Source organism: Lycorma delicatula, chromosome 7 (assembly GCF_047948215.1).
Source record: "Lycorma delicatula isolate Av1 chromosome 7, ASM4794821v1, whole genome shotgun sequence".
In the NCBI taxonomy this organism is placed as follows: Eukaryota; Metazoa; Arthropoda; class Insecta; order Hemiptera; family Fulgoridae; genus Lycorma; species Lycorma delicatula.
The window spans coordinates 535-144,713 of NC_134461.1; the positions used below are offsets into that span (position 1 = coordinate 535).

Genomic DNA, 144,179 nt, shown 5'->3' on the forward strand with positions numbered 1-144,179 from the left:
GGGCTTAAGACTATGGCCAAGCGGGTGGGGCAATCTGCTTCCACGTCACACTCGGGCCGTAACCTGACGTAATGCTGAAAAGTGATGCCGATTACCCCCGGGCTGGTTAATGATACAAAAAAAGAAGACCTGAAAGGGCCATTACCCAGTACAACAACAGTTTTCTGGTTTCATTGATCCTGTGCTTTCCCCGTTCAGCAATTACTACAGGTGATAATCAATCATATAAGTTCATCATCTACATCGATAACATTACGTTAACTTCTGGTACAAAGAAAAAGAAACGAAAAGAATATATAATTATATACATTATAATATCATAGTAATAATATATACAGAGTGATTCAGGAGGATAGGGCAATACTTTGACAACTCATTCTAGAGGCTAAAAATAAGAAAAAAGTTCATATACATATACGTCCAAGAAGAACGATTCGTTAGCGATTTATACAGGCTGAAAGATTTCACCCGAGTTTCAGTTCCTCCGGGTAAATTAAGGCTTTTTGAAATTCTGGGAAGGTCAATTAAGGGGCAAATTTATTTATTTCTTATGGTTTTTGAGCTGGAAAATTAAAAAAAAAGGTCCCAGAACTGTATCTCTCTTAGTTTCTAAGACATCCCGTGTAAAAGCCAAAAATAGGGTCAAAAAAACACATTTTTTACGTTTGACGTACAATAAAATTAATTTGGATTTTCATGAAATTTGGTATGAAAATTTGGATTTTCATATGGTTATGGTATTTGGTATGAAAATCCAAATGTTCATAACAAATTTCATTAAAATCTCAGTCGGCAGGGTTGTGAATGACTATCCATCCACCTTGTTAATTTGAAGCGGAATGATCCATTATATCTTTAAAAAAATTTAAATTAAATAAAAGAGGTTCACGCATTCTTACTAAAAGGAATAATCATCCAAGTTCCCTCAAATAAATCTGAAACCTTATGACATTTACACTCTTTTTTTTTTTTTTTCGAAAATATGTTCATAATGAAAATGTTTCTTATTCCTACAGGGAAATCCTAAATTAGAAAAAAAATAAAATTAAGTATTGTAATTTTTTATTGGAACAAAATTCAAATAATAGAAGAAAAAATGTATATATTATAAGAAAATTATGTCAAACAATTTGATTTCTAATGACTGTCGGCAGAAATCAATTTTAGTTAATTTATAAAAATAATACATAAGAATAAAAGGGAAATTTGTTAGTAATAGAAGAAATATTTTATGTTTAACATAACCATCGTCTACTATATACAGTTACAAAAAAACAAACATAGGTTATATAGAGGAAGTTGAGGAAGATGAAATGGGAGAAACAATACTGAGATCTGAATTTAAGAGAGCATTAAAAGATTTAAATGGCAGAAAGGCTCCTGGAATAGACGGAATACCTGTAGAATTACTACGCAGTGCAGGTGAGGAAGCGATTGATAGATTATACAATCTGGTGTGTAATATTTATGAAAAAGGGGAATTTGTTAGTAATAGAAGAAATATTTTATGTTTAACATAACCATCGTCTACTATATACAGTTACAAAAAAACAAACATAGGTTATATAGAGGAAGTTGAGGAAGATGAAATGGGAGAAACAATACTGAGATCTGAATTTAAGAGAGCATTAAAAGATTTAAATGGCAGAAAGGCTCCTGGAATAGACGGAATACCTGTAGAATTACTACGCAGTGCAGGTGAGGAAGCGATTGATAGATTATACAATCTGGTGTGTAATATTTATGAAAAAGGGGAATTTCCGTCAGACTTCAAAAAAAGTGTTATAGTTATGATACCAAAGAAAGCAGGGGCAGATAAATGTGAATAATACAGAACAATTAGTTTAACTAGTCATGCATCAAAAACCTTAACTAGAATTTTATACACAGAAGCACTGAGAGGAGAGTGGAGGAAGTGTTAGGAGAAGACCAATTTGGTTTCAGGAAAAGTATAGGGACAAGGGAAGCAATTTTAGATCTCAGATTAATAGTAGAAGGAAGATTAAAGAAAAACAAACCGACATACTTGGCGTTTATAGACCTAGAAAAGGCATTCGATAATGTAGACTGGAATAAAATGTTCAGCATTTTAAAAAAATTAGGGTTAAAATACAGAGATAGAAGAACAATTGCTAACATGTACAGGAACCAAACAGCAACAATAACAATTGAAGAACATAAGAAAGAAGCCCTAATAAGAAAGGGAGTCCGACAAGGATGTTCCCTATCTCAGTTACTTTTTAATCTTTACATGGAACTAGCAGTTAATGATGTTAAAGAACAATTTAGATTCGGAGTAATAGTACAAAATGAAAAGATAAAGATGCTACGATTTGCTGATGATATAGTAATTCTAGCCGAGAGTAAAAAGGATTTAGAAGAAACAATGAACGGCATAGATGAAGTCCTACGCAAGAACTATCGCATGAAAATAAACCAGGACAAAACAAAAGTAATGAAATGTATTAGAAATAACAAAGACGGACCACTGAATGTGAAAATAGGAGGAGAAAAGATTATGGAGGTAGAAGAATTTTGTTATTTGGGAAGTAGAATTACTAAAGATGGACGAAGCAGGAGCGATATAAAATGCCGAATAGCACAAGTGAAACGAGCCTTCAGTCAGAAATATAATTTGTTTCCATCAAAAATTAGTTTAAATGTCAGGAAAAAATTTTTGAAGGATATGTTTGGAGTATCGCTTTATATTGAAGTGAAGCTTGGACAATCGGAGTATCTGAGAAGAAAAGATTAGAAGCTTTTGAAATGCGGTGCTATAGGAGAATGTTAAAAATCAGGTGGGTGGATAAAGTGACAAATGAAGAGGTATTGCGGCAAATGGATAAAGAAAGAAGCATTTGGAAAAATATAGTTAAAACAAGAGTGGCCACATACTAAGACATCCTGGAATAGTCGCTTTAATATTGGAAGGACAGGTAGAAGGGAAAAATTGTGTAGGCAGGCCACGTTTGAAATATGTAAAACAAATTGTTAGGGATGTAGGATGTAGGGGGTATACTGAAATGAAACGACTAGCACTAGATAGGGAATTTTGGAGAACTGCATCAAACCAGTCAGATGACTGAAGACAAAAAAAAAAAACGTGTTATATAATGTGTAAATGTAAAAAAGAAAATTAAAAAAATATATTACTGAAGATGGGTTTATGTATGAAAGCGCTTTAATGAAAAAAAAAGTAAGGTAAGAATGTTCTTTAATTCTGTATTTTGTGAAGTGGCTGAATAAGTTTTACATTATATAAGCTATTTATAATCTTATGAATATATAATTTAAACAAAATTATGCGAACAAAAATATAAATATTATTACATACAAAACACATGAACAATTAAAAAACTATTAATTACCTCAGTAATGAATAGAAACGGGTCAAGCCGATGAATTACGAGAAATAAAAATAATTAAAACAAATAAATAAAAAGAGATTACCTTATACTTGTCGATAAGATCATTTTGTCTGATTTCTCCTAAATATCGCAAGAAATATGAACCCAACACAACAGTATACGGCATCTGGGGTAAAGATGACACTGCATTACCGTATAGATCAATCATATCAGGAGAGCTTTGCCATGTTTTATGTAATATTTTATACGCTTTATTAGTTCTTCTAAAAAAGAGAAACGGAAATTAAGACGACATTAATTGACAAATAACTTTAAGTACATTTAAAAATATATATAATAATAAAACTACCGCCATTTTAATAGTAAAAGCTTAACTCAAGCGATATAAATATATTTTAATTTGATCGGTAAATAATACGTTATACAAAAAAACAAGGTCTACTCAAAACCTTCTTTTTAATTTCATTGAACATTTACATTATTCAATCGATTTTCTTCAAAGTAACACTCCTTTCCGTTGTACACCTCTTCCACATTCACATGTACTCCTTCTGGAACACAGTTTTTTTAACACTTTTAAGTGACATGTGAGTCCAACGTGGATTCACAGAGTTACAGATCTAATGGCCGCGTGATTCAAATGTGTCACCACATGTTAGGTTTAGTTATATGGCCGCGTAACTCCGCTCTGGATTCACAGTTCCTATTAAAACACATTTCAAATGAAAGGGCACGGCCAGTATGTCATGAAACTGTTATTGGCCTGTTGATAGTGAGTCCACCCACAGTGGTGTCACTTGGTTATTACTTTACGATAAATGTAATGAAATAATGCAGAATATCAGTATTACAATATGATGTTATTTGTATCGACAAAAACTATAATAAAGTAACTGCTAGAAAATGGGCTTGAAAATAAAATATAGATAATAAAATTTCAACTTTAAAATAAATAAAAAAATAACTTTTCAGACAAAATATTTATGTACACCAAAAATACAGTCCAAGCAAAAGTGTTTTTTCACACACCACACATTTATATTTGGTTTGAGTAGTTTTTCGCACGGCAATCTTCCTGCCTTCGGCCTTTGACTTTGCCCAGCAGAGATGCATCCTGAAAGGTAGCCGTAACAGAAGCGGATGAAGAACTTCTACCCGACCTCTCCTTTAACACTTACATGTTAATTAAAATAAACCAGCAATTGCTGGTTTGACTCCTCCGGAGTAGGGTTTGCATTGCTCCCTCCTGATAGTCGGTGCCCCGTTATGGCGTATTCTTGCTAGCCTATGAAGCGTTAGCACCAAAAGGACTTCAGTGGACGGTCTGAAGGGTAATTACATCGGGAGGACAGGCTTCATAAGCCTAGCCTTCTGCGGTCGGCCCATAAAATAGGTTCGATAACGCCGGTTTAACAACGGATTGGAATGCAATTAAATCCGTCCCTAAAACACAAAATACTAAATAAGACAAAAATTGTAAAATTAGACCCGTCATTTAAAAATAAACCTTAAAAACACGCCCGATAGAATCATCCTGCAGCAAGGGACTCTGTCCAGGTTCTGCGATCCGTAGGGAGAATATATAAACTCCTGCCAACTTTGCATTCCAATCCGTTCCTTTGACTTTTCTTTAACATTTTTTCATAACAGTAAAGCCATCCCCTTCTTCCTTGTCTGCCAACATCGACAAAGCGGTGAGGTTGGTCTACCGGTGTCGGAGGAGGAGGAGCAACGGCACACTAACGTTGATTCCTGTCGATTCTTTGAATGCGATGATTTGCATGTTTCCATTTGTAAGCCGATTGTATAAGTAAAGCGCATTTACTACATAGGTTCCAAGAAGCGATTCCACAGCAAGTTTTCTGTACCGCTTCTCTCCGCATCTCAAAGACGAGCAATAACTCTTGATTTGGTCTGAAGTATCGATGAATGCCTTTCCTTTGTTGTATTCTAATGACACACTTCGGTTTCTGAACAGGATTGTTTCGTCTCTGAACTTCTATCATATTCATCGGTGTGTTTGGTTGTCAACATTAGGACATCTTTTCTGTCATGCCATTTTAACACGACTACACCTGCATTGCTTTCAACAGCAAAATTTCCCCCTTTTTGAAGTTTTTTTTTTGTTTAATTACACTCGGGGATTATTCTTTCTGTTTCATTTCAAAGTACCAACCAGGTGAGCGTTTCGTTTTAGTAGTTCACGGGCTAGTGCTATTGAGGTGTACCGGTTATCAGTACCGAGTGTACGCCCCTTATCCAGTAGATCGGTCATGAGGGCCGTAGTTACTTTAGTAGCAACAGAACTTTGACCTTTATCATCTCCGCAAAAGGGGATGATTATTATTATCAATTTTCTCAGTAGTAATAGTAGGACTAGACCGACCTGTTTTTTGAATGAACATTCTCTTTTTAGATGGTGGTTCATCTTCCTCTTCTTCAGACTCAGAAGTTGAAGGCTGATATTCGTCCGATAGGTAAACGTTGCCGAAAACTTCCATCAGACAACAAATCCTGACACAGTTTTTGTAATTCTTTTTACATCGATTCATAACTTCTGTTCATTTTTCAATAAATAAAACACGTAAACCGAAATACAGAATAATAAAGATTGAATACAGAACCGATATATGTAATATAAAAATTGTAAATGCAGAGTAACACAGACTTGAACACAGAATTACTTGTAACTCAAAAACTACTAACTCAATTTGTGAACATAAACTAAAACGGTTAACGGTTTAACTGTTACTGGCCGTGTAAAGCCAATGCATCACCACACCAAAAAAACAATCGCTAAAAACGTATTTTTTACTCAAATGAACGATAGTTATTACCGATTCATTTTTTTGTGATACTGAATGAAATTATATGAGAAAAAAACATCGGCCATTAAAATCGTTTTACTTCCTGTATAGGCGGCACTCAAAGTGTTAAATAGCGGTCACAACTTCTCTCTACCCTTTTAATCGCAATTTCAATTTTGGAAATAAAATGAACAAAAATTAGATCAAACAATTCCAGTGTGTGAGGAATGGCATGTCATATAAAAATCACAAATTTGCAGCGACATATTGAAGTATTAGAGTTCACGCATTGTCATGGTGAATGTATGAAGAATAAAGCTCAAATTGAAACGAGTTCAAGTCTCTTTTTCCTCGCATTTTCAAGGAAACGTCTAAAATTTTTAATTTTTCCAAAGTTTAACGTAAAAATTCACTGCAACACTTGATGTAAGTCGCACGTAGCAAAAATCATCGAAAGCATCAAACACCCGCTGCTTAAAATCAGACTACACAAAAATCAATCATTGTCGACCCGCATGGACATGTTTGATTTAATCCTTTTTTTTTTACCTACATCCCTGGGCCGGACATCCGATTAAGTATACTCGGTCCAGAGACGTGTCTTTTGACTCTAAGGCGGTCTTCCCGCCCCGGTACTAGATCTTTTCTTGCCTGCCTCTAATTCCCGCCGACGAGGGGCAAAGCCCGGCTATGCCGTTCCCCACCCCTGCCGACAGAAACCGGGTCTCGGTCTTTATGCCGTTTGCCTCAAACCGGTGCGACCAGCACAAAGAGCGCGCGCACCCCCAAAACCAGACACGCCGGCCGGGTCTAGGTCTTTTAATTTTATTCCCGCGAAATCTTCCCGGAGTGCCCGTCCCCTTACCGAAACCTGCACGCCAGGGCATATAGGCTCTCAGAGATGGGGCTGTCCACCGATCCCTATTTACGATTGAACCTAACGATTCCTTCGTCGCGCCTCCTCTTCCTTAGTGCGAAGAACCGTACCGGCGAAATTGTTAAAAACGTTCCGGTTCTGCTCCCGTCTTAGCGACCACTCTACTATGTTATTCGCGTTCAGGTTATCGACTGCTATGAATTGTCTGTATTGTGCCCATCTTCGGCATTCGAACATCGTACGCTCTGCGTCGTCCACCTCCCGGCAGTAGTCGCAGTTTGGTGTGTCTCTCTTGCCGAATCTTTTTAAATAGTAACCGAAACATCCATGACCCGACATCATCTGTGTTATGTAAAAGTTCACATCGCCATGTCGGCGATCCAGCCGTGCGTCCAAATCACTTATTAACCTTCTGGTCCAGGCTGCAGCGTTAGTCTCTGCCCGTACTTTCTTCCACCGCTGTCGGGTCATCGCCTCGGTCTCAGCTCTGCTACACCCTTCCGCTCTCGCTTTCCTGCTCTTGATCTGAAGTTCTATCGGCGGGACCGACGCAAGCACACATATAGCTTCATATGACAGAGTACGATACCCTGCCGCCACTCCCAACAATGCCGTTCTGTGCATTCTTCGCAGTTTGTCCTTGTTTCTTTGTATCCTGATTGCATCAGCCCAAACCGGCGCCCCGTATAACGCCGCAGACACCGCCGCCGACGCAATCAGTTTCCGTTTGGAGGCCCCCGGTACTGTGTGTTCCACGAATAATCTCTTGATGGCTTTTACGGTGAGCTCTACTTTTTTGCACACATTTTCTATATGCCCACCAAACTTGAGACTATTATCTATTGTCACCCCTAGGTATTTTGTATCGTTGACCTCAGTTATAACCTCTCCACGGATCACGACCCGAAAGCCGTGAAGAGGATACACTTGCTTTTTGCCGGGGACACCTCCATGTTGTTGTTTATTAGCCTGTTGTCTATGAGTTGGAGGGAGCGATTTGCTTTATCCTCTGCATCACCGATTTCCTTATCTTCCACCAATAGTGCAATGTCATCAGCGTAAGTGACTACGCCGACTCCTTCCGGATAAGGTAACCGGAGCACCCGGTCGTAAAAGATGTTCCACAGCAAGGGGCCTAACACAGACCCCTGCAGAACTCCACCGAAAACCGGAAATCTCACCACCCCCTCCAAAGTGCGAACCTCCGTCCATCTATCAGACAGGTAGCAGTCAACCTGGTTTAGCAAGCGGTCACTAACATTCATTTCTCTGAGCGCCGCTACAATGGCCGTCCACGGTACAGAGCCAAACGCATTTTTGATATCTAACTGGACCATCAATGGGATCCTTCTGGTCCGCCAAGTACCGCTAAGTACCTCCGCCGCCCAGCTAACCACCCTGTTTATCGCATCCAGTGTCGAACGGCCCTTACGGAATCCATATTGCTCCAAATGTAGGCTTCCGTTTAGGTCCAGCTCCTCTTGGATCCTGGTAGCAAGAAGTCTCTCAGCAGCCTTACCCGTATTATTTATGAGGCTGATAGGACGGTACTCGCAAACGCCTGGGTTTGTATTCGGTTTGGGAAGAAAAACCGTTCTGGCCTCCTTCCAGCATTCACGGAAAATGCGGTGTTGCAGCCCATAACTCAAAATGTCCGTCATCTCCCACGGTACTGTTCTAGCCAGGCCTTTAATGACCGCTGCCGGAACTCCATCTGGGCCCGGATGAAAACAGCAATCCTGTTGTGAACAAACTGCACGGTGATGTAATAAACTCTCAAAAATTACGCATACAAATTATAAAACTCTCCCTTATATACGACTGACTACTTGAACAAAGTAACTGTCGGGTAAATCTAACAAAAAACACAGCTCGTATTTGCCAAAAGAAATTGGACTTTAATGAGAAAGAAGACAACGGAACTTATGTTAAATCATAACCTTAAAACATAAAAAGAAATTATGAAATTAACATGACTTAATGATACTTAAAATATCAGCTGAATCAACATATGAACAACGATGTTAAATGAAAAAAATACACGAATATACATTATTTAAATACACAATGTAACAAAAAGCCTGAAAACAAGAGAACATAAAACACCTTATTTTCAACTATATACTTAGAAAAACAAAACATCAATCAAGATAGTATGACTGGAAAACTATTACATTACTGACATATGCTGTAATATTGAAAAATTAGCAATGAACAGATGTCATTAACTTAGAAAAATAAATTACAATAACTTCAGTATAAAAAAGAGTTAATTACAATATAATCACATTAAAGTAAGTAATAATATAAATAGAGTTCATTTTGATAAATAAGCATTCTTGAAAATATAAAATTACAAAGTCCTAAAATATAACTGCACATCAGGAGTAATTTGCTTTAGGTTAATTTACGAGAAGTATTACGAATACAGTTCACGAGTAGAAAAAGATTAATCTCGACGATTAACAAGTTACAAGATTAAAATTATACAGTTAATTACAATAACAAATCGTAATAATTAAAATACGTAAAATAGGTAAATCACCTATCGTGACTGCACTAAAGTGAATAAATGGTTTTTTTTTAAACTAAACTTGAAATCGAAAGGCATAAGGTACGATGAACTGAATGTTCCACAAATTTTAATGATAAAATAACTTTAACGTAATGAATAATGAAAATTGAACTTGCCTGTAGCAAACAAATATTAGTAAGAGACGAACTCGTGAATGAAGGTAAAACGAATACATACAGTAAATTCCTGGGCGTAGTCCGCCGTAGTGTACGAGTTTAGCAACGAGTTTGGAGATTCTGCATCGACGAAAATGTAATCTGCAGCTCGAGAAGATTCGGCGTCGATAGAAATGGCAGTTTATAGTAATTGAAGCACTTTCAGGAGAAACGTAATATAGTGAATTTGAAGAATAACTTCGAGAGAGAGAGACAGAGCGACAGAGAGAGAGAGAGAGAGAGAGAGAGAGAGAGAGAGAGAGACAGAGAGAGAGAGAGACAGAGAGAGAGACAGAGAGAGAGAGAGAGAGAGAGAGAGAGAGTGAGAGAGAGAGAGAGAGAGAGAGAGAGAGAGAGAGAGATAAATGCCGCGACTTATATAAAATGCTGTACAACGTTTTAAAACTGACGCCGTACATAACCATTTCCAATGTCTAAATGATCTGAAAAGGTTAAAAAAAAAAACAAACAATGTAACCGATAAAAGTACTCACTTGCTATTCCCAGCAGCAACAATAATAGAAATTAATATCGCCTGAGTCTCTACAAGTCGCTGAAATTCATTTTTTCCTATATCAGTACATTTATTTAGACCTTGTTCTACTAACAAACTTGTCCATTCTAACGCAAACAAGCCGCTTTGTGCAGTACTTTTGCTGAAATTAAAAAAAAAAAATCATTAAACAGTAAAATACATACATCTACCTTAAATATAAGAAAAAGAAATGAAGATAAAACTAAGAATTCAGTTACAAATATAAACGTAATAAAAATTATAACATTTTTAGATAATTACTGTACCATTTTAGCTGTTTGCATGATGTGGAGATACAGTTACGGCACGTAACACACGTGCAATAGATCAGATACGGGTCACAAATACCCGATATTCCTGATATTGTACAGGTACTCTTAAGAATAAAAAAAATCCTACGCCAAATTACTAGGGACTGGCGGCTGATGTATGAACATCATTCGTTCCTCTCAAAGAAAGCAACTCTGACAAAAAAGTAAGTTACAGAGTAAACAAGGTACCTCTTTATTACAGCCATAAAGAAAGACTAACGCAACTTTTAATTTTATTTATACTTAACTATATTTGTCAATTACTTATGATTATTTAGGAGGTGGCTGATAAACATTTTTCTAGTATAATCACAAGAGACATTATTACATTTTGTATAAACTGCAAACAAAACACCTGTCATAAAAACTAAGACCGCCCATTTTAACTCGTCGGCTGTAGAAGTTTGATTTGGAGAAAAGAAAATGAAATCTATTCTTGTTTGCATTATAATACACCAGAGAATATCATCAACCGATGGGAGTCAAGAATTACCACTCGTGACAACAAATCTCTTGAACATCCATCATACGTACTGAAATGGCGCCAGATTTTTTTTCCCATTTGAAATTAGACATTATCAACAAAAAGACAAAGCGGCTGAAATTTTTTTTTTTTTTTTACGACCGGACTAAGGAATGCTTCCAAAAATTACAAGAATATTGGTAAATATGAGTGAGTGTAGGCATTGAAAGAAGCTACTTAAAAGCCATATAATACAGGGTTATCATAAAAGAATGGTGCGGTTTCAGTAATTCATAGGAAGATTGTAGGGAAATTTCTAGATGCTATATCGGTATCCCTGAAAGCCTCCAACCCAAAAGTTTGTTTATCAACAGTTGTAACCACAACGTCAGTTCTTGTATTGTTGTTGCGCTGAGTTTAGCGAGTTACTATGTACTCGGATAAAGACAAAGCAAATCCACACGTCCAGTTGCGCTAAGCACCTGGGCGTGTGGATTGACAAGAATGGGCTGTTTAACATCCACCTCAGAGAGGTCACGAAGAGGGTCGAGCAGATACAAGACGCTCTACAAAAACTAATGGGCAACAAGAGCGGACCACGGGCGAGCAAGCGACGGCTGATCCTTTCAGCGAATTCCTCCGTCTTGCTGTACGCGGTCCCGGCCTGGATGGACGCACTTTTGAGAAAGAAGAACGTACGGATGCTAGCCTCCCTTACCACAAGAGCGGCGATACGCATAACAACATCGGCGTATCGCACCGTATCAGGATGCGCAGTGGCAGTCATTGCAGGGGTGCCTCCCATCGAGCTGCGGGCCACGCAGCTGGTCTCCACATACGAAGGAACGCCGAAGGCGTAATCACAGAGGCAGCTGATGGTCAACCGGCAGGAGATGGCACGGGTAGGTACTTCCTCACGCAGTTTCTGTCTGGACACGGGGAGTTCGGGGTCTACCTACATCGGTTCAAGAGAAGACGGGCACCGAGGTGCTTCTACTGTGGCCAGGATGACACGCCGGAGCACACCTTTTACGAGTGCGAAAGGTGGGCCACAAATGGCCTCACTCCAGAAACAACTGTAGCTCACATGCTGAAAGGGAAGAGAGAATGGGAGGTTGTACAGAGCACGGTGGCTAGCATCCTGAAGAAGAAGGAGGTACATGGAAGAGAGTGGGGAGAAGATTTCTAGGCGCTGGTAAGCAGCAATGTCCCTAGCGAGTATACTGTGTGTTTCTTCTATTATATATTTTATTTTTGTGTCGTATTGTATTGTGAATTAATTGTCTCCATTGTCACTGTGGTCGGTACTCTACGGCCGGCTCGCACGATCGCTTCGACTGTGTGCAGGAGGGCCAAGGCTAGAAGTGACACCGCCAAAGAGACAACATGAAGTGTGGGTTTCATTTATTAGGTATTTTCCTTGTATTGTATGATTGTGGTATTATTTTATTTTATTGATTGTTTCCGTTCTTGCCGACGGCTACGAGGGCACTCACAGCGAACGTGCCCGCGGATTGCGGAAGGAGGAATGAGTTCAGACCCCAACGTTATGGGCTGCAACTGAAGGGAAGGTTCTTCAATATTGTTCTGATTGTGTTTTACTTTATCTTATTTTATTTCATTTTATTGTATTGCAGAGGACGCTTTGGCTCCTTCATATGCAAGAATGAAGGTCGGTTGGGGTGCTCCGATAATGCATTTGGGACCCTCAGGTGTGGGAGGGGGGACGCGGCGGTTTGCCGGCAACCTAGTATAGAGACGGGAAGGGTAGTCTCTCAGTGGAGGGATGTAGTGGTTGTCCAGAAGGGAGGGCTACTGCATCCTTTTAGGACTGTCTCCTTTTAGTTCGTGGAAATTCACGACCGCAGCTAGAAAGAAAAGCGCAGGCGGCTTTGTCAACCGCCGAAGGCTGGATGGACATGCAAAATTTAAGAATTTCTGTGTCCAAGACGAAGTTTATGCTTCTGAAGGGCGCAGACAAATTATCATGCAGTCGAAACCCCCAAATTGCTTTTTAGTAACCATATTAAGCAAGTTGTGGCGGACGCTGTCTCTGTGATGCACAAACTTAGAAGGATTGCTCGGAAGGATTACGGGCTGTCGGGCCGTCAAGTGTACTTGGTGTACCGAGGCGTCTTCGAAAGTACGATCGCATACGCGGCGCCAGTTTGAGCGCATAGGTTGGAAAGAAATAGAGCACCGCTTCAAAATTTAAGGAGTGCCAACCGCAGAGCCATGATAGTATGCACCGGTGTATTTAAAACAACCTCCTACGAGGCTACTACCGTATTGGGAAAGGCTATCCCGATCGATTTAGTTGTGAAAGTTCGGGCACTCATGTGGAACTTGCGAAGAGGCCGGGAGGCCGAGGCATTTGGGATGCGGTTTCGAGCCGCGCCAAAACCGGAGCGGAACGGTGATCACAATGCACCGGAACAAAATTTCGTCCGGTTGCCCATCTCCCGTCTGCGGAAGAGGCTACGGAGCCTCGCGATGTTGGCATGGCAGCTTGAATGGCACACCACGACTAAGAGAAGATCCTTGTATAGTTTTATACAGGATCTGGGGGGACGGTATGCCTCGAGTTCGTTTTTAAGGGCGTCGGGTGCCCAGGTGCTCACCGACCGTGTAAATTTGAACCGATATCTGTTTCGGTTTCGCCTGGTGGCTGATGAGTTGTGTGACTGCGGGGAGGTCCAGTCGAATGTGCATATGATGTTTGACTGCCCTGCTCTTGGGGGGGGGGGCCAGAGACCGAGCCACCCTGGAACTTAGAGGTCAGGGGGAAACTTGGCCGCTCACAAACGGCGAGTCAGTGTGGCGAGAGCCGCATTGTCGGACCGTGTGGGAGTTCCTCCTCTATGAGGTTGCTATGTTCAACCGTCATCGGTAATTTTAAGGGTTTATTAAATATAATATGGACTCCTACAGCTTTGCTGCTGGAAACCATCTCTGAGAATGCGGCTGGCCATCGGCCAAATCAGCTCCAAGCGCTGTTAAATGGTGGACAGGTACTAGCTGACATACAGCGACCGAGGCGTGGCAGCCTAAATTGCTGCCTTTTATATATAAGAACTACGATAGTTTTAATAGTAACAAGGGGTGCGCCTCCCCGATTTAGTTTTATGGTTGACAAGTGAGCGATTGGGACACTTAAGCAGCGGGTGCTGTACGGCACCTTGCTTAATTCGCTCACGCACGTTAGATAGCTCATTAGGAACATTTAGGATCTAAGTCGCTAAACCGATTTCTAGAGGCACAGTATCCGTTTTTGACACGGAACATTTGGTCTATGCTCTAGGGCGACCGAATGGGGTGGTGGTGGGAGAAATGCCAGTTATCTTATTTTATTTCATTTTATCGAGTTGTTTTGTGTTTTGCTGCTGGTTGAGGAGTGCAATCGCAGCCAACGTGATAGTGGTGGCTGACTACGACGAGAGCAGCTGCCGCAGCAGCGGGAAGTTACTGTGTTTACCGAATTTTATTTTATTGTATGGTGTGTGTTACTAGGCTTAACTGCGTTTTCCTGATGGCGGCTAAGTGGTGGTGTGAGTGATGTTGTGTCCTGTGGATGGGTGTGAAAAAAAATACAGGGAGCGAATCGTGATCGCCGTGCAGGGCCAGGGAGGCAGCCTGGATGCAGAGGACGCTTTGGCTACTTCATATACAAGAATGAAGGTCGTCAGTTGGGGTGCTCCGATGATGCATTTGGGACCCTCAGGTGTGAGAGGGGGGGATGCGGCGGTTTGCCGGCTTCGCGCAAGGCGTAGCCGGCAACCAAGTGTAGTGACGGGAAGGGTAGCCTCTCAGTGGACGGATGTAGTGGTCGTTCAAAAGGGAGGGCTACTGCATCTTGATGAAACTGAGAGGACCCCGATGGGACGCCAAAAAAAAGGCAAGACAGGGGGGCAGTCGACTGCCACGACACTCCAACATTCCTGGGCATTGCCTAACGGCAGAGGCCGGGGATGTTGGTGGTGTTTAACAAGATTGAAAAAAAAAGAAAGCAAAGTGTGTTTTATCGATGGCCGAATTAAAATCCGTAATTTTAGTTCAACGTGCGTTTCGACGTGAATTCGGAAGAGATCCGCCACACAAAAATAACATAACGCGTCGGTTCAAACGATTCGAAGAAACCGGATCGGTTAAGAAACAGAAATCAACCGGCAGACCAAGTGTACCGGACAAAACGGTTGAACTAATTAGATGATCAGCAATTATATATATATATATATATATATATATATATATATATAAATAAATAAATAAACATTTGAACTGATGATGGTTTTGGTGTCTTGGAAATGTGAAACGCGTAGACAAGTTGAAATTTTCGGGAAATAGAATCATGGTACCCATTTACAAACGGTAGCTTACTTATGAAATCTACCTAAAATTAACTTCCACCAGCATGGTAGGATGGGCACTGTGACACCGACAGTTCTCTCTACCTCGCTAGAACATTTTGAAAGTGATACAAAATTTGTATCCATTTTCAATAGGTAGTTTTTTAAAAATAAAATCTACCTAAAACTATCATACATCAGCATGTTAGGATCGGCACTGTGACACCGACAGTGCTCTCTACCTCGCTAGAACAATTTGAAAGTGATTGGTGAAGAATTCGAATGATGGTACCCGTTACAATAGATAGCTTTTTTAATTATATCTACCCAAAACTATGTTTCACCAACATGTCAGGTCGGCACTGTGACACCTACAGTCCTCTCTCTTTCGTAGTCTTGCTTCGTATTTACGCATACGAATAACAGTCAATCACCACGCCGATGGAACGCATACATCACGATGGAACACCACGCCGTACACACGCGGAATAAAAAAAAAAAAACTATTTTCCACCAGTACGCCATGGACGGCACTGCGATCATGAAAGTGCTCTCATAATCTCGGGTGAACCCTCTTATTAGCGAATTCGTTTTTTCGCCCTTCTAGCTTGTTTTTGGACAGATTTGGCAATCAAAGAGCATTTTCGTTTCGCCATCTTCAGATCACTACTGAAAAAAAAAAACAGGTTTCATATTCCTTCCACCGACTAAAATCGATAACGGAATTAAAAAAGGAATGTTCCTTTTTAATTAACGTACAGACGCGGAATAAAAAAAAACTATTTTCTACCAGGACGCTAGGGTCACTGCGATTATGAAAGTGCTCTCGTAACCTCCCGTTAAAGAAAAAAGAATTAAAGTACAAAGGAGTAATTATATTAAACTTTATAGATAATATTAAGTGGATATACGGTCCTGGGAAGTCCATCCCCTGTCAAAGCGTCGAATTAGGTATTCCAAAATCAACAGTTCACAAAGTTTTACGTAAAAAACTGAAATTACACGCTTATAAAATCCAGATATAAAAACACGCTTATAAAAACAGCAGGAATTGAAACCCCCGATGATGGTGTAAAACGTTACAATTTCGCCGTTGAAATGTCGGAGAGAATAAGTGAAAACGAATCATTTTTAGACGATATAATTTTTACATTACATGCGAATGGATGCGTTAACAGACACAATTCACGAATACAGGGCTCTGAAAACCCACACGCAATTATCGAGAAACAACGCGATTCGCCTAAAGTTAATGTTTGGAGTGGTACGATGAAAAATCATGTAATAGGGCCTTTCTTCTTTGCTGAAAAAACCAATTAATGGAGTCGTGTATCTTGACATGTTAACCGATTATTGCTTTCCTCAGCCGGATGAACTCGAAAACATTCATCGACTTTATTTCTAACAAGATGGTGCTCCCCCTGCACTTCAATGAATGCATCGGTCACGGACGCTTTGAACGAAAAATTTTGGAGATCGATGGATAGGCCGGCAAGGACCCATACTTTGGCCTCCAAGGAGTACAGACCTGACACCTTGCGATTTTTGCTTGTGGGGGTACATCAAAATCACTGTTTATACACAAAAAATTCGCTACCTAAACCGCTTAAAAAACAGGATTAATGAAGCGATGTCAACCGTTAACGAAGAAATGTTAACTAATGTTTGGAGAGAAGTTGAGTATCGTTTGGACATTTGTCGAGCGACTAAGGGCGCACATAATGAAATTTATTAATTATGTAAAAAAATGTTTGAGACGACAAATTTGAAAAATAAAAAAAACATAAACTGTAAGTAATTCTGTTTTAATTTAAACCGTGTTCAAAACCGCACCATTCTTTTATGATAATCCTGTATAAAAAACATCGTAAAAATTTCAAAGGCACATCTTTTACAAACAGGGTGAACACCTCAATGAATTTTTTCCCGGGGTAGTAACTAATTATGTATGAATATTTTAGGAGAATGTTATAATAATTAATTAAAGCTGAAAAAAATTGCCAGAGCCATTTTTATAAAACAAAAGAAAATTTTGAAACTTACTCTAATTAAATAACAAACATTTTGACGTTTAAAGATCGATAAAATAAAAAAAGGAAGTCGCTCTTGACAGTACATACAAATCTTCAAGTATATTAATTACAAGTTACCAAAGTTTTCAACCGAATTACTTTTAAAAATATCGTATTCTTTTTAGAACAAAGATCAACTGATAACTTAAGAAAAAAAAAACCACACCGCTAATTAACTAAAAGAATAAACGATAAAGTAAAAAGGAAAACTTAACATACGTCGAAACCAGTGGTAAATTATGATGTGCAGAATCGGCAATGACGGCAGTCAGATGTTTCATCGTCCAATCAGGATACGCAAGGATAAGAGCAACGATAGTACTTTTCACGTACGATCTTGAAGGTCCATCCGAATAACGTGGCAACGTTAGTTGCAATGTTTTACAAATACCACGTACCACATTCTCATTAATACCTTTTTAACAGAAAAAAAAGAAAGGAAACAGGTTAACAAACAACAATGCATAAATTTGAAAAAAAAAAAATAATTAACATCTACAATAAACAAAAGTTCAGATATTTAATCCACCGGGTTGGTGCAGTGGTAAATACATCCTCCCCAAATCAGCTGGTGATTTGGAAGTCGACAGTTCTAATCGTTCAAACCCACCGGGTTGATCTAGTGGTTAACGCGTCTTCCCAAATCAGCAATTTTGACAGTTTTGATGTGTCAAAATAAGTTTCTGACTTCAAATTCGTGTTCTCCGACACCAAAAAACACTTATTAACGTTGTCTGTAATGTCAAACATTGATTTTCCTTCATAAAAACGCTAGTTGTCAATTGATTGACAGCAATTTTGACAGTTTTCATGTGTCAAAATAAGTTTCTGACCAAATTCGTGGTCTCCGACCCCAAAAACCCTTATATACGTTATTTTTGAAGTTTTGTGATGAAACATGCAAGCGCTATATCGTCACGACATGAAAATAACCTAAAACCCATGTTAAATCCCCTTTAAAATTCAAGTGGAGTGGGGGATGACGTTTTTCGAACGGAAAGGGTTCAGCAACGCGTCAAAAATTTTGTTTTTGAGAGTACTTTTAAATCAGGAGGTGCACGTTTTTCAGCAAAAATTTTGCCCTATTTGGACAATTCTAATCCATATCTATTTATTTGATCAATAAATTTATTTAAAAAAAAATTACCCTTTATATTTCATTCATCCTCGTAATAATTTACGTTACATACGTATTAACGCCACCGCAGCTACAGCTTTATTTAAAAAACAAAGTAGTCAATCAGATTTCGGTGGTAAATGGGCCGAAACAGATTCAAAACAGAATATAAATGCTTATTTATATTTATTTATTTTATAAAAATAACTTTTTTCCCTTCTCCCCCAGACCGGTTATCCATTTAAGTATACTCGGTCTGGGAGAGTGTCCTTATACTCTAAGAGGGCCTACCCGTCCACCGGTTATAATTCCCGCACGGCAGGGCGCCCCCCCCCCGATACCACCGCGTTGGTCTAGTGGTTAACGCGTCTTCCCAAATAAGCTGATTTGGAAGTCGAGAGTTACAGCGTTCAAGTCCTAGTAAAGCCAGATATTTTTACATGGATTTGAATACTAGATCGTCTATACCGGTATGTTCTTTAGTGGTTGGGTTTTAATTAACCACACATCTCAGGAATGGTCGAACTGAGACTGTAAAAGATTACATACACTCCATTTACACTCATACGTATCATCCTCTGAAATATTATCTGAAAATTAATTACCAAAGGGTAAACAAGAAAAAGAAAGAAAGTTCAGACATTTAAGTCACCTGTTCTCAAATGTAAATTTTGTGAAAATTTTGTAAAAGTGAAAATAAATATAAGATTTTCTTCCGTAGTTTTTATTTCGTTGGAGCAAATAATGGAAGTATTATTTTTTTTTTTCTTCAGTCATTTGACTGGTTTGATGCAGCTCTCCAAGATTCCCTATCCAGTGCTAGTCGTTTCATTTCAGTATACCCTCTACATCCTACATCCCTAACAATTTATTTGACATATTCCAAACGTGGCCTGCCTACACAATTTTTTACTTCTACCTGCCCTTCCAATATTAAAGCGACTATTCCAGTTGACCTGTATCTTTTTAGGATTTCAATTAACAAACTAAATTCACATTCATTCTTTACATAAGTTTTGTAATCTTATAGGGCTGAATTGAAGGAACTTTTATTTATGAATAACCAAAGTTTCTGTTTTATATTATATTAAATGTAGAATTAATTCCAATTTTATACTTAATTTGAAAGCAACAGGATCTTCATTATGTTGTATTAACTTAAATTTGTATTGAAGCTTTACATATCTATGTATTGCAACTTATAAAAAACGTTTTGCTTCTCTTTTAACAAAGTTTTGTGAAAATTTGATTCTATCTAATTGATAAATGAGTAGTCAAATTTATTCGTGTAAATTAATTTGAATAATTTTTCTCTGATCGTCCAAGTTTCACTTCCATATAAAGCGACACTCCAAACATACACTTTCAAAAATCTTTTCCTGACATTTAAATTAATTTTTGATGTAAACAAATTATATTTCTTACTGAAGGCTCGTTTCGCTTGTGCTATTCGGCATTTTATATCGCTCCTGCTTCGTCCATCTTTAGTAATTCTACTTCCCAAATAACAAAATTCTTCTACCTCCATAATCTTTTCTCCTCTTATTTTCACATTCAGTGGTCCATCTTTGTTTTTTCTACTACATTTCATTACTTTTGTTTTGTAATCACAAAAAATTTCCGTTTTCAGATTTCAACGGAAATATCCATTTTGACTAGTTTCAGCATAGACGTACGTAACATACTGTCACTGAATGGATGGCTTCAACAGCAAAAAGCACCTTAAAACCTTATTGTAACCCTGACAAGAGCTGTTTGCAGTTTCTGAAGCGCTTGCCCTGAGAAGGGCCGTTTTTGCGGCACAGAAGGGTACAGAAGCCAAACCCACCGGGTTGGTCTACTGGTGAACGCGTCTTCCCAAATCAGCTGGATTTGGAAGGCGAGAGTTCCAGCGTTCAAGTCCTAGTAAAGCTGGCTATTTTTACACGGATTTGAATACTAGATAGCGGATACCGGTGTTCTTTGGCGGTTGGTTTCAATTAACCACACATCTCAGGAACGGTCGAACTGAGAATGTACAAGACTACACTTCATTCACAGTCATACATATCATTCTCATTCATCCTCTGAAGTATTATTTAAACGGTAGTTACCGGAGGCTAAACAGGAAAAATAAAGAAGGTCGGCCCCCCGGTCGAATCTTTTGTTACTTTAATTATTTGCCTGCCTCAAATCCCCAGGTACGAATCCAGGTCTAGCAAAGCTGTCCCCAGCCCCACCCCAGGGACCGGTTCTGTCTTTTTTATGCCTGCCTCAAACCTCGCAGCCCCGGCTATGCCATTACGGACCTCAACTACAAGGCCGGGTCTCGGTCTTAACTTTATTATTCTCCATAATTCTGATGTCCCATCCCGTTGAAGTGACAAATTACTAGTTTCCTATTCTACTACCTCCGGGTATCCTCTTTCAATTTCTCCGGGTAAATTATGCCTTTTTGAAATTCTGGAAAAGTCAATTAAAGGGCAAATACAATTGTTTCTTATGGTTTATGAGCTGGGAAATTGAAAAAAATAGGTCCCAGAACGGTATCTCTCTTAATTTCTAAGATATCCCATGTAAAACGCCAAAAATAGCGTGAATATATATATATATATATATATATATATATATATATATATATATGTACAGAGTGATTCAGAACGATAGGGCAATACTTTGACAACTCATTCTAGAGACTAAAAATAAGAAAATTCATATAAATATAAATCCATATTTTTGGCGTTTTACACGGGATATCTTAGAAACTAAAAGAGATGCAGTTCTGGGACCTATTTTTTCAATTTCCCAGCTCAAAAACAATAAGAAACAATTGAATTTGTCCCTTAATTGACCTTCCCAGAATTTCAAAAAGCCTTATTTTACCCGGAGGAACTAAAACTCGGGCGAAATCTTTCACCCTGTATAACTCGCTAACGAAACGTTTTTTTTCGGACCTATATTTATATGAACTTTTTTCTTATTTTTAGCCTTTAGAATGAGTTGTCAAAGTATTGCCCTATCGTTCTGAATCACCCAATACGTGTATATATATATATTCACGCTGGGGAATACCAAGGGGGATTTAGGCCATGAAGAGGTTGCCCGGAGCAAATAATATCCATAAATTTATGATGGACTTATATAAAAGACGGAAAAAACAACTAATAATCACCTTTGTCGACTTTAAAAGGGCCTATGATTGTATACACCGACCATCCATGCTGAATATTCTGAGAAACCTGGGCCTTCACCCTAAACTCGTAAACATGATAAAATTAACTTTAACCAATACCCAGTCCAGAGTGAAATTCAGAGCTGAACTGTCTTAACCCTTCTACATAAAAACTGGATTGAGGCAAGGAGACGGCCTCTCACCACTCCTTTTTAACTGCGCCCTCGAATTTGTCATGAGAAAATGGTATGAAATAAATCCCAAAAATATAAGAATGGGTACTAAGAAAAACTCCATCGCACTAAATCGCCTAGGATTTGCAGATGACCTCGCTCTTTTAGCAAACAATATTCAAGAAGCCAAAACACAAATCATGAGCCTTCAAAACCTAGCACAAAAGATAGGGCTTTATATCTCTTTCGAAAAAACTGAACTAATGGCCATAGATCCTATGTTAATAGAGCACATTACGGTAAACGATCAGAAAATTAAAATAGTAAAACAATTTAAATATCTAGGGGAAATAATAACTTATAATTTAAATGAAAAAGTGACATGGCAAAACAGGACAAATAAAATGATTAAATCCCAAAAATTAACTCGGTCAACATATAACAAAAAATGCCTTTCTGCTAAAACAAAACTTAAACATTATAAAACTGTAGTACAGCCAGAAGTCACCTACGGAAGCGAGACCCTTTTCAAAATCACTCAGAAAAACCGAATTGAAAAAATTCTGAAAATAGAGAGGAGAATTGTCGGAACGTGTATCAATAAAAAACACCAAAAAGAAGGCCGATGGTGGATTATGCCAAATGAGGTGGTGTATCGAGAAATAGAGACTGTTACTGATACTATGCGGAAAAAAAGAATCTCTTTCTTTGGTCATCTCATAAGGACACAAGGAAACAAGACTGTCAAAAAATATCATTGAAAAGCTCTGGTTCCAAAAGCTAGCAGTAGGATGGATCAAAGAAATTAGAGAAGATATGAAAGAATTGGGAATTTCCCTGACCGACCTACAGAATAAAACGGGAAAAATTACAAAGCTAAAAGATAAAAGCATTAGATTTAAACAAAAGACAGACAAACGACAAAATACAACGAAGAGGGTGTTTACGGATGAAGAAAAGAAAGCAAGATCTGAACGGATGAAGAAATACTGGGCAGCTCGGAAGAGTAAAATAACACGCTTTTCTCAGAAAAGATCCAACTAAAATTGACTTAAGTGGTCCCATGTTGGCCGTAAAAGCATAATAATAATAATATATTCACGCTATTTTTGGCGTTTTACATGGGATATCTTACAAACTAAAAGAGATACAGTTCTGGGAGCAATATTTTTCAATTTCCCAGCTCAAAAACAATAAGAAACAATTGAATTTGCCCCTTAATTGACCTTCAGGGTCTCGGTCTTAACTTTATTATTCCCCATAATTCCGATGTCCTATTCTGTTGAAGTGACAAATTGCTAGTATCCTCATCTTCTATCTTCATGATAGTGTAGGTGAATTTTTCAAATTTCCTCCAATTTTCATCAAAAGATAGGAGGAATTGGGCAAGTCCACGTCCGATATTCCAGCTCGTAATCTCACATCATACCAGTTAATACATCTGAAGATGATGTGTTCAGGCGTATCCTCGTAATTCACAATACATACATTTGTGGCTATTTCTCAAGCCAAATCGGAAGAAATACGCCTGGAAATTTCCGTGGCCCGAGAACAAGTGTGATATAGTATCCGATTTCTCTGAATTCCGATTCACCCATTGTCTTAAACTTGGAAAAAGGCATTTGGTCCACAGGGCGCCCTGATATTGGTCCCATCTTTCCTGCCATTATCTGGTCCCTTTGCTTGCAATTTCTCCATACCTTGGGAACGCAACCATCTTTCTAGCGCCCTAAGTTCAATGGGTGGATCAGAGGCAAGAACAGATGCCGCTTCGTACGATATGGTACGGTATCCACTTGTTACTCCGATCAAGCCACGTCTATGAATTCCCTCAAGTCGCCTGTCATTTCTAGCAGTAAGTATAGCCTAATACCATATCGGCGCTGCATACAATAATATAGATGTGCAAGCAGAAACTATGACCTATTCTTCTGGAAGCTCTAGGAGCAGTCTTGCCAGATAAAGCCTTTAAAGACTTTTCTTCCGCACCACATCTGTCAGCTATATGCGGACTGAAGCTCACGAGATTTATCAAGGATAACTCCAAGGTACTTCGTTTGTGTAACTCGACGTATAGGATGATTGCCCACTTTCAAGTCTAAGTTTCTGATGTGCCTTTTGCCTGTTAAAGAAATGTATTCACATTTGTCTACAGGCCTTGTTCGCCCAACCAGGCGTGAATCAACTCCAGGACTCTATCGCCACTAGTCTCAATTTCGATCTCAGTTTTTGCTGCAATTAATATAACCAAGTCGTCAGCATATGATTTCAACTCCATCTGGTAAAATTCAGCCTCAAAACATCGTCAAAGGCTATTAACCACAGCAATGGGCCCAGGACAGACCCCTGCGTACACCACCAAAAATTTGATGTTTCAAGCTTCCCTCCAAGGTGTTAAAAGTGCACCATTCAGATAATCGCCAACATTTCTCTGTAACCAATTACTAATGCCTCTTCTAGCCAGGGCATTCCTTATAGTATCCCATTTGACAGTACCAAAGGCGTTTTAGATATCGAGCGTAATTAATAGCGGTATTCTTCGCGTTCTCAATGTTCCGCTACGCGTGGAGAGGGCCCATTTATATATCCTGTCCAAAGCCTATAAAGTAGATCCGCCCTTTCTAAAACCGTACTGATTCCTGTGTAATCCATCATTACCTTCGAGCTCTTCCATAATTGAATTTGTTATTAATCTTTCTGCCACTTTTCCGATATTATTTATAAGGCTAAGCGGCCTGTATGTAATATTCTGTGTGCGACTCCCTTTTTGGTAATAAAACTACCTTGGATTCCTTCCATATGTCAGAAAACAACTTATTTTGTACTCCATAGTTCACGATATCTGTAATTTCCCAGGGAACTCTATTCACGAGTCCTTTAAGGATTGCAGCTGGTATGTTATCCGGACCAGGGCTTTTCTTGTCTTTTAATTTTCGAATAGCTGTGGCAACTTCGGTCTGAGTGAATCTTCTTCCATTACAATCAATCAAATCAGCTATAACAAGGTCATCAACCGGAAATAAGACAAATTAATTGTGCCCTAGCATTCTCCATAGAGTTAGGGTAGGCAACCGTCGCCCCAGTTTTCCTGTGACCAGCTTATATGCCTGTCCCACGGATCGTTATCGCGTTCTGTGCATAGTTCTATCCACTTGTCTCTTTTCGCCTGCTTAATTAAATAATTGAGGGTACTCCTTACTTCAGCAAATGCCACTGATGCCATTTCATGCGCCGGGCCGCCGTTCCTTAATGTCCTGTGCTTCTTTCTACGACAAAGTTGATGCTTCCTCCTCTGCTCGGAAATCCCAGCGTTCCACCAGTAGACTGGGCGACGTGTATTGGACAACGGTATTCTTGCCATTTCACCAATTATAATATCTTGTAGAACTGACGGTGTGACTACCCTACAGTCAGACAGTTTGTTGACAGCTCTGTCTACAATTTTATTTATTTGTCCACTGGTGAAACGCGAATACCCACGAGGACAGGCAATAGGCGGTAAGGCTTCCTTCATTGTCATCAGTGTTACAAAGTGATCGCTGGCGGTCTACTCCCTGAGGACTCTCCATTGGAAGAGTGACGGGTCCCAACGACTCTCAATCAAAGTGAGATCAAGCACAGATCTATGTCCTCTTGCCTCAAATGTGTAGGAGTTATCCTTAAGGCATACCCAACCTACAGCCATCATCATATTTCCAAATATTTCTCCTCTTCTATTTGTACGGTTACTCCCCGAATTGAAATCTCACATTAGGACGAATCTTTTTGTTGCCCGCTAATACTCTGGTGAGTTCGAAGATGTATTGCTCATATGTATCTAGAGTAATATTCGGGCTTATGTAACCAGATACCAAGACCATATCAGGCAAAAGCACAGCCAAATTTCCATCTCCTCTATACAGAAGCTGCTATCCTAGTTTGCTACTGACGTTATGAATGGTCACATCGCCAGATGCGTCGGCAAGCTAGTCGTGACGGGCCGCTGTCCTATAATTTGGCTGTTTTTTTTTGTTTTTTTTCTCCCCTACTCACCCCGACCGGATATCCAATTAAGTATACTCAGTCGGGGAGAGTGTCCTTTTATTCTCAAAGGAGGCGTCCCCCACCCGCCGGCTATACGTCCGGCACGGCAGGTTGGCCTCCCCGGTCTCTGATCTTTTGTTTTACATTGCCTGCCTCTAATCCCCCGCTTTAGAGCCAAGGTCCGGCTATGCCGTCCCCCAACGCCTCAGCAGGGAAACGGGACTCTGTCTTTACGCCTTTGGCCTCTAATCGACAGCGCCGACCCCACAAAGAGCCTAGGCTCCCGCAGGGACGACCCCGCCGACCGGGACTTGGTCTTTTATTTTAACCCATACTCAAACTCCCCTGGAGTTCACCCCCTTCTCAGGTACCCGCACACCAAGGCGTACAGGCCCTCCATGGAGTGACTGTCCGCCCTACCCTACTGTTTATACTCCCGTTCTTCTGTCTTCATCCTCTTTGGCCCGCAGGACCTCCCCGGCGAACCTGCGGAACCATTCCCGGTTCTCATTGTTGTACCCCGACCGGTTTATGAGATTTTCTGGTGTAAGACCATTAATTACTATTTGACCTCTCTTAACGGCCCATCTTGGACATATGAACAACGTATGTTCGGCATCGTCGTTCTCTGGACAATAGATGCACTGCGGGGTGGCTCTCTTCCCGATCCTATACAGATACTGACCGAAAGAGCCGTGCCCCGACAGTAATTGTGTCATGTAAAAATTGACATCTCCGAGTCTATTGTTATTCCAGGTTTTAATATTAGGGATTAGGCGTCTGGTCCATTCTCCCACTCTGGACCCTGCCCGCTCTTCTTGTTCTATAATCCCTTCCATCTCTTCTTTCGACATACCGCTGTGTCTGAGGGTTCTGGCTTTTATCTGAAGGTCTATGGGTATGACCCCGGTCAGTACGCACAGCGCGTAATACGACACCGTACAGTAACTAGCAGCTACACGCAGCAATGCCAGTCTATGGACACTTCTCAACTTCTTTTTATTTCGCTGTATGTTCATTGCCCCCCCCCCCCCCATATGGGAGCCGCATACAGTACCGCCGAAGTGATAGCCGCGGTTATCAATCTTCGAATAACCATTTTAGGTGTGCCGTGGTTTTGAAATAATCCTCTTAATCCCTTTACAGCAGGAGTAACTCTCCCGCAAATCATATCGATATGCTTGCTGAACCTTAAACTTTTGTCCAGAAGTACCCCCAAGTATTTTGTTTCTTTTACTTCATCGATTCTCTGTCCTCTGATATTTAGATTCACACTTCTTAATGGTCTTCTACCCGAGAGGACCAGGCAACAGGATTTATTAGGAGCAATTTCTAATTTGTTATCCTCCATCCATTCATCTATTGTTCTAAGCGCTTGGTTTGCCTTGTTCTCCGGTTCATTAATATCTCTGTCTTCTACTAATATTGCGATATCATCCGCGTATCCTACTATCGATACCCCTTCGGGGTAGTTCAGCCTGAAGATTTTATCATAGAAAACATTCCATAAAGTTGGGCCAAGGACAGATCCCTGCGGCACCCCTCCGAATACCTGAAATATCGCTTTCCTTTCTAGGGTTTTGACCTCTATGAACCTATTTTGCAGATATTGATCTATCTGATTTACTAAGTATTTACTTATTTGCATGGCTTGAAGCGCCTCAATGATGGCTGTCCAGGGGACCGTACCAAATGCGTTTCTAACATCAAGCATTATGATCATGGGTTTATCATAATTTGGCTCAGCGGTCACCACAATGTCCACTCTTTCGTTTCTGGCTATTTCCTCCACTAGAAATCATGCGAAAGGAAACTTCGATCGGCATTTGACAGCAGTAGTTTAGCCATCCGTTCTCTTGTTGCACCCTACGCCTCCATTGCGGTGATCAGAACTACAGCAATCCAGACATTTCATTTGCTCCCTGCAATCACTTATTATATCTCCCTTTGCGCCGCAATTAAAACACAACGCTGACCTGTCAGGCCCCAAACAGTCAATTTCTCTGTGGCCAGTCGACCAACATCTACGACATTTCTGGGTCTCTGTGCAGATATAGGCCCGACAGTGGACCCATCCGACTTTGATTCTTTTGGCCACAAGTCGGACCGCTGCCTTATAACTGGTAATAATCGTGGCATTTCTTGTGTCGCCATAAGCGTGTCTAATAGATGAAATTCTAAACGATTCATTTTTACCAATGATTGATGTATTGCTTCTTGTAAGTCTTCCTCAGTCGTGTCTGCTCTAAGTCTTTGATGTGTACTACCGAGCGTCTATCCCCTCTAGATCTTACGTCCACCTGAAGGTCAGCAGCTCTGTCCTTAAAAGCACCGTGGTGAATTGCCCCGCTTTTTCCTGGCACCCTCGATCCTGACCTCCAATTCGTTGTTCCTTCCTTTTCTTAGAGAAAGTACTTCTCCAGCTTCTTCCTTGTTTATTTTACCTTTCATGGAACGGAGCAGATCCGCGTAGGTCTTTCCCTGTCCCTTGATGACTACTATCTTGCTCCCCTCAACCGGAAGCGTCGAGCGACGTGCCGAGGCGGATCTGGATCGACCACGGCTTGAGTTTGATTTCCTGGGTACTACCAATGTTGCAGGTTCCTCGTTGGTTCTATGCAAATAAATAAGTATTTTTCTCAAAATATTGCCGTATTCAGCAGTCGGTAGAATATAGGTCACTTTGCGTACTCTGACTAGTACCTTTCTTAATGCACTTACAATGCATCTGGCCGCAAGCTTTTCCCCTTTTTCAGAATCGAAGAAAATAGTAAATTTATTTTTCTTAGTAGCCTCCATTTGGAGACCCTCCATCATTGTAGAGGAGTCTAATGCGATCATGCCTGCTTGGATCTTCTCTGTGGCCGCTCTCTTCTATTTACTGATGTCAACAAATTGACATGTATCCCCGTCTGTCGGAAGAATAACGACTTTCGCCTTGTTCATTGCCCACACAGACCACCTGCGCGGGAGTAACTCGATTAGTTCATCATCAGACAAATCAAGATTTAAGATTTCTGCCTGATTCGTGTCAGAAGCAGGATCCAGTCTGGGTGGACTGCGTGTTAACCTCTACGGGAAAGGGCACATCAGACAGATCAGTTAAGCCCTCGTGTATTCTCCTCAGCTCCTGCTCGTGGACCGCTATACGAGGTGCGACAATAAAGTAACGAGACTGATGTGAAAAAAATGTTGCTTACCGTTTTAGTCATGTTTAGTGTTGCCTCCTTCAAAGTAGTTCCCCTCTGATTGCACACACTTATTCCAACGGTTCTGCCATTGATGGTAACATTTCTGGAAATCTCTTCCGTAATATCCTCCAAGACCCTCGTCACAGCTTTTTGGACATCTTGTGTTGTTTGAAAATGGTGTCCCTTGACCGCCATTTTGACTCTTGGAAATAGAAAAAAGTCGCACGGAGTGATATCTGGTGAATAAGGTGGCTGTGGTAGTACTGAAATTTGTTTTGAGATTAAAAATTGCCGTACTGACAGAGCAGTATGGGATGGCGCATTATCGTGATGCAGAATCCGATTATCAGCAATGTTGGCACGGACACGAAGAACTCGTTCAAGTAGTCTTTCTAGAATTTCTTTGTAGAAATATCGGTTAACTGTTTGTCCAGAAGGCACCCGCTCTTTATCAACAATTCCCTTGGAGTCGAAGAAGCACATAAGCATGCGTTTTACTTTTGATTTTGACATGCAAGCTTTTTTTGGTCTGGGTGATCCCTTTGAGCACCATTGCGAACTTTGGCGTTTTGTCTCTGGATCGTATTGAAAAAACCAACCTTCATCACCAATAATAACACGGCTCAACAAATCTGGATTGATTTCCGTTTGCTCTAACAGATCGGCTGCCACATTTTTCCGTGTTTCTCGCTGTTGTTGTGTGAGATTTTTGGGGACCATTTTTGCACAAATCTTTCTCATACCAAGATCTTCAGTTAATATTAGACGAACCGTTTCACGATCGATGTTTAGTTCTTCTGCAATCATTTTCACGGATAATCTTCGATCAGATCGTACGATTTCACGCACCCTGGTCAACTTGACATCTGTCCGTGAGGTTGATGGTCGTCCACTGCGGTTTTCATCTTCAACATTCGTTCTGCCTTCACTAAAAATTTTATGCCACCGAAAAACTTGAGCACTTGACATAACCTCCTCTCCAAAAACCTTCTGAAGCTTACCGTAAGTTGTCGTCGTGTTTTCACCCGATTTAACGCAAAAAGAAATGATATACCGTCGCGCAATATTTTGCGGTTTCATTTCTGTGACGAGAGACACAAACACGTGTTCACTTATTACAGCACAACTCACGACTGAGCATTTGCATCAATGTGCCGCTTGGACTAGAAGTATCTTATAGACCAAGGTCAAAGATGGTGTGCCTACGCAAGCTGCAGGGTTGCCACATCTTGCAAAGAAAAATCAGTCTCATTACTTTATTGTCGCACCTCGTATATCTAGTCAAACCTGACCTCGTGTGCTGTTTCAGGGTATCAATCGCTTGTCCAAGCTGGTGAACCAGACTGCCAAATGAGTACGGCGACCCATCCTCTTCTTTAGAGGAGCCCTGACGGGCTCTCTTTTTCTCTTTGATGTCCATTTTCTTGACTATAGACGATTTCGTCGTGCCACCACTTTCGGAGGATGCCCCTTACAAAGGAAGTGACCCACGCCTTCTCATGGTGTAGTACTGGACTAAGAAGATCATTCCGACTCCAGCGAATACCCACACGCCCTAGTGACCCAAACAATTTGGTGTGGCGGGGGGGGAGGGGTGTCAAAAGTTTGGGATTTTTTGTGATCGGGATTTATATCAAGGAAATTTTTGGATAGGGTAACTATTGCAGAAGTTATGAAGGAAAAGGAATTCCCCCTACTAAATTCACTTCGTAGCACTTAGAAAAATTTCCTAAGTCCTTGTTTACGTTAAATGATTCGCTTGTCGAATCTTGTCTTTCGACTTAGAAAATTTCAGTATAAAAGTAGTATTCATAACCAAAAAACCAAGTTGTTATACTTGTTTATAAAAAAATCAAAAAACAAGGGTTGAACTACACAACCTCATCTAGGAACTCCCACACAGTCCAACAATGCGGCTCTGTGTAAAGAGATTTCAGAAAGAACATTACACCCACCTTGCGATACTAAATGTAGGTTATCTTGCAGTGATAATATTTCACATTTACATAGGCAGGAGTTATTACAGTCCTATTTAAGGTTAGGTGATGTTATTCGTCAAAGGGATTACATATATCAAAACAAATGACAATAATTGAGCCAAAATATAGATATGCCAGAAGCGAAAGTGCTAGATCGTTAAATTATGCATATTCCTTCATAGTTGAAGATAAATATATTAGAGTGAGTAAATTATTTTTCATGAATGCTCTTAATATAAGTAATAAAGTTATTCAAACAACCGTAAAGAAAACCAAGCCAGATGGTCTTTCTTTTTCCTGTTTAGCCTCCGGTAACTACCGTTTAGATAATTCTTCAGAGGATGATATGTATATGAGTGTGAATGAAGTGAAGTCTTGTACAGTCTCAGTTTGACCATTCCTGAGATGTGTGGTTAATTGAAACCCAACCACCAAAGAACACCGCCGGTATACACGATCTAGTATTCAAATCCGTGTAAAAATAACTGGCTTTACTAGGACTTGAACGCTGTAACTCTTGACTTCCAAATCAGCTGATTTGGGAAGACGCGTTAACCACTAGACCAACCCGTTGGGTTAGTTTATATAATCTATCAATCGCTTCCTCACCTGCACTGCACAGTTATTCTGTCTATTCCAGGAGCCTTTCTGCCATTCAAATCTTTGGCTGAATAATAGTTTAAAATTATAATCAAATATTGGAATAATAGGTTACAAAATTTAGTTAATAGTTTATTTGTAATAGATTTTAAAATTAAGTAGGGTTTTGTGAACAGCGGACAACCTTGCTTATTTTATACTGTGCCGTCAAAATGAACTCTACTACAAAAACTGAACTGTAATAAACTGAAAATTAAAATTAAATGCTAGATGAAATTTTGATTATAATAGACTGCAGAATGTTTAGACAGTTCCTTAAATAATCTTCTGTACAAGTTATAAAATAAGTAGGTCTCAAGGATGGACACCAGACATCATTGACTGATGATTTAAAAGGCATTTACTCTATTTCCATAAGTATTATTTTTTTACTTCTTTGGTACTTTTCAACTAACAGATGACAGTGGAGTAACAATTTTGAACATAAAAACAGTTTGAGCTTTTTGGCAATCTGGTAACTATTTCTTTATAATACTTTTTATGTTGTTTGATTAGGTTTTTTGCTGTTTTATTGAATCGCAGTTAGTTTGTAACCGATAAACAGTAAAGGGTTTAAAGTAATAAGATTTTAATATGCTCTGTTAGGTCTTTGATTTATAAAACTCATTAAAATAGCTTTTTCACAATTGTGTAGACCTTTTTAGTTCCAAAATCCCAAAAATTAAAAGCTAGCCGTGTAGATATTGACAGATATGAACATGCGTGCATATTAGGTAAAACCACCAGTAGTTGACACCTTAAGGATTTATTTGTCTGTTTGTTAAAATTTCTTCAACCGAATTCACGGTAGGGGAAACTTAAAATTACTCATAGCTGCACAAACTATTCTTCTATCATATTGTCACAAGAATAAAATTAATAAAATGAATGTGAAAAATTTATTTTTTTTTTAAAACAAGAGGACAGGTTCAGTAGTTGACACCAAGCGAAAACAAGAATATTTAGTAGTTACACTTTTTATTTTCAGTAGTTGACACTCTATACAAAACTCTTTATTTTTTTACACTCTTTATTTATTTTACATATAAAATTATTATACACTATTATGATACACTCTTTAGTAGTTTATTTGTGTTCTGAAATGAAAAAAAAGGGTTCAATAAGTGAATTTATGCCTACTTTGTATAAATACAGGAATGAAATGTATGGAAGTTGTAGAAAAATACAAAAATTAAATGTTAACATATTAGGTAACTTATGCCTATTCTCTAGTTAATTAAGTTAAGCAAAATTAAGATAGGTTGTGCAGGTTATCGGAATGCAAGAAGTAAATTCCATATTATGGAGGTAGAAGAATTTGTTTATTTGGGAAGTAGAATTACTAAAGATGGACGAACCAGGAGCGATATAAAATGCCAAATAGCACAAGCTAAACGAGCCTTCAGTAAGAAATATAATTTGTTTACATCAAAAATTAATTTAAATGTCAGGAAAAGATTTTTGAAGGTGTATGTTTGGAGCGTAGCTTTATATGGAAGTGAAACTTGAACGATCGGAGTATCTGAGAAGAAAAGATTAGAAGCTTTTGAAATGCGGTGCTATAGGAGAATGTTAAAAATCAGATGGGTGGATAAAGTGACAAATGAAGAGGTATTGCGGCAAATAGATGAAGAAAGAAGCGTTTGGAAAAATATAGTTAAAAGAAGAGACAGACTTATAGGCCACATACTAAGGCATCCTGGAATAGTCGCTTTAATTTTGGAAGGACAGGTAGAAGGGAAAAATTGTGTAGGCAGGCCACGTTTGGAATATGTAAAACAAATTGTAAGGGGTGTAGGATGTAGAGGGTATACTGAAATGAAACGACTAGCACTAGATAGGGAATCTTGGAGAGCTGCATCAAACCAGTCAAATGACTGAAGACAAAAAAAAAATTATTATTATTATTCTCATAACTATGAAGTACAAGGATGTAGGGAGCTGAATTCCGGCTAGACAGGAATTCATTCAATTGAATGAAGCTACCTCTGACCAGCTAGTCTTCCATAATTTCTTGACTTTGTAATATAAAAGGCTTGGTTTCCACAGTATTTCAAGTAATTCTTCTTTAAGTATTTTCAAGTAATAGTTGGAGGCATTTGAAAATGAAAGAGGGAGTAATTCAGAAGTTGACACATTGTGACTCCAATAGTTGACAGGCGGTGTCAACTATTTGGTTTGAACATTTTTTGGAGGTTATAATACACGATTTTGCTTTGAAAGAAGTTAAATAACACTCAAATAAAGCAGAACTATCAAATTATATTATTACCCACAAGTTGACACCAAGTGTCAACTACTCAATATTATGTCATGTAAAGTTTCAGTAGTTGACACGACGCCCAACAGCCATTTTTTAAAAATTTTTTGGTTATTTTAAATAACTGTATGTACATTTTTGAGTCTAAAACAAAGTACTAAATACCTTCTTAATCAAAATTACAATTGGTGTTTAAATTTACAACGCTTACCTTTCAGCCTGTTCTTAGCAAACTCTACAACAAAATCGCAACAATCAATTAAAACACATGCACTGTTATCATCGGATGATTGTGGTGAGACTGCTGCTAAAGATGGTGGGTACAGTAGTTCACATACACACCATTAGAGAGCTACACTACACAGACAGACAAACATTAATCATCTAACACCTTTGTTTCTCTTGTTATTGTATTTTTTCGTTGTAGGTGTCAAGTACTGGTGGTTTTACCTTAGAGGTTCCAACTTGATGTGTACATGCTTTTTGTAATTTGGTCTGCTTGCATAATATTCAGTGTGAGAGCTTCATGTTCAAACTATGATATGTTTGAACACGTCCTCTCAGCAATAGTCATAATGGGAATTACAGAAAGTCGGAATGGACTCATTGCTTCCTTCATAGACATGCTCTTGCAACAAAAAATATACTGGAAAATCTCAAAAAAATTCTTTGTAAAACTGTAAAAGTGGTTAATTTTATTATGATCAAACCATTACAGAACAGGCTATTTGGTAAACTATACGATGAAAAGTGCGAAAAGAAAAAATATCTTCTTTTCCATAGAGAAATCACATGGTTATATCAGGGGAAAATATAAATAAACCCGGTTATTGAAATTGGAAGATGAATTAATAGTATTTTTCCAGAATGGCTGGCTTACTTACCTGATGTATTTTCGCATTTAAACCACTTGAATAAGAATTTACAAGGACGTAATTAAAAAATTCTATTAACCAAGTTCACACTTTTATTAAGACGCTTGATATCTGCATTATTTGTATTCAAAGCCAACATTTTCATATGTTTATACTCACTTCTTATAATACTGAGAAAAATTTGGATGAAGATGCATTTGTGTGAGCTAAAACTTCAGTTGGCAGAATATATCCCAGAAGATAAAAATGATTTCTCAAAGAGATCCAAACATGGCACTGCTTGGTATAATAACTATATATATATTTTTTTAAAAACAGCTTACCAAATTCCAATTAGTTTTCCTTGAGTACTTTTGCGTCAAAAATCTTAACTAGAATTCTATACAGAAGAATTTAGAGAAGAGTGGCAGAAGTATTAGGAGAAGACCGATTTAGTTTCAGGAATAGTATAGGGACAAAGGAAGCAATTTTAGGCCTCAGATTAATAGTAGAAGGAAGTTTTAAGAAAAACAAACCAACATACTTGGCGTTTATAGACCTAGCAAAGGCATTCGATAACGTAGACTGGAATAAAATGTTCAGCATTTAAAACAAATTAAGGTTCAAATACAGAGATAGAAGAACAATTGCTAACATGTACAGGAACCAAACAGCAACAATAACAATTGAAGAACATAAGAAAGAAGCCCTAATAAGAAAGGGAGTCCGACAAGGATGTTCCCTATCTCCGTTACTTTTTAATCTTTACATGGAACTAGCAGTTAATGATGTTAAAGAACAATTTAGATTCGGAGTAACAGTACAAGGTGAAAAGATAAAGATGCTACGATTTGCTGATGATATAGTAATTCTAGCCGATAGTAAAAAGGATTTAGAAGAAACAATGAATCGCATGGATGAAGTCCTACAAAAGAATATAAACAAGAACAAAATAAAGGTATTAGAAATAACAAAGATGGACCACTGAATGTGAAAATAGGAGGAGAAAAGATTATGGAGGTAGAAGAATTTTGTTATTTGGGAAGTAGAATTACTAAAGATGGACGAAACAGGAATGATATAAAATGCCGAATAGCACAGGCGTATTAGAAGTATAATTCCTTTACATCAAAAATTAATTTAAACGTCAGAAAAAGATTTTTCCTGACGTTAAAGTATATGTTTGTAGTGTCACTTTATATGGAAGTGAAACTTGGACGATCGGAGTATCTGAGAAGAAGCTTTTTGAAATGTGGTGTTATAGGAGAATGATAAAAATCAGATTGTGGGATAAAATGACAAATGAAAAGGTGTTGCGGCAAATTGATGAAGAAAGAAGCATTTGGAAAAATATAGTTAAAAGAAGAGACAGACTTATAGGCGACATACTAAGGCATCCTGGAATAGTCGCTTTAATATTGGAAGGACAGGTAAAGGGAAAAATTGTGTAGGCAGGCCACATTTGGAATATGTAAAACAAATTGTTAGTAATGTAGGATGAGGGGGTATACCGAAATGAAACGACTAGCACTAGATAGGAAATCTTGGAGAGCTGCATCAAACCAGTCAAATGACTGAAGACAAAAAAAAAAGAGTACCTTTGACTATTCTGCCATCTTAAAGAGAAGTATAATTATGATTAATATATATATATATATATATAAATTATAAACCTACATAATTAAATTATATATATATATATATATTAAAATTGATTGTCATTTTGTTAAAATTCGTCAGAAGGTAAAGTTTGAAGTCTAAGTGACTACGTCTGTTTTGTAATAGTTTCTCAATTGTTATTTCTTCTAAATTGTTATAGATATCAATTGACAAACTATTAAAACACAGTGAAGGAAAACACTTACGGATAGTGCTATCGAAGAACGCATTACTTATCAGTAGACGCGTAGGTAGATGACTGTATTTCTTATCTACGAAACAAATTACCACACAGTAAGTTTGAAGTGTGCAACTCCTTGCCCATATCCAAGATTCATCACCAGTAATAACATATTTTAGAAAAACAGCAACGGTTTCAATTCGCCCTAGAAGATCGCGTGACACATTTCCACCCTATTGTTTTTCTGTTCAACAGTGAGATTTTTTTGGGACCTTTTTTGCAGAAACATCTGTTTGTCAAAATTTGATGGACTGTGTTGTAAGGTTGAAATTCAATTGTTCAGCAATCATTCGCCCGGTCGTACCGTGTCAAGTCTTCAATTCACTCGACATTGTCGTCACTTTTTGTCGTTAACGGGTCTTACAGTGCGTGGATTGTCTGTAAATGATTTCCGGCCATGCTTTAAACCGCCTAAAAACTTGGGGTAGTCACAGAGCATCATCTCTTCATTTCAATTTTTAATTTTGTTAAAGTTTCAGTAACATTCTTATACAGTTTAACGCATAACCTGATCGCACAACGTTGCTTATAACTTTACAGCGTTGCCAATTTGGCTGCCAAAAAAACTAGTCTCATTATTACAGATGTTTTATATCGCTTAACTTTTTTTTTTAGGGTCAGAATAAGAAGCTTGTTGACCCGGTGTCAAATGAAAAACTAGAAAATAGTAAAAGATCTTTCTGCAAGGTTCCTTTTTGATGGCTATACAATAAGCCAAATAGTTAAAGAAAATATAAAAATATTTACCTCGATAACTCCATATTCGTAACTGATTTCCATAGGATAGAGTCGGTGATGAATTCTACTCTCATCAACAGCTTCTTTTAACGTTCTGTTAAACCACGTGTAACTAGTAATCACCTATTCAATAAAATACAATTAATAACCGAATAAAATTTATTTAATATTTTATAAAAAATACGTTAAAGCTAAGCCTAGTCGACAGAAATTGTTACGCAATCATCATCAGTAGACTGATGGAAAAGTACATGTGATACGGTCTATGAAACCTGAATTCTGTAAGTCGGCACGCGTTATTTTCCAGAACAGCAAAAATTAACAAAAAAAAAAATTGATTTTTAGGTTTTAACATCTGTCAAACGAATTCAATAACTAAATTCAAATATTTCCGTTTTTAAAATACCAAAAGCGGATCTTGAAGTACACACGGTGCATTTTTGAAACCACGTCACAAGTCAGTAATGTGACTTACTGAATTTTGTTTCTTCAAAGCTTGTTGCGATGAAAGTACCGTAATATTTTTATTATGTTATCCATTTATACGAGACTTATTTTTTAAATAAAAAATATTAATTACAAGTTTCAGTCGAATTATTTTACACAAATTTTAGTACTATTTTTATAAAGTTGGTAATGATAGCCAGATGTCTTCATTTCTTCAAAATTTTTACAATTTTGTGTTTTATTAGAAACTGTGAAAACTAGAAATGTGAGTTTTCCTACTTACGGCGTGGTTTCATAGACTGCATCACATTTACAGGGTTCGGCATATAAACCTGACGATTTTTCAGGGATAATAATAAACTGTGTTTCGTACTATTTAATACATCTAATTAAAGATCAATTTTTCAATTTATAGAGAATTTATATATATATATATATATAGAGAGAGAGAAAGAGAGTGAGAGAGAGAGAGAGAGAAAGAAAGAGAGAGAGAAAAATAAAAAGAGAAAGGGTGACAGAGAGAGAGAGAGAGAGAGAGAGAGAGAGAGAGAGAGAGAGAGAGAGAGAGAGAGAGAGAGAGAGAGAGAGAGAGAGAGAGAGAGAGAGAGAGAGAGAGAGAGAGAGACTTAGATTTTTTTTATTTGAATATTATGTCATCCAAATATTTTCCATCACTCCTCACACACACTTAACCTTGTACTAAAATTTGACATTGCACGCTCAATCATCGCGATGATTGAGCGTGCGAAATAAACGCTGTGTTACAATAACTGAGTCATTATATTTAAAATAGACTTCAATCACAAACGCTTGTTGTTTACTCGACCATGACATACCGGCTACTGAAACAGCATGAATAGACCTGTCGATGTACAACATTTCCGTCTTCTCATTGACAGTGGTGCCAACATAACAATTACTACAAAATCGTCAGATTTATATGCCGGACGCTATAAAAAACCTATAAAAATTGAAAAACAAATAATTGCTCTTGTTCTAGACAAACCCGATACAAAAAATGTGAATATAGTTTAAAAATATCTAAACAATTTAAACCACTAATCCAGATACCCTTCTTCTTTTTCCTGTTTAGCCTCCGGTAACTACCGTTTAGATAATACTTCAGAGGATGAATGAGGAATTGTTTACATACAATTCAGAAGAGTGAGTAGAAGATACTTTTTTGTGTTTCATTATATACTATTGAGGTTATAATAGTATAATATTATAATATTTCTTAGCGAAATTTTTCTAAGTTAATATACAGGCTCATACAGGCGTGTTTATTGTAGTAAACAAGGACTTGTAATTATTCTCTCGTATTACCGTCGTACTAGTAGAGATTTTTTCTAAGTCCTCAGAGCTGTTTTAATAGGGAATTACATTTCTACTAATATCTCGAGAACTACCCACTCGATTTCCTTCCTACCTGGACATAAATTCGTCCCAAAACCTTCTCTAACCCCCTACCACCACGACCCCCCCCCCAAATATTTTTTGGGGGGCCCCTTCCCCGAGTGGGTACTCGTAGAACTTGGGACGGCCGCCTGAGTACAGTACTATATCATGCGAAGACGCGGTTCACTTTGGGCTACTTTGGGCGGATGTCCCATCCATAGGATCCCTATGGATGGGACATCCGCCCAAAGTAGCAGCAGCATGACAAAATCGGCGACGGTCAAGAAAACCGATCTAAAAGGGAAGAAGAGGCTCCGTCAAGGATCTTCCGAGGAGGAAGAAGAGGCACCCGATACAGTGAGCAGTCTAGCATACCGATTGGGTCTGATACTGATATCGTTGAAACAGCATTTAGGCCCAGGTTTGAATAAGTACATTGCGACCCGTGAACAGGATCTAAGGCGAGTATACGAGGGACTGAATGCGCTTTCCGAGCTGTCCTCTCCAGACACAAAGACTTCCCAAGCTACCCAAACAGACCCTATTGCGGGTGACGATTACATGGAGTATATTTTGACCAGCGATTTGAGTGATGAAGAACTCATTGAGCTCCTCCCTAAAAGGTGGCCTAACTCACTTAGGGGCAAGCTAAAGTTGGTTACTGACCTTCCACCTGAAGTCAAAGACACTTGTACTCTTAGAGATTTAAGGAGAGTAGGTGAGCAGGATATAAGTAACAAGCTCGCAGCTGGTGACATCATAAAAGACGAAATAACTCTAATAGGAGACCAAACCGTTGAAGAAAAGAAGAAGAAATTTAAGATACATTATGACTCGGGAGCCCCGGAAAAGGAAACCCTTTCTTGTTTATTGAAGGCGTTCAAAAAGATAGCTATACAGTCACCAAATTCAGCGTACATACTGCCTTCGGGCAGTATGGGAAATTTTGCCAAGAACATCATATCCTATATCTTCAGAGCAAGGGAAACACCTGTATATGTGTTAACTCTCCAAGGGGATGGTGGGACCAGGCACATCGGTAATAATCAAATCCCGATAAAGAAGGCTACTCCACCGGCGGAGCAAAGCCGAACAGTGATTGTTAAGGCGGAAGGAAAAACGTACGCGGAGCTCCTCCGGTCCATGAAGGATGCTGTCACCAGCGAGGAGGCAAATAACGTCATCTCATTGCGAAAGGGCCGTAACGAGGAGCTTCACGATAGGATACAGGGTGCAGAGAAAGCGGAACAATTTACATCTATCCTGAGGGACAAGGCTGCCGACCTTCACGTTGATATAAAAAGCAGAGCTGGAAGGAGAACTGTTGTGCACATCCGAGATGTCGAGCATGACACAACAGAGCAAGAGGTTATGGCTGCCATTATAAAACGCGTGGGTTCTAGCGAGGAAGTCAAGATAACATCCATGAGGAAAGGTTTTGGCGAGACACAAAATATTACGGTCATGACCTCTTATAGAGCGGCATGCAAACTGGTCGAGGAAAGAATAAGAATCGGATGGATTAGTTGCCGGGTGTACATCCGGGAAGATGAAGACAGGTGCTACCGTTGTTGGGGCACGGGCCATAGAAGGCACGAATGTAAGGGCCCAGATAGGCTCGATTTGTGCTTCAACTGCGGTAGCAGAGGTCACAAGATAGCGGATTGTCTTGAACCTAAGCAATGCCTCGATTGTAAGAGCGGTGAACATAGGACTGGAGCATGGCAATGTAAGAAAAAATTGCATGATTAGGACTATGTTAGCGAATGCCAATAGGAGTATTCTCGCTCACGACTTAATTAGTCGTGCTGTTGCAGACAAGAACGTAGACCTCCTTGTGGTCACCGAACCCAATAAATATGAAGCTGCCAAACTTGGATGGACTGTTGATATGTCGGGAGATGTTGCGATTATGGATGTAAGTCATAGTATACAATGGAATTTCAAGTTTAGAGGTAGTGGCGTGGTGTCTGTTGAAACCGAAACAACTCTATTCGTGGGTGTGTACATTTCGTCCAACATTGCGATCGCGGACTTTACTAACTTCATCGACACTTTACAAGGTGTGATTACCAATTCAACCAAGAGGATCGTAATGTTGGGTGATTTTAACAGCAAAATGGTGGCGGCTGGCAGTCGAAACACCAAACAGGAGGGGACAGATCCTTGCCGATCTCCTGGAAACTGCCGGCTGCATCTGCATTAATGACGATACGCCCACGTAGCGAGAGGTCATCGGTCGGTGCTTGACCTCACCATCCTGGACTGTAGGTGGAGGAGGAATCAGTACCAGTGGATGGTTCTCTCAGAAGATATAGCGAGCGATCACCGCGCCACTATCTTGGATCTGAAAGACGTAGATTTCAGGCGTGAAGTGCACTCCCCCCCACCGAGATTCTCATCAGTACAAATAGAGCAAATCGTCAACAGGACTGCAAGTAGACTGTCTGATAGCCATCAACAATCACCTGAGGCTTTATCTAATATAATAAAGCAGGAAATGGACAGAATGGCAGCTAACAATACAAGGAGGCGCTCCGTATATTGGTGGACTGCTGAAATTGAAGCAATGAGACAAGAGCTCCAGTCCCTTAGGAGAAGGAAACAACGTATTCTTAGAAATAACAGAGAAGGGTACCAGGAAATAGCCAATAGATACCTCGAGGCAAGAAGAACGCTCAATAAGACTATTAAGAGACGTAAAAAGGATTGCTGGATCAGGCTCTGCGAAGAGCTTGACAGCAATCCCTGGAGCCAGGCATATCGTATTGTGACCAAAAAGTTCGGGAGACGTATGCCTATCCTCAATAAGACCAGTGTTGCAAGGGAGAGAGCCAGGTTGTTCCCGCATACAGTGCCTGATATCGTGAGATCCACACCTTGCGACAATAGAAGATTCACCATGGAAGAGCTGCAACTTGCGGCGAGGAGTTTGGCAACCAAAAAGAGCCCTGACCCGGACAAGATTCCCGCGGCAGTGATCAAGGGGCTGGTTCAGAAGGCTCCCTGGGAGATGCTCGAGATTGCCAGCCATGGCATGGAGAACGGAGACTTCCCCGACTGCTGGAAGGAGGCCAGAGTGGTATTCCTACCTAAAGGCACCTCTTCGGAGGAAGATATAACCTATAGACCCCTGAGCCTCCTTAACATGATGGGGAAGCTAGTAGAAAAGATGCTGGCTCGCCGCATCATCAAAGAACTAGAAGAGGGAGCCGGAATCAGTCCTAACCAGTACGGGTTTATGCGGGGGCGATCCACCGTGCAGGCTATCTACCGAATTTCGGGATGGGCCGACGAGGTGAAGAGAGGAACTTGGCGAACCAGGAGAATTCCACTGATGCTATCACTAGACATAAAAAACGCGTTCGGGGCTATCGGTTGGGGTCATATTAATGACGCAGTTGCGGCTAGGGGCCTCAGCCCGTACCTGCGTAGGCAAATTGAATGTTACTTGTCCAACAGAGGATGTCTGGTGGAAGCACAGGAAGAAACAGTACATTTTCAAATGCACGGTGGAGTTCCGCAGGGCTCTGTTTTGGGGCCGTTGTTGTGGCTGGTGATTATAGATGAACTCCTTCAGAAGGAGTTTCCTGTCGGCGTTCAGGTGCTGGCTTATGCAGATGACCTTGCAGTCCTCGTAGAGGGAAGGACGGTCTTGGAGGTGCGGGAGAGGGTGTATGCGGCCATCGACACTATACAGGAGTGGTTGAGGTCCAGGGGTCTGCAACTGTCTACGGAAAAATGCCGGTGTATTGCCTTTACGGGTAGAAGAGTGGTAGAACCGTTCAATATTTCCATCAACGGTCATGCTATAGAAGAAGCGAATAACATCAAGTACTTAGGAGTTATCCTCCAGAAAAACGGTAGATTCACCGAGCACATAGTCAATGTATGCAACAAGGCAGAAAGGATGATAAAAAGTCTAAACATCATTATGTCATCGCAGAATGCCCCTCGGGCCTCAAAGCGCCGTTTACTGGCGACCACCGTCGTGTCTTCGCTTATGTATGCCGTTCCGGCCTGGTGGCGCTCTATCGCCATCAGGCGCAACAAAGAGAGACTGGCGAGGACGCACAGGTGTGTGCTCCTAGGTGTTGTGTCCGCATACAGGACAGTGTCCTATGCCGCCCTGTGCGTGTTATCGGGCACGCCTCCTATTGACCTAATCGCAAAAAAGAGGGTGGAGAGGGCACAAGGCAAGCCAGAACAAGAGGTCAGGGATGCCGTTTATAATATCTGGCAGGAAAGATGGTCGCAGGAAGCTGTGGGTCGATGGACGAGAACCCTCATTCCCGACATCAAGCCGTGGTTGTCGAGAAGATTTGGTGAGGTTGATCATCACCTATCGCAGTTTTTTACAGGACATGGTTCCTTCAATAACTACCTGCACAAAATAGGCAAGAGAGAAGAGCCAATTTGCAACTACTGCAACGAGATAGATGATGCTGAGCACACCTTTTTTGAGTGCAATAGGTGGGACACACTTAGACATAGTAAGTCACTCACAGGTATAACTCCAGAGACAACAATAGACTACATGCTAAGAAGCGAGTCAAACCGGAATAATTTTGCTAGTTTTGTTAGACAAGTTGTTCTACAGAAATACTCCGATGAGAGAAGACAAGGTGTTGGCTAGAATAGGACCGGGTGGACAGCCTTGCTGGTGAGGTCCAGCATGCTGCGGTGTGTTGGCACTGATGAGCCACCAAGGACTCCACGGGTAACAGTCAGGCAAGAGCACACTGAATACTGAAGGGACCCGGTACCGCGTCGCGGCGAACTGGGTCTGGCGTGGTGTATTAGTATTGCCCTTTTGGGTCCCCAAGGGGCCAATATTGATAAAGAACTCTCAAAAAGAGCTAACCGGTAGGCCGACCTGCCTTGCCGGTATATGGCCGGTGGGTGGGGAGGCCTATTTGAGTTTAAAGACACTCCCCTGGGCGGCGTAATACCAACAAGTCGGTCCGGCCCAGGGGAGCTGAGAGAAAAAAAAAAAAAAAAAAAAAGGATGAATGAGGATGAAATGTATGGGTGTAAATGAAGTGTAATCTTGTACATTCTCAGTTCGACCGTTTCTGAGATGTGTGGTTAATTGAAACCCAACCCCACCAAAGAACACCGGTATCCACGATCTAGTATTCAAATCCGTGTAAAAATAACTGGCTTTACTAGGACTTGAACGCTGGAACTCTCGGCTTCCAAATCAGCTAATTTGGGAAGACGCGTTCACCACTAGACCGACCCGGTGGGTTAATCCAGATACCTACCATGACTTATTGGATACACATCTTTTATAGATCAGGTAAGTAAAATTATTGAATTCGGATGCATTTTTAATAAAATTTGTCTTTTATGCGGTTTAAACAGGAAAACTAAATTAATGAAGATGTGTGGAGAACGGTTTCCATTACGCACTTTTAAAGGGTTGTGGCGTATTCCTGCTAGCACCGAAAGGACTTCAATGGACGGTCTGAAGGGCAATTTCATCGGGGGCAGAGGTTTTAAAAGCCCAGTCTCCCGCGGTCGGACCCAGAAATGGGTTTGAGAATGCTCAAACCCATTTCGGCATGTACGGCAGGAATGCCGTACACAAATCCGTCCATAAAAAATAACAAAATTTGATACTTAGACCCGTCATTAAAATAAACCTTTGAAATACGTCCGATTACAGAATCATACGCAGCAAGGGACACTGTCCAGGCACTGCGATTCGAAGGAAAGATTTGTAATATTCCCGCCAGTTTTGCATTCCTTTTAAAGACTTGCATAAATATAACTTCTTTAATAAATTCATTTTTTTTAATTTTCTATAACAAAAAAAAAAACACGCATGTACAAGAATTCAAGCATTCATACAGAAATAAATATTTTTTTTTTTTTAGTTTAATAAACTTACACTGGCCGCAGCTGTAGTAATTTTAGTGCCGCCAGAAGCTCCAATAACCATTGTTACATTACCATCTTTATCAACAATTATTGTAGGGCTGACCGATGACAATGACATTTTTCCAGGCTCGATAAAATTATTCGGTGACGGTTGTAAGCCGAAATAGTTTACATTACCGGGAACTGAGAAATCATCCATACCGCTGTTAAGTATTATACCGGTGCGTTTTGATGTAATGCCGGCTCCAAAACTGAAACAAGTATTAAGAAAAGCGAATATTAATTATTACTCATTACACCGGTTAAAAATCTGCGATTATAAAAAATAGTCGTATAATTCGTACCAAATTATTTTTTTGTAGAAATCGACAACTATTTGTTATAACACGGAGGATATATTGCAGCTGATGGATGGACATAGAATATATAAGAGTGCTAGTGATGGAGAAAATAAAAGGAACTATGGAGAATTAAGAAATATTATAAACGGGAAGTGCAAATTAGCGAAAGAAGAGTGGATTAAAGAAAAGTGTTCAGAAGTGGAAAGAGAAATGAACATTGGAAAAATAGACGGAGCATACAGGAAAGTTAAGGAAAATTTTCTGAAAATGATAGAGACAGACATACAGTGTGAAACAGAGGAAGAGAGAGAAAAAGACTGACAGACAGAATGAGAGAGTGAGACAGACAAGAGAGACAGAGGAAGGGGAGAAAGAGTGAGAGAGAGAGGGTGTGAGACAGAAAGGTTGAAGAGAGAGAGACTGACAGACAGAGGGAGAGAGAGAAAAAGACTGACACTCAGACAGACAGAATGAGAGGGAGAAAGACAAGAGAGACAGAGAGAGTGTGTGAGAGACAGAAAGGTTGAAGAGAGAGAGAGAGAGAGAGACAGACAGAGTCACAGAGAGAGAGAGAGAGATAGAGAGAGAGTGACAGAAAGATAGAGACAGACATACATACAGTGTGAGACAGAGGGAGAGAGAGAGAAAAAGACTGACAGAATGAGAGAGCGAGAAAGACAAGAGGAAGGACAGAGGAAGGGGAGAAAGAGTGAGAGAGAGAGAGGGTGTGAGAGACAGAAAGGTTGGAGAGCTTGGAGAGAGAGAGACAGAAATTAAGACAGAGGGGAGAGAGATAGACAGTGTGAGAGAGCAGAGAGAGATGGACAGACATACAGATAGATACACTGAGAGGTGAATGTGAGTCACAGAGAGAGAGAGAGAGAGAGAGAGAAAGAGAAAGACTGACAGAATGAGAGAGTGAGAAAGACAAGAGAGACAGAGGAAGAGAGAAAGAGACGGATGACAGTCTGAGAGAGCGAGAGAAAATTTTAGGGTAAATAAATTAGAATCTAATAATGTGTTAAACAAAAATGGTACACCGATTTATAATACGATAGGTGGGTGGAATATATTGAAGAGTTATACGGAGGAAATGAATTAGAAAATGGTGTTATAGAGGAAGAAGAGGAAGAAGAGGATGAAAGGGGAGAAACAACACTGAGATCTGAATTTAAGAGAGCATTAAAAGTAAGATAAATGTGAAGAATTACAGAACAATTAGCTTAATTAGTCATGCATAAAAAATCTTAACTAGAATTTTGTACAGAAAAATTGAGAGGAGAGTGGAAGAAATGTTAGGAGAAGACAGATTTGATTTCAGGAAAAGTATAGGGACATGGGAAACAATTTTTATCGCTCAGATTAGTAGTAGAAGAAAGATTAAAGAAAAACAAACCAACATACTTGGCGTTTATAGACCTAGAAAAGGTGTTCGATAACGTAGACTGGAATAAAATGTTCAGCATTTTAAAAAAAATTAGGGTTCAAATACAGAGATACAAATACTTACAGGAACAGTAATAATTGAAGAACATTAAGAAAGAAGCCGTAAAAGAAAGGGAGTCCGATAAGGATGTTCCCTATCCCCGTTACTTTTTAATCTTTACATGGAAATAGCAGTTAATGATATTAAAGAACAATTTAGATCAGGAGTAACAATACAAGGTGAAAAGGTAAAGATGCTACGATTTGCCGATGATATAGTAATTCTAGCCGAGAGTAAAAAGGATTTAGAAGAAAAAATGAACGGCATTGATGAAGTCCTACGCAAGAAAATTAACAAGAACAAAACGAAAATAATAATATGTAGTAGAAATAACGAAGATGGACCACTGAATGTGAAAATAGGAGGACAAAAGATTACGGAGGTAGAATAATTTTGTTATTTGGGAAGTAGAATTACTAAAGATGGACGAAGCAGGAGCGATATAAAATGGCGAATAGCACAAGCTAAACGAGCCTTCAGTACGAAATATAAGTTGTTTACATCAAAAATTAATTTAAATGTCAGGAAAAGATTTTTGAAAGTGTATGTTTGGAGTGTCGCTTTATATGGAAGTGAAACTTGGACGATCGGAAAAGAAACCGGAAAAGAAAAGATTAGAAGCATTTGAAATGTGGTACTATAGGAGAATGTTAAAAATCAGATGTGCGGATAAAGTGACAAATGAAGAAGTGTTGCGGCAAATCGATGAAGAAAGAAGCATTTGGAAAAATATAGTTAAAAGAAGAGACACACTTATATGCCACATACTAAGGCATCCTGGAATTGTCGCTTTAATATTGGACGGACAGGTAAAAAGGGAAAATTGTGCATGCCGGCAACATTTGAATATGTAAAACAAATTGTTAGGGGGGTATACCGAAATGAAACGACTAACACTAGATAGGGAATCTTTGAGAGCCGCATCAAACCAGTCAAATGACTGAAGACAAAAAAAAAATTGTTATAAATACCGTACATCTCTACTAATCTTCTTTCGATTCAATCTAAATCATCGGCTAGCAGGTAACCATGTTAATCTATCACAAGCCATCTGTTCACTGCTAGTTCCAGCAGGTTTGGCGACTTAGTTTAAAAATTGTAGTCAAGGGCTTTCTCCAGTTAATCATCTAGTATTATTCAACTAGAATATTAACCGTAAAATCATTTGACTCAAACTAATCCCTTAAGTGAGAGTTTGCCTTCTACTTTTTAAGAACAATCTGCGTTCTTCTACTCTCTGAAGTAATTTGTTATTTATTAATTTTTCTGTCTGATTTATCGGCAGTAATTTGTCAAATACTTAACCGGAGTACTTGTTTGATAATTATATAGTTACCGTAAAATGTTGTAACATTACAAATCTTAACGCAGTATTTTCATACCAGATAGGTTTTGACGGCTTAGCATCTTTTGTTCAGCCCAATGTACATGTTATTCCTATAAAAACTAAAGGACGATCAAAGTATGAAAAAAATCTTTTGCTAAATGAGAGATGAGAAATGTTTAACAAATTTTTTTAAAGTAAATATTATTGCAGTAACAACTGTCAGCTTCTTATAAGGCAAAACAAAGTTTTTAAAAATTGGCTGAAGATCAAATGAAAAAATTTCACCAAGAATGGATTCTTATGCAGAATTTAAATAGTTAACGATTTCTGCAATTTTCTTCTGAAGTATGAGGTCTGTAAATAAAGTAATGAGACTATTTTTTTTTTTTGGGCAGCCAAATTGGCAACACTGTAAAATTACTAGTAAACATATGGTTATATGAACAGCGGATTTATATTAGTTATTAATATTTTTAGTCGCCACATGAGACGTAAACTTTTTGTATACATTTTTTACAAAAATGAGCGATACTAATTACGAGCAACATTGCACAATCAAGTTTTGTGTGTTAAACTCGGTAAGAATATGACCAAAACGTTTTCATAATTGAAAATGACGACGCTCTGTCACAAGTCAAAGTTTTTAGGTGGTTTAAAGCATTTTCAAACGATCAGGAATCAGTTGCGAACAATCCACGCTCTGGATGACCAAATCAAAACCGACCTAATTTGTTTCTTTGATAGTAACGGCACTGTCCATAAGGAGTATTTGCCTACAGGTTAGACTTTCTTTTTCTTTATCCTGTTTAGCCGCCAGGAATTACAGACGACCGGGAATCAGTAGCGAACAACCCACACTCTGGATGACCAAATCAAAACCATCCTAATTTGTTTCTTTGATAGTAACAGCGCTGTCCATAAGGAGTATTTGCCTACAGGATAGGCTTTCTTTTTCCTGTTTAGCCTCCAGTAATTACCATTCAGATAATACTTCAGAGGATGATATGTATGAGTGTAAATGAAGTGTAGTCTTGTATATTCTCAGTTCGACTGTTCCTGAGATGTGCGGTTAATTGAAACACAACCGTGAAAGAACACCGGTATCAACGATACGTGTGAAAAAAACTACCGACTTTACTAGGACTTGAAAGCTGGAACTGTCGTCTTCCAAATTGGCTGATTTGGGAAGACGTATAGACTAACCTGATGGGTTACCTACAGGACAGACTGTAAATGAATATGTTTTTCTGAGAAATTCTTTAAAAGAGTTGCCCGCCTGAGACTGCCATCAAAGATATCTGGGTGCTGCATCATGACAATGCGCCTTATTGCACTGCATTATCAATCAATTAATGAGTTTTCGGCAAAGAAAAAACCATCCCTATAGTTCCTCAACCACCTTATTCGTCTAACTTGAGTCCTTGCGACATTTCCCCTGTTTCCGACTTTAAAAAAAAACACCTCAAAGGACACCGTTTCGAAAAAGTAGAATATATATTTTTAAAAATGTAACCGACCGGTTGAAGGATATTTCCATTTCTGAATTCGAACACCGTTATGAAGGTTGGGAAAACCGTTTGAAGCGTTGCCGTGGCTTCTGAAGGAACTATTTCAAATCGGATTGTAAATAAAAACGTTTTCTGAACCGGTCTCATTACTTTATTTCTAAACGTCGTATATACTGACATCAGTGCCGATAGTATACAGTATAGTATAATAGTAGTTATAACTTCAATACTAAACTGATAAATGACAATATTTTTATTGCCCGTAAGGTGAAATTTTTGGAATCTTGTGTTTTAGCCACACCCCCCTCCATTGCTTAGAAAATCACAAATTTTGGAGTAAAATCTCAATTTAACATAATTTAGATATACGCTTCTTTAACATGTTGTAGCTTTATTAGAAGATATTAATTACATAATCTTATGAAAATGATGCCTTTAGCAAGGCGTCAAATAACCGATTACAAAATGAAACTTACTAAAGATTAATGGTGCTAGTAACAGAAACTGCATCTCCATCTGGTGATACAACTGAGATATGAGCAGTTCCATAATGACTTGCTTCGTTAAACGTACGATCATCTCTTATTTGTTTACGTATATAATCGGCATACTCTTTCGACGTTAACTCATTTACGAACTGAAATATTTAAATTCTATTTTAAAACAAACAAAATAAAAAATAAATAATAATTAATTTGCAATACACTAGGCAACAATTTATTGTTAACATGAATAATTCCCATCGATCTAATACTTTTGACAGTCGCTTTAAACACAGGTTCAGTTCCAATTAAATCTACAGTGACAAATTCCTGATACCAAAGAAGGCAGGAGCAGATAAATCAGAAGATTAAACAGAACAATTAGTTTAACTAGTCACGCATCAAAAATCTTAACTAGAATTCTGTACGGAAGAATCGAGAGGAAAGTGGAAGAAGTGTTACGAGAAGACAGATTTTGTTTCAAGAAAAGTATAGGGACAAAGGAAGCAATTTTCTTTAGCACTCAGATTAATAGTAGAAGGAAGAATAAAGAAAAACAAACCGACATACTTGGCGTTTATAGACCTAGAAAAGGCATTCGATAACGTAGACTTGAATAAAATGTTCAGCATTTTAAAAAAATTAGGGTTCAAATACAGAGATAGAAGAACAATTGCTAACATGTACAGGAACCAAACAGCAACAGTAGCAATTGAAGAACATAAGAAAGAAGCCGTAATAAGAAAGGGAGTCCGACAAGGATGTTCCCTATCTCCGTTACTTTTTAATTTTTACATGGAACTAGCGGTTAATGATGTTAAAGAACAATTTAGATTCGGAGTAACAATACAAGGTGAAAAGATAAAGATGCTACGATTTGCTGATGACATCGTAATTCTAGCTGAGAATAAAAAGGATTTAGAAGGAACAATGAAGTCCTACGCAAGAAAATAAAATAAGAATAAGACGAAAGTAATGAAATGTAGTAGAAATAACAAAAAATGGACCACTGAAAGTAAAAACAGGAAGAGAAAAGATTACAGAGGTAGAAGAATTTTGTTATTTGAGAAGTAGAATTAATAAAAATGGACGAAACAGGAGCGATATAAAATGACGAATAGCACAAGCGAATCAGAAGTATAATTCCTTTACATCAAAAATTAATTTAAATGTCAGGAAAACATTTTTGAAAGTATACGTTAGAAGCGAACCTTTATATGAAAGTGAAACTTGGCGATTGAAGTATCTGAGAAGAAAATATTAGAAGCTTTTGAAATGTGGTGCTATAGGAAAATGTTAAAAATATGACGGGTGGATAAAGTGACAAATTAAAAGGTGTTGCAGTAAATCGATGAAGAAAGAAGCATTTGGAAAAATATAATTAAAACAAGAGGCCATATATTAAGCCATCCTGGAATAGTCGCTTTAATATTAGACGGTCAAGTAAAAGGAAAAAATTGTGCATGCCGGCAAAAATTGGAATATGTAAAACAAATTGTTAGGGGGGTTATACCGCAATGAAACGACTAGTACTAGATATGGAATCTTGGAGAGCTGCATTCAAATGAATGAAGTATATATATATATATATATATATATATATATATATATATATATATATATATATATATATAATATATCTTATATATAACCGATGATGTGGATTCCGACGAAAGTGCTTTTGGAATAAAAAAAATAAGGTGTTATTTAATTTATTTTGTAATTTTATATATATATATATATATATATACGCCTTTGAAGGTTTTGGGGTCTGAGGGATATGAAACGTTCATGGTACCCATTACAATAGGTAGTTTTCTTATGAAATCTACCTAAAAAAAATGTTCACATTAGAAGGAAAGGAGGTAAAAGAGAAAGAGAGAGAAATGAATCTCTGGTAAGGTAAGATCAACATTCGTTACGATGATAAAACTTTCAAATCGTTAAGTTCTCTTTACATTTGATCAATGATTATTAACATACATAATAAATGTCACACACACACACACACACACACACACACACCGGTAAAACCACTTTTATTTTAGGGTTTTTCTTATGATTAGAACTCTAAAATTATTCAATTTTAATGAACAAAATACAGTTTCAATATTATCTATCAAATCGTTCACAGCAACTGAAAGAAAACTGTAAGGATAGTTAAGCGTTCAATCCGTAATAAAAAAATTACTATACAACAAAATAACTGGATTTGAATCGGTTACAAGCAATTTTAAAATCTTACCGATGTAATATTGACAAAATCCGGATCGCCGAGTTCTGTTCTACGAGCGAAAGCATATTTAAAGGCTTCAACCATCCTATGTGTAGTTAATATCGTAGAATTAATGTTAGAAACGCTGGAAGCATCCATTTTATATCCGTCAATTATATTTTTAAAAAATGCTAATAAAACTCCGCTGCCAGGAGGTGGAGATGCGTACACGGTCTGTTCTCCATGTAAAGTTGTTCGGGTCGGTTCTCTCCATTTCGGCCTGAAAATAAAAAAAAAAACAAAACAAGTCATATATAATTGTACTGAAATATATAACCATCTATAGTAATGATACCAAAGAAAGCAGGGGCAGATAAATGTGAAGAATACCGAACAATTAGTTTAACTAGTCGTGCATCAAAATTCTTAACTATAATTTTGTACAGAAGAATTGAGAGGAGAGTGGAAGAAGTGTTAGCATAAGACCGATTTGGTTTCAGGAAAAGTATAGGGACAAAGGAAGATATTTCAGACCTCAGATTAATAGTAGAAGGAAGATTAAAGAAAAAAACAGACATACTTGGGGTTTATAGACCTAGAAACTGGCTACAGATCATGTAGCCAGTTCAATGGCTACATGATCTGAAAAGGTTAAATTGTTTTACTATTTTAATTTTCTGATTGTTTTACCGTAATGTGCTCTATTACCAGAGGATCTATGGCCATTAGTTCAGTTTTTTCCAAAGAGATATGAAGCCCTAACCTTTTGTGCTTGGATTTGAAGCTCATGATTTGTGTTTTGGCTTCTTGAATATTATCTGCTAAAACAGGAAGGTCATCTGCACACAGGCGATTTAGTGCGATGGAGTTTTTCTTAGTACCCATTTTTATATTTTTGGGATTTATTTCATACCATTTTCTCATGACAAATTCGAGGGCGCAGTTAAAAAAGGAGTGGTGAGAGGCCGTCTCTTTGCCTCAAAACAGTTTTTATGGAGAAGGGTCAAGAGAGTTCACCTCTGAATTTCACTCTGGACTTGGTATCGGTTAAAATTAATTTTATCACGTTTTAAGTCGATGAAGGTAATTAGTTGTTTTTTTCGTCTTTTGTTTAAGTCTATCATAAATTTTAGGGATATTATTTGCTCCGGACAACTTCTCCAACATACTTGGCGTTTATAGACCTAGAAAAGGCGTTCGATAACGTAGACTGGAGTAAAATGTTCAGCATTTTAAAAACATTAGGGTTCAAATACAGAGATAGAAGAACAATTGCTAACATGTACAGGAACCAAACAGCAACAGTAACAATTGAAGAACATAAGAAAGGGAGTCTGACAAGGATGTTCCCTATCTCTGTTACTTTTTAATCTTTACATGGAACTAGCAGTTAATGATGTTAAAGAACAATTTAGATTCAGAGTAACAGTACAAGGTGAAAAGATAAAGATGCTACGATTTGCTGATGATATAGTAATTCTAGCCGAGAGTAAAAAGAATTTAGAATAAACAATGAACGGCATATAGATGAAGTCCTACTCAAGAACTATCGCATGAAAATAAACAAGAACTAAACAAAAGTAATGAAATGTAGTAGAAATAACAAAGATGGACCGTTGAATGTGAAAATAGGAGAAGAAAAGATTATGGAGGTAGAAGAATTTTGTTATTTGGGAAGTAGAATTACTAAAGATGGACGAAGTAGGAGCGATATAAAATGCCGAATACCACAAGCTAAAAGAGCCTTCAGTAAGAATTTGTTTACATCAAAAATTAATTTAAATGTCAGGTAAAGATTTTTGAAGTTATATGTTTGGAACGTCGCTTTATATGGAAGTAAAACTTGGACGATCGGAGTATCTGAGAAGAAAAGATTAGAAGCTTTTGAAATGCGGTGCTATAGGAGAATGTTAAAAATCAGATGGGTGGATAAAGTGACAAATGAAGAGGTATTGCGGTAAATAGATGAAGAAAGAAGCCTTTGGAAAAATATAGTTAAAAGAAGAGACGGACTTATAGGCCACATCCTGGAATAGTCGCTTTAATATTGGAAGGACAGGTAGAAGGAAAAAATTGTGTAGGAAGGCCACGTTTGGAATATGTAAAACAAATTGTTAGGGATGTAGGACGTAGAGGGTATACTGAAATGAAACGACTAACACTAGATAGGGAATCTTGTAGAGCTGCATCAAACCAGTCAAATGACTGAAGACAAAAAAAATATATTTGAATTTTTTTCACATTTTTATGACATTCAGTAACAAAACAAGATGCCCAGAATGCATATTTGGACAGTGCGGAGAGGTATTAACTTTTAATTTTACACCACAAATAAAAAAATAGATGACAGTAAAGAACATAGTATATATTCTATTAATTGATGAAACTTACTTGTATCTCTGCAAATCTTCAAGTGTAATAATACCACCCATATCTTGAATATCTTCAATAAAAGTTTTAGCTAATGTTCCGTTATAAAGTTCATCACCGCCTTTTTCAGCAATAATCTGCAAAGTATCACATAATCTTTCTGGCCTAATTAATGTGGCAGCCGGTTTTATTTCATCTGTACCTGGCTGAATAAACCATTCTCTATATAACAAAAAAATTTCACATTTCAAAAAAGAAAAATATAAAATTATCGATATTATGAGAATTATTTTTTTTCCAAGGTCCGATCGGTCACGAACTAAAAACCCATGCAAAAATCGGATGAACCTTTGCACATATGCGTTGCAGGAACTTTAAAGCAGGACGTGCAGATGTTCATGATGCAGGCGGTCAGGGAAGGATGCGAGCAGATGAGGCAGTTCAAGAAAATCGTCGGTTCACAATTTCTGTATTGAGCGATTCGTTTCCTAAAATTTCAAGGTCAGCTCTCTACACCGTTGTGAGCGAGAGACTTCAGTACCGCAAACTGTGTACGAGATGGATTCCCAAGATGCTGTCTGACCATCAAAAAACAATAGAATGGACGCCTCCCTTACGTTTCCCGAGCACTACCGCAATGAAGGAGAAGATTTTTTGAACAAAATTGTGACAGGGGACGAGACACGGGTCCATTTCGAAACTGAAGAAACAAAAGAACAATCCAAACAGCAGATGCATTCTCCCATTGAACCGAAGAAGTTCAAGCGAACCTTCTCCAACAGAAAGCGTATGGCAACTGTGTTCTGGGACCGGAATGGCGTTCTCTTGGTGGAATTCATGGAACATGGCCACGACCTCATACTGCGTGACTCTTCAACATCTACGAAGGGCAATTCAGAATAAGCAGAAAGGAATGTTGTCATCAGGAATTGTCTTTCTCCATGACAATGCTCGGCCGCACACTGCAGCTGTAACAAAGAAGCTCCGGCACAATTTTCATCGGGAAGTGTTTGATCAACACTTTTATACAGCCCGGACTTAGCTCCAACCTCCTTGCTCGCATGAAACGCTGGCTAGGAGGACAACATTTTGGCGTAGAAATCGTGTTGCAGACCAACGTAGAAAATGGCTGAAAACACAGGCGGCTCTGTTCTATGACGAGGGTATTGGAAATTTGGTACCACGCTACGACAAATGTCTAAATCGGAGTGGTGACTATGTAGAGAAATAGCATAACTATGTTAAGTACTTGTTACAAACAAAAAATTTTTATATTCGCTATGGTTTTAATTTTGTGACCGATCGGACCTTGAAAAAAAAAACATAAACCTTGTACAAAATGTGTGAACTAAATTAATTAATTAATGTTTCATTTTTTCCGCAAACATGAATCACAAATAATACGACATCTGTAAATAAAGTAATCAGACCGGTTCAGAAAAACTTTTTATTTACGATCGGATTATACCTGGATTCCTTCTGGATTATACCTTCGAAACAATTCCCTTGGGAAGTCATGTAACACTTCAAATGGATTTCCAATTCATCATAGCAATGTTGGAACTCAGAAACCGAATTATCCTTTACATTTTTTAAAAATATTTTCTACTGTTCCAAAATCGTATCCTTTGAGATGTTTTTTTACATTCATTAACAGAAAAACATCAGGAATTCAAATTAAGTGAATAAGGTAGTAGAGGAACTACAGGAATGTTTTTTTTTTCTTTAACCAAAAACTCATTAATTGAAGAATGCAGTGTGACAAGGTGCAGCATCCAGTTGTCTTTGATGGCTGTTCTTACGCGATCAACTTTCTCCTGCAGTCGTTCAAGAATTTCTCGATAAACATATTGATTTAAAGTTTTTCCTATAGGCAAAAATTCCTTATGGACAACGCTATTACAATCGAAAAAACAAATTAACATGGATTTGATTTATGATTTCCTCATTTTTGCTTTTACGGGACGTAGTGAATTTGAAGTGTGCCGCTCCTTGCTCTGGCATTTTGTTTCTGGATCGTACATAAATATCCAAGATTCATCACCAGTAGACATTTTTTTAGAAAACCAGTTTCAATTCACCTTAAAAGATCGCAGCACACTTCCACCCTGTTGTCCTTTTATTCAACAGTGACGTGTTTTAGGCAAAAACATTCTTCATGTCCGATTCATTAGTCAAAATTTGATGGACTGTGGTACCATTCAAATGCAATCATTCTGACAGTTAAACATCAGTTGTACCGTATCATGTCGGAAGAAATGAATTAGAAAATGGTGTTATAGAGGAAGAAGAAGAAGTCGAAGAGGATGAAATGGGACAAACAATACTGAAATCTGAATTTAAGAACGCATTTAAAGATTTAAATGGCAGAAAGGCTCCTGGAATAGACAGAATACCTGTAGAATTACTGCGCAGTGCAGGTGAGGAAGCGATTAATAAATTATACAAACTGGTGTGTAATGTTTATGAAAAAGGGGAAGTTCCAACAGACTTCAAAAAAAGTGTTATAGTAATGATACCAAAGAAAGCAGGAGCAGATAAATGTGAAGAATACAGAACAATTAGTTTAACTAGTCACGCATCAAAAATCTTAACCAGAATTCTATACAGAAGAATTGAGAGGAGAAAGGAAGAAGTGTTAGGAGAAGACCGATTTGGTTTCAGGAAAAGTATAGGGACAAGGGAAGCAATTTTAGGCCTCAGATTAATAGTAGAAGGAAAGATTAAAGAAAAACAAACCGACATACTTGGCATTTATATATCTAGAAAAGGCATTCGATACGTAGACTAGAATAAAATGTTCAGCATTTAAAAAAAATTACGGTTCAAATACAGAGATAGAAGAACAATTGCTAATGTTTACAGGAACAGTAATAATTGAAGAACATAAGAAAGAAGCCGTAATAAGAAAGGGAGTCCGACAAGGATGTTCCCTATCTCCGTTACTTTTTAATCTTTACATGGAACTAGCGGTTAATGATGTTAAAGAACAATTTAGATTCGGAGTAACAGTACAAGGTGAAAAGATAAAGATGCTACAATTTGCTGATGATATAGTAATTCTAGCCGAAAGTAAAAAGGATTTAGAAGAAACAATGAACGGCGTAGATGAAGTCCTACAAAAGAAAATAAGCAAGAACAAAATGAAAGTAATGAAATGTATTAGAAATAAGAAAGATGGTCCACTGAAAGTGAAAATAGGAGGAGAAAAGATTATGGAGGTAGAAGAATTTTGTTATTTGGGAAGTAGAATTACTAAAGATGGACGAAGCAGGAGCGATATAAAATGCCGAATACCACAAGCTAAAAGAGCCTTCAGTAAGAATTTGTTTACATAAAAAATTAATTTAAATGTCAGGTAAAGATTTTTGAAAGTCTCTTTATATGGAAGTGAAACTTGGACGATCTGAGTCCCTGAGAAGAAAAGATTAGAAGCTTTTGAAATGTGGTGCTACAGGAGAATGTTAAAAATTAGATGGGTGTATAAAGCAACATATGAAGAGGTCTTGCGGCAATTCGACGAAGAAAGAAGCATTTGGAAAAATATAGTCAAAAGAAGAGACAGACTTATAGGCCACATATTAAGGCATCCTGGAATAGTCGCTTTGATATTAGAGGGACAGGTAGAAGTAAAAAATTGTACAGGCAATCAACGTTTGGAATATGTAAAACAAATTTATTAGGGATATAGGATGTAGGGGGTATACCGAAATTAAACGACTAGCATTAGATAGAGAATCTTGGAGAGCTGCATCAAACCAGTCAAATGACGGAAAACGAAAAAAAAAACATTAATTTTCTCAAAATTAAATTCTCACCAGTCTGATAGTGACATTTACACATTTATTAGTCATTAATAAAGTTATACTACTTTATTAATGTACTATTCATTTATAATTAACTTACTAATAAAATATGTTTTTCTTCACCGAGTTTTCTCTTTAACGTTGGACATCATGAAAACTACGGAAGATACACTTATATGAGTTTTAATAGAGCTGTCAGGTCCAGAACCATTACAAACCATCAAGTTTACTTCTTATACATAAAGCCTTAAAAATTTTTAGTAAGAGCTCCTTTCACCAGAAATAAAATCATGAAATGAAATGTGAAAATAAAATTCATTCGAAATTTTTTGCTTCCCGTAATCTCATAACAAAACATTTCGAAAATATATTTGTATTGACTTTTGTTCATTATTTCAAGCTCTAGAATCAGTTTCCAAATATGTTCACTTTCCTCGGGATCAATCTGTATGTATATATAGTTCTACCAGAAAAGGACAAAGGGCACTATTTTGGGAGATGACATTAGAATAAAAAGTCAGAAAAAAATTCTTATAAGTGTAAGCCCGTATATATATATATATATATATACACTTTTTTTTTCAAGTTACAGCTTTCAAATGATTTTACACTGATTTCTACATTCTTCTACGAAATAAGGAAGAATTGTGATCGCGAAAAATTTCGGTTTTCAGATTTCACCGGAAATATCCATTTGACCATACCTAAATCCATTTTGACAAGTTTCGGCGTTACGTACGTCACGCCGATACGTATATCATGTGAGATACGTATGTATCTCGCATAACTCAAAAACGATTGCCGTAGAATGTTGAAATTTTGGATTTAGGACTGTTGTAACATCTCGTGCGCACCTCCTTTTTGATTGCAATCGACTGAACCGAAAGTGTCCAAAAAGGCCCAAACTCCAAAACATTTGGATTTTAGACTGTTTTTAACTTCCGTAATAATCCGTAATCGAGAGATTTTCAACGATACATCATAAGCGGTACTTATTTTCATCGGTTCCACGTTACAGCTAAATAAAATTTTAATTAATGAAATATTTAGTTCATACAAGGGGAAACAATTCGAATTCAACTTCATATACATTTTTTTAACTTGTTTTTTTTTTAATTCAAATATATTTATTTATTAATAATTATTAAACTCTGATCGTAAAAAAAAATTACAATAAATAATAATTCAATAATAATAATAAAAAAAGAAATATGAAAAAATCAAAAGTTATTAGTGAAATAACATTTTTTCTACTTTTCATTTAATTAAAAAAATTTACAGAGGTTAAAATTTTTAATAAATCAATATATTTAAATTGAAAAAAAAACTGTGCGTGAAATCGAACTCCAATCGACGTGTCCATGGCTACAGATCCGACACGTAAACACTTGAACGACAGGAAACAAAATTATTATATAAATATGAAATGCCGATACGTACACCACAAAAATGTGTGATAAAATGTGGTTCCACCGCATTGCGATCGTGTAACCGTCTACTTTAATAAAGAACTGAAGGATCGTACCTCACTTTCAAATTAAATAAGTTTAAATGAAACGCATCAAAATATGCGTATATATAATTTAATAGGCGTACAAGGAAGTCATGCGGTGTACACATCAGATTTTTTTATCGTAGATAACATAATGTGTTCTAGAAGTATAATTCTAATATTTTTTTTTTTATGTTAAAGGAAGACTAAAAAATTAAAATCAAACACCTTTTTATTTTTTATTTAGCGGAAAGTAGCTCAGCCAAATTAACAATTAACATTATCCAAAACTTTGCTCGGTGAATTTTTACTAGCTTGAATATCGGTAATTTTGATTTTTTAATTAATTATTTATTAGAATCGTAAAATTTTTTGCCACGTACTGCTTCATATTGAAATCAAATTTTTCAAAATAATATATTTTTTTATCGACTTTACATCGGTTTTTTATCCATAGCGTTTTATATCTATCCGTTTCTGAATTATCAGAATAAAATATTTATTTATTTAACGTTGTTATCGATTTTTTTTTAATAATTTATATCGTCAGAAGTTAGAAACTATTTTTATTGTTAAAACAAATAATAATGAATTTTTATAATTTAACAGGTAATGCTGTTTGTTAGACAACTCCGTAACGACGAAATAAAAATAGATTCCTACGGATTCTATACCGTGAATCTTAACCTATTTCTAAGGATAAGTAATTAAATTAACGTTCAATTTATTATAACGATTATTATCATTTTTAGGTCGAGCTGAAACTTATGTAATTATTGTTTTACCTATAATAGCAGCACAACATGTATTCTGGTACGCTTAAACGCAGCGATTTAAATCGCCAACAATAACACGAAATCTCGTAGAAGATTATTTTCTAAATCCCTTTTTTTCGAGGAAAACACAAAATATAACGCAAAACTTTTTTGCCTTTCAGTAACAAAATATTTCTCCAGTAATTCGTAACTTCAAACGATCTGTTCACTGGAATTATCGTTTCATCGTTAACTGTAATTGTTGTTTGTTAAACTCAATTTAAAGTGTCATAACTTTCCCGGTTTCACAGTTGACAAACCTTTATTTAAAATACTCCAATTTGTATTTAAATATTCACGACTTATTACTTATATTTCCATCAAATAAAAGCGTTTAAATTATGAAATAAAAATTAAGTAATTGGTTTCTGCAGATCCTGACGATATGTTACTTATGCAAAAATTAATAGACCGGCGTGTATTACCTTTATAAAGAAAAAATTTAACTTTGACTAAAATATATGGTTAATGATAGAAGAAAACTAATAAATGTAAAATCGGGTACCATCTTACCCACTTGTCTGTAGGGGTGCACACTGGAAATATTGGTGCCTGAAAATTTTGTGTCTGTTTTCAAACAGAATTTAGCGTTACGCTTCAAAACTTTCAGTCGTATTACAGTTACTTATTAATCTGTTTGAAAAAATAAGATGCCGTTTTTTACAAAAGAAACTTCTCTTTTTTTCCTGTTTATTCTCCGGTAATTACCGTTCAGATAATACTTCAGAAGATGAATGAGGATGATATGTATGAGTGTGGTGTTGTACGGTCTCAGATCGACCGTTTCTGAGATGTGTGGTTAATTGAAACCCGACCGCCAAAGAACACCGGTATCCACGATGTAATAGTCAAATCCGTGTAAAAATAGCTGACTTTACTAGGACTTTAACGCTGGAACTCTCGACTACCAAATCGGCTGATTTGGGAAGACCGTTCACCAGTAGACCGACCCGGTGGGTTAATACAAAAAAAGCTTAAGGTACTTTTTAAAATTCAAGAAAATTTAAGCGTATATGTAAAAATATAACATAAGAATGTTACTCTTTAATAAGTCACCTGCAAGATTATTTTAGAATATAGAATTAATGTTTAGTTATTAAAAAAATTTACTATTTTACAACGTACTGACAGCCAAAAAAAATCTTTAAAGTGAATTTTCATATCGTAGAAAATAAATATCAAACGCTAATATTAATATTAACATTAATAAAAAAAGGAAACGAATTAGGAAAACTCTCTAAAAAGTAAAAAATAAGAATTAAGTAAGATTGCGAATTTTAAACAAAAACAAAAAAATATATATTAACAAATATAAAAACGCACTAAAAAGTAAAAAAATAAATTATATAAATATCTAATAAATAACCGATAAATAAATGTAATAATTATTAAATTTTAAAATTAAAAGTAATGAAAATATTTAGTTAAATAACAGCGCGGCACAGTTTTTATATCTATTTAAAACAACACAACATTTATTTTTACAACAAATAATCTTCATTTTCATTTTCAATAACGACGCGAGGAGGCGGAAAGGTCTGCTGGAACCTCTCCGGTTGAGACCGACTAGCTACAAGTAACAATCTTGGAAAATGCACCCGCTCGCTTTCTTTGTACGTGTTATCACATAGTTGGAGTTCATCTTCGAATTCTGCTTGTAATCTAAGCCAAACTGAACACACTCTTTCCGCTAAAAGTTTCATTTTAATTAATTATGAATTTTTATTTAACGAATTCATAATTACGATTACGATTATAATAACGATAATAATTAATAATTTTTCAGATTACCGTCAACTTTGCGCAAGATTTCTAAATTTAATTTTTATTTTTAATCTTATTAAACCTTAAAGGTCATCTCTGTGCAAATTTGAACCGTCAAAGAATTAAAAACTTGAGTTATTTTATTACAGATAAATAAAGTATATACATATACTAAACAACCTCGTTAAACAAAAAAAAAATTTTTAAATACAGCAAATGTCTATAAATACTTATTCGAAAACATCGTTATAAAAACTGCGCCACGCTTTTATTTAACTAAATATTTTATTACTTTAAATTTAAAAGTTAATTTAATTATTAAAATTTAATAATTATTACATTTATTTGTCGGTTATTTATTATATATTTATATAATTTATTTTTTTACTGTTCAGTGCGTTTTTATATTTGTTAATATATTATATTTTTTTGTTTAAAATTCTCAATTTGATTTAATTCTAATTTTTTACTTTTTAGGGAGATTATCTAATTTGTTTCCTTTTTTTATTAATGTTAATATTAATATTAGTTAAATAAAAGATTTTTAAAAAAATAATTTTTTACATGTAATCAAATATATTTTTGTATTTTTTTAAGGGTAAAAAAAAAACATATTTATTTTTACACATCGAAGTTACATACGTGTACCAAATTTGAATCATTTTCATACGATAGTTGATGAGAAATGAAAATTTTCAATTTAGCATAGGCGAAGCGCTTGGTTGGCGCTTGGCGTGCTGGTGGATCATATCAAATTTCGACAACGTAGTGCTGTATTGTCAGTGAACCAAATTTCATTGATTTTCATCCCATAAATCAAATATATAGGCAGTTGCAAAATTTGATTATTCCTAAAGCGAGTTAAATAAAAGCTTTTAAAAAGACAATAAATATTTACTTTTACTTATGATAATAAATTCTAATAAAAAGCGTTAAATTAAAATTTAATTTTTTGTATTGGAATCTAAAGGAAACGACATTAATAAAAGGCTTTATAAACGGAAGTTCATAAATTTTTTATGAAGACCTATATTTTTTATCGGGTTTGATTTAAATGAACTTTAGATATATAAAAAGTAATAATAAATTATATTTTGTTCTACTAAAAAAATTTAAACTTAAAAAAATCCTAAATTCACTTCGTTATAACATTACACAAAAAATATTTTAGATAACATAATTAAAAATAAATTCAGTTAAACCAGTTTAACAATATTTATAAGCACAGCATGGGAATATTAATAATATTTTTTTTTTTTAAACAGTTACCTACCGAAGCTAATAATGTCGACCGGGACAAAAGTCCCAGTTCAAGCCCAGATCAAGCCAAAAATGGCTTGATGAACTACAGCTAAAAAGGGGTTTTTAATTTACGATTTACATTTTAAATACATTACTGAACACATTTTTTTAAATCCTCCAATGTTTAATTTTTTTTTTCAAATATAATGGCTTTTTATTATCTATGCGTTTCATTAAGTACAAACGATTTTTTTAAAGCGGTTAATTCAAATGATCTCAGTGATTTCTGTAATATTAGAGAAAATTTGTTGGTCATTCCCAATAAATTTAAAATTGTTCCAGGAAACTCAAATGTAAGAAACGAAAAACACCGTTAAATACAACGCAGAATTTAAAGGTAGATTTTTAAGTTTTTAATTACGCATGAAACGGTTACTACACGTCATGCGGTTAATTACTAAAAGTCAGGCCGATATGACTTATACAATCAACCGATCTATTATCACTTATGTAGAAAGTTGTATCTTAATGAATTTGAAAAAAATTATCTTCTTACTCCGCAAAAGTTACAGATAAAATTCAAACAAGCAACAAAATATTATAAATCATTATCGATAAATATGATAAAAAATGAGATAATGCTAAACAAGGAATTAAGGTAATTAGGGAATACGTAATTATTGTCACTTTCATTCCGATCTAAAGTTTTCACGTGTAAATAATAATTACATTTTTCTCTTAGAGCCTCCGATGAAACTTATTGTTGTCATTTCAAACTTATTAATATTATGTTATCGTTAATATTATTACGTTATTTATTAATAATATTGATCACCACTGAAATCTATCGATACGAATAATAATGCTGTATTGCGATGAAATTTTATTCTCGCTTAATTTTACCTTTTCAATATCGTATAAGAATTTAGTCGTTTATTTTTATTTGTCAATTTACGTACAAACTTCTATATTCATTGTTATTTTAACCGTCGTTTATTATATATGTGAAATAAATTATTATACTATACTAAAATTGGTTCTTGCAATTCGTTTACGATTTAGAAAATAAAGAAAAACATTTACGATTTCTACAGTAGAACGATAAACCGATTCAGATAGAGATGACGATCTCCAATCTATCTCCAATCTCCAATGTCAATCGTCAATGTCGAAATTCTTAAGCGTTGATGTTCGCACAACAGCACAGATCCGAGGATAAGAACATAAATTAGACTGTGGAAAATCAAACGGTTGAACGACAATAGACTTTAGTTAGACGCTAAAATTTTCTATATTTAAAACAGTTCAAAGAAATATTCATCCTTGAAACGGCACACCAAAGATCTGAAAATATTTTGCGACGAGGTAATAGCTATACATTTATTTACGTGAAGTTTGTGCGGATAACATATTTAACAGTCTAATAACGATAAGCGGAACAATAAACCGTTAAAAGTTTATAACAATTTATATTTGGCGGCATATGTTGATAAATAAACGATTGCTTTTTATACTCCCTATGAGACGGTTTGACCGATACGTTATTAAATGTAATACGACCTCCCGTTTGACCAGGCAGTAAAACCGTGTCCAAATTATGGAGAGTATTTCGTGACACTCTAACTTAACCGGTATGCGGTTTCAGTAGTATAGTTCAGTCGTACGCTTAATTTCGTCGACACTGTGATTAGGAATCCACAAGTAAGTTATGAATCTTTGTTAGTTTTCGCAAAATTACGAAATAGATGTGAGTTTGGCGCATCCCCGCGTTAGTGTAATTATATTTATGTGAATTTAAACGGTGGTGATTCAGCAGGAATATAGGTATATTTAAACAGATAATGGCGGACATCGTTGTCTTCCGGTCGATACTAGAAATTATTTTGCACATCGATATTATCATAAATTGTTTTTCCAATTCGCAATTGAAAAGTTTAGTTTTCTGATTATTATAACATTAACATCAATATATTTCATTTTCTGGCTCTAGAAGAAAAATCTCAATATGTTAATAGGAAAGTAATAAGATGCAATAAATAAGATAACACGTTTTGTAAATTCAATGAAAAAAAAAAATTCGCATGAACTCAGAGTACGTATTATCTCCGCATAACAATATATTATCAGAATTGGCAATTTCTATCATCAGAAAGTATCGTACTGGAATTAACGTACTTTCATATTTCAGTATATTTGATTTCAAGCTCAGAAATAGAAATGCTGGAGGTTTTCTCTTCTTTTTTCTCTATGGATTAATTTATCCGTATACAATTTTCTTCTTATCTTCTGCCTTTAATAACAATAGAATTTTTTCCGTTTTTTGTTACATAGTTTGGTTAAAATTTCGTTGCCGGTTTTTTTGCCGATGTCAACATTTCACAACCCCTTGATTCCAGAAACATTAAAAAAATCTGTTTCCGCCGAAAGGCGGAGGTAGATTTCACCGGTGTTAAGTAGGGGATAAAAAGGATTTCCACTTTAAAGTTTAAAAAAATTTCAAATTTACTCAATACGACAACGGTTGCATGTGAAAAAAAATGTTACACGTGTTTAGCATACGACAAGCCTCATCTTCTTACAATTCCAGCAACATTTTGGTCATCCCTTGTCGTAAGGGTTGATCATATCAAAAATTGTTGCAGACAAAAGTTTTAGGTAATTTTTAGAAGACTAACGACCATTTTAAACCGATTCGATACTTCTCTATTAAGAGAGGTATGATGTTTTTTGTCTTCAAAACCCTATTTTTTCACCCCTGGGGCCAACGGTTGATGATATCAAAAACCTTTACTTACATAAGTTTTGGGCCCTTATCGAATGAAGAGGAGGAACTTTAGTAAACAAATTCGATATTTGTATATATATATAAAACTTTTGAGCTGACGGTGGTTTTGGGGTCTGGGGGTGTGAAACGCGAAGATATGTCCAAATTTTACGGAAGTTAAATCATGGTTCCGATTACATTAGGTAGCTTTCTTATGAAATCTACCTAAAACCCTTAAAAATTTCTGAAAGATGTGTGTACAAAGTCTGAAACCGATTTGTATAATCATTTACTTACTTCATTATCTAGTCGATTTTCAAAATTCGTTTTTATTTGTGTTTCATAATTCGTTTGATCGATTTTAAGAGCAAATAATTAGCGTATTTAAAAAAAAATCTGGGGAAGTTTACACACTCTTTTAACGTTTATTCTTAAACGGATAATATATTCTATATAACACACACATATACACAGTTATATAATTGTATTCTATTTTGTAAATTGCTATAATTTATTTATACCGTATATTGAATTAAGATTTATTTTACAAAAATATATTACATTATTGTTGTTCGCATTAATATTAATTTTGATTTCAGGGTGTTGGTTTAATGGCTACGTTTCTGGTAATATTCATCCAAATCAATAAACCAGAATTTTGGCCTCAAAGTTAAAATACTTAATAATGAATTAATGAGTGTAGTGTCTGCGTTATATTTTTCTACAATGAATTTAAAAAAGCTTACCTAGAAAACTTCATTCGAAATCTCATAAAGTAATAAATTTGATTATAATTTATCATTGAGAATTAAGTACTTTTCGTCTTTGTAAACAAAATTTTGAAACAAAGTAAACTAAATAAAATGTATTTATTAGTAATAATTAAAACAATCATAATGGTAGTTTATTCTGATATATTATCTGTACGAATTAAAAAATAAAAAATAATTTTAATCGACCGTTTTGACTTTTCCCTTTGAAATTTTAATCCAAAATTTAATTAGCAGAAAATGTTATTGTTATCCTGTTTACAATAATTAAAGGAAAATTTCTACGGACTTATTTTAAGATGTAAAATCCCTTCATACGATCGGTTTGATAACTAAATAACAGTGACAGGGTCAGTAACATTTCAAAATTACAAATCCAAGCTTATTAATGCACAAAGAATTTTAAATAGTAAATTGAAACGGTCGATTATAAACGTAATTTATTTTCATATAAGGGTCACGAAATTTCTTTGTATTTTAAAACAAAAGTAAAACATTTTTTTTTTTAATTTCGTAACCAAGTATATTATTAAGTCAAGTATGCGACGATTTGATCGACCACCTTTTGCTATTTTTGAGGAAAAACATAATCCCGTCATTGTGGAACTTAAACTTTCGGAAGGTTTTTAGACAAAACCTTTGATAAGTGGTTGTCACAAATCTTTTTTGAAGCTAACTTATACCGTTAAGGTAATTTGTAGAGACTGAAACCAACGGTAGTCTGACGGTGCAAGATCAGGACTAAGTAGTGGACGCATCAAAACTTCCCAGCCAAGTTCTCACAGTTTTCAAGAATATGTGGGATCTAGCGAACACATTTTCTATCGATCAATTCTCGTCGCAATATTGACTGGTATAACCTTTCCAGTTGTTAACAGTAAAAGTTAAAGACAATTAATTGTCATACCAGATGGCAGCAGCTCATAGTGAAATATTTCTTTCAGATCAAAGTAGACTCGCGTGCACACAAACGGCATCTCTTTTCTTGTCGATCTTCGCTTTGCCATCGTTTACTAGCTTCAACTTGCTTTGACCACGATCATTTTCATAAATTATTGTAGTAAATTGTCCAATTTTTGTTGCCCGTAATGAGCTGTTTCAAAAACGGTTCGAGTTCGTTCCTTTTTAGCAACGTTTTGTAGATGGAACGTAGATCAGTTAAATTCTACTTTCTCGGCACCACAGCTCTAGAGCTATGCTGCAAGAAAGAGAGTATGGTAATCGGTCAAAAAATGGTGTATGAACTTTTTTTATTTCTTGACATTTCATGACCCAGGGACCCAAACAAAAAGTGGGAGGTAAGGTTTGTATGTACGTACTTAGTATATAAGTGTGCTGGAGTTTGAAGCTTAATAACTTTTGATCGGATAAACCGATTCTGATGAAATTTGTCACACAGAATCAGTATACGGGAAAATTTGTCGGTAAAAGTTTAGGGGCAACGTATCCAGGGATGGGATAAATAGCTTCTTTGGGATCAATTTCTCAAAATTTTGTAAATATAACTTCTCTTCATAATTATTAAGCTATTAAATGCGTACATGCTTATCTTACCGTTTAAAAGAAACAACTACCTCCAAATTCTCCCCTTCACCAAAAATCAACTCGCTATCTTTTTATTTATTACATAATCGAATTTTTTCTGTTTTCCTAAGTATAGTAGTAGTACAAGTGGCCAAAAACAAAATACTTTGGGGGCAATGCTTTGGTGAGGGAACTGTTCAAAGTTTAATAATAACGATTTTTGAATTTAAAAAAAAATTTGTTTTTTTTATCTAAACTTCTAATAATAATATTACAATAAAACTTTATTATAATTTATCCCCACCCCCAAAAATGGAATCTTAGGTAGTGTTTTATTGGTCAAGCATAATTCATAGGATTTTTTTAATTTCTATCATTCATCATAGTAAATGTAGACTAATCAAAAACTTTTCTTGGAGGTAATTTTGGGAGTAAGAAAGCAGAAAAAAGTTATAAATATCGATTATTAAAATTGTTTAACGTTTTTCAAGTATCATTATTTTTCCAATACCAGGAAAGTGCAACAACTTTTTTGTCAGCTTTTTCATTGTTAAAAGACGTGTTACATCGAGTTTTTTGTATTTAGCTTCCTTTATGAGAATTAAAATAGTTTTGTACTCCATTTTTACTTCGTTAATAATATCAAGCCTGTTAATGTGCAGGTTTTGCTTACTTTTTATCCATAATTTCATCGAAGTTTTTCAATCATTGACTGACCAGAGCGATGTGCATAACTGACATCAAAATTTCCAAATTGAAAACGTTAAAAACGCTTGAACCAGTTTTGTATTACACGTACGGATACTGCATAATATCCATAAATATCACAAGTTTTTTAGTAGGTCTGAATTACATTCTGCCCTTACTTTTTAGTTAAATCTCCATATATGACAAATTTCTTGTATATTTTCACTAATTTTCAGGACGTAATAGCTTTAAATCGACGATCTAATATAAGTGAAATACCTAATATGAGTGAAAGTAGTAGTAACCTTTCTAAAAATATTTAGTGATATCTCACCGTTATAAAGCGCGCAAGTATTGACAGATTTTATTAATAATGCCAGAATTATGAAGTTCAAACCCATCTCCGAGGGAAATACGAAGAAACTTTTCCCCCGACCAGTTTGATTACGATCGGTAACATTATTAGATGAAAAACCTTCCCGGGATAATCAAATTGCTTTCGTTAATAACAAAATCAAATCGTAATGTTTTTTTTGAGTGTCTTCGAATACTGGCGTTTGGCAAACCGAGTGAAACTGATTAGTGTCGGGTAGAATATTTGAGATTTCGTAGTATTGCCTCTCTTGTAAGGTCTGCGGTTTTAGGTGAATACGTACATTCCCAACAAGAAGTTTCTTGTTTAGTAATGAGCTAGATTCTTCAAAACCTAGAATTAATGGTGTACTCTGACATCACTGTACAACAATTTCATCTGTGGAGCAATATTTTTAGTCGTGTAAACTATATGCATTAAGTAATGCCGATATTAATAATAATTACTAATAATAATCACTTCCTTTATTTACTATCTAAATTTACACTTCCTTAACTAAACATTACAATGATTTATAATAATTTATGTTTTCAACTGAGTTCTCATTTATTCACATTTTAGATATATATTAAATATGTCTAGCAAGAACGATAAAGATTTAGTGATGTTGTTGCTAATACATCTTAAAGGAGATTAAATTTATACAATTAATTCTAACAATAATTACGATCAGCTGGTTCATTCTCATATAAAAAGAAATAAAACGATAGGAGATGTTTACATTAAGCAAGAGGACAAAGAAAACAATTCTATGTTTTTGAATTTAAAAATATGATGTATAAAAAATTTCAGTGTACAGATAAACACTTCAGTATACATTGTTAATATTTAAAAATTAGTGTTTAAATACAATAATAAATATTTTAATTTTTAGAGGACGTTGCAGTAAATGATTAGGCACAGAATGAAAAAGTAATCTGTCGCACCAAGTCTGTCAGAAGGGCGGATTTCCAGTTTTAGTTAACCTTGCAAACGTACCCAAAAACCCAGTGTGCTTGCTTCTAATTCCGATTCCTGTGAACTGATTCACTTGGAGATCAGTAGGATTCATTTTTTACTTGGTTTACATCATCCTACCAAGATTAATCAAAATCGATTAAAATTGCGCACAGGAAAACGAAAAGGAGCCGAAAATGTACCCAAAAACCCCTTTTTTGGCTCTATCTCCTGTTTCTGTGAACAGATTCGCGTGAAATTCTATTGGACTCTATTGTCTCTAATAGGCTTATATCCGCTCATCAAGTTTCATTAAAATCAGTTAAGATTTGGGTACGAAATAATTTTATACATGCAAACGTAGATATGTGTATATATATGACCAGCCGCAATTGGGATTTTTAAATTCTTTGGAAATCCGCTAAAAAAGCCGTTTTTTACACTATTACTTATTTATTAAATAAATCTTTAATATATTAAAACAGTTATGGAAACTAAATAGTGCTAAAACTATAACTTAAAGTCAATTAACTTTACCTAAAGGTAAAGATAACAGCTCATGTAATGTAATTACGTTAAAATTTTCCTCCAGTTGTGTTATAAGGCAATTAATGTATAAACTATTAATCATATTGTTTGTCATAATATTTACCTTATATAAGGCCTTTAGCCTTTATTTTCTTTAATAATATACAAGATAATCAACATCAAATTTTGCCGACTGCGAAATTGGCTTTATTCCTACCGGAAGATTGAAAAGGGGAATATTTCAGTGACGTTACATGAAGGGTATCTGTTAGCAATCAACCGTAAAATCATAGGCAAACTGTTTGTTTTTGTTATATTACTAATTTAAAAAATAATTATTTGTGCTTGAATGTTTTGAAAATGAAATATACTCGTAATAAATATTTTTCATAAAATAAAAATTTGATTTTTACAAATTTATTGATTTTACACTCAAATTCAAACTCTGGATCAACTGATGCCGGGAAGAATAGGGTTAAATTATTTGAATCTTCTTGAAAGTAAATTTTTTATTAAAAAGACGAGTTTTTATATATTTTATGTTTTAATTATATATAATTAAAACATTATATAATCTTAGTAGGGTTAAATCTATGTTAAATTTTAACACTTAATTGTAGTTTAACAAATAATTTAGTAACTTACTTATTCGTTTTACTTTTATTTTAAGAAGAAAATAATTAAATAAATAAGGGAATGATCAACATGGTAACAGTACTATTCGTTTTGAATTTAACCATGGAATGGTTGCGGGGGTTAAATATTAAGTTCTATGCGATTACTGGGAAATCTCAGCAACATCGTCGCCATCATTTAATTTTAAACCACGAAAAAGTAATTCGATTTTAAATTCACTCAAATTGTATATTCATTTATAACATTGTTTGATAATGCGATATTGTATTACAAATGCACTGATATCAACGATTCGAAAATATATAGTTCAACAGATTTATATATAATTTTAATTAACGTTCAAACATACAAACGGGCACCCGCACACAAATAAATAAATAAATATATATATATATATTCTACTCGTGAAAATAATGGAAAAGTTCATATAAAGTTTTATTCAACTTATCTTACCATTATGTATGTTCAGCGTATTTCTACCAAGAGTAGTTCGCATCCTGCTAGTTCTATGTTTCGCCGCTTGGTTGGAGAGTGCTTACTCAACACTCGGCTGCGGGATGTGCTAGCGGCAAATCGTTGCCCGAACGGAGTTAACCTTTCCATGATTCCGAACCATAGGCGTTCGGAATATTATGCTTTAATATGTACTTGTGTGTTACCTGTGTTTTTTGTTAATATAATAAGATTTTTGTGCAGTTACGCCTTTTTTTATTTATTTATTTATTCTGCCGGTTGGATTTACAGTCCGCTTAATAGAACTTAGATATTTCAAGGTTTAAGAATCAACAATGTTCAGAATTAAATTTTCTACAAGTTCCGTTTAAACATTTTGTGTTTATTACCCGTTTAACAAAGTTATTCTTAAGTCAAACATAAAAACCAGGGTTGTGTACCCCGATTTACACCCAAATTTCTCAAACTCTACCGAAAATAGGGTTCTGAGACCTATTTTATTCAAGTTCTCAGGTCAAAAACCATAAGAAATCACTAAATCTGCTCCTTAATTAACATCCTAAATACTTCAGTACTACCTCATTTCACCGGGGTAGCCGAAATCCGAGCAAAATCTTTTACTAGCCAAAAATCGCAAATGAGGCATTTTAGAACATAAGTTTATATGAACTTTTTCCACTATTTTCACGAGTAAAGTAGTATATAAAAGTCTCAGGAGAACTTTGTGACGCACTCTATATGTATGTATACAGCGTGTTTCAAAATTATGTTACCACGGGATGGATATTTTTACCTATCTATCTATTAACCATGCACCAAACATGTGCGTTATTGAACTTTACCCCTCATTTAGGACTAATGTTTATGCCTGTGTATTATGTGTCAGCTGTGATTGCTTACCTATTCGATAACCAAAATGTAAACGGTATGTATATGGGAACTTTCATTTAAATATACATTTCATGACCAGAAATCTATCTGCCATTTGATTAATAACATAATTTTGAAATACTCTGTATATATATATATATATATATAAATACTCGCCATTATTTTTTATTTAGAGAAAAGTAAAACTGTACGTTTACTTTTGATTATATATCCTTTATGAATTATTTCATCCATAAATTTCTGTGTAAAATGGAATTTTATAATACAGCACAATTTAATTAACTACATTTCCCATAGGTAATGCTTGCTGTTTGTCAGGCGACTTTTCAACAACTAAATATAAGTACATACACACATGACTTTATTACTGCTTATCTAATTTTATACTTAATGCCTAGTAACTATCACAGTAATATCATACAAATAAACTTTTGATTAATAAAAAATGTTTTAATTAATTGTCATATGTTAAGAAAACATAAAAACAATTATACAGAAATTGGAGTTAAAAAAAAATAATACTTCTACATTTAAGAATATTATAGATAGGAAAATAAAATTAAAATTAATATAACAAATTCTCGTAATGATGTTACTAAATATTAATGCTATTTGAATAAACTTTAAATGTAACCTTATAATTTATTATCCTTTCTACGTAATTTTAAATAACTAGTAATCTATATATATATATATATATATATATATATATATATATATATATATATTTTAATATTAAACAGATTTTTTACCCTTTATTAAGTTTAGCCCAACTTATTGTTAAGAAGAAACGTCAAATCACAATTTTTATGATTCGCCTGTTCAAAAAAAAATATATGATGGCAATTATAAATTAATTAATAACTGTAAAGTAAAACAATACAATTTAATTTAAAAAGAAATTAAAATGGAATAATGTAATATTCGAAAAAGCAAAGATTTTATGAAAATTCACTACAAATAGCTTTAAAGACTTATGCGTTAGAGACATACTGCCAGAAAAATCTCAGACGATGTTGAATTCAAACACGGTGAATATTTTGTAAAGAAAAATCGTAAAGTTTGTGAAGGTTTTTTGTTGTAATGAAGCACCATCTTGTATAGAAAATGTCATCGTAGTGCCACATCATCTTAAAATAATTCTGCTGTCGCTGAAAACCCAGGTTTCACAATTTCAAAACGGTACAACGATTAACCATCTCAAAGACCAATTTTAATAGCATTTTTCTTAAAAATGTTCAACTACATGCGAAAAATATTTAGTTGACGCAAAAGGTGCAGCTACGAGACCGTACTCAATATCGTATGTTAGTAACTTAGATATTGGAAATGCAGACAAGTAATCCCTGTTTACGTTTAACATTTCATGTAAAATTTACATTGAAAATATAGGAGGACGACAAATAAGACGCATGAAGTTTGATGAATATGCGGTAGTTCTAGTCGATAGCAAATACACGCTTCAAAGATTGTAAACAGCCTTGGAAAAGAATGAAAGAATATGAAATGAAAATAAATATAGGAAAAACTGAAGTAGCGGAAGTTAACGACAAAGAGGCTTAGCCAAAGAAAGAGATTAGCCAGATGCTATATACTAAATGTTTTATTATAAGGAAGTGAAGCTTCCGTACAAAAAAGGTGAGGGAGAGGGACAGGATTGAGGCTTTAAGATGTGGATGTCGATAAGAATGGAGAAATTAAGATAGTTGGATAAAGATAAATGAGCAAGTAACGAACAGAATTAAAGAAAAGAGACCAAATAAAAGAAAAGTAAACCGGTTAGGAAATGCGGTTAGAGAAAGCGGAATCTTGATAACTATATTAGAAGGGTTAGTAGAAGGAAGCGAGGAAAAAGAAGGATAAAGTTAATAGATAAGGTGAAGATTATGCTATAAGGGGACAAAGGAAAAACCTTGGACAGTGATGGGTACGGAGATCAATGGCGTTAGAAACCTGCTGCAAGAAAGAATCCAGATTACGATGTTGAATTCAAATATGGTGAATATTTCGTAGAGAAAAATCGTAAAGTTCGTGATGTTTTCGGTTGTAACAAAGCACCATTTTGTATAGAAAATGGCAACGTAGTGCCAGATCAGCTTAAAACAACTCTGTTGTTGCTGAAAAAATTTTAAAACGTTACAATGAATTACCATCTTAAACGCGAATTTTAATAGCATTTTGCTTAAAATCCTTGAATTATATGCTTAAAATGTGTACCTGGCGCAAAAAGTGCAGCTAAGAGGCCATCCTCAATATCGTATCTTAGTTACTTAGGTACTGGAAATGTAGACAGTTAACCTCAGTTTTTAAAGAAAATTATCCTTAGGGATGAGGTCTGTTTTTAACCGAATAGATTTATAAATAAACAGAACTTCCAGATACGGTGCTCAAAAAACCCTCAGAATAATAGTCGAATAATATGTTCATTCATAACGATTGACTATTTGGTCTCGTTTTTGGGCCAAAGACAGTATTTTGAGAGCAATGAAAATGCTGCGGTTGCATTCAACGGACGTGGTCGATGTTTATTTCTAGCAGGCAATCGATCTAGCAATATACAGCAAATGTAAAATTCATTGCTATATCTGTGAAAAGTAGCCAAGTTGCTGATGCGAAGAGTCAAGTCCGTCATCGTAATGCTAGGTCGGCTGAAAACATTACTGCTGTCGCTAAAAACCACATTTGTCAGTTCCAGAACCTTTACGACAAGCCATCTAAAAAACTATGATTTATAGCATTTTGCATACAGGTCTTGGTTTGAACCGATCGCTTACTTAGCGGATCTGATTCGACAATTGCAGTCAGATGACCGTGCTCAACATCGTGCGTTCTTTGATTTGGTTTTAGAAATGAAGACGCACGATCCAAGTTTTTTTTAACGAGATTTATTTATATATATAGGTAAGAAGGCCCGTTTCCAATCGAACGGGCTTGTGAATAAACAAAACTACAGTGTATAAAGGTCCGATATAGAGATCCCTATTTAGAACGAATATTTACTTGACTTGACGGTGAGATTGAACCGGTTTTTTTTTTAAGATCAGATGAAGGCCTTCGGTTACAGTTGAAGAGGAGCGCTACTCCGTGACGGATGGCCATACTAGCAGTCAAACAATCGGATTATTACATGAGAATTTACCAAGAAGGGTTATTTCATGAAACGGAAAGATCTATAAAAATCTAAGATCAAGAGGTGTCAGGAGGTATTCCATTCCAAGGAATTAAATATTTCTTGACTTTTTGAAAGGAATATGTCTTTACCGATAACTTTCACAGTTGAAGAGTTTAAAATGAATATTCAGTTGTTTTTCGCAGTACAACGCCGTAATTTTAAAGCTGGAGAAAACGTCGCAGAATAATGCCGTGATGTACGGTTTGGAGGATTAACATTTGTAACAGAAACTGAGGTGGCTACTTATCAACTATTGTGTTTCAAATTTAATAATATTTTTACATTAGATTGAAATAATGATACGACAATTTTTCAAAATAGTCTATTTTATTATTAATTTAAAATGTCACGTCTTAATAGAAAACTTCTTTTAAAAAAAAGAATCGTTGTTTAATTAAATCTTTTATTTCTTTTCAAAACATTTTTATACGTGACAAACGATCGGTTTAGCTAAATATTTTATTATTTCACAACAAATTGTAAAATAATTATACATTTACACAGCTTATGAAATGTAAATTCATAAAAAATATAAATAATAATTTTAATTATACGTATGCATATATATAACTCAAACAAACAATGTAATTTATATAATTATATGGGGTTGTAAAATAAAATGTTTTTTTCATTTTAATAAATATTTAATGAACCACCATTCATCATTAAATGTTATTAAAGGATAATAATTACAAGTTTTAACTTTTAAATAAAATAATATAACTAGATATTCCATAAAATATATCGTTAGGAAATACATTTGAAGAATTCTATTATAAAAAAAAGCGTAGATATTTTTATTAAAAGATTTTGTTTGTATATATTCGTATATTCTTGGTACACTTCCTTGGAGTTATAAAAATAAAAATTGGCGGGATAAATTTTTTAAAATAACACCGGTTTTTACAATAATTAATATATCTTTTTTTTTATTAATACAGTATATTACGATTAATTATAAACACTTAACATCCGATAATGAAATGCAAGTTTTAGGAATAATTTATGAAAACTTTTGTTATTGTTTGTTATTAATAATAAGGATAATATACGGGAAGGAATATGAGAAAATATTTAATTATCCTTTCAAAGATAACGATGAATATATTTCAAATTTTCGTCGCAATTTTTATGTATTTGTTGTAATTTTAAGCGTACTACCGAGTATATTATGTTACCGTAAATCATATATTTTTGATGAGGGAAAACGTAATAATGATTTATTACTTATACTATATTTTTTAATTATGGGAACGACTATTAATTCTATTGAATGTCAGATAGTTTCGTTATTTGAAGAATTAGAATTTTCATATTTTTTAATCGACAAGGAATTGGAAAACTGTATTAAATGTGTTAAAAAACAGGATATTAGAAAACTTAGACAAGAACACACAAATGCAAGTAAAAATACAAGAAATTTATTGCGTATATGCGAATGCGATCTCTTCTTAATTATTAGCAGAAATGCTATTAGAATACTATTATATTTTAATTACATCGTAATAGTTTTTACCGATCAAAATAGAAAATATTTAAAATTTGTAAAAGCATTTACTTATTTATGTTACGGTATTGAAATTATAAACAACTGTACACGAACTGTTTGGATTGCAGTCTGTTCATCGTGTTTGACATCTCAGGTAACAAATATGTTTCTTAAATCAAATTTTTACTTTTCCGGTTGTTATTAGCTGCATTTACCAAACGCTACTCCAACGATGGACATTTCACAATTCTTGTAATTTTTACCTTAACACCCTTGTTATTTCAATAATGTAGATAAATTTATAAATAATAAATAAATCGGCTAATAAAAATTAAAAGAAATTACGATTAAATCATAATATTATATATATATATTATGTATACTCCTATCCGACCACCAGGAAATCTACACGCATACTGTGAAAAACTCTCTGATATAATCTGAAAACGCAAATCCCATTCTACGGTCACATTTCTTGAATAAATGACACAAGACTCAAAAAATGTACGTAAAGATATCTAAGAAATAGAAATCACCAATGAAGAAACAAAGTACCAGAACACATTTTGAGATAAATAAAGGATTTCTGGGGGGGCTTCAAGATCTAATAAAACAAGTCAACGCACGCTTGGCATGGTCTGGAGTGAGAAAATAACTCCCTTTAGCGTAAATGAAAAATTACTGGAGTAAAAAATTAAAAAGATTTAAAACCCCACGTAAAGTTGTTCACGTAGCCCATAATGACCTATATCGAGAAAAAATATATTTATAAAATTGAAAAATAAATTCACAAAATCATTCAAAATATCCTTTATTTGAATCGATTATCTTTTATTTCTTACGGTAAAAACTTAAAAACATCTTTAAACCACATCAAGTGGTAAATAATGTAAAGTCTTTTCTGTTACAGCCATACAGTTGAATTTTTTTATAAAAAGGATGCTATATTATAATCAGAACATTCTATATTTACATAATAAACTGAAAAGGAGGTTTATCTCTACAAGGAAATTGCAAGAAAATTAGCAGTTACTCATTGATAGAAGGCAAAGAAATCCGACATTACCTGTTCAAACATGTCGACATACTGGTTGCGTCTTAACCATATAAATATGAGTCCAGTAACTTACAGTTTATTCCACAAACGACTATTTTGTAATTTAGCGGAAGCCCATCAATGACTCAACAATTCACATGTGGGACACGAAATTAAAGTACGATTGATAATATAATGTTGAAACTGCACCCACCGCGTTGATCTAGTGGTGAACTCTTCATTGAAAATCAGCTGATTTCAAATACGAGAAATCTAAGGTTCAAACCCTTATAAAGACAGTTACTTTTACACGGATTTTAATATTACATCGTGGATACCGGTGTTCTATAGTGGTTGGGTTTCAATTAACCACACATCTCAGGAACGGTCGACCTAAGACTCTACAAACTACATTTACATTCATACACATCATCCTCTTTAGTAATACCTTCCGGTGGATCCGGAGGCTAAATAGAAAAAAAAATACAAAAAAAATTACGAAAATATTTTTGATTACATATAAAAAATTATTCTTTAAAAAAGCTTTTATTTAACTAATATTAATATTACCATTAATAAAAAAGGAAACAAATTAGAAAACCCCTCTAAAAAGTAAAAAAATAAGAATTAAATCAAATTGAGAATTTTAAACAAAAAAATTATCCAAATTCTAACACCGTAGTATTGTATTGTCATCGAAGTTACATACGTGTACCAAATTTCATTATTTTCATACGATAGATCAAAAGATATAGCAGTTGCAAGATTTGATTAAACTAAAGCAAGTTAAAGCTTATAAAGAATGACATGTTTAAAATATTGTAAGAATGAAAGAAACGGATTCATTCCAAATACCGTATAATCTACAATCTGTATAAATAAATTCAACATATCTTATAAATAAATTTCAGTAGTGATCAGTGTTGATAAAATAATAACATAATAGATGTGAGATAGTATTAACAAATTTCAGAAACGGGACTTTAAAAGGAAGACCCATAATTCTCTACATAAATGACAGAAAGAATTATATTAATATGTTGCATTGCACTATTGCAGTAGTTCTTATACGAGTTTGATGCATGCAAAGCAACCGAGGTACAAGTGTAACAGCAATCCGAATTAATTTCTGTTAATCTTACTACTACGTAGCTAATCAGTGTGATGAATAGTGTGTAAATAGTAAGATTGAATGTCACTTGCTTGATGTATAGTACAACAGCATACTTGCATCGATGAAAAAAGCAAAAGAAAATAAATATATTTGCTATCAGTAATATTAAATATTTGTTCTATTGTAAGTGACATATTTCTAATGGTAAATTTAAATTATTGTTCCATATTACATTTAAATCGTCAAAATTATTTTCTTAATAAATTTACTGTTGTATAATTACAAATTTCTTAATTACAGATCGGTGATACAAATGAATTATTATTAAGAGTAGATCCACAAATACTGGAAAAGGAAAGTGAAGAAGAGGTAAGGAAAATTTTCAGTAAATAAGTAAGTTTAATTTATATATATATATATAAAACAATCATTTAAAATTTGAGTATTTATTTAATAAATTCCGTAATTATTGCAATTATTTATTATTTAAATAATCAAAACACTCCTGTTAATTAGTCAAGGTTATCGAGCGAAGCGAGCGTAGGTTAAGTTTGGTTAAATTATATTTATAAAATAAATAAATATAAATAACCATTTATTAAAATTAATAAAGAGACTGTTCATTTTCCACCGAAATCCGATTGACTACTTTGTTTTTAAATAAAGCTTAGCTGCGGTGGCGTTAATACGTAAGTACCGAACAGACTTTACTATTATTATTTAAACTGAATCTGATGGAACCGTATTATTAACGATAACTCGAAAACAAAAGATTTTCAGAACTATATTTTTTAGAAAATTTTTCTTTTTTTTAACCTATGGAATGCATTCTTTAAATATAGCTAGTCCTCTGATGTTGAATACACAGCGCGCGAACACACACATTTCCTGTTATATTACCTGTTAGTATAATCTATTTACTTACCTAACAATATAAATCACGAGAAAATAAAAGCAAATTTAAATAATGTTTGCGTTAACACTTTGAAATTTAATACTATAATATATAATAATATAAATATAATTATTCAATAAACCTGAGAGGTGGATGCTAAAATAAATAATTTAATTTATATATATATATATATATTAAGAATAAAAATACAGTTTGGAAACAAAATCATTAAAGTGATTAAAAAAAAAAAAAAATTAAAAATGATTTTGTTAGAAAACGTAGCAATTTAGGATTAGTTTTTAATTACAAGTACCATATTTTTGTACATACCTTGTACTATGTGTTGTTCATCCTCCATCAGTAAAACAGCTTAATAATTTGTTTTTTTTAAATCAAATCTTCTAATAATTGTGAAGAGAAAAAATTAATTCTTGTTTCTTTATTACTGTCATCTGAAAAACACAATTTAGAAAAAAATCATTCGTCTTGAAATATATTTATTTTTTTATTTTTTTTAAATTCATCTAAAAATATATAAAACAATATGTAAAAAATATTTTCTTATCAAAATAATTATACAAAAACCTGTATTAAGTTTAAAAATACAAAAAAGAAAAACTAAACTATTTCAAAACGCTTCCTGTTTTGTGGAAATAAATAATTAAGATAAGATACGGTTTGAAAGAAATGGAAAATTTGATTTATCATGCCGGGTAAATTGTAGGTTACGTAAAAGCATGTCTATACATGTACCACTACATAGCCAGATTGTTGTCATTCGTTTAAAATGAAGCGGTGGATCGACGCATAACATATGTTCTGTGATATCGTATAACACAAATTGTGACTACGCCCATGTCACCCCTATGTAATCATTTTCGCCAACACTATAATCTTTGTGGTCATGATCTTGTGAAAATCTGGATCAAAAATGTTCAAAGAAACATCAACAAGAACGCTCTTAATTATTGAAGCTTTTAAGAGTTACTGTTTTGGGGAATCCGGAAAGACGGAAACTAATTTTTAACATTTTTTGATTATTTTTATGAATAAATTGATATAAATATCATTATATGTCGATTATATTTTAGACGTCAAAAAATGACTGCACGCTTTCATCCAAAATCAACGGATTAAGCTCCATTTCATGGAATGTGCTTAGACGCGTGGTTTCCATTTAGAAAGGTTCAGGCTTCTGGTAAAATTTATATACATAAAATTGTGGTTCTTAAACCAGTCGTGGATGTTATCAAACCAAAATTCAAGAATTTTTCTGCCCCCTGTTTCTAAGCGCTTTCATGATAAGACTCGAAACAAAACGAGAGTTTTAACAATGTCATTTGGTCCAGATTTCTCAAGAGAATTTTTGTGATGAAAGGTACATTCCATATAAGGTACATATATGTTCTAGTAGCATCATATAATCAAGATTAAGTGTTTAAGTTCCAAATAATAGACTATATCGGAATTAAATTGGAATTAATACAGAGTATCATACGGTCGAGGCAAAGAAACGCTTAGACAAGGAGCGAATGCGAGTCTGTGAAACTAAAATATCAAAATATGAACGTGAAACTAGAAGAAGGAAGCAATTAAAAAGAAAATTAGAAAATAATTCAGATGAGGATGAAGAAAGTACAATTGATGATGATGAAGAAAATTCAGTTTTGGTACACGAATGTAAGGAATAAGGTAAGAGGATTTAGTTTTCGGTCGTTTTCTGAAAAACTAATTTTTTACTACATAATGTAATTCTACTGAAAAACTATTTGGGCTATTTGAATGAAACTTTTCAGACACACTCATCTCATTAAGACCACAATTTTAACACAGAGATTTATGTCCGAAAATTGCTTGTAAGAATTTTTATGAATGCTGATGCAAAAAAAAATGTTGCATAGGTAGTTTCTAATATTTTTTTCCGTAACCGGTTAATATTTTACAAAACTGTTGTTGTGTTATAGTGTTGAAAACAATGCACAGTTTAACCGGTAAAGATTTGAGTAAAGTCGGTCACATAGTTCTTGGAAAAGGTACATTACGTTAACATGATCTGAGATAGTTTCCGTGTACCCTTTGTAAAGATCCCGTACAAATTTACGATGCGTATTGTTAAAAAAGTTGATTATTTACTAATATAAATAGCAAGAGTTGAACTTTCAACACTTGAGAATTGTGAAAATACTATTTTATAAGTTTTCTTATTTGACTGAAAATACCAAAGTTTTTTTCAAATTTTGGATATCAGATGGAGCAAATTTTTACTTAAATGAAAAAAATTCCAATACTATGCGTTAGAAAATCACAATCAGATGAACACAAAAAAATATCAATGTTTAGTAAGTATGCCGTCTAACTCTAGGAAATTACTGGATCGTACTTCATCGAAAATGAGGATGATCCTGCAATAACTGTTACTGTAACTCGTACATCGATGTTATAAAAATAACGTTAACTAATTCACCTTCATTTAAATAAGTCAGTTCAACAGACCGCACTACTTCATTTTTGTTGTTATAATTCAATTATTGCTTGGAAACTACGTCACCTCAAGAAATGGAAATATTCCACGATCGGTACTATCTTCAGATTTTTAGTCCGTAATACTACTTTTTGTAGTAACTTTAAAAAAAGTAGATTCTAAAAACTAAACCTCAAAGTACTGACGAATTTAAAAGGAACATTTCTGAAAAAATTATTATTTATAAAAAATTATTTTTTTAATTTTGTTAAAATTTATCTAAAAATATATAAATCGATATGTAAAAAATATTTTCTAATCGCAATAATTATACAAAAAATCAAGTTTAAAAATACAAAAAAGAAAAAATGAAACTATTTCAAAAGAAAACGCTTCCTGTTTTGTGGAAATAAATAATTATGACCAGATACAGGCTGAAAGAAATGGAAAAGTTTATTTATCACGCCGACAAAATTGTGGCTTATGTAAAAGCATGTCTATACAAGACATGTATTAAGAGTATTAAGTATTACGAGTAAATATTACAAGGAGCTTCAGGAAAAGACTCCCCCGAGATAGCATACTTGCAACAGGATAGACAAAATTTGAAGGAAAAAATATTTTTATGGTATAATCGTTATAAGGTAGTTTGTAAACGGCATTTTATTCTTATATATGATACAAATAAAATTACGTATCCCTTTTACATCTTCCCACTTCTTTAGCCGGTTCTTGAGTAAAAGTGTTACAGATACTCTCAACTCGGTTTTTAAAGGCCCCACAAAATTCCAGTCACACTATGGGGGTCGTCACTAATCGCCTGGATAATAACGTCGCTAACCTATGGATTCACCTGAAGATATGTTCATACGCAATCTTCTCCATAGATGCTCTACGTAAGGAGAACCTACGACAGCAACATCTTTGCGACCCCAAAAATGGGGGTAAGTAAGGATACTCTTTCAACAATTCTTACCTTGTTCTGTAGCAGCTTTAGAGGAAAAACAATACTGTTTTTTACATAAGTAATTGAATTTCTCATCCAAAATAATTTTTTAAAGACGGAACCTTCCTAATTACAAGTATTCCGAGAAATCTAGGTAACTAGAAGGAAATTCAATTCTAATATATTTTTGGACTTATTCATCTCAAGTCCGTTCCTAACCCAAAATGATCACTCTCGTGCTTATATTTTTTTTAATGTTTACATCGAATTAGATTCTTTTGTTACTGTCAGAACACCTTTCTTGATCACCGGTAAGGATCTTTGATTCTACCTTTTTACCAGTCCAGCTAGCGACTTCATTCTTATCCAATAATTAAAGTATGAGCCCTATAGCTGTTGTACATATTCGGCAAAGCTGAGCGCTATTAATTATCCTAAACAAAATAATTTAAAAAAAAATTGAGATAGGCTTGTCTGGAGTACACCGCATGTATTTATGTGAATATGTCTTATATGTGAATATGTCTATATTTATGAGTATGTCTTGTATACCGATGATCGAGTGTGTGGATATTGATGAAATTAAACAAACGATATGACTCTTTATTTTTAATATACGTCTCTAAATTATTGTTGGGTTTACATATTTGAGAAACTATAAACGATCACAAACAAAGCGTACTTTACCAAATTCGTTTTTCGGGAATATATTTTTGAAATATCTATCGCCGTGAGAAAATTTAATATTAATTTATACTCTTGATCGATTATAGTCTCATCGTTTTTGTAAACAAGACATAAAATTTCTATATCGTTCTCTGTATTATTACTTTCAATTTTTTTCGATGAAAGCGGTGCAAGATTATCGCTTGACGATAGCGCAGCGCTTATTTGCTTGGTAGTGCGGAATCTTTTTCCCTGTCTAAAGATTTTATCTCTTCATTCAGAGTTGATATGATCAGCAACTTTTTTGATTTTTTTGTGATCTATTCTCACGTATCCGTTTACTTTATTTCTGGTTATATTTATTGCACATATATTACGATATTCTTTAAAATAGTATTTTCTTTTAAATGCTAAATTACGGTGGATGTTAATATCGGTAGGGGGAAGTGAGAGATAGGAATCACTAGTTTGACACAAATCTTACGCCCTTCATTTTTAAAAGGCGTACATTTTGTTCGTTAAAGTACAATTTTTATCTTTAAATTTGCAAACTTAAGTCTTATAATGATTTAATTTTATCGATATTTCGTCCTAGTACGTCTACCTTTATAATTCATATCACAAATTTACATCGAAGATCGATAGAATCTTAAAAATTCTTATTTTCTTAACGAAAGTAATAATTAAAGAAAATTACATATTATTAGTTATTAAATGAAAAATTCACTTTAAAAAAATATAAACGCAAAACTTGTTAACTGTATTAAGGTTAACGGGTAAAATGTTAAGTTTTATGTATGTACATACAAGTTATTAAACAAAATTAATTACTTTACGTGTTACTCCTTTGTACTAAAATTAACAATAGAAAATGCAATTTGAACGTATGACAAAATCAATTAACAACGGATAAACTTTAAGTTGTGAAAACAGATTGGTATCCACTAATTAATTAAAGGAAAACCTTTAATGAATGTAGGGGGTGTACTCACATCATGTAAGGATTCATTCTGTAATCGAATTTTGGTTATCAAAGTTCAGACGATTAATTTCATTACTTAATAAAAAGTAAATAAATTTAAATCAAAGTATATATCCTTAAAATGCTAGCGGTATTAAAATATTATTCTAAATGACATAATATAATGGACGATTAGAAAACTAATTATTAAATTGTAAAAAGTATTTATAAAATAACTATTTTATAAATTATATATAGTCAAATTTATAAAATTTATACAAAATTTTATAAATTATATATAGTCAAATATTTGTGCAATTTCATATAATTTGGCCAACAAGAGGTACCGTTTCGAAAAATGTCTGCCACCAAAAATAAGATTTTTTTTTTAATCGATAAAAAATATACTATAATTATTAGGTAAAATTAAGCAGAAGAAATGATGGTAAAATGATAAGAGTCAAGGTCTTTACAAGATCGATGAGACCAGTTTCTTATCCGTTGAGGGCATTTGTTTATCTTTGTCTGCTGATAATTATGTTTGCAATAAAATTATAAGTTTGTAATAAATAAAATTATAAATATAATCTAATAAAACTTTACCTACGCTCGCTTCCCTTGCTAACCTTGACTAGCGAGCGAACCGACCGTAGGTTAAGCTTGATTAGATCATATTTATAATTTTATTTACTTATTTTCTTATTTCAATATAACGTTTGCGGCACCATCAAAAAACTAACTCACTACAGAAGCTATCGGGTTATTTTTTTTCTTGCAAACGATTCCAATACTAGACCTTAGCTTAGGTATGAATAAAACTAACGCTGTGTCTTTCTTTAGATGTACAAAAAATATAAATTTTCTGTTTGATATATAACATAAATTTTTCTATTTTTGGCAAACGCAACAGTTATGGAGCCGCAAACTTTTTTATCGCTTGTTCGAATTATTGATGATAGTAAAGAAAAGACAGAGTTAACTTCTTTGCAAGCAAAGAAAGTTTTACGTGAAACAAGAGTTTGTAAAAGAACTAATGTGAAATTACAATTTACCGCAAAGAGAATCGGACGGGTGTGTAATAAAGCTGCCGTCAGTAAATTCCTTTATTACACGGCTATAAGAAATTCATTTACCTTTGGAAAAAGTAATACCGTTTATATATAATTATTGTCGGGTTAATGAGTACACAACTACGAAATTCTGTTTGAAAGAACTGCAAATGGAAACGGAAAGTACAACTAACTATAAGAATTACTTGCGTGAATTTTGTGCTGATAATTTGTTAAAAAACCCACAGAAAATAGGAGAAAAGGGCGTGACTGTCGAAATAGATGAATCCGGTTTTTCCAAGCGAAAGTGTAATCGAGGAAGAGTTCTGCCGAATCGATAGATTTTCAGAGGTATATGCAGAGTAACAAGAGAATGTTTCATGTATGCTGTACCGGGTCGAAAAAAAGATATTTTGCTTGATATTAAAATTTGCATTGTAGAAGGTTCTTTAATTATATCCGAGAATTTGAAATCTTATGAAGATATTCCCAAATTATACGGCTATAACTGTCAACATTTTACAGTGTAATCATTCGGAGAATTTCGTGGATATCCAGACCGGAGCACATACACAAAATTATGAAAATTTACGGATGTGTTTCAAATAACGTAACAAAAAAGAAAAGGGCACCTCGAAAGAACTGATGTATACTTATATTTGTGAATTCTTACAGCATCACAGATATAGGGATGAAGAAGATTTATTTGAATTAGTGCTGCAACATACTAGTGAATTTTAGAAATAAATTATTCAATTATTATTTTATATATTCTGTATTGCAATCACGCATAATAAACACACACACCTCTCCACACCCCGCGCGCAAGCACACACACACACACACACATATATATATATATATACACACACACACATATATATATACACATCAAAAAGTGTTTAATAATTATTGCAGTTTTGTGCTACATTTACACTTCATTGGATTATATATCATTAATACTAAATACTGCATTAAAAAGTATCTTTTATGTATTTATCATTTTACCATCATTTCTTCTGCTTAATTTTACGTAATAATTGTAGAATATGTTACTTTGTACCGATTAAAAAAAAAATCTTAATTTTTGTGACGGGCATTTCCCGAAAAAGTACCCGACTGATTTTCGATATCGAAACAAAAAACGGGTGTTTTGAAATAATGTTGGATATCCCTCATCCCGGATCTGATTGACTTAAAATTTTGGGATGCTAAATAACTTTTAAATTTCATTCTTCTGAAGCTCAACTTTCTACGACCAGTATACAAAAAGACCAAAATTTAATATAGTGAAAACTATAGTGAAATTTTATCCAAAATCTAATGCTGTCAAAGCTCTCTCTTTCTCTCTCTCTCTCTCTCTCTCTCTATATATATATATATATATATATATATATATATTCTTTAAGCCACTTTCGAAGAATTAATGTTGAGCCAAATTTAGTTGAATAAAAAAAAAATATAACAATAAACAAATAAAAATAAGGTAAGTATATTTATGCATACATCTTCCCGAAATCTTTATAACTTTTTTTTTTTACATTTTGGACCGATCGTACTTCTCTTTATAGTTATGAAGCAGCAATAGAACTATAGTCGGGAAATTAAAAAGTTATTTTCTTTCTATTTTCTTTTTTTTACTGATTCTGTTATTCTTTTTCTGTTCATAGTTGAATTATTTTCTGGATCAAGTACAAATGAGGAAAATTGAAGTGAATGCATTTGGATTTTTTATAGCGGATATGACTCTTATTTTTAAGGTAATAAAAAAACCAAAAAAAAACCAGAAAAACAAAGGTATTGTTTTTAAGGTTTAATTTATTTAGAGAATATAAAATACCTCACTTTTTGGTTCAATTTTTTAAACATAGCTTATTGCAGATGATGTTTATCGAACATTGCTTACTAAAGCAATGTAAAAAAAAAAAAATGGTAGATTGATTGGCTTTCCAACGATATATTAATAAATATTTTTGTACTCACGTTTGCTAAAAAAGAGGTTAAACTTCATGTAACTTTGGTATAACATTTACCTACTTAATAATATTGCTTCCTTAACTAAGTTAATCATTTAATGTAAAACGTTAAAAAAAAATCATACGACATTTAAAATAGATTTTAACATACAAGTATAATAGCAAGAATAAAAAATTCAAATAAATGTATAAACATTAACCACCTAGCCTTTGTTTAAGGACGAATGGAAATGTAGGACCTAATAACAACAGTAGTAAAATTCAGGGAAAATACCTTGAAAAAATTAAAAATACGAACCAAAAAAAAAAAAAATGAATGGAATCTAACAAATCATGGACAAGAAAAAACTCCAATCAATCAGATAAAAAGAAATAGTTTAAAAAAAATACAAAGACACAGGAAAAGATAATATAATAATGATAAAACTGTAACAAGGATCAAGTAATCGTAAAAATCGAATATTAAAACCCATTCTAGAAAAATTCTATAGAAAAAACACACCCGCTAAACAAAAGTTTTGACAAAATGGATGTAATAAAGCAGCTAGAAATCAATTTTCATTTTACCGATCGCATGTAAGTTCTTTTTAAACTTCAACACCGTTACATATTCTTAACACGGCTCAAGAACTGATTCAGGGAGAGTAGCAAGAAGCCAGTCGCCGGTCTAGCACTGTGTGGGAATTTAAATTCTAAAATTTAACGAGTAATATTTACATTAATATTAAGTAACGTCTTATCTTAGTGATTAGTGATATTTTAACATTTATTCTCTATTTTTAACGGGTGATCTTTAAATGAAAATTATTATTTAGATTGTAAGAAAAAGTATACTTTTGTTCAGTATTACTACAGATACATCAAAGTTAGAAAAATATCAAAAATTATATTTTGTAATATAATTCAAAAGGAAAAGAAATCGAAAATCGACAGAAATTAAAATTTACAGAGATAACTAAGAATGTGCGATTAGAGACCAGAAGATTTAGAAAACTTTGTATCGATACAGAACCCCAAAAAGGTCTTTTTGTTTAAGCTTACAAAGAAGCTTGTTAATATAAAATGAAAATTTTTAGCGTATGAAAAACACCATGTACGACCGAGATCTCCGGATGAAAGGCCGAGAGGTATCATTCTGCCTGCGAGAGGAGTTTCACGTTTTTTCATTAAATAATATATAGTCTAAGAAGCGAGTCTTTTGCGCACGAGATAGCATTAGCGACTCAAATCTCAGGGTATATGAGTCGCAGTGGGTCAGGCCGAACGCCATTAAATAGCTGGCAGTTGAAGTTAATAGATGTGCAAAAAGTGACGGAATTTTTAAATTGAGATTTAAGGTAATGCGCCATGAAGACGGTTGAAATTTCCGAAAAACCGCGATACATTTTACTTCAATAAAGACGCAAATATTGCGCAGGCCTGTGAAGAGACGTTTGCTGTTTACGAGCAAGATATGTTATCGATAGCAATACCCAAAAGATGATCCAGTCGCATTCTGGAAATCCGATGTCCAAGATGCTCCTCGCAGTGGGTGACCGATCACAGAAAACTTGAATAATATTCTGAAAAAAATCAAGAAGACCGACATGTAAGCATTCAAGACTTTACCGATGACCTAAAAATGCACCGTCAAAAAATGCACCGTTTAGAGAAATCTCAATGTTCGGGTATCGCATGATCTGACTCAGAAAAATTTACCTCGAATTTCTATCTGTGAATCTCAACTGCAACGTAATGAAATCAAGTCATTTCTGAAGCGGTTGATCACGAGTGATGAAAAGTGGATAACCTACGACAAAACCGTGTAAAAAGATCGTGATCGAAGCGAGCAGAAACTCCACAGTCTGTGCCCACACTGACGCCCAGAAAGGTTATGGCGTGCGTTTGGCGATATTGAAGGGCATCGTGCATCACAAACTGTTGCTACCAGATAGTACGATGGACTAAGACCTATACTGCCAAAAATTAGCGTGATTTCACCTAGCGATTCAAACGGAACGACCTAAAAAGGGTGTCATATACCACGCTGACAACGCCAGACCGTGTACATCTTTAAGAACACCCCATCAGGATCGATAGAATTTGACGGAGATTTTAATGCATCTGCCGTATAGCCTGGACTTGGCACTGACAGACTATCATTTGTTGCTGTCTCTGCAGAACTCCGTAAATGGTGTTAAGTTAGTTTAAAAAGAAAGAAGCCTGTAAAAACCACGCGTGACAATTTTTTGACCGGAAACTTAAGAAGTTCTATAGCGGCGGGATTATGGTGTTGCCAGAAAAATGGCAGGTTATAAAAAAAAAGATGCATATATGGTCTCATAATGTTATTTCCCAGTCGCATTAAATGTATTCTCAGTTTTAGTTTCCAAAGGCTCAATACTTTTTAGACAACCTAATATGTCCTGTAACTTACGTAGTTATCGGTTCTAAATTACACAAATTTATTACTTAAGAAAACATACAATTTTAACTATAATTTATCTTCTTTTTTTTCAGGGAATGGGATTAGTATTAACGTTTGTCATTCTGTTTATTCAATTAAAGGCTTAATATCGACAAACTGGAATTGTAGAATCATTTATACTAATTAATAATCATAAATAATGTTATTATTGTTACATAGAAAAAAAAAATAGTACAAATTTTAGCCGAAAGTTATGAATTTTTTTTATTATATCATCATCCTAATATGTTAGATGAAATGGAAAATTTAATATGCTAACAAATGATTCCGAAACTTTCTCAGCGCTGCCCCTCATGTTCAAAAAAATGTTTAAATGAAAATAATAGAATAAAATTAAGTTAAATAAAATTTATTTAATTTTCAAAAAAAATTATACATTTAAAATTTTTTAAACACAAATTTTTTTTTATTACTATTTGATTTTACTAACACATAAATCAAACAATATTTTGGTGTCTTGAAGTTAATAATTTTATTAAACAAAATTAAAAACACTGTGAATATTACTATTAAATATAAGTAAGTGTGACTCACCAATCAGAAAAGCGACAGGTGCAATAGAACGGCCTAAAGCTTTAGTATAAGTAAATCCCTTATTCAAAAGTAATTATTAACAATTACAAAAAAAATTAATTTTTACATCTTTTCCGGTTATCACAGTCTTCATAGTAAAAATAAATATCAACCGTAGATCAATTAATTATACAGAGAAACATTGATCACTTATAGAAAATGCGAATACAAATAGATTACAGAAATTACAAATATATGTCTCACATTTCCATTACATTATAATTTAAACAGTTGACTTTTAAATTTAGATATTCTTCCATTAAAAAGTCAATTTTTAAAGATATGTCGTTAGCCGTCTCAAGGCAACTACACAGAGGTGATTGGGCTACTCCATTACCGATGGACCTAAAACTTCTATACCTTTTAATAAGTCTATATTGTTCTCTCAGTCCTAAAGTCGAAACTTCATCATCAATAATCCCCCGAAACAACTGTTATTGTTGTTGTGTTATCGAAAATGATGTCGACACTATAACCGATGCTACATTTGACTAGGCTTTAAGATATATTGCCACAACCTCTACAAAACTCAAGAATCCATCCACCCCGTGAAATGGAATGGAAAAAATTTCCATTTCAAAAATTTTCATGGAAAAAATTTACCTTGAAAATTTCAGTTTTATGGAAATAAAATGAATTATATTTCTATTAAGTGGAATTTCATGCCGTGAAAGAACACATAAAGCGATAAAAAAGAAGTAAAAAAACCCAACGCTTTCAAGAAACGTCGAACATCGGAATTTCAAATCGCATTTAAAAAACGCCTCAAGAATCACCTGTTTAAGTTTTCAGGCGTACGCCAAAATCTTATGACAGGTACAAAAAAATTGTTGTGAACAATACGTGTCATTTATTAGCAGAAATACGACAGCGGCAGACGTTTGAAAGAAAGTGCCGTCTGCAGGCATTCAAAGTTTATTTCCGTAACTTGCCTTCAATCTGATGTTGAACTAGTGGATTAACCCCACCCCAAAAAAAAAACTGCTGAACTTCTAGCCGATCGATTTGAAGAAGTCAATTATGACGAATATTTTTAAAATAAAAAAAAACAGAACTTAAGGGTCATCTAAATTTTAGAATCAAAATAAATTTCTCATACAATGTAACTTTCAAATTAGATTAACTTCTAAAAGCGTTGGAGAAATCAGAAATACAGACTCTGTTCGGAACGAAATACGTCGTAGTCAAACAACTAAGTACTACTGCAAAACTTAGATTGCTAAAATTGTATAATAAAATATGGCAGGATGGGATATAGCCATGGCAGTGGAAGAAATATATATTGTTTCAATTCCAAAAAACGGTAAAATTGATCGATCCCAATAGTTACCGTTCTATTTCCTTGACATGTGCTATTGAAAAAATACTTCGAAAAAATGATAAAAAGTGACGAAAAACTGATTGTTTGGATTTTAGAATGAGACGGTCTTTTATCCTCGCATTAAGCAGGATTTTGACAGTACCAATCAACTACTGACCAAATGATCGATTTAGAAAATAATGCATACAACCAGTTTCATCATTACGAAACACAGCGTCAGAGTCTTCTTTGAACTGTAGAAGGCTTTCGATATGGAATAATGATTAAACTACATGAATGGAGCATTCACGGAAATTTACCGATAATACTTGACATTTACATGAAAGACCGTACTTTTCAAGTACGTGTACTTGAAAATATATATAATGAATACTTGTTAGAAAAAAGGTTAGAAAATGGCATTCTACAAGGCTCTCCGTTGAGCGTTACTTGTTTACAGTCATCATCAAAAAACGATGCAAGTCGTTACACGAGAAGTCAGCAAAAGCGTTTACGTCAATGTTCTAGCAATCGTATATGCTAGTAACAATATAGAGATAGTGAACGAGAAATTGCAACGAGCGATAACCGCGATTAAAGAAACGGCAAAGAATAACGGATTCAAATTTTCACCGGAGAAAATGTGCTATGTACACTTCTATTGGAAAAGAACTCCCCATGTTAATCCTCTTTTGGCCATCCTAATCAGTAAGAAGATAATATTCGCTTTTTAGATAAATTATTACATAAATCCCTCACCGGAAGACTTCACATACAGGGATTGAGTTTTAGATGCAAGAAAGCCCTAACGTATTAAATGTTTAATAAAAATGAATTGGGGCTCAGAAAAAAAAATTACTGCGATTATATAAAACACCGATTTCATCGAAGTACGATTACTGTTGTATTGCATATTCATCCCCTAGAAAATCGTATCAAAGAAAGTTAGACTTTATAGGTACATAACAATGGAATCAGATATGCCACAAGCACACTGACTAGTTTAATGACTGAAGCCGCCACACGCGCACGCTAACTATTCTAGACCTGCCTGAATACGGTATCGTACGTTAGCAAAAAACACGAAATTGTTTTGCCGGACACATTAGCAATTTTTATACGAAAAATACCGTTATAACTTTTGCTATCGATAAGCAAAAAATTGAAGCTCTGTTACAGAATAATAAAAGAGAAATCAATAGTAATCATCCAACAGGAATTTTCGACAATCATCAGTAACAATGAGGGATATATAACAAGTTTTACTGATCGTTCTAACATCGAACACGGTGATATTTCTGTGAAAAGAATGCGCTTATATGTTCCGATTCTTTAAGCGCATTAACTGTGAATCGGGATTAGAACATTAAGGATGTTCTTAAAACAAACATCTTTTCATTCTGTATATATTAAATGGAATAGCAATGTGTATTTGTATCGACTCCACGGCACGCTGGTATCTCAGGAAATAAAACGGCAGATGAGGCTGAGGAAATAAAAGAGCAGAAGACAAAAATTTGTGAGAATACGGATACGATTCCTATTTGAGAGGTAGACGTTAAACATTTTTTAAATTGTTTATCAGAACCTCGTGGAGTAATGAACGAAGAAGACTAAGCGCGAAACAAAATGCAATTAAAATTACACCACGTAAATGGAAAAATCGACGTGAAACTGATTCGACAGGAGCAAGAATCGATGACCAGAATCAGAATAGATCCACGCGAATAACAAATTCATATTTGTTAACCGGCGAAGAAAGACCAACGCGTAGTAGATGTTATAAATCATTTACTGTAAACCATCTACTGGAAGAGTATATTGTATGTGAAAACCTCAGAAACAGGTACGGACTAAGAAATAATATTGCTGGAGATTTAGAAAATGGCAAAAACAAGCGGTTGCTTACCTACATGCCAGTAAATTATTAATGCGTTTATATTAAGCCTTTGTCGAAGTCAATATGTGTTACGTTTGACTGAGAATGCTCAACGTGAAGGCACTTTACACCCGAACCCACATTTCTCAAATTTTCATCGTATTGTCCAACATTTTTGTGCGTTTTATTTTACAGTGTGTTTAATGTTATATCTTTATGTTTTTATGTTTGATATATTTTTATTTTTACGTTATGTAAATGTCAAAGCCCTTTGCACTCTAAGTATTATACGCATACATTTTGTTTAAATGTTTTACGTTACGTTTATTTTTGTGTTTTATTAAAACGGAAGGGTAAATGGAAGTGCTCTATTAAAATAACGTTTAAATTTAAACAATGTGATGACTAATGACATTGGAAGTCAATCCTCATACAAAGCAAAAAATAAAAAATAATTAATAGTGTTTTAACTAGTTTGGTTAAAGGGATACAGGAAGTAGATTTGAGTCAAATCTACTTCGCGAAAAATATCAAAAGTTCAGTAAAGAATTTGTTCCATTTGAACCTCCTAAATCAAATTACATTTTTGCCTTAAAAATTATAAGTATTAAAAGTATAATTTCTGAAAGTAAAATTTTTTAATAAAAATATTTGGGTACCATTTGATTTCGTTGCCCAAAGCTTCTTTATGTAAAGTTTTTAATTAAGCTATAAGATACCAGAAATTATAAAAAAGTCAAATTTTTTCAGAATCTTACATCCGGTGTTATGGACTTTTTAAATCAATCTCACCTCTTTACATTAAAGTAAATACAGTCGGAGTATCCCAATTTTTAAAACTGACATTGAAAGTTAAAAAAAAATTGTATTATAAATATACGTGTCCCCTTCAACTCCCCTTGTTTTGTAGGGAGTTAAAAATTGATTTATCTATGTATTTATTCTAAGTAATTATTATCTAAGTAATTATTTATTTCAATGAGTCGGAGTCGATTCCATTCGATAAAAAAAATGCTCAAAAAAGGTGTGTATGTATACGAGTACCTGTGTATATATATATATATATATATGGGTACCGTGATTCCCCTTGATCAAATGGAATTGAAAATAAGGTCAAATCAAAAATATGTATGTATATATATATATATATATATATATATACATTTATATATTAATAATTAATTATTGAATAATTTATTCAATGTATATATATATTAAACACACACACACACACACACACACACACACACACACACACACACACACACACACACACACACACACACACACACACACACACACACACACACACACACACACATATTTATATATATATATATATATATATATATATATATATATATATAAAAATGTTAAGTTCGTTTGTTACGCTTCAAAAACTCAAAATGTTCTGCACCGATTGAGCTCAAATTTTAGCACGATATATAACCCGCATCAAAGATTGTTTTCATCTATTTTTAATAAATCTATCTATTTATTTTTAATTTGTACAGTTTTTTAATAAATAAGAGGCTAATAAATCAGATGGAAATGTAAACAAAGGAAAACCAATCAGATCAATGCATGATGGCCGCTGTCAAACACAACGACCGATCACAAAGAGCCCGTATGGCCGTTGCCGGTGTAAACAAAATCACAACTGATTAAGTAACAAATTTCTTTCAATATTGAAGACAAGTGCTTAACTAATGCAAATAAAGATCTTAGTCGATTGGGAATGCCAGCACCCACCCGAGCTGCGATTGCTTCATTTGATGTGGATTTACGCCGTGAACAGAGTTACAACATCGGTGGTCTTCAGTCATATGTCCAATCAAACATTCCCAAATTAACGCGTGAACAGAAAGGCATTTATGATCGCATAATGCAAATGATAAATGACGGAGTTGGGGGGACCTTCTTCTTGGATGCGCCAGCAGGAACTGGGAAAACATTCCTCATTAGATTTATTCTAGCAACGGTTCTATCAAAAAATGACATAGCCTTAGCTCTTGCTTCGTATGAAATAGCTGCAACATTGTTATCACGTGGAACAACTGCGCATTCAGCTCTGAAGTTGCCATTAAACACGTAAATCATTGAGACTTCCGCGTGCAAAATTTCCAAAGCATCCTGTATGGGAAAAGTATTACAAAAATGTAAACTCATTGTTTGGGATGAATGCACGATGGCACGTAAAAAAATCGCTTAAAGATCGATCGTTACGAGATTTGCGTGGAAACGTTCAACCGTTCGGAAATGCTTTGATATTGCTCGCAGGAGATTTTAGGCAAACATTGCCTGTAATTTCTCGATCGACACATGCAGACGAAATAAATGCTTGCCTGAAATATTCAACACTGTGGCGACACGTACGTACATTGCAGTCGACTACGAATATGTGTGTCCAGTTGCAGAACGATCCATCAGCTGAGGTATTCTCACGACAGTTACTGGACATTGGAAACGGACAGTTGCCAGTCGATGAGAATTCTAGACGAATATCATTTCCTGATAATTTTTGTAATTTAGTAACATCAAAAGAAGAACCGATCGAAAAAGTATTTCGTGATATTCAAATTAATCATAGAAATCACGATCGGCTCGGTGAACGAGCTATCCTTGCCGCAAAGAATAAAGATGTCTATCGACTTAATAATGTTATTCAATCCGGCATTCAAAGTGAGAAAATTACATATAAGTTGATAGACACCGTTGTGGGAGCAGATGCAGTAGTTAATTATCCGACGGAATTTTTAAACTCACTTGATCTGCAAGGGATGCCACAACACATATTAAAATTGAAAATAGGTGTGCCAATTATCCTGTTGCGGAATATTAATCGGCCAAAACTCTGCAACGGCACGCGACTTGCAGTTAAGAAATTGATGAATAACGTAGTGGAAGCGATGATTTTAACGGGGCCTTTAAAAGGTGAAGATGTCCTCATTCCTCGAATACCCATGATCCCGACCGATACACCATTTCAATTTAAAAGATTGCAATTTCCAATTCGATCGGCATTTGCAATCATAATCAATAAATCTCAAGGTCAATCTTTAGAATTGCGTGGTTTAGATTTAGATGCGGATTACTTCTACATGGACAACTGTATGTGCGTGTTCCCGAGTCGGCAAACCAGATAGCCATTATATCTACGCAGACAGTGGAAAAAAAAAATATTGTGTATCCACAAGTATTGCAAAATCAAACTTCTATGAATCGTATGCTTTGTTTTGTTTCTCATTTCTCATCCATCCGACCACAATGTGCCACAGCAAAGCGTGGCGAGTACAGTTAGTATATATATATATATATATACTAGCTTATTTTAAACTACACACTAGTTTAAAATATATTCAAATGTTTGGGTCAAATTTCAACTTTTTTGGAAAAAAGATTTTGGAGATATGGAGAAAAACAGTTTAGAAATAATGTTGAATATCCTTCATCCCTAAATCCGATCGACGTAAAACTGAAAGTTAAACATCTTAACAAGTACTTTATTATGCTAAACTTATTTTTTCTACGATCTCTTTTCAAAAAAAAATTCATAATGCCCTAAACCATCTCTTCCAAAATTTAATGATATCATTGCCCCAATATAGACATTTTTCGATGCAGTTTCCAAGAATCTATCTTGAATCAGTCTGGAGATATTAATCAAAATACAGGCTAACAAAACGTACCTACACTTTGTGAAATTTTTATAACTTTTCTTTGGACTAAGGGAGTTTTGAAACGTCAAAACTTGTAAAACTCGTGACAGAAGATTTTGGCCGATCGCTATACATTCCCTTTACAACTATGCTGTTGTAGCAGTAATAGAATTATAGCCGGGAAAGTAAAAATTAGTTAATGAAGTAAAGTCAATTAGATTTTTTTTCTTGTAACACTACATATATACATTTTTATATAAAAACTTAATCGAATGCTAATTTAGAATAATAAAAACCGAGAGATAAAATGATAAAATGTTAAAGAGTTTAAATTAAATTAGTTGAAAAAATCTACGTAATCAACGATTAAATTTTAAGGGTATATTAAATTGAAAAATGAATTTACGAATGGTTTCAAACAAATTGAAACCGCTGTGAAGGAATGAGTTGTAATACTCGTACTTTTACGGCGTACGTTTACGAGTCAGGTCAGTGAATTTCAAATGAAATCGCCGTTGTAGTTTTAACTTGTTTTATTTTAATGTAAAGCAAGAAATTGGTTTTCATTGTTATTATTATTATGATTGTTTATATTTTGTCGTTACATTTTATTTAGTCAACAAGGTAATTCAAAACATTATACTAGCACGATAATGATGTAGTATTAAGAGTGAAAAAAAGCTATTTTAATAAACATTTATGATTTATTTCTGATTCGTGTTTAATTTTTCCATAGTTACTTGCCATAGTTGTACACTGTATTACCGCGGTTATTTTTTAGCGATGAAGAAACATTTCATTTAAGTAGTAAAATTTCTCGTCACAATGTTCGCATTCGCATACAAGAACTTTAGAATCAAGAGAATCCGCACGAGATTGTATAGTAGGAGCGAGATTCTTTGAAATTTTGATGTTTTTTTTACACAAAAATTAATATTCTTGTTGTGAAGGAAGTAGAGCAGTACAGCGTTCTTATCTTGAGATGATGCAAGACTGGCGATTTCCGCAACTAAATGAAGAGCTGAAGAATTAATTTTTCAGTGAAATGGAGGTTAGCTACATCGGTAAAGAGAAATTCATCAATTTGTAAATGAAGCACGACTCGTCTCTGGATAGAGCATACGGAAGCCAAAGAGTTGGGACTACACTCTTGGTCCCCAAGGTCCTCAGACAATACATCTTCTGATTTTATCTTGTAGGGGATATGTGACACATATCCCCCATTTTTTATGTATCTAAATTATTGTTTATGTTCCACCATTGTCATTGCTAATTTGGATGAAAACCAGGATCGTAGCAGCAGTGACTTCTGTGAAAGAATAATTCGGCTATCGTCTTTATATGTTATCTATACAGCGAATGGAGAGCATATAGAACGTTTATAACAAATAAAATGAAATTTTAAACGTATTTGTATAGTATGTAATTTATCTTGTAATTGTAACATTATGAAGTATACCGCGTTAAATCAGGTAATTCTTTTTTATACACGATATATTTTTAATGGTTTTTTTTCTGTTTATGAGCGTACACTGTACAGTGACACTGATGTTAAAAGAAAATTGAGGTAATTTAGGGCATTAAATTAAATAAGTGTTTATCGGTCATTCGTATTCGCTTTATTTTCAATTCGTCCGTTACAATATATTTCTTCAATAAAAATTTACATTTGTGAACGGGTTAGATATTTTTCTTTTTTTCTACATTTCATGTTTAGCCTCCGGAACCACCGTAAGGTATTACTTCAGCGGATAAATGGGGATTTTATGATAAATATGAATGTAAATGAAGTATAGTCTTGTACAGTCTCGGGTTGACCATTCCTGAGGTGCGTGGTTAATTGAAACCCGACCGACAAAGAACATCGGTATCCACAATTTAGTATTGAAATCCGTATAAAAGTATAAATAGTAACCTTTACTGTTCTCTTCTTTTTTTAAACCTCCGGGACCGATGTTAAGTATTATATTTCAGAGGATGAGATGAATTACAATTTTTTTAGCGTGTGAAAATGCCATGCCTGACCGGGATTCGAACCCGGCACTTCCGGATGAAAGGCCAAGACACTACCACTCGCGCCTCGGCGGTCGAGTGGTAAACTACCTTTACTAGGATTTGAACCTCAGAACTGTCGACTTCGAAATCAGCTGATTTGCGATGTCGAGTTCAGCAGTAGACCAACCCGGTGGGTTAGATATTCTAATGAAGTTCTTTACATATTTACCCGGTAAAAGTTTCTATTAAGTAAGTAGGTTTGAAACTTTTTCCTTCAAAAATATAAAAATTGAGGCGTGTGAACTGTGAACTGGTTTTAAAATTGTCTGCTATATCTCTAATCTTTATTAAACAAACTTAAAAAATAATACATCTTTTTTTTTGTCATAATAAAATGCTTAAAATTTTATCTTATTAAAAGAAAAAAACAAATTGATGAAATTAATATTTATGAAGCTATTAATAATTAAATAATTTAAATGGTCACCGTTTTAAAATTATCAAAAGTAAAATATTGAAACGCGTTTTATTTTTTGGATAAACGTATACCGAATTTCATTAACATACCTAACTTGTTACTACGATATAAAACTTTTTTGAACAAATACATAAATGCAGAAACATTATCCCACATTTGTCAATTTTAATGAACTGAATCAGTCTAAAGTTTGGTAACCATCATCCGGAATGCTCTGTTTAAAGAGAATAACAATAATTAAATTTTATATAACTTTCTTTACTATGATTACTGATAATCCCTTTTCCATGAAACTAATAACTTAATGTAGTCTCTCTGTTAAAATAAATAGTGTCGGAAATATGGTTTATCCATATTTAATTATCTAACTGGAACGGAAAAACATTAAAGCTTTGGATAAAAATAATCATATGGATAGTAGCACTTGATTTAACAATGGACAAGAATACTAGGAGTTGCTTTATTTAAAGTGTAACCAACATTATTATTTGATGAACAAATTTTCTTACTTTTTTTCTTGTTCTTAAAATTTTTAATACATGTATTCCAAAATCAATAAAATTCTACCTTTGATGTATTTATAATAAACGCGTAATTTTTAGTCAATCAGATTAATTGTCGGTTAGTTATCGTAAAAACAAAAGCGTCAGATATTTTCATAGTTTAATATTCGTTCTGTTAGACAGCAATTAATGTGAAACTATTATTCATTGTTCAATTCTGCAGTATTTAAATACATTTTTGCATACAAAGTGAGTTCAAAACACTTCTCTACGAGTTAATGAAACGAAATAAAATCAATTAGGCCCACTCTAAAATCATCGACTTGAATTATTATGTTTATGATATTTTTTTATATAAACCAGACTAATTTCGTTATCCAATAAATTAATATTCACAATCCTTTAGTTACCTGAATGTGATATGAATCAACCTAAAAAACAACAGTAATACAGTTTACAATGATAATAATTTCCCTCTTCAAAAAAGTAAAAGAAAACAAAAATATTATTTCTGTATAATTTTTCTGTAGAATTTAAATTAAAAAAGGAAATTATAAGTAAAGAAAGCATTCTATTTACATTCATGTGTAGGCGTTTGACTATGCATAATATAAGACATTTATCCGCCACTCCGCCGATTTCCGTGGCAAAGTGGTAATGTCTTGGCCTTTCATCCGGAGGTCCCGTGTTTGAATCCCGGTCAGGCATGATATTTTTCATACTCTACAAAAAATTCCACTTCCATATCCCACGCAAAAGCTTCAATCTTATGCGATTATATCATCAAGCCACAAATAAAAGAATGGTAAACACTTCTGCGAAATTTTTACCGTTCTTTTATTTGTACCATTCCACATAGTACCCTTCCATACGAGTTTGTTGCTTTACCCAACATATAAGACGATGCAGGAACGATTAAAACTAACAATTACTACAAAGTAAATGCTTGTTAAAAAAAAATTTACTTTTTTAATTAAAATAAAAAATATTGAATTAATCTACAATAAAATCATTAAAATAAAGAAGAATATACATCTGTAGCGTTTTTAGTTCTTAAATTTATTGTATAGACCGCATTATTATTTATTTATAAGACCGCAAAAGAAATGTGATTTAAATAACGTTTCCAACAGAATAGCCTGTCTGTGTAGTCTCACATATGGATATTTCACATTACGGTAAATCCATTTGTTCCGTTCCACGTCGAGTCGTCCGGTGCTGCGATCTAGTGGATGCTAGCGCTCACCGGAAAGTTAAACCGTACTAGCATTCTACGTTACCCACCGGGTTGGTCTAGTGGTGAACGCGTCTTCCCAAATCAGCTGATTTGGAAGTCGAGAGTTCCAGCGTTCAAGTCCTAGTAAAGCCAGTTATTTTTACACGGATTTGAATACTAGATCGTGGATACCGGTGTTCTTTGGCGGTCGGGTTTCAATTAACCACACATCTCAGAAACGGTCGAACAGAGAATGTACAAGACTACACTTCATTTACACTCATACATATCTTCCTCATTCATCCTCTGAAGTATTATCTAAACGGTAGTTACCGGAGGCTAAACAGGAAAAAGAAGAAGCATTCTACGTTAGAATCCCGCGCAAGGCGGACGCATTTTCATTTCTTCCGAAACGACAATCAGCGTTACTCGTACTAGTATTCGGCGCTCGAATCTGACCCAAGGCGGTCACGTCATACTCTTAGTCAGGATGGACCCCATTCTCTCTCCGGATGAACGTTAGCTTTAACGTTTTATTTAATTTTATATTTTTTATTTTTATATGTCAAGTTACACATTATGTTATAATTCATTTCATTAACTGTCAAGACGAAAATTCATTAAACCATTATTCAACAAACAACAAAGCGTTGTCTTCATTCACCTATGAAAACCTCGCTCAAACCTACAGTTGTACAGTTGTACAGTTCAACCTCGCTCTAAAATCTACCATCATTTACAGTAGATAGGTGGAGCATCTTATGTTCAACAATAATATTACGAACGAAAAAATAACTACCATAGTAATATTTATGTTCTGTATATAATATTAGTATAATAAAATACTCTAGCATCTGCGTCGCAGTTTCGCCCGCGCTGTAAAGTTACTTACGTTTCCCGATTCGGACAGGGAATGTTTAGCCAGCCAAGGAGTAGAGACCCTGGACACTTCTCTGATCATTAAACTCGTTCTTACGAGAATAATAATGGTAAATAAAAATTAAAACCTGTTCAATTTATAAAAATTATCAGTTTATTGTAATATCTTCACAGCCCAAATAATTAGCTTACCGGGCTGGTCTAGCGGTTAACTTATCATCGCAAACCAGCTGATTTCGAAATCGAGAGTTCTAAGGTTCAAATCGTAGTAAAGACAGTAACTTTTATACGTATTTGAATTTTTGATCGTGGATACCGGTGTTCTTGGTGGTATGGGTTTCAATTAACCACATGTGTCAAGAATCGTCGATCTGAGACTGTACAAGACTACATTACATTTAGATGGCATACATATCATCATCATTCTTCTGAAGTTTTACCTTAGGGTGGTTGCGGAGGCTAAACAGAAAAAAGAGAGGATCCACTAATTTGTTTTTAGAATTCGCGTCATGGATTCGCCGTGAAATACATAACTTTTCTTTTTCCTGTTTCCGGTAAACACCGTTTAGATAATACTTCAGAGGATGAATGAGGATGATATGTATGAGTGTAAATGAAGTGTAGTCTTGTACATTCTCAGTTCGACCGTTTCTGAGATGTGCGGTTAATTGAAACCCGACCGCCAAAGAACACCGGTATCTGCGATCTAGTATTCAAATCCGTGTAAAAATAACTGGCTTTACTAGGATTTGAACGCTGGAAATCTCGACTTCCAAATCAGCTGATTTGGGAAGACGCGTTCACCACTAGACCGACCCGGTGGGTTACGAAATACATAACTAGAATTACAAAAATAAATTACCATCACATGTTATGGAATCTCATAAAGATTGATTCAATAGTAGTAAAATAAAAAGACAAAAATTAAAAAAAACAAAACCAAATTTACGTTTTTACTGCTTAAAATACTAAAATTCTGAAAATTATTTTAGGATATTTATCTAAAGAGTAAGGATTTGAGAGTCAAAATCAAGCGAATAATCTCGTTTAGTATATTCGAAAACGGGGAAAATTTGTAATCGTTGTTGAAATTCTCTTTACGTTTCTTAACCCTATTCAAAGTCGAATTTAGACAAATTTAGAAATTATCCACCTTGTATGTCGGGAAAATTTGACTTGATTAGGATACTTTCAACAATATTATTATAAAATAATATAACTATATAGATATTAATGGTAACTATGTAACTGGAAAATAATAATGTTTTAAATCTTCGTCTACGCTCTACGAGCGAGTAACTTTGTATTCTATTAAATGGAAAATTGTAAAATAAATTAAAAAATATTACTCTATGATACTAATTACACATACGATTGTGAACATCGATTCATTACTTCTAACAATAAAGTATTGTACTTTTTTACAAATAAAGTATTGTTGTATTTGTTAGTTTGTTTATGGTAGAAAGATTTTGAAAATGTTTCGATAAGGAATCGTATTCCTTTTTTTTTCATTTGTTTAATTATTTCAAATTTATTTTTATTACTTAATAAAAATACTTAATTTGCACAATTTTTCAATATATGTATTCTGTTAATTTAATAAGATGAATAAAATAGTATCGATTTCCTGTTTTTTTTTTTTTTTTTTTTTTTTTTTTTTACAATTTCAGGTCTACAGCTAATCTTTGTTATAAACGAAAATTTCAGTAAGAAAACTATATATAGTAAATAACAAGAAGATTTTTTTTTACGTTCAGGCTGGAGTTTTAAAAAAATGTAAAATTAAAAATTATTACGTTAACATTTCTAGTTACAAATCCTACATTTATAAAATATATTTTTTTTTTTAACTTATCTTTGCTTAAACTAATCGTACTTCAGTTGAAAATGACGGAAATGTAAAATACGGTTTAATATTTTGACAATTCCTACTGTATTTTGTCGATATAATATAATACATTGAATCTTTTCTGTCAGAGACGAGTCTATTCGTAACAGATGTTGAAGTATGACAAAAATAATAAACATCGAGAGATATTTTGAGTGACAAATGATAAAATACAACGTAACATAACATTACATAACAGAACAGAATGTTTCTTGGAATATTTATTATTATACGGAATTCTACATGGATCGTTTATCATCATACTACATCTCCCCACCGATTGTTCAACCAAGATGAATTCTCGTCGCCTGCTTTAGATCCTGAGCTTCCTACAATGTTTCCTTCCTCTTCAATCCAGGTATCAGTTTCTTGTCAAAACAACAAAGAAACATCACAAAACCGTCCTTTTAGAATATCTCTCTACGAATATTTTCCTAAAATTTTCAAACAAATATTTGTTACCGCGAATGCAATATGTATGTACTCGAACAAATAAAAATTTAATCCTAAATTTAACAGCGTTTGAAAAATATAAATTGTTAAAAAATCTTTTTATAATCCGACTTTCAAACCGATTCGTTCAAAATTATGTCAGCGGTATATTAGTAACAACTATTCTTTTATTCAGATTTTTTTTTCAGATTTATTTACAGTTCAGAGTTGATTTTTTTTTTAATTTCTAAAAATTCCGTAATGAAATCAATAATTTTGAAAACAAAAATAATAAAAAGTTTGTTTTACATCGATGAATTAATTCACCGTAGATTCCATGAAAACTTGTACTTGGATGTATGGAAATGGAATATTGCAGGATATGAAAAACACTACGCCTGACCTGGATTCAAACCTGGAATTCCCGGATGAAAGACCAAGACGCTACGATTCCTGCCACGAAGATCATTTTACGTAAAACAATTTCTAAAATTATTCGTTATATTTTCACTTTTAGAAGTCGATGTCAAATTTCATTAATAAAGTAATTTAATTCCACCCGGATACATTTCTAGAGCCTTTTTTTTACACTTCCGGATATACAGGTATACTGAATATTAATATATAAGCCAAAGTATGTTAAACGGTCAAATTTTGGTTATCTTAGTTTTTGCTGGTTTTGTTTAATAACACTATTTATAAAAAAAATTATCACGTGCAAAATTTGTCGGCGATGAAATTGTGCGATTTCGTAAGACGGGATCTTGAAACTTCGATCTTCAAAATCTCTGTAATGCTAAATTTGATCTGATTCGGTATACTTTCTCTTTTATAGTATTATACTGTACAAGTAAATAGTATAACACTATGTAGCCGAGAAAGTAAACGTGATATTTTTGTCGTTATTGTAAATGATTTTTTTATGAACGATATTAATATATGCAGAATAAAGATTCTTTTTTCAAGTAGTTTTATTTAATACGCTATCGGTTGAGTTTTAAAAAATGTTGATTTATCATATGGAGAAAATACCGTCTATCTTCTACCGTTTTATTTGTTTTTTAAAAAAACTTTATTTATAATTACAGAATATAATTAATCTTAATATTTTTCACCGGACAAAATAAAACTTATTTTATTGATGAAATAAAAAAATGTCACCTACTTCAAAAAAAAAAAAAACTATGTTCTATATACGTAAGTTTTTCAATTATATTAAAAAAAATAAATAAATATATAAAAGTATAATGTAAAGAAATAATACAACCAAAGTTGTCGTACACGATACTTTACAATAGACTAATGATTTTATTTGTATAGCTCTACAAACCTCCAAAAAGTAAAAATATATATATGAATATTTGGCGACACCCCTCCAAACTACAAACCAGTGAAACCTAGTTAAAACTATTTATCTGCATTGATAGCGACGGGTATGAACGTTCCTGTATGAAGTATACAAACACGAGCGATTTACAGATTCCAACTTGATGTGAACGTGTTCCTTGTAATTTGGTCAGCTTGCAAAATATTCGCTGTGAGATTGTTATGTTCCAACGTAAAAAAAAAATCCAGTTTGCGGAGCATATCTCGGAAGGTAAAAATGATTTCTCGAAGAGACGGGTACTGAATCCATTTAGTAAGAACGTTGTTGTTGCTACTAAGTTACCTCTTGAGATTCACTAGTAGTTCACCGAAATGTCTGTCGATATCACGTTATAACTAAAATTTACATCTGAAAATTTATATACGTTTTGGCTTGCTTGTCAAAGTGAATATAAAAATTCGGTCACAAAAGCACTGAAAATATTAATCCCTGTCGCCACGTCTTACTTCTGTAAAAAGGGTTTTTCGTTTACGGTCGGGCTAAAAACTAAATATGAGAATCGTCTTTTACCACTTGGAAACAATTTGCTTTTTTGTGTTTCTATCATAGATCCGCGTACGGTGAAACTTTTAAATGACAGACAAACGCAACAATCTCATTAATTTATTTTCTTTAGTTATAAATGTAAGTAAAATGTTTATAATAAATAATTTTTTTCTCATAAAATGATTTCATTACTGTTTCATGTAAAATTGTAGGCTAATTTCGTGACCCCGTGGAGATAAAAAAAAAAAGCTGAGAAACGCACCCATCGGGTTGGTCTAGTAGTTAACGCGTCTTCCCGAATCAGCTGATTTGGAAAGTCGAGAGTTATAGCGTTCAAGTCCTAGTAAAGCCGGTTATTTTTACACGGATTTGAATACTAGAACGTGGATACCGGTGTTCTTTGGCGGTTGGGTTTCAATTAACCACACATCTCAGGAACGGTCGAACTGAGAATGTACAAGACTACACTTCATTTACACTCATACATATCATCCTCGTTCATCCTCTGAAGAATTATCTAAACGGTAGTTACCGGAGGCTAAACAGGAAAAGAGAGAGAGAGAGTGGCTGAGAAACTCAGCATTAGACAATTCTTATTCATGACCTAATACATAGCCTTCCCGTGTTAAATACATCAGTTTTCTTTGAATATTGAAGTTATTTGATCTAAATCGGACGAAATCAAATATTTTTATCATTTTCTACATAAATCACATGCATCAACATACCTTTAACTCTAATAGCTGCAAATTAAAAATAGCTCTAACAAAGGACACAAATTAAAAAAAAGTCCTATCAAATATCACCCAAACGTAGCATAAAGAATCTATGGCTTTTTTGTATTATTTCAATTTTTATATAGATTTAAAATTAAACAATAAATAAATAGATTTAATAAAACTTAAGATGTCAACATACAAATAAAATACAATTAAAAGTTTATTTATGTTAACATAAATAAACTTTGTTTATTACGTACTCAAAAAATAGTGTTTCTAGTTTATTCAGTTTTAGAATTGACAAGTTTTAGATTCATCAGCAGTAATTAGAACATCACTTAAGTTATGTTTTCAGAAACAAAGCGATAGAAAGATAAGGGCAGAGAGACAGAGAGAGTGAGAAATATTTTGTAAAAGTAATCAAATAGTAATTTAATAGCATCAATAATACAAGACAAATTCCATAAACAGGAATTTTCAGTTTTCTCTTGTCTCTGCTCCACATACGCGTTCGTTCACGAATATTTAGTATTCGTACAAAATATTTTATATACGAGTACAAATTTAATTTTATTAACGATTATTCGGTATTCGTAATCGAACAGGAATATTTTCCATCGAGAACCAATAAATTAGACAATAAATTAAGTGGAACACTGTGTGTGTGTGTGTGTGTGTGTGTGTGTGTGTGGTGTGTGTGTGTGTGTGTGTGTGAGCGCGCGCGCGGGTGCTATCAGATAGTATGTGTGTAAAGCCGAATACAAATAATCGGATAAACAAGCGAATGTTTAGAGGGATAAGCCGAACTCGAATTTTCCTATACAAATATTCGCCGATTAACCGAACATTCGTCGAGGAACGTGTTGTAGCCAGTGTTATAGTAATGCGAGTAGGGTAGATATAATTAGAGAACAAATACTTGCGTGTCTGAAATCGTCATCAGTAACGTTGACTTTTTTCCTGCCGATTGTAATATTTAACATACATTTATTTAAGAAAGAAATTTACACAACAATATTACACATCTAATTTTTCTTTTAAAAAATGGGGAAAATTTCATTTCAGATTAATAAACGATTTAAAAATCGGTTTGGGAATGATTTCTCTGTCTCTCACTCTCTCTCTCATTTTACAATTATGAACGGTGCGAGCAGTTCAGTGCGGGTCGGAAGGGAGATAAAATTAATCTCACACCCTTGTGGGAAAAACCACAATCAGTAAAGACAAACATACTGAAATTTATTTTAAAGATTTGGCGATTATATTTTCTTGAAAACTTGAAATTGATATTGGAAGTGTAAAGATAATAGCAAGAGATAATTTTTTTAAATTTAACAAAGCGATTGTATACCGTTATGCCAATTTGTAATCGATTGTACCGATACGGTACAAATTTTTTTATAATACTTTAGTTCTGTAACATGTAACAACCGCCCAAAAATGATTTATTATAACAGTTTAAGATGAGGTAGTACATCGCAATTGTAGTCGCAATTAGGAAATTTCTTTGAATAATAAGAAGTTGTACAATCCAGGATGTATCTGTCATTTCAAATCATTAATTTACATTACAAGAAGACTATTTTTATTCCATAGAACAAATGAAAAGTAGAGTACGATAATTTTAATGGCATACCAATACCCAGATATTCATTCGCCAATCTTAATTATTTACTTGTGTAATTTTAATTTATTTTTGTACCTACCACGTATTAGCAAAGTTTTTGATAGATTCTACATGTATTTATAAAACTAATGGCTTTCCTCAAAGAATTTCAAGGCACCGACTCAACAGTCAACGTTCAACTGTACGTTATTCGGTTCAACACTGGTGATACCATTTTTTAAACAGAAAAGGAAGTTTGATTTATCTTCAGGATAGAGGATGTTAATCCGGAACTTCAAGGAATTCGACAACTAAGCATTTCCCATATTCAATAACTGCTATGTGTAAGAGTTATTAACAACGATAAACTAAAGCATGCAGTAATACTTACGGGCCCTTTTAATCGATTAATAATTCGGTAAATATCTTGCGATTGAATCTTCAGTCGTCATTCGACATACCGATGTCAGGACTCTTCAGGAGGGATAATATTGAATTACTTTATATTATATATTTGTTTTACATCTCATTTCAGATACGTTGATAAAACGGTCACCAAAGGTTTATTTAATAAGATTACAAAAAAAAAAAGTATTACCATTACATCATTTCGTTTTCCGCTTAGTTCATAAGCCTGATTCACTGTCCCAGCGCTTCCTAAGTTGTCCTTTTTCTTCTAATACTGGATTAAGAATCTTTCTCAAAGTCGGAACAAGTGTACTGCAGTGGTAGGAGAAAGATATTGTAACAAGACCGGTATAGCGGACCTGAGTAACGGATTCCTGCCGATTATTATGGAAGTAATAATAATAAAATAATAAAAGGAGAACCCTTTTTGTAAAGAATAGGTCCGTTTTACAATTGACTTTTCTTATATTGCCCGCTAACACACAATGCACACCTGTTGTTCGGTGAGAAGAGACCAGGTTTGGAATTCTGGGAACAAAACCTCGGTAGACTCTTCTCACAATTCGACTTGGGTCCGATTCTACAGGTAAAGAGGCTAACAGTATAAATAGCCCAGTAAGGCCAGCTAAAAGTCAGTTCAGTTCGGCGGAGTTCCGCGAGGCGTTACGGCGTCGGTCCCGCAGGGGCAGTTCTGCGAGGAGAGGCTGCGAGTTGTGTATAGTTCTGAACCGGTCTAACAAGACGTACGACGAAGGTCCAGCGTGAAGAATATCCAGTTCGATACGCTTAAGGTGACGACACGAGTAATTCAGTAAAGTAGAAAGTACTATAGCTGAGTTACAGTAAAACTATAAGTGTATATCTGAAAGAAATAATGCGATAGACTTCATTCGTAAACTGTTAGAATAGACAATAAAAGGGATTTGCAAGTGAATTTTATAAGATTGTTTGATAAGATTAAAATAAAGGATAAAGGGTTAAAACTTACGTTTCTTTTGTTAACGGGTCTGAATACTAGTTTTTTGTTTATATACCTGGAATAAATTCCAGATGATTATTTATTTTGAACTTATTATTTTATTTTTATTTTCAATTTATTACTTACTATTGATATTACTGTCGACGTATTACTATTTGACGTGTAATAATTTTGATTATTATCTTTGTCGATTACGTCATGTATTTTGTCTGTTTTTGTGTCACGGTTATGTTATGTTTCACGTCATGTAATAATCGTTTACTACTATTATCCTGACTTATCGTGGTTGAAATTTGTATTAATATTTGTGTTAATTAATTGTTTTATTTATGTTACTTATTATTATATTATCGATATTGTATTTATCATAATTGTTTTATTATTAATTTATCTGTTTATAATTTGAACATTTATACCGGTAACTATAATTATATACACATTATATATTGTCAACAACATGTCAATATCCTGATCCTGATCCTGATTGTTTATACTAAAACAAATTCGATTAATTATGTATTTTTATTATCTCAAGTTTACAACATACAAAATGATTCAACATAAAAATTAAATTTGCGCTTGAATAAAGAAACGATGAATTAAGTATAATAAAAGTCTATATCCGCTTTAGTACAGTCAATTTGTATTTTTATTTAAAAATCCTTACCTACCGATCGATGTTTTTTTGCACGTTAGGGGTGATGAGGGAAGCTTAATTCCAGATTTGTAATATCTCCCTCCCGTAGATTTTTGAAAAACTCAAAAAGTTTTTGAAATACGTTTTTCTCTGAATCGATGCATTTTAGAGAAAAGTTTTTCAACAAAAAATGTAGAGCGTTTTAAATTGAACTGCTAGGTGGCGCTGAAGTTGTAAAAAACGTGTTTTTTCGGGTTTTTCACCGGAAAAAAAATTGTTTTTAATTGATATTAAGATGAGCTGTTTCATTAACAAATAAGTAGAAAGAAGATGACAGGAGATGTTTAAATTAAGCAAAATAGCAAAGAAAACAAACGAATATGAACATAATCTACCTTCAGAACATAATGTTTAGATCTTGTTATTAAATAAACTGAGAATTTGTAGTGAAAGTTATTTTTTAATTAACTATCGGCTTGTAGATTCAATATACAACAGTAAATAATTATTTATCTATATCGAGACGAATATTAGATAAAAAATTATTTCATAATTACCGATTCACGATCATAATCGTGATTAACGTTAGGAATACTCCCGGATGCAAAATAAAGCAAGTTCCAAAAGATGGAGCTGAATTTTATATTTAAAGTAAATTAAATAAAATAACAATAATATTATAATTTTCTACTTCATTTAAACCATTTTATGTAACTAAAATGATTAAATTTAAATTAGGTAATTTATATACTCTGCTAAAAATAAAAATCTTATTACCGAAGTTAATTTGTCTCAGAACAACCGTGTGCTCTTTGTACTACAGTTAATCAAAGAAATACGAAAATTATACATTTAATTTAGAAAACAGAATAATCTCGTAACTCCTTCACTAAGAATTTCGAGTGTAAACGTGGCTCACTATAAATTATGAATGACTTTACACAGACACTACTTTAATATACTAATAATGCCAACTTAATTGCTAATCCTATAATTGTTTTTCTAGTTAATTTGTTACAGAAATACGTATTAGATTAATTGCGAGTATTTTTATGTGTAAATTATTCATTATGTATTATATGTGTATAGTATATTATACATGTTATTCATTATAGTAGCACCTGTTCTGCCTGTTCAATGTTCCGAGGGTAAAATAAAATGAATCAAATATAATAAAATGAAAACGCAAGATCAAACCGTACTTTGGTTAAAATTAATTTACTCTTATCAACAAATTAGGAAAAATTTAATTAAAAATAAAATCGTATCGTATTCGCAGTCAAATAAATTTAAATTGTATTAACATCGCTCGTTATTAATTGTATTGTATGTATATAGTAATTCACGGAAACGAGAAATTTTGAAATATTTGTTGGTAGCCCTGAGCGACTGTCGGCACTGAATAACTTAAGCCGGCTCACGTCTTCTTGCCCCACCGCAGCCAGCACGTGCGACTCCCTCCGGAGAGGGGAGCGCATTGCGTCCTCCAAACACTAGGGCCCCGGCAGGCGTGCTCATATTAGAGCGAAAGGCGCCAACACCGAAAGGACTGAAGGGGAATCACGCCGGGAGAACGAAGCTCATATGCGCCTAGTCTCCCGCGGTCAGTCCTGGTCGATTATTTCTGACCGGCCCGTAGAACCGGAACGCAAATAACGACTTTGACCGTAAATAAAACACAAAAAATCTATAACCACCGTTAAATAAATAATGGCTCGCCCGATAAACGAAAGACACAGTAGCAACAGACATTCGTCCAAGCTCTGCGATTAGTAGGAAGATAATAAACTCCCGCTATCCTTGCGTTTCGTTCCGTTCTTTCTTACTCCGATGAGACGCATTCCTGCTAAGCCGGAAGCCGTTAGCGCCGAAAGGACTTCAGCGGACGGACTGAAGAGAAATCACGCCGCGGAACGGAGAACATATGAGGATAGTCTGCTAAAGTCAGCCCTGGTAAATTTTTTCAATCTGGTCTAAAGGATCGGAAGGCGATACGCAATTCCGTATATAAATAAACAGATTAAACAATTACCTTCCCGATAATAAGAATGCTACAACAGCAAGGGCTTTTGACCGGTCTCAGCGATCGGTTAAAATATACATAAATCTCCTGCTACTCTTGCGTTTCGTTATCTTGTCGTTTAATTTTCTTAGGTTCTTGGATTCGTTAGTATTGTGCTCCTTCCATCAAAGCTTTTTGTAGAAAAATAATGACAATGTAGAGGCTGCATGTAGAGAATTTCGTCGCCAGTTTAATTTAGGACATCATTTTACCTTCTAATACTGGTAGTTGATAGTTTTAAAGTTCCCACAAGGAACTATAAAATTCCCCGATCTCGTCTTTTAGCAACTATTCCATTTTTGGATTCTATCTCACATTTCATATGATGTAAAATAGAACTCAAAAATATTCTGCTAATCCACAGATTAAGGAAAATTACAAGTTCATACGATTAACAAACAAGGGAAATGCAACGGGCTACGGACCCTGAATCACCGTTGCAGTCGATATTGGGGTCCTCTGGTACATTACCCGAATCGATATATCAGATGTAATATAATTTAATTTATTTATAACAGATAAAATTTCCGATGGAATCTCAAAACCGGAAAAGTTTCCATTTTTATATTACGGAAAACAAGTATCACTGATTCATTATCACGGAAGACCGGTGGAAGTTTCAACTTATGTTTTAGAATTAACAATCTTCTTCGAAAGAAAGATCATAAAAGATTTTTAAATTGTTGAAATTTGTGGTGCTAATACCAGCACTGTCTATTGAATTTAATATGATAAGCTGAATAGTAGCGTTACATGTTCAAGATGGATTTTATCAAAATCACAAACACAACCGAATTTACATTTGTAGGGAACATAAAGAAGCCCTAATAAGAAAGGGAGTCCGACAAGGATGTTCCCTATCTCCGTTACTTTTTAATCTTTACATGGAACTAGCAGTTAATGATGTTAAAGTACAATTTAGATTCGGAGTAACAGTACAAGGTGAAAAGATAAAGATGCTACGATTTGCTGATGATATAGTAATTCTAGCCGAGAGTAAAAAGATTTAGAAGAAACAATGAACGGCATAGATGAAGTCCTACGCAAGAACTATCGCATGAAAATAAACAAGAACAAAACAAAAGTAATGAAATGTAGTAGAAATAACAAAGATGGACCGCTGAATGTGAAAATAGGAAAAGAAAAGATTATGGAGGTAGAAGAATTTTGTTATTTGGGAAGTAAAATTACTAAAGATGGACGAAGCAGGAGCGATATAAAATGCCGAATAGCACAAGCGAAACGAGCCTTCAGTAAGAAATATAATTTGTTTACATCAAAAATTAATTTAAATGTCAGGAAAAGATTTTTGAAAGTGTATGTTTGGAGTGTCGCTTTATATGGAAGTGAAACTTGGACGATCGGAGTATCTGAGAAGAAAAGATTAGAAGCTTTTGAAATGCGGTGCTATAGGAGAATGTTAAAAATCAGATGGGTGGATAAAGTGACAAATGAAGAGGTATTGCGGCAAATAGATGAAGAAAGAAGCATTTGGAAAAAATATAGTTAAAAGAAGAGACAAACTTATAGGCCACATACTAAGGCATCCTGGAATAGTCGCTTTAATATTGGAAGGACAGGTAGAAGGGAAAAATTGTGTAGGCAGGCCACGTTTGGAGTATGTAAAACAAATTGTTGGGGATGTAGGATGTAGAGGGTATACTGAAATGAAACGACTAGCACTAGATAGGGAATCTTGGAGAGCTGCATCAAACCAGTCAGATGACTGAAGACAAAAAAAAAAAAAGGGAACATAAACAAAGATTTTAGCAGAAGGTAATGCTTTCTTAGATTGCATAATAATGTGTGATGAAACTTTATTTTTTTGAGCTGGAGTCCAAACTTTAAAGTAGGAATGAAAATATCTGTGTTCGCCTACCAGGAGAAAACTTACGCCTCACCTGTTAAAATGATGCTAACGGTGTTTTGGAGGTATAAAGACTCAAATTATTGCAACTGTTTGGAAGAACAACGTACAATGAACTGGGGAGTACTTAAGTACCGTATGAGAAATTAAAGTAAAACATTAAGGAGGAAATTTCCTGGTTCTCTCTCAAAAAGCATAAATCTTCTGCATGATAACGCCCACCTCCACAACACTCAAATTACTTAGGGAAGCTATTTAAAAGTTGGATTGGGAGGTCATGCCGTATCCACCCTACAATCCCGATCACGCACCACCCTTTTTTTACGTGGCAACAATGAGCATGGCCAGATTACGATACAGAAGAGTCAGACAGCGAGGTAAGCGGTTCTTTCCTAATGGAATAAATAAGGTCACCGAAAGATTAGATAAGTACCTAAACGTAGAAAGGGATTATTTGCAAAATAATCCCCTACAGTCATAATTTTTAATAATTTTCTAGTCATTTGTCTGTTTAATTATTAAACGACCCTCGTACTATCTAATATTACAATTTTAAACGGAATAAATTATTTCTATAAGAATAAAATTTTTATTCGCCAGATCTGGTAATCCATTTTTGCATCTTGAAGTCATTCGACAATGTTTTACGTTATATCAAGATATAATCTTGAGATTATTACAGAATATTACGTTATATATAGTATATTATCTTATACATTGGATTATACAGTATATCAATTAAGTAAATTAATAACACGTGTTTCTAATAAGGACCTTTATGTATCAGCATCCTTTTCTGGCTAAATGTCTGGTATCATTACCACACACAGCGGTCAGTTAAAACAGTTAAGAAAATTTTTAAAAGCCTTCTTAAGAATATAATGATATAATTTTTTTTTAACATTTTCGTATTTATTCATTTAATTTGCTGTTCTTTTTAAATTTTGTTCGTTTATAAATTTCATATATCGTTGATTTATCATGAAATGTTTTATTTTACATTGTACATGTAAAATTTGCACGGTTTGCTCATTTTCTAGGGTGTGATTTAAAATTTACTTTAAAAATACTAAAAGCAACTAAAAATTACACTTTTTTCTCTTATGAAATATAAAATTCTGTGGTTTTCAATTGTTTCAGTTCAAAAATCATAAACTTATTAGAATATAACATTTTATGCTAACACCACTTAGTTTATCGAACATTTTTTTGATTAAAAAAAATAATAAATTTGACTAAATTACATCCGGTTTAATAATATAAATATCACAGCGCAAAGTTAATATTATTCAAACGATAGAATAAATAGTTTACACTTATTACTAATATTACACGATAGTAATACAAATACACCTAAAGCCGTTTAACTAATATAAGAATTTATTACCAAGTATAAAAACACAATAGTAATGTTTAATATTGTATATCCTTAACCTATCACCGTTATCTGTCAAAAATAATTTAACATACCTATATTTGCTACCCGTACTGTTAAAGATCGTTTAATCGGTACTAAAATTATGACACAGCAGTACGGGTTTATTATGACTATCGAAATGGAATTTGTATGCGGATATAAATCAGACAGGAATTCAAGTTTACGGTTCGTAAAAATAAAAAAAAACAAGCGTGACTAAAAAGTGTGCAAAAAGATTACGACTTAAAAAACTGCAGAAGAAATTGAAAATTTCGTGAAAGCCCTAAAACTGTGGAAAAATATAATCGTACAACAGCTTGGCCAGATTAAAAGTGATATTTCGATGCGGAGAAGCTAATTATGGGTAAAATGAATATCCTGTTGGATTATATGATGTAGAAAATACGAAAGTATTATATTTTAAAACGCAGGAACATTATAATCGTATCGATGGAATACTTGATTTCAGATTAGAAATACGAGATTTTATGTGTGAAATTTTATCGACGGTATTACAAAATATAATACGATCAGTATCTGCTTTTCGTCGTAGCAATCTGGAAAGTCTAAGCTAAAATAATGTTTTATATCATTTAAAAATGAAAAGTTCGCCGATTATTTAATATCAGTTGTAGAGGGTTAGATACTACAAGAAAAATGCAACTGTTCCAGAAAAAGACTGATGAATTCCTTTGTAATCGCTTTCTTTTACGATTTTAAATTGAACATTTTTTAAAATTTTATATTAATTTTAAATTGAAATCATATTATTATTAAAATTCAAATAATTCATTTAAAAGTTAATTCAAAATTGAAATGACTGAGTCATTCGTGTAACTCTTTTCGTATACAACAGAATTTTTAACTAGAATATAAAGTTAACTACTTAAAAGTAATCTAGGGCTAGGGAGGTACCCCCCATGCCGCGGGTGTTCTGGTCTACCCACATGCACGAGTAGGGGGTCGGAACTACCCGATGATGGTATGAGGGACCCTCAAGATGCGAGAGGACCGATCGCGTGGGGTAAACAACACCAGGTGAGCGAAACGCACACCTGATGCTTTGTAGGTTAGGGACGGTAATCCAACGGGTCGGTCTAGTGGTAAACGCGTCTTCCCAAAATCAGCTGATTTGGAAGTCGAGAGTTCCAGCGTTCAAGTCCTAGTTAAAGTCAGTTTTTTACACGGATTTGAATACTAGATCGTGGATGCCGGTGTTCTTTGGCGGTTGGGTTTCAATTAACCACACGTCTCAGGAACGGTCAAACTGAGACTATCATCCTCAAATACATATCATCCATACTCATATCATTCTCTGATGATGATATGATATCATCCTCTGATCATGAGGATGATACATATCATCCTCACTCATCCTCTGAAGTATTATCTGAAAGGTAATTACCGGAGGCTACACAGGAAAAAGAAAATGTTAGGGACGGGAAGGGCAGCTTTCAAGCTGAGGCACGGGCTGGCTGTCCAGGAGAAGAAGTCGGTGTGTCCTGATAACGCTAGTAATGGCTCTAGAGGCGGCTTGACAGGGAAGGCAGGCGCTGCCACGACACCCTGAGGTCATCCAGTGATGCATGATTACCGAAATGGTTGCCGTAGGGGTGATTAAATCAGGAAAAAACTAAAAAATTCGTAAGATTGCAGCTCAAAGAATTTTTATCTAAATTTATATTTGGAGATTTATATCTGGTGCACCATTGCACTGTGCTTTTCAGATAGAAGCAAGCTTGTAGATCTCGTGAATTCCAAATAACGATAACGATAGTATTTCTATCGCTTACAAAACAAAATTTCTGGGTGTTTTATCGGGTGTTAACTTTCCGTAGAACGATCAAATTTATTTCAGTTTTACCAAAATAATGAAACGCTAAACTCGTCATCATTATTAAATATTTATTACGCCTAAATTTATATTCTTTTATAAGGTGTAATAACATTATCTCTTACAGCTTCCTTAAATAGTCAGAACGAATTTTTAACGTACAAAAATGGGCTCTCAAATCCTGTAAGTACGAAACGTGCAGACAGATATTTAGAAAATTAAATATGTTAACTTACGCTTGCGTTTATATTATTTACGTACGAATATGGCAATCTTTGATTAAAAGAACAGACAATTATTCTTAAAAACTAACGATATCCACCTTTACCGAGTCAAACGATGGAACTGCATTCGTAAAACTTAATAAAATATTTCGGCTTACGAAATAATGACTTATTTCAGTTTAGTTGCCGGTTTTAATAAATTGCAGAACCGAAAAAAATCTTTCCATCAATCTCTTTAGCATACAATTAAACAATTTTTTTTCACGGAAACAATATTACTACGTTAATTAATTTTTAATTAGCAATAAAAAAACATGCTTTATTTGCATCCTGTACAAAGTAAACGTAATATATACTCAAATAATTTTCGATGCTTTTGAAGGAGAAATTTGACTAATTTTGTGCTAAAATTAGTATAAAATTTTGGCCATTTTATAAGTGACATTTCCATTCGGAGTAGTTCATTACATGCAAAATTAATATCCTGCTGGATTATCGCTTTTATATCATGTAGAAAATACGAACGTATCATAATTTAAATTACGAATGAAAACTATAAGCGAGCATTACAATTATACTGACGGAATACAAGATTTGAATTTAAAAACAGGGCTACATTAAAAAGATCGTTTAATTAGCACTAAAATTACGTCGCAGTATTACTTTTATTCTTATTGTTGGGACTTTTAAATTATACATTTTGCGGTAATTTTTTTGTATTCAATGTATTTACTTTAACAATATTTCATGTGTTTTCATTTAAATAATTAATATGTACTTTAATCGATTCTGTTTTTATATTTGGTCGGAGCCTTATAAAATCAATTGTAAACTTCTTGGGCCAAATTTGTCCGCAAACTCCTCTGAAACTATTTAACCGATTGTTTTGAAATGATGCACGCGTGTTCTATACTATAAAAATAGTGAAAAATTAATTCTAGTATTTTTAGGTATATCGGTTACAGAGTTATATTAGATTAACTTTAAGTAACTACTTAATTCGATTAATTTTTAAATAAATTGATAATTTTTCAAATAATTTTTTTTTCAATTGAAATCGGTATTTTAAGGTCATTACCATTTTTTTAATCAAATTCCATATCGAGTTGTGCGATTGAAATTCAACACAACTCAGGAACGGTCGGCCTGATTCTGTACAAGACTACATCTCATTAACACGTCATACATGTCATAGCGCTCTCACCGGGTAATGAGGGAATTTTTAATCGTCCAAGAATTGAACACATTGCAACATTCACATTAGGAATCTAAAAAATTCAAATCTATAAATATAAAATAACACGGTGAATCCATCATATGGAATCTAAACGAGAAAATAGCCTGGCAAGAAAGAGCACACAGACTAGCAACGGCACAAGTGGTCACACGAAACACCTATAACAAGAAATGCATCTCCAAACAAGCCAAGATAAGATACTATAATACGGTGATCAAACCGGTAGTAATGTACGGAAGTGAAACACCGGGTCAAATCAAGATAGCATCGAGAACTGAAAAATTAGCCAAAATAGAAAGAAGGATCGTAAGGACCTGCATCGGCGGGGTAAACTCGGTGGAAGGAAAGTGGTGATTACTCCCAAACCGTAAAATCTATGAGGTCGTTACACCAATTACAGAAGAAATAAGAAAGAAGAGAATAAAATTATTTGGCCACCTCTTGCGTTTGGAGGAATCAAGGAAAAGTAAACGACTCTTGGAAAGATCGGTAAAGCTAAAAACGCAACCGATGCCGTGTGTTCATCAAGACATCAAAGAAGCAGACATTGCACTGCAAGATCTAAGAACAGGATCTGGAAATTATAACGACTTGCCCGGTGTTAATTTGCAGAAAACCCTAAAAAGAAATCGGGGAAGATTTGGACAGAGGAACGGAAAAGGGATTTTTCCAGGAAAATGAAAGAGTATTGGAAGATAAAAAAGACTAAACGTAAATGACTAACTGGTCCTTCCGGGCCGTAAAAAAAAATAAATAAATAAATAAATAAATAACGTGCATTCATAATAATGAGTCGTACGTAATCAACGCCCAGCAAAAACTACTGAAGGTAAATCGATGAAAATTTGTATACACATTCTTCCTACATGGGAAGTATACCCTAAGAAACCGGTTTTTTTTTTTTTTTTTTTAGCACACTAAGATGCTCATTGTTTGTTTGCGCAGTTACCCTTGGGTAAAGAAGCATGTCTTATTCTAAGACGAATTCTTTGGGTTACAAATTGGAATATTAAAGATAACCGACCGGTTTCAAGTTAGTCTAACTTACGTGGCTCTTTCAGATAATAAGACGTTAGAAAGCTCTGTTGAAACAAATATTCAAATTTTAAACGTAACTGAAAATTAAGTTTAGCGATGATTGGACGACGAAAAATGTCGCAACGACTATTGAATATCGCTGAACAAATCTGCACGTTTTCATAATCTATAAAAAAAATAAACACGTGAACCCAATCTGAAAATCATTACGTATCTATTATATATAAGATATTGAAAGTTTTTGCTTGTTGTTTGACTGTTTGCAACAGTATTACACGAACTAACCGACCGATGACTTTCAAATTTTCAAAATACATTTGTGTTATACCGGGGAAGGTTTAAAGGCATAGATCGAGACCTTAACTCCCTATGGGATGAAGATGGGTGAAGATTAGTCCTTTTACTTCATTATTATATTTCTGTCACCACGGCAACAAAAATAAGTTGTGAAGTTTTCCACGTCAAAAGTCGTGTACTTAAGTTATCACAATTACTACTATTCTCTAGTAAAGGCAGTTACTTTTATACGGATTTGAATACTAGATCGTGGATACCGGTGTTCTTTGGTGATCGGGTTTCAATTAACCACACATCTCAGGAACGGTCAAACTGAGACTGTACAAGACTACACTTTATTTACCCTCATACATCCTCTGAAGTAATACCTGAACGGTAATTCCCGGAAGCTAAACAGGAAATGAAAGAAAAGCGACTGCTATTTTGTATTTTATAATTTAATTTCTGTTTCAGAAATTAATTATAGTATTCAGGATTTTCTATGAACCCTGAATACTATAATGACCCTGAATACGATAATGAATATGATAAACCCTGAATATGATAATCTTATTTATCAGTATTATTCTCACTACCGTGAGGATTATAAACATAACAGGGTCTAGGAGGCGGAGCCCTCTGACCGTATGGGAATAGCGACCGAAGTGAGCTCTGCGGCCCTGGGGTCGGCACCGTTATTTCGCAAGGTCGTGGAGAGGGCTTGGTTCCGTGGGTCGTCTTGGCCGACCTGGACCCCGTGAGTCTACGGAGGAAGCCCCCTCGCTAGACTGGCTAGTATGTAAATATATGTATATTTTTCAAAAGTTTATTATAAGATGATCGTTAATAAATTATTTTATATTAAAATTAAAAAATTTGATGGACTTTCAATTCAAATGGAATACATTAATCGCAAATGAATCAGAATCTTTTTTTGTTGTTACACACTCCCGATTATAATTTATCTTATAAAGACGCGATCTGTAATATATGTTATTATGTACCGATCAAAATAAAATATTTATTTATTTACTTATTCTAAAGTTCTTTATTTACTTCGCTTTCTTTACTGTGAAACGAGTAGCCGATTTGGTATTAGTGTGTAATGTAATACTTGTGTATTGATGGTAAGTGTTCATTCGTTTTGATGCTGTTTCTTCTTCTTCTTTAAATAAATGGAAATCCAAAAATCATAGGAATTTGTATTCCAGGTTAAAAGCGTGATTAATTACGTGAATCGATACGCCTCGTAAACGAAGAGAATGTAGTGTTATTAGTCGCTTAACAACAGATCAAAGAGAATGAAACACCAACGACAAAGTGTTGAAATACAATAAAAATAAAGGATTTAACGTTCACATCATCTATCAAATTTTCACGATGAAAGTAATACGGAATTTATAAATCTCCATACGGTCGTAGTAATATATTTAAGTAGACTATTGAAAATAATATTATGTAATGCAACACGTTATTATTATGTAACAAAATTTACATAATATTATATAGTTTTTCTTTTTCTGTTTACCCTCCGAAACGACCGTAAGGTATATAATACTTCAGAGAATGAATGAGGATGATATGTATGAATATAAATGAAGTGTAGTCTTGTAAAGTCTTAGATCGACCGTTCCTGAGATGTGTGGTTAATTGAAACCCGACCGCCAAAGAACACCGGTATCCACAATCTGGTATTTAAATCCGTATAAAAGTAACTGCCTTTACTAGGAACTAAACCTTAGAACTCTCGACTTCGAAATCAGCTGATTTGCAATGACGAATTCACCACTAACCCGACCAACCCGGGTCGGTTTAACGAGTAGACTAACCCGGTGGGTCGATACTGTACTGTTTAGAATAATAACTCTGTACAAAATAATAAAATTTGCTTATTCATTCGTGTTTAAGATAGTTTTTTCTGAAACATCTAATATCGAGAATATTATTTATATTTGAAATTTTGTAATCGTTATTATTATTATTGTTGTTGCCTTACATAATTCCAAAAAAACAGGGTAACCCCGGTTAATGTGTGTGATCAGTTCGGTACTTAAATACAGGCTAAACGAATGAACAGCATTCATAAATTTTGTAGGGATATAATATATCACTAAAAGTGTCAAGAATGACATAGTCTATGTAGGTAACACCATATGGAGACTCATAGAGTTATCGACGTTAAAAGTTACGGGTAGACACGCGGCTGAAATTGTAAACCATCAACAGATAACTTACTTCATTCGTTTATTTACTTTTCCCTTTTATCTAATTTATTTTTATAGATAATTTAGTAAAAATATCTGTTACAAAGTAACATTTTTCCACGTCTAATCTATTCTTTGTTTGTTAATCAAAATGAAACGTGTTTGTTTCACAACAAAAAAAGAAATATATGTCAGAGATTCATATGGTGTTTTTAAAATTTATCTTTATAATAATTAAAGATATCAAATTTAAATTTTATTTAGAGATTAATAGATCGTAATAACTATGTTTTTACCTTTCCGACTTTTATGAAAAAATTGTAATTTTTGATAGAGATTCAAAGCCTACTTCAAGTTGATAGTAGGAAGAAAACTGACGCTCAATAAAATGACGTTAAAAACTGATGGCCGATAAAAAATAGAATAACACCATTTATTTATAAAAAAAGTAAAAATAGTAAATTATAGGTAAGTTACCTAAAGTTTCCAGAAAATTTTAGAATGTTTTGATAATCAACTGGTAATAAAAAAACGTCCAAATGAGTCAATCAATCAATAAATGTTAGTAGAACTGTAATCAGTTCTAACATAAAAAGATCACAAATAAATAATTAATTATTTAAAATAATTGAATTTAAAACTAATGAAATAATTTTAATTAACAAAAAAAAAAAAAAAAAAATAGATTGTAAATTAATAATCAGAAAATCGAAGGAGAATATTTTAAATGTATATGTGAATGAATCAAATGCAACCCATTATAATACTTTAGAGAATAAACAGTAACAGAATAAATAAAAATAAATATTTTAATTCATCAAAGACATAAAAATCTAAAAGCAAATGGTTCAAACAAATCCAAGAAGCCTTAAATGAATTAAATATTACGGATAAAATAATTTAAAATACATCCTACTTCAGAAAAATATTAAAAAATGAAAACCAAAATCCCAAAGATGGGGAAAGTTTCAGAAGAAAGACAAAAACCAACCTCAGAAATAATATTGAATAAAACGGAAAGCAGCCAAAATACATTAAAAAAAAATCCAACGTACCGCAAACAACGTTAATTAGAAAAGATTATAGAATAAAAAATGTAAGCATCAGATGTCGTCGGTATAATTAGATGTTTTATTAACAGGTTAACTGACACGAGAACCGATTCTGGGTCTTAAGTTAAATGTGCAGCTGGGCTGTGAGACCCATGTTTATGTAAATCATTAGAGCGCTTGCTCTTAATGTGTAAGGATATATATATATATATATATATATATATATATCAAAAGTGTAAATTTGGTAATGTGGCACTGTTATTCAAGGCTTGAAAGATATACATACTTATTAATTAAAAAATGATTTCATTAATTATTCCTTTCAATTTACAAAGTTAATCTTTATATTTAAAATCCTTCAGCTCCACTCCCTCCCGACAAATCCCAAAAATCGGAGTGATTTTGTTAATAATGAGAAGATATTATTCTTCCCATTATTAATAAAATCTAGCTGGTGGGAAGATTCTAATCTTTCATAATCAAAATTTAAAAGGTTAAGGGGAGTTTAAGAAACATTTTAAAACAATATGGCTACAAGGATTTCCGCATAAAAAAAAATTCAACAGAAGTGGAACTTTTAAAAAACTAAACCAATTTAAAAAAAAAAAAAGATAATGAAACTTCTATTCAAAATGTATTTTTAATGTTACAGTACTCATTATAATTTCCAGTAATATTTCCTTATAATCTAAAAAATAAAAAAATACAAAATACAATGGTTGATATTCAAAAAAATGTAGAATTGATAACCCTATTACAGAGCCTATAACTCCAACATATTTTTATGAGGATGTATTAAACTACTTTTCAATTATACGGTGAAATAGACGCTAACACAAGCACATACTCTTATAAAAATGCATATGTACAGTATTTTGTAACGTCGGGTTTTATTACTGTTCTATTTATCAAACTTCAATAATCGATAAATAAAACTATCTAGAGGAGTTATTGTTTACTATTAGTAATAATTTCCTTCTGATAGTCAATCTATAATATTACAGCAGTAAAATGTCCAATACCGGTTGAAGTCTATTTATATGGTACAGTACCATGTTACATAAAATTAGGCCTACATAATTTAATAAACAATAACTGGAATAACGATAAGATTATATATTTTCAAAAAAAAAAAATCCCTTACGATACGCCAGAAGACGAAAATAGATTTCACCGGTACTAAGAAGGCTTAAAAAATATTTCCACCTTAAAGTTAAGAAAAACTTCAACTTTACTCAATACGACAGTGGTTGCATGTGAAAAAGTTTTCCATGTTTAGCATACAAAAAGCCCCATTTTCTTATAATTCTAGCAATATTTTGGTCATCCCTTGCCGTAAGGGTTGGCCATAACGTAATTGTTTCCGACAAATTTTAGGTAATCTTTAAAGAAATAACTACCACATTAAACAGATTCGATACTGTGCCTATTAAGGAAGTTATGATTTTTTTTGTCTTCGACACCCCATTTTTTCCACCTCCTGAACCAATGGTTTGCGATATCGAAAACCTTTGGTTAGATAAGTTTTAGACCCTTATCCAAAGAATAGTAGAAACGAAATCTCTATTTTTCTTTATAAGAAAGTTATAGAAATATTTTGTTTTTTTCGTAAAAGCCCTCCCCCATTTCCACCCTCATAGTCCGATTTTTCCCATTAACGAACTCGACCGAGTATGTGGGTCGTTATATTTTACGTATCAATTTGAAAGTGATTGGCGCAAAATTACGGTAGTTACCGTGTCCACAAGAAAGTGAAATATATATATATATAAACTTTTAAACTGTTGGTGGGTTTGCGGTCTGGGGGATGTGAAACGCGAAAATATGTCAAAATTTTCCGGAAGTCGAATCATGGTACCCGCTACAATAGGTAGCTTTCTTATGAAATCTACCTAAAAATTTGTAGTTAAGAATTACTAATAATCGTTATTTGTTCATATCGTTGTTAATTATAAATCGATCCGTTTAACAGAAACTTATCTTAGGTGATGCTGTGTTATTTACAAAACAATAATTCTATTTTTATAATTCTTATAGTGAAAAATTTAAATAAATAATTATTTAATTAAAACCATAGTTATACATAATTTATTTATTAAAAAAATGTTTACAGAATGCTGCTTATTACGAGTTACTGTATAATTAAATTTAAAAAATACAAGTTTTGATTTTATTTTAAAAAGTAAAAAGTAATATCTTAAAAATATATACCACGTACATTAATCATTTTATACACCCATACCATATCACGGTATGTTTAAAAAAGGCACAAAAATCTTTAAACTCGTAATATCTGGAATAGTAATTAGAGATTACTCTTTGTATCTAGTAATCAAATAGTACCGTTGTTTGGAATATGACCATTTCAGATAAAAGGAAGGAATAAAAATAATCGTATTATTTATTGCGTAATTTAATTAATTTTAAACTTCAAAAACTTCAAGCATTTAATTTATAATAAAATAAAAGACAACTAAAACAGAACACAACTCTTGTTTGACTATCAATCATTTTTACTCTCTGGTTATAGCTGTATTAGCCCATCCGGCTGGTGTAGTGATAGTCCAGTCTGGTTGCGTGTAGTCGCAAATCAGCTCATTTCGAAGTCGAGAGTTCTAAGGATCAAATCCTTGCAAAAGCAGACACTTTTATACGGATTTGAATACTACATCGTGAATACAGGTGTTCTTAGGTGGTTGGGTTTCAATTAACCACACATCTCAAGAACGGTCGACCTGAGACTGTACAAAACTGCATTTCATTTACATTCATACATATCATCCTCACTTTTCTTCTAGAGTAATCTCTTACGAAAGTTCCGGAGGGTAAATAGAAAAAAGAGAGTTTATAGGTCTAGTCTGTAACAGTTAGATCCGAAGTGCAAGATGAAAAAATAAAAATGCTACGATTTGTTGATGAAATTCTAGCCGAGAGGAAAAAAGATTTAGAAGAAGCAATGAATGATATGGATGAAGTCCTACGCAAGAACTACCTCGTGAAAATAAAACAAGAACAAAATGAAAGTAATGAAATGTAATAACAATGAAGTAGATGGACCTCTGAATGTAAAAATAGGACGAGAAAAGACTACGGGTAGAGGAATTCTGTTATTTAGAAATTAAAATTGCTAAAGATGGACGAAGAAGAAGCGACATAAAATGCCGAATAGCACAGGCAAACGAGCTTTCAGTCAGAAATATAATTTGTTTACATCAAAAATTAATTTAAATATAAGGAAAGCATTTTTGAAAGTGTTTGAAACGTAGCTTTATATGGTAGTGAAACTTGGGCGATCGGAGTACTTAGAAGAAAAGATTAAAAGCTTTTGAAATGCGGTGATGTAGGAGAATGTTAAAAATCTAACGGGTGGATAAAGTGACAAACGAAGGGGTGTTGCGGCAAATCGATGAAGAAAGAAGCATTTGGAAAGATATAGCTAAAAAAAGAGACATACTTATAAGCCGCATCTTAAGGTATCCTGGAATAATCGCTTTGATATTGGAGGGACAGGTAGATGGGAAAAATTGTGCATTCAGGCGACGTCTGGAACATTTAAAACAAATTGTTATGGATGTAGGATGTAGGGAGTAAACAGAAATTAAACGACTGGCACCAGATAGGGAATCTTGTAGAGCTGCATCAAACCAGTCAAATGACTGAAAACAAAAAAAAAATAGCTCTGATGGTGCTCCTGCAACAGGATACCTGTAAGAAAAAGCATAGCGATCTAAAGGTTGGATATTGGGGTTTTTACATATATCGATGTTTCAAGAACTCCTTAGTACAAAAAAACCCAAAAAATAATCATTTAAATTTCTGGAAGATGTACGTACGTATATATGTTGGTATGTATTTTAGTTAATATCTCCCGACTGGCTAAATACAGTTTTCCAAAATACTCGACTAATTTTTATATAAAAATTATCAATGGCAATAAATTCCGAACAAAATTATAAATAAAGCAGGAGGAGTAAGTTTCGACATTTAAATTTTTTTACTCTTTGTGTAATATTTATTTATATTATTTTCCTAATTTCTACCGTTGCACTTTGATCAATTATTGAAAAAAAGCGACCAACCCACGGTCCAATGAGTCGAGGGTATATATGACATGTAAATGAGAATTAATTTTGTACAGACTCAGGTCGACCATTACCGAGATGTGTGGTTAATTGAACCCCAACCGCTAAAGTACACCGATATTCACTGTCTAGAATTCAAATCCGTATAAGGTAACTAATATATTACTAGGATCTGAACCTCGAAACCTTCGACTTCGAAAATCAGCTTTTAAACATGTGACAAAGAGATTTGCGACGATGAGTTAACCGCTAGACAAGCCCGGTGGCTAACTTTTATATAATGATCGTAGATAATTCAGCTTTTTTGATGAATGTACTAATTAATTTTTTTTTTAATTTTAAGTCGATCGGATTTAGGGACGTGGATATTCAAAATTACTTCTAAACGGTACTGGATTCATACATTGAAAACTATCGATCAAAAGTGTTACAATATGGCAAAAATATCTGATGAGAACATCAAACTTGGACTGATTTTCGACCTCATCGGACAACAAGGCCTCCGATTTATTTAACTGTGATAACAGATATGTATGATAATTGATAATTATTATTTACTCATATGCACACACGGAGTATAAACTCTGTTATAAATACTCTCAGCTTATGTTGTTTTATAAATATAGTTTGCTTATAGTTTGAATATTTTTTTTTTCATCATTTATTCATTTATTTATTTTATATGCCATTGCTCATTGTGGTGATGACGACTGTTTAAAAATCGAAATTGCCATCAAGTTTTAAATTTAAATGATTTTTTCTGTGAACAATTTTTGTAGTATAATCAGTATTTCTAATTTATTTCAATCTCGTTTTGTATAGTTCATTCATTAATTAATTTTTTCCACGCACAATAAAAATAACATTTTTATTATTAGTTCTAAAAAAATTGTTTATAATTAAATGTTTACAGCGCTTTTAATGAAAGGCACGTTTTAGAAAATTTTGTTGTTGAACTGGCCGTTAGGAAAATTAAATGAAAAATTCTATCTGATAGAAAAAGCGAGTTCACAACGTTACTTGTATTTATAAAAAAGAAAAAAATTTAGCATATTATTTACTATTAAAAAAAAAAAGTTGTACCTTTAATTTTGGAAATTCATGGAATGTTTATTAGTCTCGTTTCTAAGAATCTTTTGTTTTTTGATTTTTTTTAAAAATATTTACTCTAATGTAGCTAGGTTTACAATTTTTTCACTCCGTTTCAATTAAAACAACGAATTTGTCGTGAAAAATTTGTAAACGAGTTAAGAATAATAAACTGCATCTACATAATGCAATTATGATTTGATGCAATTGCGTCTACATAATCGGACTGTACTTGAATCAAAAAACTTCCGTTCCACATGCATATTTTTAATTAATGGAAAACTTTGTGGACTTTTCTGTTTTCCCCCGCAATAGTTCTTTTTATATTACGTATCAGTAATTGCTCATGTTATAGTTATAAATATAATCTAATCAAATTAAACCTACCCTCGCTTCGCTCGCTAACCGTGAATAGCAAGCGAAGGCTAAGTTTGGTTAGATTATATTTATAATTTCTTTGCAAAAGCTCCAAATACCATATAATTACTAATACGTAATACGAAACAAAAAAAAAAAAACATGCGGGAGTAAACAGAAAAAACTCCGACTTTCAAATCTAGGTACAACAATAGTTTCCCCTCTTTTATTTCAATAATAAATTGTTATAGTCGAATTGCTGTTGTACTGACGATTCCAACCGCACAATATTTATCATCAGATCCCAGGGTTTAAAAATCGCTTAATTAAACCGGTACTTGTAGAGTAATAAGCAAAAGTTAGATAAATATGTTGCAATATCAAAATTTTAAGTTTGTCTGTTATGTTTTTTGTGGCTATCTTAATTTTGAATTTCCTGAAAACCGTGTTTTTTATACTTTCAAATCGATACAAAGAAAACAAAAAAATAAATACAGGTGACATTTACACGTTGTAAGGTGAAAAAATTATTGATTTTAACGATGCAGTTAAATCTTATCCAATATTAATTTTTACGATACAAAAACACACGATTTTCACCCGATTTTTTATTCAAAAAAGACAAGGATATAAATACAGTACATAGAAATAATATCATCATAAGGAAACAAAAAACAAAAATACTAACCAGATATATACAAAAATTAAACGTTTTTGTTAAAGCAAACATTTCTATTTAATAATAATTATACTAAACGAATAAAATTGGAAACATGCGAGCACAAGTTATAGCAAGTTACAAAATACTAAAATTTATTTTAACGAAATTTCTTCAAACAAACGTATAATATTTATCCAAGATACTTTGTTTTCTTTTAATATTCATTCTTTTCCGACTACGAGAAAGTAAGCGAGGGTAATATTTTCGCCTGTTTGTATGCTTATATGTGTTTGTTATTCTTTACTCTAGAGTTTCAGTCTAATATTCTTTCCAAAAATATAAAAATAAATAAATTTTACATTAATAATATAATATTTATATTAAATAAATAAATATTAAACCCACGGCAATAATGCTAGCTGCTATTATTATATCCTAAATCGTTGTAGTATACTAGTATAACAAAGAGAAAGTATTAATTAATATAACATTATTATTAATATATTTATTTTTGATCCCACTATTATTTCTATTTACTACTCGTTCGAAAATTCATTCCTCCAATACGTTTTTGTTTTTGGACGTTTTGAAATTTCTTAGGAAGAGTAAAAATTTAATAAGTCGGGGAAAAGTTAGTATTTTAATGCAACAGTTTTGCAATAAAATATTAAAACAAAGTTTTTTATATCGCAAATGATGTTTATTAAATCAAATATGAGCAGTTTTGATCGACCCTCTTTTGCTGTTAAGAAGGTAAAATCATTATCTTGTCGCTACACAAGTTCAATATTTTCTCGAAGAAAAACCGATAAGTGATTTTCACATGCCTCTTTTGAAGTGAATTCTGTAGAGACTGAAATAAATTGTATTCTGAGGTACTAGACCAAGACTATATATATAGTCTGGTGGATTATGTAATCTTGTGATCCCAGTCAGGTTCTCAGTATTTTCGACGGGTTACTAACCGTGTGGAGAATCTAATGTGTTGATGATAAAAAAACGTCACATCTTCCTAATGACCGATTATAGTTGCTTTATAATCTTACCGGTTGTTGACAGTAGAGGTTAAAATCGATCGTTTGACCGGGCGGCAGCAACTCTTAGTGAATCATTCCTTTTCGATCCCGCGATACAAACATCGCTTGGCGTCAATCGTGCCTTTATCATCGTTTGCAGAGGTTCACCTTGCTTCTACCGCAATCTTTTCCGTACATTATTGTCGTACATAATCGAATTTTCTTCTCCCGTAATAAGTCCTTTCAAAAACGGTTCGATTTCATTTCGTTTTAGCAACGACTTGCAGATGTAAGTTAGATCCGTAACGATTTTTATCGCTAAAACATTTGACGCTAAAATATATGTCGTTTCGAAGCGTTTGATAAATTTCCTTTTTCTATATTATGTTGATCGTAACGGTCGATATATGCATACGCGTACTATAGAAGTACCTATGTGTAAATTACCTAATTATGTATTTTTTTCCTGCTCCCCTAGGTCGGATTGGCATTCAAGAAATACTCGACTCGGGGGGATGGATCTTTTATTCACCTCATTCACCTACCTAAAATCACTAAGGCGGGATAACCGAGCCCGGCTGTACCGTTCCCGGGCTCCTCCACAGTAACCGGGACTCGGTTTTGCCTCTTGCCTGCCTTAAGCCGCCAGGAAGGGAAACCGAGTCCGACTATGCCGTTCCCAGATCCCCCTAGTAGCCGGGTCTCAGTCTTTCCCTTCCTTTTTCACGAAATTCTATCGCTTTCCGCTGAAAAATTTCCGCGGCAAAAACATCTGTAGCATTCCATCGTACCACCCGTCGTATCATACCGCTTACAGTATTTTCGGGCGTTATTCGTCCGATGCCGCTCTCTCTTTACATGCGATCCGTCTGTCGCATTCGTAAAACGTACGGTAAGGTGAATCCACAGTATATAAACGAAGTCACAGTACCGGTACTAGGTCACAGTATATAAAATCGTTCAAGTTCTAGTAATGTCGGTTATTTTTACTCGGATTTTAATACCGGATCGTGGATATCTATGTTCTTTGGCGGTCGGGTTTCAATTAACCGCACATCTCGAGAACGATCGAACTGAGACTCTACAAAACTACACTTCATTTATACTCGTACATATCATCTTCATTTATCCTCTGAAGTATTATCTGAACGGTAATTACCGGCCGCTAAACAGTAAAAAGAAAAGATAAACTAAAATCGGGTACCTTATTATATTTGTACTCGATCGATTTAATGACATATATAATTTAGTACGGAGAATAAAAACAAGCGGACCGAATCGATCTATTAATCTGTCTCTAAATTGACGGCATAATAATCATTAAAACACAATAATCGTTCGTCAGAAGTGAGGTTTTTCTTGGCGAGATATACGTATATATATTAGCGATAGATAAGTTGTAATCGTGCGAAAATTACAACTTTATACCTATGTTTAACGTTTTTATCTATTTTACGTTTTGACAATTTAACGAACGAATCGTTTTTTAATATTTATATTTTAATAAAGTCGTCATATTTATACCGTTTTAACATTATTAATATTTTTAACGTCGCTTTGAATTATACTCGCATTATAATAATCGGATTATAACTCTTTCATTCATATTAGAAAGGAGTTCGGTTTTTAAAAAAAAGTAAAAAAAAAAAGAAACGGTATCATTTATACATGGAGTCGCTTTTGTACAAGGCTTTTTACCGGCTGAATTATTAGGAATAAAATATAAAACAATTATACCGAGATATATCGTTATTGTTATAAATTATATATTAATATTTTATCGTATATATTTCGTTAATTCTATTTCTACGAAGGATTCGTTTAAAAGCAGTATACTAACGGTAACGAATAATATAATTAATGGAGTATCGTTGATTTATTCGACGATATATATCATCAAAAGTAATGGTATAATACAATTCTATGAAGAATTAAAGAAAATCAAATTAAATATTAATAAAAATTTTAATAACGAAAAGAATGTTGAATTTGTTTACAGAATGAATATTTTGGATGCATCGTGTCAATTAATTATGCGATTTATTTCAACGGATTTTGATTTAATAATATCATTAGAACGGGTTAGAAATATAAATATAACAACGTTATTTTTAGCATCGCATTCTGTATGTATAATTGAAAACAGTCATAAACAAATTGAAGATGATATTAAAAGGTACGATGTATCGAAAATTTTAAATATAAACACTATACGTGATATGAGGAAACATCATTTAAATCTGATTAAAATCATCCGTAAATTAAATAAAATATTCGGATTGCAAATACTAATATCAATAATTACGGAAACGTTAACTATATTACGCTTACTTTATCCTTTGCTACTGAATTACATAGAAAATGGGAATCGATTATTTTTAGAAAATGTTATTAACGTTTATTTAATAATTACCGCTATTATATGCGCTACAAGGATACGGTACTTATCTTATTGTTGTACTTCAGCAAAAGAACGGGTGAGAATTTACTAATATTTTTTTTATTTATAAATTTGATGCAAAATTTTGCTTAATTTTAATAAAAATCACTCTCGACTTTGTTATCGCCAGCCACATAAGCATGAAGCTTATGGCGCGAGGTATCGAAATGAAATTTTGCAGGGTATGAAAAAAGCTATGCCTGAAAAAAAAAAGCGTAATACATTACTATAAAAACACTATTTTTAAAACATTTTTCACCTTATATCTCAAAAAAGTGTAGACTAAAAAAATTCAAATTTGGCACAAATATTGTGTCGCGTGTATCCTCTTTGGCCTGATTTTTGTTCTCATCGAGGAAGGTAACATGACGACATCCACCTTTTTTAACAAACTATAATTTTTTTAGCCGTGTTCAATTATATTGTAATAAATTGTGAAAACTTATTAAAGTAAATAATTACTTCGATAAATAATCTTTTAAGCTTCAAAAAACAAGTCGGCCGAATAAATCCAGAAGAAAAATATAATTTTTCTGGTATAATTTTAAAGATTGAAAATACAACTTAATCTACTATTAATATAAACGACATTAAAATATTTAAAAGCATGCGATGCGGATATCAAATAACTTCTTTTATTTGATACATCTGTAATTTCCCCGCCCGTTAGATCCGGACGCGCAATTAAGCATAAACTCAGCTCAGGGGAGTGCCTTCGCCACAAACTACCCCAGAAGGACGCAAGGCCCCGACTTGACTTCCTTGTACACCTATTAAATTATGACACCCGTTCTTTTAAAATGAAAAATACATAAAATTTTATTTCATTAATAACTTCTCGTATCTTTTCGTTATTTTTTTTTAATCGTTATTGAATTATTATTTATCGTAAAATTTTTATACGATCAGAGGTTAATAATTATTAATAAATCGATATATTTAATTTAAAAAAAAACTAAAAAAACGAGATGAAGTCAGATTCGAACTGATGTGCCTTCCCCTTTTAAGATGCAAATATTTAATTAATTAAATTTTTATTTGGCTACAGCTCTGGAACCGATGGAAATAAGTACCGCTTATCATTTATTGTTGAAAAGCTCTTAATGAGAGCTTATTACTGCGGTTAAGAAAAAGTCCAAAATCCAATTTTTTTTAATTTAAATCGTTTTTGAGTTAGGCGAAATACATTCGACTTATGTACGTACGTACAGACGTCACCCTGAAACTAGTCAAAATGGATTGATTCCGGGATGCAAAATGGATGTTTCCGTTGAAACCTGAAAGCCGAAATTTTTCGCGATCACAATACTTCCTTTACTTTGTACAAGGAAGTAAAAAGATGATCCCGTAGTGATCCGCTTAAAAATTTACAAGTTTTTTGAATTTTTTGTAATTTCTAATCCTGTCTATTTTTCAAGTTGTGGCTGTTAGTAAAAATTTTATATGAGGTAGCTGTCGATATTAAACGGGCCGCAAAACTTTTCTAAGAAAAGTTTTTTTAGCGATTATTCGCTAATTTTAATGATAAAAATTTCAAGGAGATAAACGCTACACAAAACGTTTTACTAAAAGTTTTGATTTTCTTCTAAATTATACCTTCATTAGTTTAATTCTGCAAATCGGACTCAAATTGTACCGAACATGACTTCCTGTTCCCGGTCATTCTTGTCAATAAATATACTATTTTAACTATTTATAATAATATTTATTTTTTTATTAAAATTAAAATAATTTTATTGTATTATTGTCATTAAATTTCTTTTTTAACATAGTAGATAGCCCCAAGAAAGTTTTGCAAATGTTTGCCGGCTTTTATTTTTAATTTATTACATTAAATTTTTTTACACTCTGCTAACAACAGATCTACGCCAAATTACAGTTATCTTATTCGTCTCTTTTTAAGTTTTAAAAAATATTTACTTGTAAATGAAAAATAATTTTCTAACGTGTTATTAAATAATAAGTCTGACGGATATTAGAACTCAGATAACCTGTAAATGAAAGGCAGAACCATTAGAACTCATGTATGTTTACGCACTCTTATACATTTATAATTTTATTTAAAACGTAAATCCTTTTACATATAGCTTTATATTTATCTATCTTAGATTTATTTACGAAGCCACTAGTAAAATATATATTTTGCAATAAGGAGCTCTTAATTGGTGAAAATAAGATTTACAACGTAAAGAATGTCGCAATAGAAACCATTTCACTTTTACAACATGACATGTATTCTTCAATGCGGTCTTTTTACATTCTTGATAGTTCAAGGCGTTTTATGACAGAATTGTATTGTCAATTGCATGGGCTTTAAAACAAGGTGATTTATTGTTTACGAGTTTATTGTTTATAAGACTGCCTATTTGTTGATTTGACACAGATTTCTTTTCTGGTACAACTATATAAAATTATATAGTTTTTTTTCAGTAGACTTTTTTTGTTAAGATGTTTATATATATATATATATATATATATTGTTAATTAATTTTTTTTTGTGCTAATTATTTTGTTTGTACCGCTATTAATTAATGATTAATAATCGATTAATATATATAACTAATTTGTCCAATGTCTATTGATAATAGATGATTACCGATTAAACGTTGATTAGTTAGGAGTATTTTTATTTAAGAATTGTTTTAATAACGACTTTTATTTTTATTACAATACAAATATAAGAGAAATTAAAAAAATAAATAATTAAACGGTATATAATCTCATATGCTTCGTGTATAAACAAGGGGAATTTACGAATATTGTTGAAATACCCTTTCTCATGAAACTAACGAGTTAATCCCTTTATCTAATAACATTCTCATTGTCATATAATTATATTTCTTCTTTTCAGGATTACTTTAACTAAAATATATGTCTCAGGTTTTCATATACAGGGATTTATACGAACGTTTGCAAGGGAAATAATGAGAAAACGCGTTTTTATTGTATATTAAATAAATCTTCATCTTTTATAATTATTTATTTATAAATAAAATAGAATACACAGCCTACAATTACTATTCACGTAGTAATAATAGGCTGACGCCAGTAGTACGATGATAGATGAAGACGAAAATTTTTAGAAAGTGAAAACTGGAGTCCTCCTAATCGAGCTATTAAAAATCCGGGACTCGAACCCGGTTCCTTCAGATAAAATAAAGAAACCACTCCACCACGATGATCGGTGAAAAGTAATATAATTATAATTACGAAACTAATTTTTTAATTAGCTAAAATTTACTAATATTCTAAAAAATGTTTCCATATCGTAATTATAAATGTTTTATTAAGTAAAGTAGAAACAAAGCCGGGAAAAGAGTTGCATAAATTTCCCGTCTTTTCTGCTGACAAATCTTTATTTCAAATACCCCATACGGGTTTTAAATATTAATGACTTAATGTTTGTAGTACGATTGTCAGTATTAATCGTGCAGTATTAAAAGTATAATTAGAAAAAAATCAAAGCTCTTCGTAAAAAATATCGAGTCCATTTGACCTCCTTGACCAAATAACTGGAAATAAACAAATTCCACTCTTCCGATGTCGATCGCATGAAATCAGTTAGTATCGTGCAATTACAGACGCATCGACATGAAGCGCAGCTCCTTTATCGTTCTTGAAACAAAATACGGCCCGGATCACATCGCCGGCCCAAAAGCATCATATTCGTTATAAATAAAGACAACGCCCTACAATTAATTTAGGATTTTCTAAACCCGCATGCGACAGTTGTGTTTAGTCACGAACCCGCTCATCTGGAAATGGATTTTATCACTAAGGATAATTATCTTTATAAAAATCGGGATTACCCGCCTTCGTTTTCAATACCCGACCTGGCAGCGTTAAACATAGTCCCCTGGTTGCAATCGTCGCTTTACTTTCACTTTGTAAACATGTAATCCAAGATTGTTATGCGAAACGCGTTATAAACTAGTCTTTGAAATAGCTAATTGTCGTTAACGTCTTGGAATATACAAACTTGGGTTTTCAGCTAGAGCGATAATGTTTTCAGCTTCTTATCGATACGTTGACAGAGTTGTATCTTCACATCAACAATTTCATCCAGATTTCTCAAACGTAGATTATTTTTTCAATTAATGTACGACTAAGACGATGTTTCATTTCGATCGAAAGCACTCGAACTTTACGAACTATCTCTGTGAAAAGTTCACCGTATTTGTACCGAAGTTTTGCAATTTCATCGCGTTGTTGGAGAGTACATAGCTCAATTTTCACTTCTTACTGATTTCACTTAACAGTTGTAAGTGAAAATAATCACAATTATGTTTGATTTTTGAAAAATACAACTCAAAAAAGGGATAATTCTTAATGAATAACCGTTCAAAGAGTGGAGGTAAAAGTTTTGTTAAAATTTGTTTTCTTTTAATCAAGTCTGTTTAAAATTGTATTATTTATATTTTATTAAATAAAAATCTGATCTGGACACCATACGACTTTCTTGTACGCCTATTAAATTACATATACACATTTTTTTTTTAAATGAAAAGTACGTAAAATTTTATTTCATTAATAACTTCCGATATTTTTTCATTTTTTTTTTTATTGTTATTTTTGATTTATTAGATACTGTAAAAATTATATTACAATCAGATGTAATAATTATTAATAAATCAATATATTTAAATTGAAAAGAAAAAGGAGATGTGCCTTCCCCTTGTAAGATCCAAATATTTCATAAATTAAAATTTTAATGTGGAAGCAATTAAAGTATGTACCACTTAGACATATTGTTGAAAGACTCTCGGTGAGGGTTCTTACTGCAGTTAAGAAAAAGTCCAAAATCCAAAATATTAACATTCTACAGCTAGTCGTTTTTGAAATATGCGAGATACATACGCACGCACGTATGTACGTACGATCAGAGGTCACGCCGAAACTAGTCAAAATGGATTCAGGGATAGTAAAAAATATTTCAACGGAAATATATAGATGTTTCCGTTGAAATCTGAAAAACGAAATTTTCCCCGATCACAATACTTCCTTTACTTCGTACAAGGAAGAAAAATAGGCAAGGAAGAGGTGAAATCAAACGTACAATTTAATTTTTTAATTTTAATATTTTACTAAATAATTTTTTATTTATTATTTAGTAATTTCGGTATTAAACGTTAAACGGTTTTAAACTTTTATATAACAGAAGTAAAATATACATTTAAAAAAAAAGTAATTTTTGGTTTTTAAATACGTTTCCTTACGTTTTTTCCCCTAATATGAAGTATAGGAAGTATTGTGATCGCTAAAAATTTCGGTTTCCAGATTTCAACGGAAATATCCATTTTTAACATCCCTGAATTAATTTTGACTAGTTTAAGCGTGACATCTATACGTAGGTATGTATCTCGCATTACTAAAAAACGATTAGCAGCTGTAGGATTTTGAAATTTTGGATTTAGGATTGCTGTAACATCTAGTTGTGCACCTCCCTTTTTGATTGCAATCGACTGGACCGAAAATCCAGAAATCCAAAAAAGCCAAAATTCCCCCCAAAAAAACTTTTGACTTTTTTAACTGTAATAATAAGCCCTCATCGAGAGCTTTTCAACGATATATCATAATCGGTAATTATTTTCTTTGTTCTTGAGTTATAGTCAAATAAAATGTTAATTAACGAATTATTTGATCTTTCAAGGGGAATGCACATCGGTTTGAATCCGACTTCATCTACTTTTTTTTTTACCTTTTTTTTTGATTTAAATATATTAATTTATTAATCGATTTAATCTCTTATACTTTATTTGTTTTTCTAATTGTGACTATTATTAAAACTATTATACGGGGAAACTGTTTGCTAAATTTTTATACGGGTACAAAATTTTTAATAAGAATTCAGATTATTTTTTTTAAACATTTTAACTTTTAATATACAAGGTTTTTTAATAAAAAAATCACTTGATCAAGGGTTCAAATCGGGGTCTAATTTTTTTAACGAATATCTTGATCTTTGATTTATATGATTGCACTCTATCGTTTAAATAAGTCATTAATATTTGAAAACTATATGGCGTATTTGAAATAAAATTCTGTTATGGTCTAACCCGGGAAGGTTTATGCCATGCCTTGCAGTTTTACGAAGGAAGGCGCGTGCCACACGCGCCACTTTTTCGTAATGTTCGTCTATAATAAGAAACAAATATGTTTTCATAAAAAAATAGAAAATTTCAACTTAGCTAGTTATTGTTTACATTACTTTACAATATTTACTTTAATACATATTTTTCCTCCTATTTTTATAGTAAAAGTCTTTTGGTTAATAAATAAAACGTAATTAAAAAAACCTGATGTGGACACTACGTAACTTCCTTGTACGCCTATTAAATTACATATACACACGTTTTTTAAAATAAAAAGTATATACATTTTTTTTTCATTAATAAATTCAGATATTTTTCTGATAATTATTTTAAATTATTTTTATATCAGAATTTAATTTTTACTAAATTCTTATATTTATTTTTCTGATATTTTTTTAATAATTTGTTTTTTATTATAATCGAATTATTTATTGAAAAGCTTTTTTTTTACAATCAAGAGGTTAATAATTTATTAATAAATCAATTTATTTAAATTAAAATAAAAAGTTAGAAAAAAAGAGATGAATTCTGATTCGAACTGATGTGCCTTCCCCTTATAAGATCTAAATATTTAATTAATTACAATTCCATTCGGCTATAAGTCTGGAACCAATGAAAATAAGAAACAGCTATATCTTTGTAAAGCTCTCAGTGAGGGCTTATTACTGCAGTTAAGAAAAAGTCCAAAATCTAATTTTTATGGATTTTGAGCTTTTTTGGATATTTTTGGTCCAGTCGATTGTAATCAAAAGAGGTGATGCACAACTAGATGTTACAACAGTCCTAAATACATAATTTTAACGTCCTACTGATAATCATTTTTGAGTTATGCGAGATACATACGTTGAGTACAGACGTCACGCCGAAACTAGTCAAAATGGATTCAAGAATGATCAAAATGTATACTTCCGTTGAAATCGGAAAACCGAATTTTTTCGCAATCACAATACTTCCTTTCTTTCGTACAAGGAAATAAAAAAAAAATGAATATAATCAGCATTATAGGTTTTCCTCTTGGAACACTAATGAACGTTTATGTATTGATATTACATAACTTTTTTACATAAAACAATTGAAGAAGGATCAATTTAGAATTACAGTTAAATAAGTATACTATATTATTTGTTTGTCGAATAGATTTACGTACTAAAAATGATGTATTAAAAATTAGGTAATTTTATTTTTTTGTTCATTAATTTAATGAATAAATTGTAAAATGTTTCTAGTGTGTTATTGCATATCGTGAAGCACTCGGGGTTGACACTAGTTTGCTTGATGTTGAAACAATTGAAGAGGTATGTAAACATAAAAGAAAATTAATATTTAATTTTTGATAAAATAATATTTTTTTAACCTTTTTATTGGTAATATAAATATTCTACTGAAATTTTATATAATTATTAATTGCATATTTAAGTAAACAAATTTATAATACAATTATAATGTTTACTTACAAATTATTATTGTAAATGAAATAATGAATTAATAAAATATTATCAACATATTCTTATAATTTATAAATTTCATAAACATTAAAATCAAAATTGTAAAACAAGAATGACCTAATTTTTAAAAACTTGGACAAACCGAGTGTTCAATGTTTTTTTAATTTAACCATAAAAAACCTACTTAAATTAAACAGTCGCAAAAAGGTACCATAAAATCATTACATATCAGACGACTCACTTTCAAATTTATGTATTCTTTTTCCAAAGACCTTTCGGAATTAACTATCAACTCCTTTTTTAGTGAAATATCCGGTAGTAATTGTTTTTAACGGCATTGTCATAAAAGAATCAAAAAGTTCTTAAATATGTAATCGTTTTACTTATTCATTTATTTTATATTTTTTTGATTCGATTCCGGTCTCTGTAGGACCGTGATAAATACTTTTACTAATTTCCATTTGCTTATCGGCAGTAGTTTATCCAGTAAGTTTTTCAAATTGCGTGAGTGTTCTTCTGCTTGGACCATTTTGCTGGGACCATTCTGTTTTTGTTCTTTTCTTTAGGAATCCTTCACACGATTTGGATTTTTACGTGTAATTTCGTATGTTTAATCGATTATTTACGTATTATTTAATTAAGTAGTAACTTTTTGTGGTTTTCCGTTTCCGTTCTGTTCTTTCCGAATATAATGGTTTTCAAAATTTGTTACTTCACGGTACATTATTTCCGCGGGTAACGTACAATTTTACAAATCTTGTGGAAGAGTCTGAATCGGTTACGCTAAGTTTACCGTCAGTCAGTTATTTGTAGGCTTTCAATCGTAATACACATTTGTTCCTGTTTTATATT

General features: G+C 33.7%; 2 protein-coding genes across 2 annotated transcripts; both read right to left on the reverse strand.

Moving 5' to 3' along the window:
- Positions 1-3,450: 3,450 nt before the first annotated feature.
- On the reverse strand, positions 3,451-28,163 carry LOC142327832 (stalled ribosome sensor GCN1-like; the record flags this gene model as incomplete). The annotated part of the gene is made up of 4 exons (XM_075371171.1): positions 27,950-28,163; positions 17,729-17,924; positions 10,277-10,438; positions 3,451-3,631 (listed from the first exon to the last, which is right to left on the reverse strand). Coding segments are annotated over exons 1-4 (753 nt in total), but the record flags the coding sequence as incomplete, so codon positions are not given.
- A 6,093-nt stretch (positions 28,164-34,256) lies between these two features.
- On the reverse strand, positions 34,257-81,833 carry LOC142327833 (scoloptoxin SSD14-like). Its single transcript, XM_075371172.1, has 7 exons — positions 81,712-81,833; positions 55,016-55,216; positions 52,655-52,904; positions 50,404-50,564; positions 45,276-45,516; positions 37,544-37,657; positions 34,257-34,277 (listed from the first exon to the last, which is right to left on the reverse strand). The coding sequence occupies exons 2-7, from the start codon at positions 55,054-55,056 to the stop codon at positions 34,257-34,259; spliced, it is 828 nt and encodes a 275-aa protein (XP_075227287.1). The 5' UTR covers positions 55,057-55,216; positions 81,712-81,833.
- Between the last annotated feature and the right edge of the window lie 62,346 nt (positions 81,834-144,179).

Bases quoted from the DNA above. Each gene is read 5' to 3' on its own strand.
- LOC142327833 (XM_075371172.1), bottom strand. From the start codon at position 55,056: ATGGGTGGTATTATTACACTTGAAGATTTGCAGAGATACAA. The intron at 45,517-50,403 runs GTAAGTTTCATT...TACTTGTTTCAG, and splicing joins ACTAGCACCATTAATCTTTA to TTTTGGAGCCGGCATTACAT. The intron at 37,658-45,275 runs GTAAGTTTATTA...TTTATTGAATAG, and splicing joins TTACTACAGCTGCGGCCAGT to GTGATTACTAGTTACACGTG.